Here is a 130,513-nt window from a genome sequence, read left to right on the forward strand (position 1 = left end):
GCTTGTCCAATTTGACATGCAGTTCATACTTGGCTGGAAAGGTGTAGGTGTTTCCTATCCACCATTTTGGGGTTTTGTGCTCCCAGCTTTCTGGCACAATGCAGCTCAATTCCTGAACCCATATCTCTAACTCCTAAGGGCTGATTGAAGAGTTCTGAACTGATTGTCAGCTTTTGCTCATTTTCTAAGTGGTATGGCTGCTAAACACGGGTACATGTTAACACGGCACGCAAGGGACCATCTACCAACAGGTGTAAAAATGTTTTTTTTATGAGAAACTTAAAAAGGCAGAGTACCCAACGCTGAAAACAACCCTCCCTGTGGTAATGGTCTCTTTTCAACAAATTACACACACATACACTCCCAGTAACTGGTGGTTGAAAATATTAATTATTTAATCTCTGGCAAGTGTGTTTTGTTTAATATATAAAAACCTAATTTTACTTTTTTGTCTAAAAGTTTGCAGCCGGTTACTTAACTATGGAAAGCTAGAGATTGACTGAGAATGAGCTGGTGGGGCGTATGAGCTGTAATAATGTTTAAAAGATAGACAGAGGCTGAAGAAAGAGATTGAAAATAATAATGATGCCATTTTAGAATAGGAGTAAGATGTTCACTGATAGCTGGCATATTGTTTAGCTTCTCTCCTCAGCAAGGTTGGCAGAGTCACTTCAAAACAGTCCCAGTGACATGGCAGGATCCTTTATGATGTGGAGATGCTGGCGTTGGGCTGGGGTAAACACAGTAAGAAGTTTAACAACACCAGGTTAAAGTCCAACAGGTTTATTTGGTAGCCTGGCTACCAAATAAACCTGTTGGACTTTAACCTAGTGTTGTTAAACTTCTTACTGTGAGGATCCTTTATGCCACTTTACCCAACTATTTTCCCCAAAGTTTCTCAACAGTAACAAAGCAGCCTTTAAGGTGTCAGTAGGTTCTTCTCTTTACATCCTGTGCAAGCTAAACCTCAACTCTGCAAATGCATATGTTAAACTGCACAATTAATAAGACAGAAACCGCAACAATGATGCTGTGGTCAAACACATGCTCTGAGCAATAGAATGAAGATAGAACCTTGACAGATGACTGACGTAGACGCACTCAGTCAGATGCAGAATGCATCTAATCCAGTTTCTTATTTAAAAAATCAACAAGAACAAGAAATATATTTACATGTGCCACTTCTCAAGTAAATGCTTATTCCAGAATTGGGGAAATTGTATCTGTGATCTGCCAAAATGTATTGGATTTTACCTGCAGATCATCTTACAGTAACACTGTGTCCTGAATAATACAGTAAGAAGTCTCACAAAACCAGGTTAAAGTTTAACAGGTTTATTTGGTAGCAAAGGCCACTAGCTTTCGGAGCGCTGCTGCACTTACCTGGTGAAGGAGCAGCGCTCTGAAAGCTAGTGGCTTTTGCTACCAAATAAACCTGCTGGATTTTAACCTGGTGTTGTGAGACTTCTTACTGTGCCCAGTCCAGTCCAACGCCGGCATCTCCATATCCTGAATAATAACCATCTTTTTAAGATAAATGTAAACTGAGTGGTGGGTTTGTTATTTAATATTTTCTAAAGTGATACATTGGTAATTTAATCAGATTTGACAAAGTGTCTTTTAAGTAACTGAATTCATTTAAAGCAAGAAGTCAGCTTCTGTACAAAACATTTATAGTTAAGCTTTGGAAACCTGGAATCTTTATTTTCCAAGAATCAAGAGTACATTAGAATCTTTTTAAATGTAACACTAACTGAGACATATGAAGCATAAGGCACTGAGATCCTTTCTGCTTCTAAACAGGGCTCCAGATAACAGGGGGCAAGAGACCCATTTGGCTAGAAACTCAGCTGTAAACAGTGTACACCTGGAGTCATGGAGAGATGTAGTAAAGTTACCTGCTGTAACTGAAACAGTTATATACAGACAGTATAAACATTGTATTTCTTTAAACATCATTTATTTCCTTATTGCTTCAGCCATCTCCTGAGAGGCAAGGGCAATGTGAACACTTGGCCTTCTCCAAAACTTCTCAAATGAAGTTAAATACTGGACCTGATGACAGTTGATGAAGATGAACCGAAAAGCGTCAGCGGGAAATGAGAGAATTGATTGGGATATAAAGAAGCCAAAGTAATCTGAGGATAAGATTTATGGGTAGGACTTGTGTGCTTAAGAAATTGGGTCATACGCTTGCAATAAAGAAATTATCAAGTCATAAAATCCCTACAGTACAGAAGGAAGCCATTCAGCCCATCGAGTCTGTACCGACCACAATTCCACCCAGGCCCTAATCCCGCAACCCTCATTTACCCTGCTAATCCGCCTGACACTAAGGTCAATTACCATGGCCAATCAACCTAACCCGCACATCTTTGGAGTGTGGGAGGAAACCAGAGCACCTGGAGGAAGCCTATGCAGGAGAAAGTGCAAACTCCACACAGGCAGTGACCCGAGGCTGGAATTGAACCTGGCTCCTTGGCACTGTGAGGCAGCAGTGCTAACCACTGTGCCACCTTGCCGCCCCCTAAACAATAAAAAATTATTTGGTGTTTTTCAAAGTGTGTGAAAAGGAAACATTTTCCATTCCAAACACCTGGGTGGCCTCAGACTCAAATGGATACAGAAGAAAGAGTTCCTCTCCATTGCTGAGACCAGGTGTTACAGCCTCAGTTTTACAGCAACCTGAACTGTCTTTGTATAATATCTTTCTATTTACTACAGCATTCTGTGACATATTCGAGTAGGGTTCCCAACCATGTGTGTTGTCGGTTGGTGTTCCTTAAGAGTTGGTTTGAGATTGTCTCACCTCAAGGTATCTGGCCATTTCTCCTGTACAATGGTAGAACTGTTCCTCTTTAACGCAAACTGCTCTTAGTATATTTCTCCTATTGTTATATAAACTGAAATACGTTTCCACTGAACTTCAATCTGCTATTGAAACAAATGCACCTGCAGTGAGGAACCCCAGAGATTAGTCTCAACAGCCTTCTCAGCTTTTCTGCTATTTGCTCTTTGTGAAAGGAAGTGGTTGGTTACCATTTGCTTGCATTGCAGATAGGGTGATGTGTCAGAGAGGACAAAGCATCTCTGAAGTAAACGGCATATCTGATCAAAAGGTGTTCAGCAATCAAGTAGCAATAATGTGCGAAGAATAGACAAATGAATTCTGGGTTTACTTCATTGCGATTGTGCTTGTATGATTTCATATTGCCTTGAAATCCACATTAAACCATCTTGGACTAGAGGAATACCAACATTTTCATCCACTGTGCCAGTGATATCATGTAGAGGGGATAGAGTTCACAAGCAGATAAAAGGGTAAGTGGAAAGTTTTTGAGGATCTTCTGCAGCAACTTACACAAAACTCAGTCTCTACAGCTCTGAAAAATCTCACAAAGTCATCTGTCTTTGTATAATATCTTTCTATTTACTCCAGCATTCTGTGACATATTCGAGTAGGGTTCCCAACCATGTGTGTTGTCGGTTGGTGAGAGTGAACTTTTCTCTTTGTGAATTATTCTTATAGAAGTGGGATTTATAGTGAAGTAAATTTGTAACCCCTTCTCCCTGGGATTGAGAGCAACTGAGCCATTTGTAAACTTTCACAGAAAGAAATTGATCTTTGGATGGAGTTAACTAACTAGCACCAGGAAACTGAAGTACTCATTAGTGTCCAGTGTATCAGAAGGTGATACACAACATGATTCTAACTCCTGCAATCCACCAGATGAATGCATTTAATGCCCTAAACTGCAGCATTTAAGTACAGTAAGAAGTCTCACAACACCAGGTTAAAGTCCAACAGGTTTATTTGGTAGCAAATACCATAAGCTTTCGGAGCGCTGCTCCTTAGTCAGATGGAGTGTCTTAAAGACCTGGCTGGCTGTAGAGATTTGCATTCTAATCAGTATTCTGTAACTTGATTTCTGTGTCTGTGCACTGTTTGAGAGCACATTTCCACTCCATCTGACGAAGGAGCAGCGCTCCGAAAGCTTATGGTATTTGCTACCAAATAAACCTGTTGGACTGTAACCTGGTGTTGTGAGACTTCTTACTGTGCTCACCCCAGTCCAACGCCGGCATCTCCACAGCATTTAAGTACGCCATATTATAAAATGTACTGCAACAAACCACAAACCCTAACTGAGAGTATTAAAAGACAAAATGTCCCTTATCAAAGCAACCCCGTTCAATAAGTAGAAAACTCTATTCGAGTGTCCTATTTTTTCAGTTGAGACATATCTGACCATTAAAACAAAGCTGTGGGAAAAATCTGGCCAGAAAAACTGACTAACGTCTGATCTCAGAAAGAATTCTACCCGTTCAAGGAGTTGAGACGCTTATTTTTAACAAATGCTAACATTCTGTTCAGGACACATTCTTATTGTCTTATTGACTCATTTTTAACCTTCAAATAAATTCTCTTTCTGCTAAATTTTAAGCATTGCAAATACCATTTTAAACTCTTTGAGTAGTCACATGTACAGTACCTTTTTTCTGAATATATACAATACTTATACTCGGAAAGCACAATGAATGTACAGCCAGGAGTGGGATGATCAACAAACCATTTTGTAGCCATAGATATGTCCACATTGATATTCAATATTCTGCCATTCATGTGTATTCCACTTGAAGATAGGTCCTTGGCTCATTGTTTGCCAATGTTTCATCCTGAGCTGTTTCCTTGACTGTTTTTGTCAGCGGTGGTTTTGCTATTGCCTTCCACTCTCATGAGTCGGGCAGGAGGCAGGTTCCAAGGCTACTTCGGCCAGATAAGGAACTTAACCTGTTTCGTTAGTGCTTTTCTGAACTACGAACTAGCCGTCTATCTCACAGTGCTAATTGCCCCACTTTCAAACATTGCATTCTCTTTAATATAAGTTAGGGAAAGATATGAAATGAAAATACATTGATATTTCAAAACTGGAGAAAACTTTGTTCTTAAAAATATTAATAATATCAATAATGTGCTGTAAATATTTAATGAATACATTCACAATGTCAATCATCATCTTGGACAGGAATAGCTGTAAAATGGCATGAAGTTAAAGAGAGGAGAAAATGAACAAATGTAACAGTTTTGGGTTGCTCGTGTGTATTCTGGATCACTTTCTGCTGAAGTTCGCCTCCTGTGCCTCAGTGTAAAATTCCTATTATCCCAGGACAGTTATGTAAAGCAAAGACATGCATATATTTGCATCAACTTACCTATAAACAAAATAAAATATGTAGCCCCAATCCAAAAACATAGAACATAGAACATACAGCACAGAACAGGCCCTTCGGCCCACGATGTTGTGCCGAGCTTTATCTGAAACCAAGATCAAGCTATCCCACTCCCTATCATCCTGGTGTGCTCCATGTGCCTATCCAATAACCGCTTAAATGTTCCTAAAGTGTCTGACTCCACTATCACTGCAGGCAGTCCATTCCATACCCCAACCACTCTCTGCGTAAAGAAACATTAATGATTGCAACTGATTCTCCTTAAAGCTGGGGACATAACAACTCTATTAAATTGGTCCTTAATGTCAATTAAAATCTCTCTATTTGCAAAGGCTTAAACCTTGGAGATTTCATGGAACAAGCCACATTCTGGATTCACCACCCCCCAGGATCTGGTTGTTAATTTAAATTCATTCTGATTTGCTGTCCATTATATTTGTCATCATTCAGTGAAGATTGCATAGTGGATCTCTCTTGTATTGAACATTTGAAAATTCACGTGCCTCTTCCATTACAGTGAAATCCACTTCGAACAAACACACTTACTGTGATGAAATGGTTTAAGAAGTGGAATTAGAATCAAAAGTGGGAAGTATTTTGGGAATTCTAAATTCCACTCTAAGAGGAATTTTAATAGTAAAGTGTTTCACTGTGTATCATCTTAACAACCTGTATTTAGAACCTTCATTTAGGAAAACATCTCAATAGAAATTGACACCAAACTAAAGAAGGAAAGATTAGGATAGGTGACTGAAAAGCTTAGTCAAAACGATAAGTTTTAAGAAGTATCTTGAGGGAGGAGAGAGAGGTAGAGGCAAAGACATGATACAATGAAATTTTCAGCGCTTGGAACATAAACAGCGATTGGTGGAGTAGAGGGAGTGAAGGAAGCATAGCAGTCCACAACTGCAGGAACACTGAGGGCTATGGAGCTGGAGGAGGTTAAAGAGAATCATGGAATTGCTCAGTGCCCATTGTGCCTGCACCAACTCTCCGAATGGGCAATTCACTTATTGCCCTTTCACTGCCTTCTCCCCATAACCCAGCACAATCTTCCTTCTCAGATAACGGTCTAATTCCTTTTTGAAAGCCTCGATTGAACCTACCTCCACCACACTCTCAGGCAGCACATTCCAGACATTGACCAATTGCCAAGCAAAAAAGATTTTCCTCATGTCACTTTTGCTTCTTTTACTAATTACCTTAAATCTGTGCCCTCACACTCTCAACCCTTTCATAAATGGGGACAGTTTCTCTCTCTATCCAGATTCTGATTTTGAATACCTCCATCAAATCTCTTCAGCCTTCTTTTCTCCCAGGAAAACAGTCCTGACTTCTCCAATCTATCTTAATGATGGTGGCACGGTGGCACAGCGGTTAGCACTGTTGCCTCACAGCGCCAGGGACCTGGGTTCAATTCCGACCTTGGGTGTCTATCTGTGCGGAGTTTGCACCTTCTTCCCGTGTCTGCATGGGTTTCCTCCGAGTGCTCTGGTTTTCTCCAACACGTCAAAGATGTGCGGGTTCGGTGAATTGGCCATGACTAAATTGCCCCTTAGTGTCAGTGGGATTAGCAAGGTAAATACATGGAGTTACGGAGATAGGGATTGGGTGGGATTGTTATCAGTGCAGGCTTGATGGGCCGAATGGTCTCCTTTTGCACTGCAGGGAATCTATTCTATTCTAATTTCTTCATCCCTGGAACCATTCTCATGAACCTTTTCTGTAATCTCTCCAATACCTTCACATCCTTCCTAAAGTGTGACACCAGGAACCGGATGCAACATTCCTGCTGAGGTCGAAGATGTGTTTTATACAAGTTTAACATAACCTTCCTTGCTCTTTTACTCTGTGCCCCATTAATGATGCCTAGGATACTGGTTGCTGTATGAATCACTCTCAACCTGCCTGCTATTTTCAATGACTTATGCCCGCAAATACCCAGCTCCCTTTCCTCCTGCATTCACTTCAGAATTATATCCTTTATTTTATTTTGTCTCTCCATGCTTTTGCGACCAAAATGAATCACTTCACATTTCTCTGCATTGAACCTCATCTGCCACATGTCTGCACATTCCACCAACTTGTCTCTGTCCTTTTGAAGTTGTACCCTATCCTCCTCACAGTTCACAATGCTTCCAAGTTTTGTATCATCCATAAGTTTTGAAATTGTTACCTGTACAATAAGGTCACTGTCATTAATATATATCAGAAAAGGCAGTGGTTCCGACACTGATGCCAGGGGAACTCCGTTACAAACCTTCCTCCAGCTCGAAAAACATCTATTAACCGTTACCCTGTTTCCTGTCACTCAGCCAGTTTTGTATCCATGTTGCTACAGTCTCTTTTATTCCATGAGCTATAACTTCATTCACAAGTTTATTTTGTGGCACTGTATAAAATGCCTTTTGGAAGTCTGTGTATACTACATCAACAGCATTGCCCTCATTGACCCTTTCTGTTACCTCATCAAAAAATCTCCAGCAAGTTAAAGCATCATGTTTTCCCTGAGAAAATCTATGCTGGCTTTCCTTAATTAACCCACATTTGTCCATATGACTATTAATTTTGTCCCAAATTATTGTTTCTAGAAGTTTCCCCACCACCAATGTTAAACCGACTGGTCTGTAGTTGCTGGGCTTATCTTCACATCCTTTTTTGAAGAAGGGCATAATGTTTGTAATTCTTCAGTCCTCTGGCACCCACCTGAGACTAAGAAAGTTTGAAAAATTACAGCCACAGTTTCCACTCTTACTTCCCTCAGTATCCCTGGTTACATCTCATATGTTCCCAGTGCCTTATCAACTTTAAGTACAGACAGCCTATTCAATAAGTCCTCTTTATCAATTTCAAACCCTTTTACTATCTGAATTACCTCCTTTTCACCAGGCTTGGATAGTATCTTCTCCAGTGATAAAAACAGATGCAAAGTACTACCTCAGCCATGCCCCTGTCTCGATGAGTAAATTCACGTTTTGGTCCTTCATCAGCCCAATTCCGCTTTTTGCCAACCTTTTACCGTTTATATGCCTATCAAAGACTTTGTGATTTCCTTTTATGTTAGCTGCCAGTCTCTCTTTATACTCCCTCTTTGCTCCTCTCATTTGCTTTTCCACCTCTGCTCTGATCCCTCTGTATTTCCTCTAGTTCCCAATTGCGGTTTCTACCTGACATCTGTCATAAGCACTCTTTTTCTTCTTTATCTTAATTTCTCTCTCTTTTATCCAGGCAGCTCTGGATTTGTTTGCCCTAGCTTTCAAGGGAATACACCTTGACTGTGTCTGAATGACCTCTTCTTTGAAGGGAGCCCATTGTTCAGCTACTGTTTTCTCCTGCTAACATTTGACTCCGAGTTATTCAGCTCAGATTCATTTATTGAAGTTGGCTTTCTCCAGGTTAAATACTTTTATGCTGTTTGTTCATTGTCCTTTTCGGTAGTCAGCCTAAATCTTATGATACAATGATCACTCTGCCCTAAATGTTTTCTCGCCCGTGGCTGAAATTTTCTGGTATTGCTGCAGTGAATGGAGTTTTGGTTGAACACCAAATTTTCCCACCCTTGATCCAATTGACCCAGGAACCCAGTTCAGCAGTGCCTCCATTCACGTTGGACTGGACACATACTGCTGTGGAAAGATTCTCCTGAATACACTCTAGGAGCTTTTGCCTTCTCTGCCCTTTGAACTACTTCTATCCCAGTCTATATTTGGGTATCTAAAGTCCCCCCCATTGTAACAACTCTATATTTTTTCCACCTCTATAATTGCCTTGAGATAGGGAAGATTGAGATCAGGGAAAGATTGAGAATTGTAAAGTTGAAGAATTGGTGTGCCAGAAGCCAATGTGAATCAGTGAGTGTGAGCACAGGGGTAATGGATGAGCAGGATTCAGTGTGGGTAAAAATACAGCCAGCAGAGTTTTGCATGAGCTCGAGGTTGTTGGAACATGGAAGTTGGGAGATTAGCCATTAAACAGTGGAATTGTTGAGTCTGGAGTAGCAAAACATTGGAGATGGAATTCAATGGGAGGCAGGGATGGAGACGGCAAGGTTATTCTATTGAATGTTATAAAAGTAAAAGCAGAAAACGGAATCATAAAATAATCATGTATGCGCAACTCTTTATCAAACTGTCTCAGGAATTGTGATATGGTTTTAATTTTGCTATAGATCTTATTTTTTTAACCCAAATTATATATCAGTGAAATTTCATGGCAGCTATAATTTGTGATTTGATATTTTCAGCACTGAATTACAGAAAAATCTTACTAATGGAATCTTACTGTTTACCGGACAAAATATGAAAGAACACTTAACAATAAATATGTATTTCAGATACTAATATTCATTTAAATAGCTCATCACTTGCAGTTTATCTTTTAAATTTAAATTGTTTGTCACTCGTTATCCATCAACACTTTAATAATTGCAATAAAATGTTAATTTCAGCTCGCAAAGTATATACACTTAATCATTACAGGAATTGAAAAGTGAAGTATTTTAACCACATGTGAATATTAAAATGTTCTAGTTAAGACTTGAGCATGAGTGTGAAAACATCCTGACTAAATTTCCAACCACACTGACAGGAATAAGGTGGAAACCGGTTTAATCCTCAGAGCACCAATAAAGTCAGTGTTGGCGGAGAGTATATTGATGTGTATCCGTTCTGATTGTTACAGCACAATGCAGGATTGAGAGGGCACGCAGGGTGGTGTATGTCATGTCAACTATTTTTATTTTAGAAGAATTATTTTTATTTTAAATATTTTATTTGTTTCTCTATATTCAGAATTTGTTTATTAGTAGCACGTGTCAACCAGACAACTGATTAGCAGCGATACAGAAATGCTGCATCCAGGATGTCAACATTGGAGTGCCAATTATAAAAAGCAGACATCTTTTCTACTGCAGCTGCAGGATTTTCCAATGAACAAGAAAGGGTGCATGTTCCCCCATTAACATCAATGGGGAGCATTTCTATCAGTGTAGTCCAGGTGATAGTCAGAAAAACGTTCTGAAATCACAGCATTCTTGAGATGAGCTAAAATCTCTTTATACTTTGTGTAGCTGCTACTACAGAATCCCGCACTCTCCATATTTCAGGATTTCTCCGCATTTATCAGGATCTTGCTAATGACTTCCACATTACAAAAATTAATCTGTTTGGAAAAAACTATTTTGTCCAACAGCTTGGCATGTTTTGAAAGGATAGTCCAGCTCTATACACCAGATAGAGTCTATCAGATCTGGACATGCACATACCCAGTCTGAAAAAATGGAACAAAAGTTACTGAACGACCCTGGTTGTCAAGTTAACAAACTCTTCCATCAGCTTAAATATGGCTGCAGTCTGGCAGAACAGTGTTTTAAATGTGATATTTAAATAAAAAGGATTTCCCCAGTGGATGTCTAAACTTTAATTTTTCATAATGCCCTCTCCCCTCCTTCAAATAAGTGAGTAACAATTTCCCACGATGACCTCAAATGTATTTGAAGTAGCCAAGGCTCCTGAGCATGTGACATTTTGATCAGGATGCTTTTTAATTTGTTAAAATTCTTTGGAGTCTGCGTTTAAAGTAAACACATTGCTCTTCCTGTTTTGAAGTATCGTTTGCTTTTTTTTCCGTACTATTTATTATTTTGGGGCTTTATAACCTCCCTTTAAATATTTCTTGATAAATGAGCTAGATTTAACACACAAGCAGTTTGATAGTTTTTGGGTAGAATTTCAGTCATCAACAGTTGTCCCAACTTGTTTCCTCCGACTTGGCAGCAAGGAATTGTTTTGATGAGAAGCACAAGGATAGCATGGTTTGCGAGCTGTCTCCAATTGAAACTGAGGCACACCCAGCTAAAATCTACATTAAATCCGTAGACTGTTCCACAGGACCTGGATTAAATAATAAATCTGAATTCCATTCTTCCATACTATAGTTAGAGAAATCGCATTGTGAGGAATTGGGAGTTGTCTCAACTCTGCTGAAGTTTGCAATTTAAGATGAGTCCAGAACGTTTATCTATTTCCTTCTTTCAGGGGCTGTGGGTCTCGCTGGCAAGGCCGGCATTTGTTACATATCCCTTTTTGGCTCTTAAACTGAGGGCAGTTAAGAGTCAACCTGATTGCTGTGGGTCTGGAGTCACATGTTGGTCAGGCCAGGTAACGATGGCAGATTTCCTTCCTACAAAGACATTAGTGAACCAGATTGGTGAATCTTAGGGGAGGCAGTGGCATCGTTGCAATTTTATTGGACAAATAATGAAGAGGTCCAGGCTAATGGTCTGGGGTCACAGGTTCAAATCCTGAAAAGGCAGCTGGTGGAATTTAAATACAATTAGTAAATCTGGAATTGAAAACTTGTCTCAGTGATGGTGACCCTGAAATGATTACCATAAAAACTGATCCAATTTAATAAGGCTTTAAAGAGAATCTTGTCTGAGAGGAACAATCTAATCGCAGCTTTAATAAATGGCCAAGATCCCCAACAATATACAAGCTCCACCTTGTTATAAAGCGTACCTCAGATGCTACAAAATATTTCAATTGCAGTCATTTGCTTATTGGATTCAACAAATTCCTAATGATTTACCAAATTCAAACAAAGAACAAAGAGCAGTACAGCACAGGAACAAGCCCTCCGTCCCACCAAGCCTGCGCCGATCACATTCCCTGTCTAGACCAACCGCCTGTATCCCTCTATGCCCCGTCTGTTCATGTGTCTATCCAGATAAGTCTTAAATGTGGCTAACGTAACTGCCTCAACCACCTCACTTGGCAGCGCATTCCAGGCCCCCACCACCCTCTGTGTAAAAAAACTTCCCCCCCACACATCTCCACTGAACCTTTCCCCCCTTACCTTGAACTTGTGCCCCCTTGTAATTGTCATTTCTGCCCCGGGAAAAAGCTTCCAACTGTTCACTCTATCTATACCCTCCATTCCCTTTGAATTGATGAACACTGCTTCACAGACCAGCTGTGTAATATTTAATTGCAAATAACATGCAATAATTAGCAAATAGTAAATGGAATCTAGTTACAATTTAAATTAGATTATCCTTCAAATGAACACTATACCATATCAATCTGAGCAGCAACTCAGAAAAGGTTCCTGTTAAATTTGACCTGAAATTATAGGCATTCTTTCAGCCGTAACTTCTGGCATTCTCACTGGGCTTTTATTTTAAATGTGATGGATCTTTGTCATAATGTACTGGTAGTTTGAACATGAAAAGCAAGCAGGCTTAACTTTAATAGACTTTGGCAAACAGAGAGATCCTTGTCCAAAAGCGAAAATGCTGGAAAATCTCAGCAGGTTTGGCAGCATCTGGAAGGAGAGAAAAGGGCTGACGTTTTGAGTCCAGATGACCCTTTGTCAAAGAGAGATCCTTGTCCCTTCTTCTCTTCTGCATTCCCTGCACAACCATCTCAATCCATCCAAGCAAAAATGGAGCAAAATGCATGATGCAATGGGCCTGTAATAGGCTTACACATTGCAGGACAGTCATGCCACAAAGTACTGGGCTTCGCTGGAACTGGTGAGGCACCATATTTGGCTGTGGAGCCTGGTATGGGTCCTGTACTCTGAAACTTCAGCTTCAGTTTCATCCCTCCATCCCTGTGATCACTATACACAATCAATACAAGTGAATTTGATTATCTATAACCTTAAATACAGGGACAGAGCATAATGGGTTAATTATCTTTGAATTAATTGAATTCATGATATTTCTTAAATGAACAAATGTATTGCATAAGCATAGCAAATTTGTCCTTCTTTTCTAGTCTGTTGCTCAAATTTTCCAAATCTCAGGCAGGATTTGTTTTTCTGAGGTCTTATTTGATTCAAACATAGGTTTTCAAACTATTTACTTTGAAACCTGATGTGTGAACACCAAGATCATTCAGGTCGAGGTTTCCAGACTCAGTTAACAATACTTCCTAAATGCTCCTATTTAACTAAAGCAAGCAAAATTCCAAAAGTGATAGTAATTTGCACTGCCTTGTGAGATAAAGGAGCTGGTTCTCATGTCTGAGAGCAGTCAGGTAAGCTTTCACAATGGAAGAAATCACTTCCTTAAAAGAATATTATGATGAATTAAGTTAAAGAAATAAATCATTTTGATTTTTATGTTAAAAAAAGAGATTCATTGTGCCTTTCATGACCATGGGATTTCTCAGGATGCTTTCCAGTCAATGAACATTTTTGAAGTGTAGTCACTGTTGCAATGTTAGGAATGTGCACAGCAAGATCCCACGAAAAACAACATGACGATGATCAGAGAGCATCTGTTTGCATCATGTTGACTGAATGATATAAAAATGGACCTCAGAACACAAAAGATAACTCCCCTGCTCTTCTTCAGAATAGTGACATGGAATTATTTTTACACACACCTGACAGAACCTGAGGCCTCGGTTTAACATTTTATCCAAGTGGAAAGCACTGTGCCGTCAGTATGACATAGTGTTAGCTTTGATTTTTACATTTGAGTAGAACTTGAACCCAGGATCATCTAACTCAGAAGCAACAGCTCTACTCAGCTGTAATCACTTTTAAACTCCATTTTAGTATCCAGATCAAAACATAAGCTGTTGTAAACTGGTCCTCAAACTGTATTTTAATTTACTCTGTTAAAGCAGTTACAGTTTGCACCTGAATACTAAGTTAGACTGAGCTTCCGAATAAGACCAATGCAAATGTAGATTCATTCTTGATCTGTCTGCTAAAACCAAACTGAACATTTTTGGGGTCTTTGTCATTCGAATGCAGGATTAGTTCATTCATGGTAATCTTGCTTGTAGATGCCATAAAGTATTTCATTTACATATTACCACCAAATTATTTTTAAGTAAGTTTCAATAATAAAGGAAATAACACTTATTGTCCAATATTGAGAGCTTGTCTTCACAGAATCCCTACAGTGCAGAAGGAGGCCATTCGGCCCATCGAGCCTGCATCGACCGCAATCCCACCCAGGCCCAATCCCCATAGCCTGATGCATTTACCCTAGCTAATCCCCCTGACACGAAGGGGCAATTTAGCATGGCCAATATGGCGTTCTATAAATATGTGAAAAGTAAAAGGATGAGACGTGAAGGAATATGGCCTATAAAAGGTGAAGGCGGGAAAGTCTGTACGGAACCAGTAGAAATGGCAGAGGTGCTTAATGAGTATTTTGCCTCGGTTTTCACAGAGGAGAAGGACCTGGGTGGATGTACTGTGGCCTTGCGGTGGACTGAAAAGATTGAGTATGTGGACTTTAAGAAAGAGGTTGTGCTGGAATCTTTGAATGGCATCAAGATAGATAAGTCGCCGGGTCCGGATGGGATGTACCCCAGGTTACTGTGGGAGGCGAGGGAAGAGATTGCAGAGCCTCTGGCGATGATCTTTGCGTCGTCGATGGAGATGGGAGAGGTGCCAGAGGATTGGAGGATTGCGGATGTGGTTCCTATTTTCAAGAAGGGGAATAGGGATAGCCCAGGAAATTACCAACCGGTGAGTCTAACCTCAGTGGTTGGTAAGCTGATGGAGAAGATCCTGAGGGACAGGATATATGAGCATTTAGAGAGGTTTAGTATGCTCAAGAATACTCAGCATGGCTTTGTCAAAGGCAGATCGTGCCTTACGAGCCTGGTGGAGTTCTTCAAAAATGTGACTAAACACATTGACGAAGGGAAAGCGGTAGATGTGGTTTATATGGATTTTAGCAAGGCGTTCGATAAGGCCCCCATGCAAGGCTTCCTGAAAAAGTGAGAGGGCATGGGATCCAAGGGGCTGCTGCCCTGTGGATCCAGAACTGGCTTCCCCAAAGGAGGCAGAGAGTGGGTATAGATGGGTCTTTTTCTAAATGGAGGTCAGTCACCAGTAGTGTGCCCCGGGGATCTGTTCTGGGACCCTTGCTGTTTGTCATTTTCATAAATGACCTGGATGAGGAAGTGGAGGGATGGGTTGGTAAGTTTGCCGATGACACGAAGGTTGGTGGGGTTGTGGATAGTCTGGAGGGATGTCAGAAGTTACAGAGGGACATAGATAGGATGCAAGACTGGACGGAGAAGTGGCAGATGGACTTCAACCCAGATAAATGCGTAGTGGTCCATTTTGGCAGGTCAAATGGGATGAAGGAGTACAATATTAAGGGAAAGACTCTTAGTACTGTAGAGGATCAGAAGGACCTTGGGGTCCGGGTCCATAGGACTCTAAAATCGGCCCCGCAGGTGGAGGAGGTGGTTAAGAAGGCATATGGTGTGCTGGCCTTTATCAATCGAGGGATTGAGTTTTGGAGTCTGGGGATAATGATGCAGCTATATAAGACCCTCGTCAGACCCCACTTAGAGTACTGTGCTCAGTTCTGGTCGCCTCATTACAGGAAGAATGTGGAAACGATTGAAAGGGTGCAGAGGAGATTTACAAGGATGTTGCCTGGATTGAGTGGCATGCCTTATGAGGTTAGGCTGAGGGAGCTCGGTCTTTTCTCCTTGGAGAGACATAGGATGAGAGGAGACCTAATAGAGGGATATAAGATGTTGAGAGGCATAGATCGGGTGGACTCTCAGAGGCTTTTTCCCAGGGTGGAAATGTCTGCTACGAGAGGACACAGGTTTAAGGTGCTGGGGGGTCGGTACAGGGGAGATGTTAGGGGTAAGTTTTTCACACAGAGGGTGGTGGGCGAGTGGAATCGGCTGCCATCAGTGGTGGCGGAGGCAAACTCAATAGGGACTTTTAAGAGACTCCTGGATGAGTACATGGGACTTAATAGGATGGAGGGTTATAGGTAGGCCTAGAAGGTAGGGATATGTTCAGCACAACTTGTGGGGCCAAAGGGCCTGTTTGTGCTGTAGCTTTTCTATGTTTCTATGTTTCTAATCCACCTAACCCACACATTTTTGGACTGTGGGAGGAAACTGGAGCACCCGGAGGAAACCCACGCAGTCACAGGGAGAACGTGCAAACTCCACACAGACAGTGACCCAAGCCGGGAATCGAACCCAGGTCCCTGGTGCCGTGTGGCAGCAGTGCTAACCACTGTACATGTCTTATTGATCAGCTGTGATGTCTGTGGCTGAGATCGTGTATGTGCATGTTTAAACAATCCTTTGATCTGAAATAATGATGAACAACAAATATATTCATGTCAGATCTCATCTTCTAGAAATGACAATTATTTTTCCTCGTGATTTTAATTCAGATCCTGTTCTGAAATATTATTCAAAAGGCCAAATAATAATAATTTACATTGTCAGAACAGTTTTAAGAAAAATGTATCCATCAGTGACTAGATTCAGTAATTATAAAGAAAAAGAAATGATGCCAGGAAACTCTTGGCAAACAAAATTTAGGATCTGGCCCCTAACATGTTAAAGCTCAAGGGAAAACATCTGACTTGGTGAAATTCTGTGTGATCATTCATAGTCTAAAATAGAACTCAATGAATTGAAATGGCAAAATGCTAGATGGTGTTCTGCGTCTGCATTTTTCCAATGTGGAGAATTCCCAATCTCATTCAGTTTACTGATGCCATAGGAAAAATGTTTTCTCACAGAATGGGACAATATCAGACAGAGGTTTACAATCAGACACCATTTAGCATCTGTTGCAAGTACCCATTGGAAGGAATCAGGACCACGATTTTCCACTTTTGCAGAACGCTGGTACATGTTCATGGGACTGGACTTGAAACCTTTACAAGGATTCACTCTTAACCCAAGGGAATGTTCTAGCCACAGGGTAATTTCGATTTTTCAGTCTCTATGATTGTGTTGATTACATGTTCAAGTACATCATTTTAAAAATACATTTTAAGCAAATGCAATTTGTCTCTGCACTCAATGCCGAGGCTTTTTGGCCCTGTGAAATTTAAATGGTTTCTCTGCCCGTAGTAACATTGAACACGAGGGTTAAACAGATGACCTTTACACTGAGCGCTACTGCGGCACAAATGATTGAATGTCCATCAGCTTCTGCATCCCCATTATCTACATAACTGACTGTATTCCAGCTTCTTTATGGGTAAACGTGTTGTATGCTATCGACTTCTGGTAGGAAGTGGTGATGGAGGACCTGGAGTCAGCCAAATAACTTCTGAAGACTTTCCCACCAGTGAGAAAGTGCTGTGATGCTTCAGTGTAGAAAAAAAAGGAAAGGTTGAAAACTTAACCAATTATCAATACACCTCCAACTTTCTAGAAATAGTTGAAGTTTTCTGATTAAAACAATATTTTAATCAGAAAACTTCAAGGACGCTTTGGATTGCACTAAAATGATCTATGTCTCTTGTTCAAAAACAATAAGAACAATAATATAGTGACAACACATCGTGGACCCTGAACCCGGTTTAAACATGAGCTCAGTAACTCAACCCATATCCCAACATTCTGGGCTTGCTGTCCTACATTAACTCCCAGTCCAGCAATGGAACCCACACGGACACCAGGAGAACGTACAAACTTGACACAGATAGTCATCCAAGGCCAGAATTGAACCTGGGTCCCTGAAGCTGTGAGGCAGCTGTGCTAACCACTGTGCCACCGTGCCACCCAATTTTACAATGTTCATCCCTGTTTTCATAGCCCTGCATGATCTTACTACTCCCTATCCCTGTGATCTCCTCCAGCCCACAGCCCTCCACAAAATTCAAGGCTCCTCCAAAACTTGCCCCTCACAAACTGTTGATTTTCATTGCTACACCACTGGTGGCCATGACACCGGCTGTCTAAACCCTAGGATCTAGAATTCCATCCTTAAACCTCACTGACATTCAACCCTCTCTCTCTCTCTCTCTTTCTCTCTCTCAGTTGTCATTAATTCACTTCTTAAAACCTGCCAATTTGACCAAGCTTTTGCACACCTTCCTTAATATCTTCTCATGTGGCTATGTTTCAGACTTTGCTCGATATCGCTCCAGTGAAGGATTTTGAGATGTTTTCCTGTTAAAGGTGCTCTGTAAATACACGCTTTGTTATTGGAAATCATGCTGATTCTTACCATATTAATTTTAACTATATTCTCAAAATATTTGAGCCTTCAGGTTTAATTTATGGGTATATAGATAGTGACATCACTCTCTCTGCCATGTTTCTGTGGCTCTTTACCTGTTCATTTTATAGAATAACCATAGAATGGATCATCCCAGTCAATCATATCTGATCCATTCTTCAAATGGAACTGTCTACTCTGATCTCAATGCCGTGCTGTCCCCCATACCCTTTTATGGATCTTCCTTTCCAAATCCTAATCCAGGTTTTTTGTCTCTGCCTGGGTAATTAATTATTGATTAAGTATTCCATGTGGTGTGTTCTTTTTCTAATATCTCACTCCACTTTCCCAGTGATAATCATGTGTTGATGCTATCTTATTTTCGTTCACTAACCAGCAGAAACAATCTTTCATTACTTCCTACAAACCTTTCACCATTTTCAAAACCTCTTGTCTTGAGACCGGGTGAGTATCCGTATCTGAGATCTGACTATTGGCCTGTCTCTTTCCCTTCCCTTGAACAGGTGTTTAATCTCCAGTTTCTTGGGATAATTCCCATTTCCAAACCCTTTGCCAGATCTTTCCCAAGTTTCTTCAGCTTTCTGGGATGAATGTAGACTTGTCACATTCTTTTTAAAGAATGACTTTTTAAATAGTTTTACATTAGCTAATTTGTTAAATTAACAAGAAGAGGAATTCACTTTTCCAGAACGCAATGGAGGACAGATCATCATCAAATTTACTCAAGCTGAGTTGGATAGATTTTTAATAGACAAGGGGAGTCAAGGAGAAGGGAGGCGGGAGCAGACAGGAAAATAAGTTAAGGCCAGAATCAGATCAGCCACAATCTTATCAAATGGCATAGCAGACACGAGGGCTGAATGGCCTACTCCAGCTCCTAAGTCCTATGTTTCTATCTTCTGATGTTCCCACATACTAGCCAGCTTCCTGTTAATTTCATGACCAAATGTATCAGCTGACAGTGTTATATGGGCCACTCACGGGTTGGGCTCAGGTATAAAAAATGACCACATGGACACCATACCAGATGTTGCTTTTGCTTCCTGAAGGATTACACTGCACTAAACTGATCAATAATCTTGAGGAGATTTAGAGAACATTTTGGAGGGTGCAGCAACCAGGACACAAGGACCGTGGTACATCCTGCAATTTCATAAGAGCCACCTGGGCCTACTCACGGGAGAGTGTCAGCCTTCTTCAATGGTCAGTTGGTACAACTCTCATTATTAACGGCATGAGGTGTATTCCACATTCATTCTGAAGCATTGCCCCAACCCCCACCTGTAACAAACCCTGTAATAAACATGTGGCTGGTGTACATCTGGAGAACAGGCCAATCGGAATGTGTGATGATCAGTCCCTGCTGGGAACTGGAGAAATCCCAAGCGGCCTTGACCCAGTGTTCCCTCAATCAGCACAAGCTGCCCACAAGGCAGTAAGGCGGCCACTGAACATGACAGGCATTGAGCCCAACTAACGGGCACATTTCTCCCATCTGGAAAACTGTGCCCCAACATGTTGCTTCCATCTCTTGTCCACTGTTGCTTCTGGCAAAAGTGCAATTCTGCCAAGAAACTTGGATGTATCGATTAACCCATTTTCCAGGTAATATTGTTTCACCTGGAGGGCGGTGGGGGTAGAAACCTTCATCACATATAAGACATGCTTGGCTATGCATTGGATATGCTGCAACCCACAGGCCTGTGGAAGGTAGGGTTAGATTGGGGTGGGATTCTCTGGCCTCCCAGCCATGTGTTTCTCGGCGATGGAAGGTGGCGTGCTGTTTACTGGCGGCAGGATTCTCTGATCCCGCCATTATCAATGGGATTAAAGTTAACCCAGGTCACCAGGAAAACTGCAGTGGGAGCAGAAAATTCCACCCCCAGCGAGGGTTCCTTTCCCCCCCCCCTCGACCCCTCATTTTTGGCTGGCATGAACACAATGACCATTGTTGTTGCTGTCAATCATTTTATGCTTCTTCTCTGTTACTGGAAGGAACATGCAATCAAACTGCAAAATAATACCATCAAATTTAAGGCATGAGGACGCACATTACTGAGAATTCAACTGATCAAAAAGAATTGCAGACTAGTGATGATATATAAATTCCTGTGTGTGATTTTGCTAACAGATTAGAACCCCTTTATTAGTTGGTAACCAAGTTGATCTTGGCGGAGTTGAGTGGCTTACAACTGATTCTGAAAATGATCTGTATGGTTGAAACCCATTGCAGTCTCTTCTGAGAGCAGCCTGACAGGCATTTGGGGCTTGTTATGTAGGAGAAGATTTCATTTCAAATTAAACTGCTGGTGAAGGCATCAGGATGTTTCCACTTGTGGAGGAGACTGGGAACCATGAATCTATCATAGAACCATAGAATCATAGAACCGCTACAGTGCAGAAAGAGGCCATTCGGCCCATCAAGTCTGCACCGACAACAATCCTACTCAGGCCCTATCCCCGTAACCCCACATATTTACCCCCTGAATCCCTCTAACCAACGCATCCCGGGACACAGAAGGGGTAATTTAGCACGGTCAATCAACCTAACCTGCACATCTTTGGACTATGGGAGGAAACTGGAGAACCCGGAGGAAACTCACACAGACACGGGGAGAACATGCAAACTCCACACAGGCAGTGATCCAAGCTGGGAATGGAACGTTGGGTCCCTGGTGCTGTGAGGCAGCAGTGCTAACCACTGTGCCACCGTGCCGCGCATCAATCTAATCACATGCGTCTAGTCACTGATAAATCCAATGGGCAATTCAGGAATAACTTCTTTATCCAGAGAGTGGTTGGAATGTGAACTATCCACCACTTGGAATAGATGAGGCAGATTAGCACCGATTCATTTAAGGGGAAACTAAATAAGCATTTGAGGGAGAAATAAATGTGTTATACTCTTGTTTCAAGAGGAGGAATGGGAGGAGTTCCTGTAGAGAATAAACACTGACTATTGGACCAAATGGCCTGGATCTGTGCTGTATAAAATTAATCATTATTAATGTGAATTGTAAATTAATTGGATTTTAATTGTCTTTAGATGGAGAGAATCTGTGCTATTGCATATCGGAGCACGCTGAAAGAACAGCTGTTGTTTGGAGGTTCATTTGACACCGTTTGTCTGTTTTGTGAGGCAGCAACTCAAGTTTTTAAAAAGAAACTCAAAGATTTCAACAGAGTGTTTCTTGAAAACATTTTAAAAAATGTGACAAACTGACAATGCAACAACCTCAAATGTGGGATTGGATATTTTGGATTCAATGTCCCCAAAATAAAATCAGGAGTAATTTTAGATCCAAATGTTGGCAAGGAAACAGTGAAACATTAGAGAGGATGCTTCTTAATATTAGAATATTTATAGAACATAGAACATAGAAAGCCACAGCACAAACAGGCCCTTCGGCCCACAAGTTGCGCCGATCATATCCCTACCTCTAGGCCTATCTATAGCCCTCAATCCCATTAAATCCCATGTACTCATCCAGAAGTCTCTTAAAAGACCCCAACGAGTTTGCCTCCACCACCACCGACGTCAGCCGATTCCACGCACCCACCACCCTCTGAGTGAAAAACTTACCCCTGACATCTCCTCTGTACCTACCCCCCAGCACCTTAAACCTGTGTCCTCTCGTAGCAACCATTTCAGCCCTTGGAAATAGCCTCTGAGAGTCTACCCTATCCAGACCTCTCAACATCTTGTAAACCTCTATCAGGTCACCTCTCATCCTTCGTCTCTCTGTAAACTATTACAAAGTTTAATGAGATTATATTAATTTTTGGTATTTCCTGATCTGTAACCTGAATGTTATCCCTTTTACATTCCAAAACAAAAAGGGTAAATGATGTAAACAGCAGCTCTGGTGTTGTGAGGTGAATCTCCCATGACTTGATTTACATACAGGTATTCTGCTATCCCTGTTGGTAATATCTCATCTGCTGGCCAGTATTAATATCTCCCACACACCTGAAATATTCCATTGCACTCTTTCTCTGGTTAATGTGCACAATGGCTGAAACATCACAGAAATGGTAGTCATGTGACCGCATGATGGCACAGTGGTTAGCACTTCCGCCTCACAGTGCCGGGGACCTGAGTTCGATTCCCAGCTTTGGGTCAATGTTTGTGTGTGGTGTCTACATGTTCTCCCTGTGTCTGTGTGGGTTTCCTCCGGATGCTCTGTTTCCTCCCACAGTCTGAAAGACATGTTGGATCGGTGGATTGGCCATGCCAAATTCTCCCTCTGTGTATCTGAACAGGTGCTGGAGTGTGGCAACTAGGGGATTTTCATAGTAACTTCATTGCAGTGTTAATGTAAGCCTACTTGTGACACTAATAAATAAAAATAAAATGATTCACACCAGTGAAACCTATTTTGGTTTCTAGGCATCTGGGGGTATCTATTAAATGGTAGCAATGAGGTATTTTTAAAATCTACCCTGCAAGGCACATCATCCAATAAAACTATATGATTTCTTTTGGGTACCTTTTGGTACTTTATTCCTAATTAAAAAGCCAATTAAGTCCAATCAGAGTCCCCACATGAGGGACAAACCAGATCTAATCTGACAGAATGAGGCATTCCACCCCCTCCCAGGCTCAATCTGAATTTCACCTTAGCCAATGGGCCAAGAGGGCTTTAAAAAGTTGTATCAGATGAAGCCTCAGTTTAACCCCATTGCCTACCCTGGGTGCTTACACTTGATCTTAGCCAAAAGCCGAGAAGCGATTGTGATGATCTCGTTCACTGGAATGAGACAATGGCATCTGCTGTGGATATGATGACAGTGAACTTTTAGACACAAACAAATTGCCCTTGAAATAATGGGTATTTAATTAGATTCCAATGTTTAAAATGTAAAACTCCAGAGTAAGTCTACATTTGAAATTTTCAGAGTTTTTTTTTTAGTCCACGACTACTTGTTAAAATCTTGTTCCTCAGCTTCCAAACAAAAAATAGTTAGTTTGAGTTCTGCTTGGAGGAAGGAGTTTTAAAAATCTAATTAGGAATTTGCTTATTTCTTGATTTTTAAGTCAATTTTATGATTAGATGTTAAACTCTTTGACAGTCCTGCTTAATGCAGACTTTCCAGCATTTGCATTGAGTTAGTCATAGTCAGCAAAGAACATAACATAAGAACATAAGAAATAGAAGCAGGAGTAGGCCATCTGGCCCCTCAAGCCTGCTCCGCCATTCAATAAGATCATGGCTGATCTGATAGTGGGTTCAGTTCCACTTACCCACCCGCTCCCCATAACCCTTAATTCCCTTATTGGCTAAAACCTATCTATCTGTGACGTAAACACATTTAACGAGGTAGCCTCTACTGCTTCATTGGGCAGAGAATTCCAAAGATTCACTATCCTCTGTGAGAAGAAGTTCCTCCTCAACTCTGTTCTAAATTGACTCCCCCGTATTTTGAGGCGATGCCCCCTAGTTCTTGTTTCCATTGTAAGTGGAAACAATCTCGATGTTTCTACCCCTTCATTATCTTATATGTCTCTATAAGATCTCCCCTCAACGTTCTAAACTCCAAGGAGTACAGGCCCGATCTGCTCAATCTCTCCTCATAAGCCAATCCCCTCATCTCCGGAATCAACCAAGTGAACTTCCTCTGCACCCCTTCAAAAGCCAAGACATCCTTTCTTAAATAAGGGGACCAAAACTGTACACATTACTCTAGGTGCGGCCTCACCAGCACCTTGTACAGTTGCAGCATGACTTCCCTGCTTCTATACTCCATCCCTCTCGCGATAAAGGCCAACATTCCATTTGCCTTCTTGATCACCTGTTGCACCTGCAAACTGTTTTTGTGATTCATGCACAAGGACCCCCAGGTCCCTCTGCACAGTAGCATGTTGTAATTTTTCACCGTTTAAATAGTAGTTCCTTTCCCTATTATTCCTTCCAAAGTGGATAACCTCACACTTACCAACGTTATACTCCATCTGCCAGATCCTCGCCCATTCACTTAACCTATCCAAATCTCTCTGCAGACTCTCTGTGTCCTCCACGCAATTTGCTTTCCCACCCATCTTAGTGTCATCTGCAAACTTTGTTACCCTATACTCGGTCCCCTCCTCCAGATCATCAAAGGCTGGCCAACAGGAGGAATGTACTAAACTTTCCCGTGGTTTGGATAGCTACTGAACTGTTTCTCTCGTGTCGACTTGTTCATTTCTGTTAGTGTTCATTGCAACCTTCATGAATGAGAGATCATATGATGTTGGCACAAGGACAACTGAAGGAAATTTGGAACCATTCTGCCATTTCTTCACAGTCAGAGTCAAAATCCTGAGCCGCCATCCCTAACAGCACTGTAAGTGTACCCACATCCTATGGACTGTCGCAGTTCAAGAAAGCAGCTCACCATCTCCTTCTCAAGAGCAAAAAGGGAGCAAGATATGAACAGTACAAGATGGAGATCATAAAAGTTCCTGTGTTATGGAATTTAAGATGTAAATATGATGAGATTGGTCAGAGAGTAACCATTGATTTTAATGAGTGGGTGTAGCGAATCCTCCAGCTGCCAACCTCTTGGGAAACCCCTTTAACACCAGTTACATGAATTCATCAAAGGAGGCACTTCGTAAAAACTGATCCAACTTGAAGCAGTCAATTAAATTATCCAGTCCAGTTCCATTTTCTGCACATTAGTTTCCACAGCAGAGTAAGATTATTGACAATAATGATAATGTTATAGAACATAGAACATAGAACAGTACAGCACAGAACAGGCCCTTCGGCCCACGATGTTGTGCCGCGCTTTATCTGAAACCAAGATCAAGCTATCCCACTCCCTATCATCCTGGTGTGCTCCATGTGCCTATCCAATAACCGCTTAAATGTTCCTAAAGTGTCTGACTCCACTATCACTGCAGGCAGTCCATTCCACACCCCAACCACTCTCTGCGTAAAGAACCTACCTCTGATATCCTTCCTATATCTCCCACCACAAACCCTATAGTTATGCCCCCTTGTAATAGCTCCATCCACCCGAGGAAATAGTCTTTGAACGTTCACTCTATCTATCCCCTTCATCATTTTATAAACCTCTATTAAGTCTCCCCTCAGCCTCCTCCGCTCCAGAGAGAACAGCCCTAGCTCCCTCAACCTTTCCTCATAAGACCTACCCTCCAAACCAGGCAGCATCCTGGTAAATCTCCTCTGCACTCTTTCCAGTGCTTCCACATCCTTCTTATAGTGAGGTGATTTTATTGTTTTAACATCAGTGCCAGTTCAAGAGAAGTTTTGATGTGATAATTAATTGTACATGGGTTTGTAGCAGCTGGAAAACAGTGTGCAGGTCAGGCAGCAACAGTACAGAGAACAAACAGGTGAACATTTCGAGTGATGAAGAGTCTGATAAAAAACTTTAGCTTGCTTGCCCTGTCCACTGATGTCAATGCCCTCTATCTTCAAGCACGTGTTGGTCACACATCACTAGGCCTTAACCTGAAAACAGGCCCAGCCCAAAATCTATCCTTTAATTTCACACAAAGCTGTGTCGTTATTGTGATGATACAGTCAAAGCTTTTTTTATTATGAATATAACTATCTAATAACTTAAACAATGTAAATATAAAAACAAAAAGGGAATTTTAGTCCAAAAAATTGAATTCGCAAATAATTTGAGTTCAGTAATTTTCAGCTGGAAGTCACTGCTAAGTTGGGATATGGTATCATGGAGGCAATGTTGTTGGAACTGGGGTGATGATCTGGGGGCCACATGTTCAAAACTCCATGACGGCAGCTGAGGAATTTAAATTTAATTGAATAAAGTTTGAAATAAAAAGCTACATCAATAATGATGAGCATGAAACTGCCATATTGTCGGAAAAACCCATATGGTTCACTAGTGTCCTTTAGGGAAGGAAATCTGCCGTCCTTACCTGGTCTGGCCTAGATGTAACTCCAGAGCCAAAGCAATGTGGTTGATTCTGAACTGCTCTATCTCTGAAATGGCCGAGCAAAGCCACTCAGTGGCCCACCACCACATCCTCAAGGGTACTTAAGGACGCCCAAAACCTGTGAACGAATGAACAAAAAACAGCATCAGCCAAATTATCGTTGTAGAAATATCGGCGGGCAAAGATAACTTTTCTACAAATTATTTATCTGTAATATGGACCCACCCACAACCAAGAACAAAACTGGTTACTGCCGGAAAAAATAAATAATTATCCAACAACTATAAATGCCAAAAAGCTTAAATTAAATAAAAGTAAATGGCATCACTCTATTGTTACTTTGAAGTCTGAGTATGCCTTTCTATAGAAATATGAAGAGGGGCCTGTGAATTGTGAATATTGACTTTTTAACTTTACATTCTGAATTATTTTAAAGCATTTCTAAATTCGCCCATGCTCATTGGTCTAAGCAAGATATCTGCCCCAGTAATTTACACAGGAGTTTTCCCAACCTCCCACTGTAAATAAAGTGGAATCCCTGGGGAAATGATGGAAATGGCTGTTTGCGTGGGTTCTGTGGGAGATTGGGAAACACTGGTGGAAATTTGTCAGACCAGGCAGTGTTGATGGAGGCTGTCCACATCAGTCATGAACCTGTGAGAAGAGGGCGGCAAGGTGGCACAGTGGTCAGCACTGCTGCCTCACAGTGCCAGGGACCCGGGTTCAATTCTGGCCTCGGGTCACTGTCTGTGTAGAGTTTGCATGTTTTTCCTCTGTCTGTGTGGGTTCCCCCGGGTGCTCCGGTTTCCTCCCATGCTCCAAAGATGTGCGGGTTAGGTGGATTGGCCATGCTAAATTGACCCAGTGTCAGGGGGTTAGCAGGGTAAATGAGGGTCATGGGAATAGGGCCTGGGTGGGATTGTGGTTGGTACAGACTCGATGGGCCAATTGGGATTCTATGATTCTCGATTTTGTAAATATAGAGCAAAGCTGGCAAACTTTCAGATTTATGAAATCATTTTTTTGGCAGGTGTATATATCACAAAACAAACCAATAAATTGCTGCTAAAGATATTTTGCAAATTGCCACAGTCTGAACATTTCCTAGCATTTGCTAAACGATCAATTCAGTCCCCTGTGATCCAGACCCACCCAAGATGTTGTAATGAGGTTAAAAGACCCACAGAGATAGTGTCGCAACTTGAAATAAAACCACTGTGGCAAAGAATTTGAACTTCAGCGTGTCAATTTTACTGCTCGTTATCTGTTGTTGCCATTGATCTAACTTGTACAACGCATGCTGTGGATTATAGCAAAGCAGAATTAACTCAGGTTTAAGTGTTAAATGAAAGACCACTTCCAGGGACTGGTCTCACACCGCTTCAGTTTGGTCCAGTTGTGGACAGCATGGTTTTGTACGTGGGAGGTCATGTCTCACTAATTTAAATGAGTTTTTTGAGAAGGTGACAAAAATGATAGACATGGGAAAGGCTGTGGGTGTTGTCTACACGGACATTAGTAAGGCATTCGGCAAGGTCCCTCATGGCAGGCTGGTGCAAAAAGATTAAATCTCACGGGATCAGGGGTGAACTAGCTAGATGGATTCAGAACTGGCTTGGCCATAGAAGACAGAGGGTGTTTTCCGAATGGAGGTCTGTAACTAGTGGTGTTCTGCAGGGATCAGTGCCGGGACCTCTGCTGTTTGTAATATATATTAATGAGTTGGAAGAAAACGTAGCTGGTCTGATTAGCAAGTTTGCGGATGATACTAAGATTGGCGGAGTTGAGGATAGTGTTGAAGATTGTCAGAAAATACAGCAGGATGTAGATAGGCTGGAAAAATGGGTGGAGAAATCGCAGATGGAATTTAATCCGGCCAAATGCGAGGTGATGCATTTTGGTAGATCCAATTCAGGTGGAGGCTATAAAATAAATGGCAGAACAATCAGGAGCATAGACACACAGAGAGATCTGGGAATACAGACGCACAGATCCTTAAAAATGGCAGCACAGGTGGAAAAGATAGTGAAGAAAGCATGTGGCATGCTTGCCTTCATCGGACGGGGCATCGAGTATAAAGGTTGGCAAATTATGTTACAGTTGTATAAAACGTTGGTTAGGCCACATTTGGAATACTGTGTCCAATTCTGGTCACCACACCACCAGAAGGACGTGGAGGCTTTGGAGAGGGTACAGAAAAGGTTTACCAGGGTGCTGCCTGGTATGGAGGGTATTAGCTACGAGGAGAGATTGAATAAACTGAGATTGTTCTCCCTGGAAAGACGGAGGCTGAGGGGTGACCTGAAAGAAGTTTATAAAATTATGAGGGGTATGGATAGGGTGAACAGTTGGAAGCTTTTTCCCAGGGCAGAAATGACAATTACAAGGGGGCATAAGTTCAAGATAAGGGGGGAACGGTTCAGTGGAGATTGCGGGGGAAGTCTTTTTACACAGAGGGTGGTGGGGGCCTGGAATGCATTGCCAAGTGAGGTGGTTGAGGCAGACATTTAAGACTTATCTAGACGGACACATGAACGGGGAATAAAAGGACATAAGCGATTGGTCTAAATAGGACAATGTGATCGGCGCAGGCTTGGAGGGCCGAAGGGCCTGTTCCTGTGCTGTACTGTTCTTTGTTCTTTGTAATTACAACTGTAACAAAGCAAATTAAATTGACAATGTGCTCAGACTGGCACTTTCAGCATTTCAAATACATGAAGGTATTTATCAACCTTTGGGCGTCTTCTCAAAGACATTTCAATACTGACGCAAAGCTTTACTTTATCTCCAAGTATAAAGAGTGTATACTGCCAACATTAATGATAAACCAACACTCGCAATACAAAACCAACTTTAATGATGTCATCTTTGTGCTGAAGCAGAGCAACGGACAGTTTTGTGCAACACTTTCTGAATCTTTAAATAGAATATTGGGTGGACAACTGGAGTGAATGGAAAATATTTCATCATGAGCCGACCACACGATAAACCAATGTGCGAATGAAGCGGTCAGGTTACTATAAGGGACTTCCTTTAATGTAAGGTCACTGGTCATGAATTGCATGGCTCAACACGCTTCAAATCCAGATTCAATGTGAAAGATTTGCTCCATTCAGTTTATACATTCCATGATGCACAAATTAGCAGCATGGACTCTCGGAGGAGGGTCGGATGTGTTCATACAATTGTCTCTGTGACCATGTCTAACGGAAGGAGTTATTTCACATTTTTCCTCTGCTTTCACTCCATTGAGAATACTTTGTTCAGTTCTGGTCACCGTGCCTCCAGGAGGAGGTTTAGTACAGATTGACTAGAATGATAAAGGGTTAAATTATGAAGACAGGTTGCATGGCTGTATTCCCTTGAGCACAGAATGAGTGATTGAATTGAGGATTTTACAATGGTGAAAGGAGTTGGTGGATAACTGGAACCATTTCCTGATAGGGGAGTCCAGAACCAGGAGGAAAAATCTTCACATTAGCTCCAGGTCATTGAGGGGCATTTTTAGGAAGCACTTCTTTACACAAAGAAATTCACACCTCTCTCCCACAAAATGTTTTTGAGGTTGGGAGTTAATTGAAAATTTCAGAATGGAAATTGTTGGATGTTTGCTGGAGCCGGGTATTAAAGGTTACTGAGCCAAGGCAAGTCAATGAAGTTAGATGAAGGTGATCTGAAGAAATTGTGGAGCAGGTTAAAGAAAGACTCCTCCAGTTTCTATCTCTCTACCTTTCAATGTCATAAGGTGTGGCGAATCAAAGGTTACTTTACTGAATTTCTGTAGTTCATGTTTTCTGAAAGCAATGCGGGAATGATTTTTGAGACAAATTCATTTATTGATGTAAACAAATGAAAGCGTCTTCATTGGGAATTTGAACAGAAACTGATACATGCCTCTCACCCTCATCACGCCTCACAATTAACTCCAAGGAGGAAGGATGTATTCTTATAAAGTTTTATACAGTTAAATACTTTGTGGATAAAGTTTAAATGTGCAGCTGGGTGGGACTATTTTCAAATGCTTCCATTCTTATCTATCTCATTGTCGCCATAGAATCACTGGCAATGTCTTCTCCCCCTGCTCCTGCATCGCTGCCTCAGACAGCTTCCTCTGATCTATCCTTGGCCCCTTCAGTTTCTCATCTACGTGTTGCTCTTTGGTGGCCTGATCTGAAAGCGTATAGCCGCATGTATGCTCCAGTCACACAGCACTGCCTCACCAGCACCTCTCAGCCTCTGCACTCTCTCCCATTTATCAGACTCCTTGTCCCATATCCATTATTGGATGGGCAGCAATTTCCTCCAATTAAATATTGGGAAGATTGAAGCCATTGAGCAGATTTTCCCAGTTTGCCTCGCAACGGCAGGTGAGGTGCAGGGGAGGGTGGAGGGGGGTGCAGGAAGGGGTGTGGGGGAGGGGGGAACTGTGGGGGGGGGGGGGCGGAGAGGGGTGGGGAGGGGAGAGAGGGAGGGGAGAGTGGTCGTGGGAGCTGGAAAATCGGTTTGCTGCTGGCAGAATGAAAAAGGGGTCTCATGCTCCTGCCTGCCATTGCGGTCACCATTCCCACCAAAGGGGAAGCGTGAAACTGATTTGCATACCGTGAGTCGGATGCAGGTGAAGGCATAACCTAAATCGCCCCTCCTGCCCCACCGTCCAATGCCACCAATGGGAAATCACACCGGTGAGGAATATATCGGAACCCATGTGACGCGTACAGATTGCTACTTAGCTGAGGAAAGCCAGGGGCAGCCTGCAGAGATTAGGATAGAGGCCTCGAGCAATCATCGACCCTGGAACCTGCAGCAGTGAGTAGGAGGAACATCTACCAGGCGGGTCTTCCAGTTTCGAAAACTTGCAGGAAATCCATCTCCCACCCTCAGAGTGCTCCTGGAGGCCCATCTCTTGCTTCGGTTCTGGGTCAGTTATGTCCAGGCACCTGTTAAAAATGGCGCTCAGATTTGATGGTGGGGAGTGAACCCTCGCGCCTGTCCTGCCGTGTGATACATCAGGAAACCCCCAACTGCATAATTCATGAGGCTAGGGTAACACAATACATTGCAAATTCCCATCAGTCTCTGTGGTGGGAAAGACTCCCCATTCCCCTCCATGGGAATGGAAAATCCTGGTCCCTGCCACTCACTCCATCCCTTTCACCTCCCCTGTCTGAGGCTGAACCAGACTCGTCACGACCTTGGTGTCACTTTTGACCCAGAAATGAACTTCTGACCCCAACTCCTGCTATCACTAAGACCACTCAATTCCACCTCTGTGATATCAGCTGACTCCACCCCCATCTCTCCTCCTTTGCTGCTGAAACCCTCACTCATACCTTTGTCACCTCTTGGCATGACTATTCCAACACTCTCCTGGCGAGCCTCCCATACTGTACTCTCTGCAAACCTGAGTTCATCTAAAACTCTTGCCCATGTCCTAACTCACTCTGTCACCTCTGTCAACTACCTACATTGCCACCTCCTCAATTTTAAAATTCCAGTCCTCGTTTGCCAATCTCTCCAGGGCCTCACAATCTCTGTAATCTCCCCTTGCCTGACAATCCTCGGGTATCTTTGCTCCTCCAATGTTGGCCTCTTGAGCATCTTGGTTGAAATTGCTTCGCCATGGTGACCGTGCTTTCTGCAGTCTGAACCCTATAAACTCTGGAATTCTCCACCTCCACCTTTTTCTCTCTCTTATCTCCTTTAAGAATCTAGTTAAAATCTACTTTGTTGGAAAGTTTTCTGTCATCAATCCAATGTTCCTAATATGGATCGGAGTCAAATTTTATTTGTTAACCCTCTTGTGAAGGGCCTTGGGATGTTTTACTACAATAAAGCTGCTATATAAATGCAAGATGTTGTTGAAAAATAGACAAGCATTGACATCGTTGGTGATGTCTCTGGTAAAACAGGACAAGATATTTTCATTACAAAGTAGAATAAAATTGTATCTGCATTTCTCGAACATTCTAATATCAGAAATAATGATTGGTTCATTTGGGAGTAGCCCACCTTGCCACAAAAAGTTATTCAACAATCAGGAAAAACCACTTACCCAGAGCAACCTTTAAAATACGCATCACATGATTATAATGACACATTTCTGCTCATTGCTACGTCCAATATTTTTAGTTAACAAAATAAACTCTGAGCTTCCTGGAAAAAACCTGCTACAAAATGCAACATCATTTTGATGTAGATTTGAACCTTCAGTGTGTCATTTCTTTTTATCAGATTTTAAAAGTGCTTAAAGCACATTTCATATCTTAAAGCGCTGATAGAAAACTAAAGTGTAAAAACAGGAAAGGCCTGGATTCCAACCACAGAACAGAATTCATCATCAGTGACTGGTTTCGGTACACTGACAAAAATAACAAACCTGGAGGATTCTATCATGCTGCATTTCTGTATGAATAGCACTAAATACTGGTACAATCGATAGTGATCAGAAGAACACAAGAAATAAGCCCTTTGAGCCTGTTCCAACATCCAGCAAGATCACGGCTCATCTTTTGACCTTCCCACATTGTCCTCACATCTCTTAATAGTTGTAAACTTATTGAATCTGTTCTCCAATCACTCTGTAACAAACTCAATATACAACTTCCTTCCTGATTGCTTAGAAACCCTACAGTTCAGAAAGAGGCCATTTGACTTCATTCATGTCTGCACTGACTCTGCCACCATGCTTGCTGTATCCGTATGTAGCTCACGTACACGCTACATGGGTTCCGACATGTATACAGACACCCAGTTCCCTTTGAATGCAGACATTTCCCAGTCACTATTCAAAAATATTTTGCTTTTTTTATTTTTCCGAGTAAAGTGATGACTTCATGCAACACCACAAGGCATTCCATCCGCCATGTCTCGCCCACACACCCAGCCTGTTTGTGCCCTTTGCAGCCTTCTGCATCCCCCTCACTGGTTACTTTTCACCTAATTTTGTATTGTCAGCAAACCTGGATAAGTAAACTCAGTTCCCTCGTCAGAGTCATTCATTTACACTAGGATTAGCTGAGGTCCAATGACTGACTGTGTGGTACCCCACTCGGTACAGCCTGCCAATTCAAAATCATAGAATAGAGTTATAGAATCCTTCAGTACAGGAGGAGGCCATTCAGCCTATCGAGTCTGCACTGACTCTCTGACAGAGCATCTTACCCAGGCCCAACCCCCACCTTATTCCCATAACCTCACATATTCACCATGGCTAATCTCCCTAACCTACACGTCTTTGGACATTAAGGGGGCGATCTTGATTCTGTGCTCGCCGTCTGTGCGAATGCCAGAAGGGCCCCAAGATCCGGAAGTCGCAGTTCTTGCTGACGAGAATGCAATTTCGGATCTTCCCCACTCCTCGCCAGTGATGTCATCAGGATCACACCCATAGTGGGCGGCAGGATTCATTTAGATGCGGTGGTGGCCAGTAGTCGATGGAGGAGTTGGGGATGCCAGCGATGGCCACTGGGGGTGGTGGTGGGGGGAGAGGGGAAGGGAGGGGAAGGGAGGTACCTCTCAGGCTGTGGGGGAGACGGGGTGAAGGGGCTGATGATCGGAGGTAGGGTAAAGGGGCCATTGAAGCCCTGGATGGTCAGAGACGTAGCTGGGCATTGCCCATCTGGCAGTGCCAGGTTGCACTGCCGGGGTACCAGGGACAGTGCCAAAGGGGTGGAGTCAGAGGAGGGGTGGGACATGAAGAGAGTCATGAAGATAATGGTCATGAAATTGGGGTCATGTGAGGGGAAACATGTAGGGGGGAACATGAAGGGGGGATATGAAAGGGGGGTCATTAAGTGGGGTCATGAAGGAGGCAATCATGAAGGGGGCATCAAGGGGGGTAGTGAGGGGGGGGTAGTGAGGGGGGGTCATAAAGGCGAGCCCATTGGGAGGGCCCCAACGCCCTAGATCTTTGTTGGGAAGAGGGGATGGGGAAACATTCCTTCAATGAGAGGAGTGTGGGGAGGGGTCCCAGATGTCCAATGGGTGGGGGTCAGAGGGGGGTCTTCAATTTCACTTTGACATCAGGATGCCCTTTAAAAATGACGTCCGGTCTCTGTGAAGCCAGGCTTGCCGGCATAGTGAGGCCCTGCCCTGCCCCTCTCCAAATCGATGCAAAACTCACCCCCCCTCCCAAAAACTAACTACGTGTTGGAAAATTGCCACCTGATTGACGCCGGTACACCGGTTTTCTCACCCAAAGAACACTGAGGGGGGAGTTCTCCGGCCTCCCAGCTGTGTCTTTCCCGACGGTGGAAGATGATGTGCTGTTTGATGTCAATGGGATTCTCTATTCACCCCTCGCCAGCGGGAAACCTGCAAGAGGGGGTGCACTGCCAGCGGGACTGGAGAATCCCACTTACGTGAACAGCAGGAGAATCCCCCCCGTGGTCATTTTTTGGGAAAGTACCACCCAATATGTAGATTGTGGGGTGTTTATTTACAAACTGACATTATTCTTTCACCTGGACCAGTCCCAGCTGCCTCTACAAAGGTGATCCTTGGTAATTCATAGAATCATAGAATCTCTACAGTCAGATGAGGCCATTCGGCCCATCTAGTCGCCACTGACTCTCTGACAGAGGATCTCATCCAAGCCCTATTCCCCCAAGCCCTATCCCCACAACCCCACACATTTGTCCCTCCAATCCCCCAAACCTACACACCTTGGGAATCTAAGGGGCAATTTAGCATGGCCAATCTACCTAACCTGCACATCTTTGGAATGTGGGAGGAAACCGGAGCACCCAGAGGAAACCCATGCAGACATGGAGAGAATATGTAACCTCCACACAGTCATCCGAGGCCGGAATTGAACCCGGGTCCCTGGCGCTGTGAGGCAGCAGTGCTAACCACTGTGCCACACTGTGTCTCTTCTCTATAGAAGGAATGATCAAAGAATTGGTCAGTGATCCCACTATCAGCTGTTGTTTAATGATCCAAGCTTTAAAATGATTGAGGAAAGGACAAGTAATAAAAGCAAAAGACTAAAGATGTTAAAAATCTGAAATAGAAACAAGAAAATGCTGGAAATATGCAGCAGGTCAGGCAGCATCTGTGAAGAGAGACAGAGTTAACAGGCCAAAATTCTCCAATGTCACATGTCCTGTCACCACTGCCAGTGAAAATGGAGAATTTGGCGCTCAGCCAAATCCCAGCCGTGGACAAGGTTGGAGAATCTCAGCCACAGGCGATGTTGGAGAATTCCAGCCGAAGTTTCAGGTTGATAACCATTTGTTGGAACGTTCTGGCGAAAGGTAAAGAGCCTCTGCTTCTCTCTCCAGCTGGTGGTGAACTATATTTTTGCCATACAGTGTCCGCAGTCACATATCCAGACTGGGTATTTTTGGATGATACAAAAGGGTTTCTGACATCTGTAACAGTGTTAGTCACGGCTGAGTGGGTAACAATCTCACTTTGAGTCAGAAGGTAGTCTGTTCAAGCTGCAATCCAGGGATCTCAGCACAGAATCTAGAACTGCACTTGAGTGAAGCACTGTGGGAATGTCGCACTGTTGGACGCGCCATCTTTCAGGTTAGCCATTTGACCAAGGTTCCCTCTCAGGTGGCTGGATACCTGGTGGCAGCCTTCTGTCTGGTAAGATGATGCTTTGAACTGTGATGGTCACCTCCATGTTAAGCATCGCGTGGGGTGACTCAGGAGCCTGACTCTGGCCCAGCAGGTTTTTGCCTACAGATGTAGACAGTGAGTTGGGAAGGTGCATGATTCACTGGGCTTGGTTTTCTCTGGCTCCTCTGCTCAGCCAACTGAGCTTTTTGTTTCATAAGAACATAAGAACTAGGAGCAGGAGTAGGCCATCTGGCCCCTCGAGCCTGCTCCGCCATTCAATAAGATCATGGCTGGTCTTTTCATGGACTCAGCTCCACTTACCCCCCCGCTCACCATAACCCTTAATTCCTTTAGTGTTGAAAAATGTATCTATCTTTGCCTTAAAAACATTCACCTCTTCCAACATCCTTCCCCAAAGCGTCAGCCTCCAGGGGTCACGGTATTCAGCGACTCTCTTCCAGTGGTCAAGGTCAATGTCTGCCATTATCCAAACCCACTGGCGGGTGTCCTCGCAGCAGAGCCGTGGATACCCAGGAAGCTGTGATCCAGCGGCCAATTCATCACACGGAAGGTTTTTGGGTTTGTGGCTGTTATCCAACCAAAGAACCTGGCTGAGTCAATACAGTAAGAGTTTTAACAACACCAGGTTAAAGTCCAACAGGTTTATTTGGTAGCAAACACCATTAGCTTTCGGAGCGCTGCTCCTTCGTCAGATGGAGTGGAAATGTGCTCTCAAACAGGGCACAGAGACACAAAAATCAAGTTACAGAATACTGATTAGAATGCGAATCCCTACAGCCAGCCAGCGGGTTCTCATGTCGTCCTGTCATAGTTGATCTTACCCATCATGTTGTCATGGAAACAGGAAATCTTAATATATAGAATCCCTACACTGCAGGAGGAGACCATTCAGCCCATCGAGTTTGCACTGACCCTCCGAAAGAGGACTCTGCTAAGGTTGTAGGGATTCGCATTCTAATCAGTATTCTGTAACTTGATTTTTGTGTCTCTGTGCCCTGTTTGAGAGCACATTTCCACTCCATCTGACGAAGGAGCAGCGCTCCGAAAGCTAATGGTGTTTGCTACCAAATAAACCTGTTGGACTTTAACCTGGTATTGTCAAAACTCTTACTGTGTTCACCCCAGTCCAATGCCGGCATCTCTGCATCACGAGTCAATACAGACATCATTGGCTTAGCAATGAGTTTACGCTGATGGAATTAGCCTGTTCCAGGACCTTGGAGTGGGTGACCTTGTCCTGCCGAGAGGTGCCAAGGATAAACCTGAGACAGGGAAGGTGTTGAGCCTTTTCTACTGCCCAGCGCTTGTTGTCCAGGTCTCCCCACTGTCGAGGAATACCCTGAGGACACAGGCTTGGTAGACTCACAGTTTGCTGTTCTCAGTCAGGTTGCTGTTGTTCCAAACTCTCTCACTGAGCTCGGACATAAAGAACTGGAGCTTTTACAATGTGTTGTTGATTTCAGCATTAGTGACAGATTGCTGGTGATTGTGGAGCTGAGATATGTGAAGCTGGTGACAACCTCCAGCATCACATTGTTAATGGCAATAGATGGCAATCTGGCAACATTCTGGACCATGGCATTTGTCTTCCTGATGCTGATGGTCAAACCAAACTCTTTACAGGTGTGAGAGAGTCTGTCCATTTACTGCTGAAGATGTTCCTCAGTGTGGAACATTAGTGCAGCGTCACCAGCGTAGAGCAACTCTCTGGTGAGGTCTTTGCACCTTTATCTTGGCTCACAGTGGAGCGAGGGCTGAACAGCTTTCTGTCAATTCCAGTATCTAAGTAGACAACCTCTGTAGGTGACCTGAAGACAAATGACAGCAACAAGGAGAAGAATATGTCAAAGAGTGTCAGTGTCAGAACCCAATCCTGTTTGACCCCAGTGTGGATATTGAAGGGTTCTCATGTCGTCCTGTCATAGTTGATCTTACCCATCATGTTGTCATGGAAACAGGAAATCTTAATATATAGAATCCCTACACTGCAGGAGGAGACCATTCAGCCCATCGAGTCTGCACTGACCCTCCGAAAGAGCACTCTGCTAAGGCTTGCTCCCCTCTCCCTATAACCCTGTGCATTTACCATGGCCAATCCACCCAATCTGCACATCCTGGGCTGCAGATTGAGCAGATTAAACAGACCCCCTCTCCTCACATAGTCGACCGCTGGTGAATTGATGAAGGCAATGTGTATTGTGATCTTCTTTCTTCAGAGCATTCCTCATGTTGCTGCTGGGCTAAGGAGACCATGTCAGTTGTAGATCTTCCAGTTCTGAAACTGCACTGAGATTTGGGGTGGATGCAATCAGTCGGAATCTGCGGTCTGACAAGAGCAACATGGGAAAATGCTCTTTCTATGATACTCAGTTGGGAGAATCCCCAATAGTTGCTATGATTGCTGCGGTCGCCCTTGTTCTTGTATAGGGTCACAATCTTTGCATCACACAATATGCTGGGGCACTGCACCACCACCACCCCCCCCCCCCCTCCCCTCCCCTCAAGCCTTCCCCTCTCCATCAGGGACAGAGAAGTTAGTCCAGATGCTGTAGGAATGCTGGTTTCCAGCACTTGATGCAGTCAAGTGCTATAACATTAGCAACTGATGTGGAGTTGCCGGCGTTGGACTGGGATAGGCACAGTAAGTAGTCTCACAACACCAGATTAAAGTCCAACAGGTTTATTTGGTAGCACGAGCTTTTAGAGCGCTGCCCCTTCATCAGGTGAGTGCAAGATTTCACAAACAGGGCATATATAGACACAGATATAGAGTTTGTGTCAATATATGCCCTGTTTGTGAAACAAATCCTGCACTCACCTGATGAAGTGCTACCAAATAAACCTGTTGGACTTTAACCTTGTGTTGTGAGACGACTTACATTAGGAACTGAAGCTTTTGCCATGGCAAGTTTTGCTAAATTTGTTCACTGTAGGTTCAATATCTAACTCTACCGCACGTTACACAAAGACTGAACTGGATCTGAGTATTGGAGTGTTTTGAGACATTATTATTCAGGGCAAGCTTCTTTCTATTTGTATCTTTCTTGCTGTGATTGGGTTATTGTTATTTGACAGTGAGAAATTTACGCAGAGAATATGATAGCGTTTCTAACCATATTGAGTGGCTTTTAGTCAGTGCCTCAGAATATCAGGAAGAAGGGGAACACCTCACATTATGTACAGAGTTTCATTTCCCCCGAGATCGACAGGAGAAACTGGGGACTTTTTAAAACTACAGAGAGCTCCACAACTGTGAAATGTGTTGAAAAAAATTAAAACTTAAATACTGAGAAGATTTCCCCACTGGTGTAAATATTTAGATTTCATTACAATAACTGCACAGAGGAAAGCTTCCCCTATGTGGCTCTGTGTCATGACCAGCACGTGTGCAGAGCTGGAAGGTGGTGTGTTCTGGGCATGGGAGGGTGGACATGCTCTCTCTTTAACAGCCTGTTCTAAAGTCAAACAGGAACGATGGGAATATAATGTGACTTGTGAACCATTAGTAGATACTTACACCTCAAACGCAAGTTGAGGAAAGACATTTTTATGCAGCTGTTTGTTGCAATCTGGAGTGCAACATCTGGAGTGTGGAAACTAGATTCTATCGTAACTTTCAAAAGGGAATTGGATAAAAACTCAAAGGGGAAATACTACAGGGTTTTGGGAAAAGAGTAGTCGAATGGAACTAATTGGAACTTCAAAGAGCCAGTACAGACATGATGGGCTGAATGGCTGGTTGTGCTGTAAAGTTCTATAAGTTTAGTGGTCTGTTTTTTACAACATGCACCGGAAGCCTGGATTTTTCATGAGATTACGGCTGAATACAACTCGAATTATAAAATAATGCAGCTCATGAAAACTTGTCGACTGTCACTGAAAACAATTTACGATCAAAAGTGAATCTGCAAGATGAAGATGAGATTTATTCCAGTTATAGAATTTCAAACAAATAATAGCTGTCTTTACACCAAAATGTAATCTCTGAATCTGGTCAAAGTATAAGGGTTAGGACACCTTACACTCTGTGGAAAAGATGCCATTTTTAAAACAATGTTTTGTTATTTTTACCTAAAACATAAATTTGGGAAGTTTAGAATTGAGAATCAGTTGAAGATGTTCATTGCACCCAAATTTAAAAAGAGACGTTTGTGATTGTCAGTTCATCGCTTTGAATTGCTCTGACAACAAAGTGTAAAGGCAAGTGACATTTTATAAGGAATACTTCAAACATGTGCCTTGCGTCTGATAGAAGATTTTTAAACTATAAAATTAGTCCAGAGAACTTTCAAATCGCACTGTATGGAAAATGTGATATGGAGTGGGCTTGAGGACTGCATCGTAATAAATACTGGTTTTAAAACAGAATCAATGATTGAAATAAGATAGGGAAACTGAAAACCAGCATAAATATTAGCAATTTTGAAAGTAACCTTTGCAGAGTTCCTGAATTCAAATTTGGTCTACTTAGGTCGATAAGTCTTCACTTCGAAATGACCAACCCTCAAATTCCTCAGGTTTATGTTTTAATGGATTTATCCGTTCAGTTGTAAATGTAATGTTTATAGTGCCTGAAGATACTGGGATTTCATCACATCTCAGCAGTTAAGATTTCTTCATCACTGCTGCTAATATAAAAACTACAGGATTGTAAGTAAGTTCTTTTTGCCTCTTCACCAATGGTCATCAGTATTTTATGGTAATTATCTGAGGATTACATTCACTCTTTTTTACTTAGAGATGTCTAACCAAAGGATTTTAAATATTAAGCAGATTACCCTGGAAATGTAGGCTGTTCAGACTATTTTTATTTTCACTTCAATATTTTAAAAAATACTTAGAACCATAGAATCCCTACAGTGCAGAAAGAGGCCATTTGGCCCATCAAGCCTGCACTGGCTCTCCAAAAGAATATCCCATACAGGCCATCCCCTCTGCCCTATCTCCATAACCTTGCACGTTTCCCTTGGCTAATCCACCCAATCTACACATCAAGGAGCAATTTAGCATGGCCAATCCACTAAACCCATGCATCTTTAGACTAGGGGAGGAAACCACGTAGACACGGAGAGAACATGCAAACTCCACACAGACAGTCAGCCTAGGCTAGAATCAAACCTGGGTCCCTGGTGCTGTGAGGCAGCAGTGCTAACCACTGTGTTTTTGTCAAGGAAATATAACAGAATGTACCAAGTTCTGCTTGTAAAGTTTTAAGTTTATTTACTAGTGTCACAAGTAGTCTTACATTAACACTGCAATGAAATTACTGTGAAAATCCCCTCAAAATGTTTATGAATGTTCTTTTACTGCACTAATTACTGGTCATTTCATTATTTTACTAAAATGCATTTGTCTCCATATATGCGACTCATGCAATATGTTCAAATAAAGTAAAGTCACCACACAGATGGAATCTAGGTTATTGTTGCCTGTAATACAGACTGTTCAAAATTAACTGTTGACTAAAGGGTAAATATTACACCTGGATTTGAAATTTTGAATCAGTGTGAACTGCAAGTGAATTGTTAGAATGCAAGGAATTAGTTTTAATTATGTGCGCACCCAATGCTGCAATTTCAAGTCAGTGTTGTAACTTGTTAAATTATCTCATTGCATGGACTTGTTTTTATACTCAGGCAGTTGGGCATTTTAGAGTTTGCACATTTCCATTATCAAACGTTTAGCTGAAAAATCTTTACTGAAGAATGCAAGATGAAGATTGTTTAACACTGAAGAGGAGGAGCATTTGTCGAATGACAGGCTCGAATGTGGATGATTACTTGGTTACGGATAGAACAGAATTCCTAGGCTAGAAAAAGAAAGATGCCAAAGGGATGTTCACCAATGAGCGACGCTCAAAATGAAGTGTAATTGTTTTTAAATGTACCAAGGACTGGGTGAAAGTATTGTTGTTGTACACCTGCCTGAGGGGGGTCTCATCCAAATGCATAACCCCAAAGCAGACGTTAGACTTTGTGGTTTTAGATGACTGCTGTGTGTTTTTTGTTTCAGTGACAATGGGTTGTAACTGCAGCACAGACTATGATGACGATAACTGGATTGAGGATATGTGTGAACAATGCAAATTGGAATATGAACGGGAACAGAAACAATACCAGCAACAAGTAAGTAATCTTCCTCTTCACTCTGGGAGAACTGGCTCCAGAGAATTGAATGATGTTTTTGGAATGAAGTTTCTTTTCAAACTGTAATTATCCAAAGTAATTTGCATCAGGAATGAATGATAGGAAGATGTCAACTTCTATTTAGTCCCGCTTTACAGGATTGAGAAAAATGTGTCCAAATGAGAAGTTTCAAGCAATATGATTATCCAGCTCAGCATTATAGTCTAACTGTAAGGGATTCTATTCCTATTTTGTTTTGATGTTGGACCTTGAACTATAATCTCATAGAGCCTCCCCTCATTATACAAATCTGTGATTGGTATCTTCGGGAGACTTGCCAGTTAGTTACATCAAGAATTACGCAGAATCTAAAACTGAAATCTGAGCTCATCTGAGGTCAGTCAATGTGAACCAGGTGGTCCTTTATTTCAAAACAATCCTTCAGATCTCATCTTCAAAGAACATTGTCCATTCACGGCTTTGGAATTGAGCCATGTTTACCCAGTTTTCTTGACACAAAACAGTGTCTCCTCTTGAGTCACAAGATCAGGCTGTTAAATTTGAACAATTGGAGCTCAGAGTAGGAATTGCAGCAACAAATCTTGCTTTTATATATGGTGTTCCTCAAAGGAAGGGAGAGATTACAAAGCACCATAGAATAAGGGAGGAAAAGACACAGAGGAGTCTGATCACGGGGAAAGGAGAGAAAAAGGGTCCAAATATGAATGCAAAAGTCACAGTCGAAGAGTGTTCCGAGACTTTTTGAAAGTTGAGAAGAAGGTGGCAAGTGGAGGAAAACTGGGTCCATAAAATAATGATCAATTTTCAGTAGTTATTGGGACTGGTGAGAAATTAGGTACATAACAGCCTAGATTCCAATTGTCACAAACAAAACTAATAATCGAACCAAATAGTCCTCATTATACAGCCTGACAACCCATTGCCCTCCCGACATGAGGACTCACTTCTTACGCCCATCATACATAGCCTGGCAGTATGAAGGGGAAGACATGTCATAGCTTGTAACAAACTGAGTAACAACAATCAGGGATCAAACCAGCTACCAATCATAGCCGATATTTGAAATTGTTCACTATTAAAATTCAGTTCCTTATGAGTGTAATCAATATGGATAATTGATTCAATTACTTATTAACTCTGCAAATTTGCAGAGACAGGGATTAAAAGTCCAACATAGATTTTTAATAATTTATCAGGAAGACAAGACATTAATTAAAGTGGGTGAGGTTTTATGCATGAAGCAACTGCTACTTGCCTTGAGGCAGCTGATGAATGACTGGCTGGATAGGAAGTGCATAGCTGCTGGTTTTGTGTAGTCTGTTGTTAACCTTTAACTTTTTAGCCATATCTAAAAATAGTGTTCATTACAACTGGCTTGGCCTCTTTTGCAAAGTGTTACTTTTTTAACATAATTAACAAAATGTTCCTAATTTATTAGTTGCAGCAATTAAACATTCTTATTCAACCTTTCTGCAGTGGTTTGATACAAAGAATGGCTTCCTCAGACATTTCTGAGGGTCAGTTAATAGATAACCACATTTCTGTGGCTCTGGAGTTATATATAGGCCAGATCAGGTGAGAAAGACAAACTTCCTTCCTTAAAGGACATGAGTGAACCAGATGGGTTTTTACAACAATCAATGATGGTTTCATCATTATCATTACTAAGACTAACTTTTTTATTCCAGATGGATTGATTAACTGAATTTAAAATCCCCTCAGCTGCAATTGTAAGATTTAATCTCATCTCTGGATTATTCATCCAGGCCTCTGTATTACGAGACCAAAAACGTAACCAGCAGCCACCATACCCATTCAACACCAGCCAGCTGATAGAAACCCACTTGATCAGCAAACCATCCACCACCTTAAACATTCACTCCCCCAACAACCAGTGCCCAGTGTACCACCTACAAGTTGCACTGAATCAATTCGCCAAGGCTCCTTAGGCAGCACCTTGTAAACCAAGACTAAAAATAACAACAGCAGCAGACACATGGGAACACCACCACCAGTAGGTTCCCCTCCAAGCCAAGCACCATTACCGTTCCTTCACTGTCGCTGGGTCAAAATGCTAGAACGTGCTCCCTATCAGCACTGTGGGTGTACCTACATCACACAACTGCAGCAGTTCAAGAACATAGCTCACCACCACCTTCACAAGGACAATTCAGAATGGGTAATAAATGCTGGCCCAGCCAGCGACACCCACATCCCATGAGTGAATTTAAAAAGATAGCGAAACATGTTTGACAAGAGGGTCAAAGGTTATGGGGAAGCAGTTGAGGCTACAATTGGATCAGCCATAATCTTATTAAATGGCAAAGCAGGCTCGAGGGGTCGAATGGCCTCCTCCTGATCCTAATCTTCCTTTCTTGTAATGATGAAGATTTAAATTCATAGGATCAGCGTCTGGTTTGATTTTTAGTTTCTAGTTTTGGGAACATTCAAAATGAAACTGCCTTTTCTGAGTAATGTTGTCCTTGCCTTGTATCAGTTTTCATTCAAACACTGCCCCTGAAACTGGCTTCAGAGGGGATGCAAAGTGACCTTTGTGACAAATATAATATTCCAGCTTGCCCAACCACTAATCTGCGAGCCAATATCCAACCCTCATGCCTCTCTATCACCCCCCCCATGCAGAGACTTCCCCGGGAATTATAGACCGGTGAGTCTCACTTCTGTTGTCGGCAAGATGTTGGAAAAAATTATAAGGGATAGGATTTATAGTTATTTGGAGAGTAATGAATTGATAGGTGATAGTCAGCATGGTTTTGTGGCAGGTAGGTCGTGCCTTACTAACCTTATTGAGTTTTTTGAGAAAGTGACCAGGGAGGTGGATGGGGGCAAGGCAGTGGACGTGGTATATATGGATTTTAGTAAGGCGTTTGATAAGGTTCACCATGGTAGGCTTCTGCAGAAAATGCAGATGTATGGGATTGGGGGTGATCTAGGAAATTGGATCAGGAATTGGCTAGCGGATAGGAAACAGAGGGTGGTGGTTGATAGTAAATATTCATCATGGAGTGCGGTTACAAGTGGTGTACCTCAGGGATCTGTTTTGGGGCCACTGCTGTTTGTGATATTTATTAATGATCTGGATGAGGGTATGGTTGGGTGGATTAGCAAATTTGCTGATGACACCAAGGTCGGTGGTGTGGTAGACAGTGAGGAAGGGTGTCGTAGTTTGCAGGAAGACTTAGACAGGTTGCAAAGTTGGGCCGAGAGGTGGCGGATGGAGTTTAATGCGGAGAAGTGTGAGGTAATTCACTTTGGTAGGAATAACAGATGTGTTGAGTATAGGGCTAACGGGAGGACTTTGAATAGTGTGGAGGAGCAGAGGGATCTAGGTGTATGTGTGCATAGATCCCTGAAAGTTGGGAATCAAGTAGATAAGGTTGTTAAGAAGGCATATGGTGTCTTGGCGTTTATTGGTAGGGGGATTGAATTTAGGAGTCGTAGCGTTATGTTGCAACTGTACACAACTCTGGTGCGGCCGCACTTGGAGTACTGTGTGCAGTTCTGGTCCCCACATTACAGGAAGGATGTGGAGGCTTTGGAGAGGGTGCAGAGGAGGTTTACCAGGATGTTGCCTGGTATGGAGGGGAGATCCTATGAGGAGAGGCTGAGGGATTTGGGATTGTTTTCGCTGGAAAGGCGGCGGCTAAGAGGGGATCTTATTGAAACATATAAGATGATTAGAGGTTTAGATAGGGTGGATAGTGATAGCCTTTTTCCTCTGATGGAGAAATCCAGCACGAGGGGGCATGGCTTTAAATTGAGGGGGGGTAGTTATAGAACCGATGTCAGGGGTAGGTTCTTTACCCAGAGGGTGGTGAGGGATTGGAATGCACTGCCAGCATCAGTAGTAAATGCGCCTAGTTTGGGGGCGTTTAAGAGATCCGTAGATAGGTTCATGGACGAAAAGAAATTGGTTTAGGTTGGAGGGTCACAGTTTTTTTTTTAACTGGTCGGTGCAACATCGTGGGCCGAAGGGCCTGTTCTGCGCTGTAATGTTCTATGTTCTATGTTCTATGTTCTCTATCACCCCCCCTTGCCTCTCTATCAGCCCCCCCATGCCTCTCTATCAGCCCCCCCATGCCTCTCTATCAGCCCCCCCATGTCTCTCTATCAGCCCCCCCATGCCTCTCTATCAGCCCCCCCATGCCTCTCTATCAGCCCCCCCATGCCTCCCTATCAGCCCCTCATGCCTCTCTATCAGCCCCCCCATGCCTCTCTATCAGCCCCCCCATGCCTCTCTATCAGCCCCCCCATGTCTCTCTATCAGCCCCCCCATGCCTCTCTATCAGCCCCCCCATGCCTCTCTATCAGCCCCCCCATGCCTCCCTATCAGCCCCTCATGCCTCTCTATCAGCCCCCCCATGCCTCTCTATCAGCCCCCCCATGCCTCTCTTTTACCTCCCCCATGCCTCTCTATCAGCCCCCCCATGTCTCTCTATCACCCCTCCCCCATGCCTCTCTATCTGGCCCACCCCTCCCCCATGTCTCTCTGTCAGATCCCCCCATGTCTCTCTATCTGCCCCTCCCTCCACCCTCATGTCTCTCTCCGAAACCCCCATGTCCTTTTGAGGGGAACCAGAGATTAGATCTTTTCAAAGAAGTGAAATCAGTCTTGAGGCTGACAGGGTTTGATCGGGATAGTGGGCGGAATTTTCCTGTAATTTGTCAGAGTGTTGGTTTCAATGAGAAAACCAGTGTGCATTTCTCCAGCTGCAGAGGCCCATGTGCATCAGAGCAACCTCTCTCACACAAACACATCGATAAAGTCTCAATATTCAATCTGGGGGAGTATATTGCAGGGGAGTCCTGTAATAATAGGTAAATTTATTAAAATGCATTGAAATGAGGTTCCTGCTTTGTTATGCCACAGGGAAGGGGTGTGGGGATTTGGGAAATGAAACCTTGCTGGTGAGAATCTCATTTCCCGACTCTTGTGAGATTTGGCTCAAAATTGCCCCCAGTGTGATTTTTTTTATTCATTCATGGGACATGGGCGTCGCTGGCTGGCCAGCATTTATTGTCCACCCCTAGTTGCCTGAGGGCAGTTGTGAGTCAACCCCATTGCTGTGGCTCTGGAGGCACGTGTAGGCCAGACCAGGTAAGGATGGCAGATTTCCTTTCCTAAAGGACATTCGTGAACCTTAAGTGATTCACAGTGGCTACTGACATCTGGGTGGGTTGCTGAGAAATCTGTGGGATCTGTCTTGGCTGCATCAGCCATTCAATGTGCAGTGTAATGTGTTCAAACATAGTTTTGAGTTTTGTTTCCAGTTTTTAGTTTCTAGCTTTCACATGGGCGGCACGGCAGCACAGTGGTTATCACTACTGCCTCACAGCTCCGGGGACCTGTGTTCAATTCCTGGCTTGTGTCACTGTGTGTGTGGAGTCTGCACATTCTCCCCGTGTCTGCGTGGGTTTCCTCCGGGTGCTCCGGTTTCCTCCCACAGTCCAAAAGATCTGGTTGGTTAGGTGCATTGGCCATGCTAAATTCTCCCTCAGTGTACCTGAACAGGCGCCGGAGTGTGGATTTTCACAGTAACTTCATTGCAATGTTAATATAAGCCTATTTGTAACTAATAAATATACTTTACTTTAAAACCTTTTTGCCTGTTAATTCATATTTACCACATGTTAATTCAAAATGTTAGGGTATCAGATAGATATTGGCTGAAATTTTCTCAAAAAATTCAAAGTCTTTAATGGGCAAGAAAACGAAAGGCCTTTTCGTCAGTTTCTTCAGTGAGGTGAATAATGGTAATTCACGGCACTCTGTGCAATGCAGAGCTGTAATCTGATTCTCGCCAGTAGGAGGGGGTGGAGCCCCGGCCAATTGACGCCCCCAATCGCTGCCCCCAAATCCCGATCGCCGCCCCACAATCAACCTCCATCCACCTCCACAGGGCGGCACGGTAGCACAGTGGTTAGCACTGCTGCTTCACAGCTCCAGGGACCTGGGTTCGATTCCCGGCTTGGGTCACTGTCTGTGTGGAGTTTGCACATTCTCCTCGTGTCTGCGTGGGTTTCCTCCGGGTGCTCCGGTTTCCTCCCACAGTCCAAAGATGTGCGGGTTAGGTTCATTGGCCATGCTAAAATTGCCCCTTAGTGTCCTGAGATGTGTAGGTTGGAGGAATTGGCAGGTAAATATGTAGGGATATGGGGGTAGGGCCTGGGTGGGATTGTGGTCGGTGCAGACTCGATGGGCCGAATGGCCTCCTTCTGCACCGTAGGGTTTCTATGATTTCGATGATTTCACCCTTGCAGCAGACTTCCCCCTTCCCTCCCCTCCCATGGATATCCCCCCCCCCCCCCCCCCCCCCCCCCGCGCCCGCCCGGCCTCCTCCCCCCACCCTTCAAGCTCCCCCAGATATTCCCACTCGAGGTCAATGGACCTTTGAATGGTCACCGAATTCTCAGTCCCGCCCATTGCGATTCCCATGGCGGGTGGGACGGGAACATTTATTCCTCTGTTTCTCTGGGGAGAAACACATCAGGTTGCTGACTACACCCAACACTGCCATTATTTCAGAAAACTCCACCTTTAAATCCATTGAACTGAAGCCAATATCCAATCCATTGAAACAAATGGAATAAGAGGTCAGTAGCTCATGTGAATACTTGATTCATTTTCCATTGTTTAAAGCGCAGGTTTCTTGACAAATGTTGAGGTTTCTTACAAATTTGAACCCGATTCCGCTGACAGTTCAGTTACCTTGTGAGGAATCTCGTTCTACAAATTGTTAACAATCTTGCTGGACCTCTTCCTGCACTGGGGTAGCTGATCTCAGGAGTGCCTAGAAGAAGTTCAAGTGATGTCTTACTCACTTTATTGCTCTGTGAATCAATTCATTTCCATTGCATTTCCTCTTGTGTCTCTCTGTGTGGTAAAGTCACTTGGATTATTTACAGGTTAGTTTTGATATCTCATAAATATGAAAGGAATTGGATCAGGACACAAATATTCGAACATCTCTGCCATTAGAACAAAGAACAGTATAGCACAGGAACAGGCCCTTCAGCCCTCCAAGCCTGTACCAATCATGTACCAACTAAACCAAAAAAAACCTTCTGCCCTTACTCGGTCCGTATCCCTCTATTCCCTCTCTATTCATGTACCCATCCAGATGTCTCTTAAATGTTGCTAATGTGCCTGCTTCCACCACCTCCTCTGGCAGTGGGTTCCAGGCACCCACCACTCTCTGCATGAAAAACTTCCCCCACACATCTCCCTTAAACATTTCCCCTCTCACCTTGAACCTGTGCCCCCTTGTAATTGATACTTCCACCCTTGGAAAAAGCCTCTGACTATCCACCCTGTCTATGCCTCTCTTAATTTTGTAGACCTCTATCGGGTCTCCCCTCAGCCGCCATCTTTCCAGTGATAACAATCTGAGTTTATTCAACCTCTCCTCATAGCCAACACCCTCGAGACCAGGCAACATCCTGGTGAACCTTCTTTCCACTCTCTCCAAAGCTTCCACGTCCTTCTGGTAGTGTGACGAGCAGAACTGCACGCAACACTCCAAATGCGGCCTAACCAAGGTTTTATATAGCTGCAATATGATTTCCCAATTCTTGTACTCAATGCCCTGGTTGATGAAGGCAAGCATGCCATATGTCTTCTTAATCACCATGGCCACCTGTGTTGCCAGTTTTAGGGAACTGTGGACCTTTTTCTTATTCATTCGTGGGACATGGGCGTCGCTTGCTGGCCAGCATTTATTGCCATCCCTAGTTGCCCCTGAGAAGGTGGTGGTGAGCTGCCTTCTTGAATTGCTGCAGCCCATGTGTTGTGAGTTGACCCACAATGCCATTAGGGAGAGAATTCCAGGATTTTGACTCAGCGACTGCGAAGGAACGGCGATATAATTCCAAGTCAGGACGGTGAGTGGCTTGGAGGGGAACTTGCAGGTGGTGGTGTTCCCATTTATCTGCTGCCCCTGTCCTTCTAGATGGAAGTGGTTGTGGGTTTGTAAGGTGCTATCTAAGGATCTTTGGTGAATTCTTGCAATGCATCTTGTAGATAGCACACACTGCTGCTACTGAGCGTCGGAGGTGGAGGGAGTGGATGTTTGTAGATGGGGTGCCAATCAAGCAGGCTGCTTTGTCCTGGATGATGTCAAGTTTCTTGAGTGTTGTTGGAGCTGCACCCATCCAGGCAAGTGGGGAGTATTCCATCACACTCCTGGCTTGTGCCTTGCTGGTGGACAGGCTTTGGGGAGTCAGGAGGTGAATTACTCGCCACAGTATTCCCAGTCTCTGACCTGCTCTTGTAACCACTGTGTTTATGTGGTGAGTCCAGTTGAGTTTCTGGTCAATGGTAACCCCAAGGATATTGACAGTGGGGGATTCAGTGATGGTTACACCATTGAATGTCAAGGGGCGGTGGTTAGAGTGTCTCTTATTGGTGATGGTCACTGCCTGGCATTTGTGTGACGCGAATATTACTTGCCACTTGTCAGCCCAAACCTGGATATTGTCCAGATCTTGTTGCATTTGAACATCGACTGCTTCAGTATCTGAGGAGTCGCAAATGATGCTGAACATTGTGCAATCATCAGCGAACATCCCACTTCTGACCTGCATGCCCAGATCCCTCTGTATGTTAATGTTCCTAAAGGTTCTGCCATTTACAGTATAATTCACACCTAAATTTGATCTTCCAAAATGCATCACCTCGCATTTGTCCGGATTAAACTCCATCTGCCATTTCTGTGCCCAAGTCTCCAATCTATATCCTGTTGTATCCTCTGACAATCCCTGGTACTGTCAGCAACTCCCCCAATCTTCGTGTCATCCGCAAACTTACTAATCAGACCATTCACATTTTCCTTCAGATCATTTTATATACTACAAACAACAGAGGTCCCAGCACTGATTCCTGCAGAACACCACTAGCTACAGATCTCCATTCTGAAAAACACCTTTCCAAAGCTACTCTCTGCCTTCTATAATCAAGCCAGTTCTGTATCCATCTAGCCAGCCCACCCCGAATCCCATGTGATTTTAGCTTTTGTACCAGTCTTCCATGTGGGACCTTGTCAAACGCCTTACTGCCCCCTGCTCCCTCCGTACTTCCCAACTTCCCAATGCTGGATCTCTGGCTCAGGCATTGAGTGCTTTTGAATGAGGGATTCTTCCCAGGAGCCCTGCACGGGTTTGCTTTGCTGTGCTCCGTCATGGCAAACCCCCCCTGCCACTGGGTTATACGAGCAGCATGAATCCACATAAACTACATCCACAGCCCTTCCCTCATCAGTTATCTTTGTCACCTCTTCAAAAAATGCAATTAACTTGGTGAGACACGGCCTTCCCCATACAAGACCATACTGCCTGTCACTAACTAGTCCATTTTACTTCAAACGCATATATCCTGTCCCTCAATATATTCTCCAAAAGCTTGCGCATCAAGCATGTCAGGCTCACCGGCCTATAATTTGCTGGATTATCCCTGCTTCCTTTCTTAAACAAGGGAACAACATTGGACATTCTCCAGTCCTCTGGAACCTCGCCTGTGGTCAAAGAGAATGTGAAGGTAGAAACATAGAAAAACTACAGCACAAAACAAGCCCTTCAGCCCCACAAGTTGTGCCGAACATATCCCTACCTTTTAGGCCTACCTATAACCCTCCATCCCATAAAGATAAAGATATCTGTTAAGGTCCCAGCTATTTCTCCCCTTGCCTCCCGCAGTAACCTGGGATAAGTCCCACTCGGCCCCGGGGACCTGGCTACCTTAATGCAATTTAGGATACTCGACACTACCTCCTTCGATATATTGACATTCTCTTGAGCGTTCACACACCTATCCCTGACCCCAACATCCATCATGTCCTTCTCCTTGGTGAATACCAATACTCATTGCTTTCAATTACAGAATTTGTTTTTCAAATAAATTATTATGATTACTGACAATTCGCCCAATTCTGCAGCAACTGACAATAAAAGAAGTCATGTAAATAATACTGAAAGCAAGTATAAAGATGGTTCTTGTATAAAGCATTCATGTAACAGAAATTTACAATGGAAGTTTTTATTATTAATAAATTGAATAAATTCCATACGGACAGAAAATTGATATGTAAGACACATTCATCAGAACAAACCCTTCCAATGTTTCAATGAGTTTACTGAGTTATGTCTGATTTTGAGAGCTAAGTGAAGTCCCCATTCTTTACTGGATTGGTTGTTCTCAGTGTTGCTGACTGGTTGTTATAAGTGGCCTCCGCATTTTGGATCAAAGGGAGGAGAATTGGTTCAGCTCCTATTCCTGATTGCTGTGCAGTCAGTCCTGCTGCAGTGGGCATTAGATCAGGACAGGGTCTGGTACATTAGTCAAATAGATGTTGATGTTTTATTTCAAGGCTCGTTTATAAAGAATTCCTGCAGGGTTGGCTGCTCGAGGACAGCCATTCCTCAGCAAGGAGTCTATGTTTTTATGAGAGGAGGAGAGAAAATTGGCAAGAATAAAACAAGGAGAAATAGTTATTTAAGTGTAGTTGGCAGTTTTACCATGCTCCTTCAATATCACTCTCACCCCCTTACTGCAGCCGGGACTGAAATCGGAATATTTGGATTTCTGCTCACAATGAATCCATCAACATATCAGCTGATCATTTGGCATTAATGTCCAAGTCCTTGCCAGGCAATAGCCTTGCTTTGTCTGCACTGAAACCATATCTAACCGGAGTGTAAAGGGGTGATGGAACCTAACCAAGTCATTTGCAGGGAGAATCTAACTTTCTGCAGTTCATTTCTATTGAGTGAGTATTGTGTTTACACCATGTAGAAGATGTGACAACCTAGTGATGATATATTCCGGCAGAGCACAGTTAAAGTCAATTTAGCTCCATTGAGATTTATATTAATACTTTTTGTTGTATGTGGATGACTATGGTATCTTGTGTGATAAAGTGTTATAAAAGTGTAAATTCTATCTCTCAGCCTGCCTGCCCCTGCTCCCTCCAGACTTCCCAACTTCCCAATGCTGGATCCCTGGCTCAGGCATTGAGTGCTTTTGAATGAGGGATTCTTCCCAGGAGCCCACAGCCCTGCACGGGTTTGCTTTGCTGTGCTCCGTCAGGGCAAACCCCCCCCCACCACTGGGTTATACGAGCAGCATGAGACCCTTAAATGGGCATTAATGGATTGCCCATTTCAGGGCCTCAGTTGGCTTCATGGCAGGAAGTTGTCACTGGGCTAAATCGGGGTGGAGATGGGGAGGTAGCTGGACCCTACCCATCACACTCCTGTTGATTAAATACCCTTCCCGCCATCCAATTCGCCGTGGCAAAGGGCATTAAATTCTGCTTATTGGGTTTTGAAGGGAAAAGTCTCTCTTTTGAAGAATGCACAAGATTCACCGGCTAGTGAAGGTGTTTTCTTTATTCCTTTAGAGAAAGGCAGGATGTTTATTTACTGATATCCCAGGACACCTTGGCTCTCATAATGTCAAACTGCACACAATAACATTGAAAGCAGTGAACAAGCCGACTGTAAAATGAATCACTTCATTCTATGATATCAAATTATAATTTCTGATTGTTTGATTGGCTCCCCATCCACCATCTTAAACACTCACTAGTGTCTGTTATGAAAGCCAATCTACCTTAACTTTGAGAGCGGAAGTCAGGAACCTCAAACCCTGACAGAGCCCAGAGATTTTCCAGTTCTGCAATATCGATGTTCTGTCGCCTGTGCAAGAAGAGAAGCAGCACCAAAACCCAGGTCAGGTGACTGGGATTGGAGTGCCATGGAAGACTAATGTCCAGATCAGTGAGAGGTCCCAAAGAGAGAGGGGATGTGGTGAGATCCTAAAGTGAGTGAAGGTATAGGGCGAGGTCTCAGAGGGAGAGGAGACAGGAAGTGAAAAGAAGGCAGAATGAGGGAAGGGAGAAGTGAGTGAAGGAATAGGGAAAGGTCCCAGAGTGAGAGGGGACAGGGAGAAGTCCCCAAAGGGGGAGGTAATTGGGAGAGGCCCTAAAGGGCGAGGGAATAGGGAGAGGTCCCAAAGAAAAAAGGGGATGGAGAGAGATCCTAAAGTGAGCGAGGGGATAGGGAGATGTCCCAGAGGAAGAGGGAATGGGGAGAGGTCCCAGAGGGACAGGGGACAAGGAGAGAGGGAATAGGGAGAAGTTGGAAAATGAAATCCAAGATATGGGACAGATCCAGGTGTCCATTATGTTAAAGTTATAAAAAGAGCAGAGAAAAAAGCTCCAAACAGGAAAAGGGGTGCAGGTAACAAACCTTAAGTGAAGAGGGCTAAAGAGGACCCATGATAATTGAGGAGGGCTCAGAACAATCCCTGAAGATCCAAGAAGGCATCAGAAGGTTGGTGACTATCTGCTACTGGCTATTGATAAAGGTAGCCCTTTAAAGTTGAGTCTTCTACTCAGTATGGCCGAGGAACTGAAGTTACGCTTGAATTGGTGCAGTCTTGGGAAGCCAGAGGAATGGAATCTTGAGAGATGAGATTGAAACCCTTTGAGGTGGATCATTGTTGATGCCATCTGAGTTGGAGCAGCATTTGGAGAGAACTTCCAGTTTAGATCTTTGAAAGTGCAGAATGAAATCTCTCATCAGAGAGACAAAGTTTCTGTGAGATTGACTCATGGTGTTTACTGATGTCTGGATGGGTTGTTGAGAAATCCATGGACTCTGTTTTAGTTGCATCTGTCATTTATTGTGCAGTGTGGTGTGTTTGACCACAGTTTATCTTTAATTGACATGTACCTCATATTAACCCCCAATGTTAGAGTATAAGATAGATATTGTAAATTGTTTCATCAAGTTAACCTTGTATGGTAAAGTTTATTTTTGGCTGTTCAAAACCTGTGGGATCTTGTGGATTTATTCACTGAGAAGCCTCTTCGATCTCAAACTTTGTCAACTTTAACAAACTGTCATTGGTGCCGAACCAGATCCAACCAAAAACATGGGGGTCTGGCCTTGGATTATAACACGTCTACAAGATGCACTGCAGAAATTGACTAAGACTCCTTCATTAGCACCTTGCAGAGACAAGCAAAAGATACAGGGGAATACCACTACAGGCAAATTCCTTCTAAATCGCACAACAAAATGACTTGGAATAGAGAGGCACTGTGGTACAGTGGTTAGCACTGCTGCCTCACAGCGCCAGGGAACCGGGTTCAATTCCAGTCTCGGGTGACTGTCTTGTGGAGTCTGCATGTTCTCACCATGTCTATGTGGTTTTTGTCCAGGTGCTCTGGTTTCCTCCCACACTCCTAAGATGTGCGGGTGGGATTAGCCATGGTAACTTGCCCCTTAGTGTCCAAAGATGTGCAGGGTTAGGGGGATTAGTGGGGTAAATATGTGGGGTTACGAGGATAGGGCCTGAGTAAGATGCTCAGTCAGAGAGTCGGTGCAGGCTCGATGGGCCGAATGGCCTCCCTCTGCACTGTAGGGATTCTATGATCTCCTTTCTCTTCATTGTCGCTGCATCAAAATCCTGGAACACCCTCCCAAATTGCAAGGACTGCAGCAGCTTAAGAAGGCAGCTCACCATCACTTCTCACGGGCAATTACGGATGGGCAATAAATGCTGGTCTACCAGTGGCAATAAATAAAATGAATAAACTAAAGCTCATCACCATACAAGCCTGTTAAGTGTAAGCTAGTCATGTATTGATATTTACTTTATGTTCTGACGGGACAGGAGCAATGTAAGGATAGCTTTAATCTTCTGTCTTATTATTTTGATGTTAAAGTGCCATTCAGCTGGGTATCACTCTTCTCTGCTTGTATTGCAGAACTATCCTGAAATACGGGATCCCCTGGTGTCCTATGAAATTCAGTCTCCACCATCTTCCCCCTTTGTAGGTAAGTTGAGATAGATCCTTACTTGAATCAGAGCTCACTGGTGAGATCTCTGAACTGAATGAATGGCTCGCTTTCTGTATGACTGCATTGTTACAATGCTCTATCCCTGTCCTCCTACGGTATTTTATTGAAGGATATTCTCCTTAGAGAAAGTTGGATAATGAAAATTCAGAATGTGGGACTTTTACCCCTGATTTTAATCAGTCATTTAATTTAATTTATTTTGACCATTTAATTTATTGTTTGCATGATGGACATGACTCAAAAACGGCAAACATTTTTGAACACAAGTTTTAACTCAGTTTATAAAATCCAGGATCCCTATCCTTCATTAACTGCTTCATTAATCTGTCCGACCACCTTTGAGAATTTGTGCACCCGGGTCTCTCTCTTCTTGTACCCCCTTTAACATTTAACAGGTGTCCTTTCTTCTCAATCTTCCTGCCAAAACTCATCACCTCACATTTTTCTGTGCCAGCCTGTCAGTGTCCTTTCGAAGTTTATTAGTCTTCCACACTGCTTCCGGCATCCCCAAGTTCCGCATCAGCTGCCAATTTTAAAGTTGTGCTCTGTATCCCAAGTTCAATAAGAGTTTTAACAACACCAGGTTAAAGCCCAACAGGTTTATTTGGTAGCAAATGCCATTAGCATTAGCATCTCCAAGTTCAAACCGTTAATGTCCAAGAACAATCCCACCATTTATGCGGAATGTGTAGGATATACCTATAATTTGTACAAGACTCATGTGCCATTGCTATGGGGTGTATACACAGCTGCTCTACCTAATGTGAAACCCTGGACAAATTAATAGTCCCTCTACCATCACAAATACAGCTGGGCCGAGTCACACATTAAATTGCCTTTCCTTCTTTTGTTGGAGAGCATCATGCTCGATATATTTGCTCCATCCAGGGGATAATAGTGAATCATATACAAGACGTTTCATATTCTCCATCCCTCCCAATTCCAATTTAATCACCATTCAATTCCCACTTTGCTTTGTCACTCTAGTTGCTTAGTTTAAGAATATTTAGTGCATAAAATGATCCTGAGTTCTCAGAACAAGGCTGTACGGAATGGGAGTGAGATGCCAGGTTTCCCCTTGTGTGCATCACAAAAAGTAACTTTATCCAAAATTCAAGCTAATTTTAATTATTGGTGTAAAAGAAACTAAATTGATTGTTTTCCAGCTGACGATATATTTGTTGCTCTGTACAACTACGAGAAAAAACATCAGGATGATCTAGATTTCAAAGAAGGTGACCAGCTGAAAGTTCTCACACGGTAAGTTACCTGGGAATTGGAGCCAGATGTGGTGATGTCCGAGAAAAATTAGCAGAAAATCGAAGCTGATAAATTGAGGAAAGTGAACCCACCAAAACTCCATTAACTGCTGCAACGGAGAGATAGTGAGCAGAGGCTTACTGGCCCCTGGTGGTGGGAATGGAGGTGGGGCGAGGGGGTGTAGTACCGCAATGGGGAAGGACGCACATCAGAATGGAACCCCAGCAAAGTTCCATCACTGGGGAATTTTCTCAGTGGCGGGCAGGCTGCGAGGTAGATTGGCTGCCCGTTCCAGAGAGGTGGGCAACTGATTTGCACAGCTAAAGACCCAATCAAGGTCTTTTAACAGAGCAGCCAACATTTTATTGATGACAACATGGCCTCCGCCACATTGGGAGGCCTCCAGGTTCACGGAGGTGGCCACCCTGCAGTATTCTGGGGTGGCATCACAGCCGGTCTCTATGGCCCAGAGAGGGGGCCAGACAGGGAAGGCACTAAAAACCTCCCCTAGAGGGGCTCCCAGTTAGATCCTGGGCCCCCTAAAGTTTTCATTTTTAATTTACATACTTGGAGATACCTCCCTCCCTCAGCAAGGCTAACCTTTCCTGTCAATGTTTCAGAGCTGCTGTCCCTGTCTGCCAGCACCTTTGAGAGTCTGCCTACCATCCATTACTAGAGAAGGCCCCCTGTGGTAAAATCACTGAGCTTGTCCCATCATCAGCAAGTGTGGGCTCAGCACCCACTTTGCACCCTAGCATCAGCTTCCTGAAACCGCAGTAAAATTCAGGACATTGTTTCTATTCATCAATGTTTGACAAACACGAGAAAGAAGTGCCTAATGTTAACAAACTGTTTGCTCTCTGAAAACAATATAGAACAAATAGACACACCCTACTTCCGTTTTGTCACCACAGCTTATCACTGTCCAATGAGGCAGCAGCACCCACTAACCAGTGTAAATAGGTTAACTCAGTCACATCAGGAATAGACTTTACTGAATAGACTGCAAAGTGTACATTCATACTCACTTTAAATTTAAGATGCACAAAAATATTTTTTCCTGGTTTTGTCAGAATATTTTTAGATGTCACATTGTGATGCAATCTTGGAGATTATTTCACATGGCGCCCAGCCAGATTTAAATTTAAGTTTAAAGTTTATTTATTAGTGTCACAAGAAGGCTTACATTAACACTGCAATGAAGTTACTGTGAAAATCCCCTAGTTGCCACACTCCAGCGCCTGTTCGGGTACACTGAGGGAGAATTTATCATGGCCAATGCACCCTAACCTGCACGTCTTTTGGATTGTGGGAGGAAACCGGAGTACCTGGAGGAAACCCACGCAAACACGGGGAGAACGTGCAGGCTCCGCATAGACAGTGACCCAAGCTGGGAATCAAAGCTGGGTCCCCAGCGCTGTGAGGCAGCTGTGCTAACCACTGTGACACCATGCCACCAAGATTGGGTATTAAGATATATTCACAACCAAAAACACAAGCGTCTCAATCATTTGCTTCATCAATGTAAAAAAAATGAATTTTCCGATCAATTGCACCGTCAAAACATTTCTAACCAAAATTAAACATTTTCAGACCATTGAAGACAAACAGGAAGAAGATTTCTGTTTTCTGTTGTTGCAATGGTTACCATGGTGTGGCTGGAATTTACTGAGACCCGTTATCTGTTTGACAATATTTCATAACCTGATGCCTTTGGATTTTTTTATGGGAAAAACACTTAGCTGAATCATACATTAAAAATCAAATGTCAGAGGAAGTATTTTTTCCTTAAACTTGCTGTAAACCAAATTGTTGTTCAATTATTTAAAATAAAACTTTATCTAAATTGAGAGCTTTGCTAAGTTCTTAGAATCATAAAATCCTACAGTACAGAAGCAGGCCATTCAGCCCATCGAGCCTGCACTGACCACAATCCCACCCAGACCCTATCCCCGTAACCCCATGCATTTACCCTAGCTAGTCCTGCCAAAGCTAAGGGACAATTTAGCATGGCCAATCCACCTAACCCGCACATCTTTGGGCTGTGGGAAGAAACCGAAGCACCCGGAAGAAACCCACGCAGACACAGGGAGAACATGCAGAGTTCACACAGACAGTGACCCAAGCTGGGAATTTAACCCAGGTCCCTGGTGCTGTGAGGCAGTAGTGCTAACCACTGTGCCACCGTGTGGGAAAGCATTAATCCTGACAATCCCTGACTGTTCTGGAGTTTAGACCAGGATTGCTTTATGAGGGTGAGGTTCCACATGCCCCCTACAAAGCCATTGACATTAGGGGGAAAAAGGATAGGGGTGATTCCAAAGAACGGAATTCTCACAGCTAACTCTTCCTCTGGGAACAGTGTTTGGTCTGTCCAGGTACATCTGGTGAGCCGACTTACCAATTGTTCCAGTTATGGGATTCTATGGGGATTGGAGGTAATTGGAGATCTGAAAACATTGCTGCAGCAAATCTCCTCAGGGATTGTGAAGAGATTTAGGAGCAGGTTGATGATTTTTGTTCTGCCTTTTTTGTTTTAATTTATCATTGTGATCCAAGGCAAAATAACAGCTGTGATTTGTTTTGGATAGGGAGGGGGACTGGTGGAAAGCCCAGTCTTTGGTGACAGGAGAAGAAGGATACATCCCATTCAACTTTGTGGCACGTGCCCACACGCTGGAGATTGAACCGTAAGGATGTTTTCTCTGTTGTTCTATCTCATTTATTTCAATTCTACTTCCAGGTCGTGTTTGTGAAGGTATGAACTAAAGCTGTGGGAATCTTTCCACACATTTCCAGGGATGACCTGTCAGATGAAATGAATGGATTTCTCCCATTTCCCTCAGCAGCTGCAGTATGACATTCCCTTTCTCAAACATCTGCTTTCATAAAATTTATGAACAAGCTTCCAGATGTTTTGCAGTTTTGCCAGAATTTGATCTGAACTCAGACCTGAGTTGGGATTGGACAGTCCAGATTCATTTACTCAGACCACAAAACAGTCATTTGAGCATAAGAAACTTCATTCAGTTATACTGAGGGAAAGACATGACAGACAAGAGGGGAGGCGATGGCCTAGTGCTATTATTGCTCGACTACTAATCCAGAAACTCAGCTAATGTTCTGGGGACCCGGGTTTGAATCCTGCCATGGCTGATGGTGGAATTTGAATTCAATTTTTAAAAATCTGGAATTAAGAATCTACTGATGACCATGAAACCATTGTCAATTGTTAGAAAAACCCATCTGGTTCATTAATGTCATTTTGGGAAGGAAATCTGCTGTCCTTACCCGGTCCGGCCTACACGTGACTCCAGACCCACAGCAATGTGTTGACTCTCACCTAACCTCGGGCGACTAGGATGGGCGGCACGGTAGCACAGTGGTTAGCACTGCTGCTTCACAGCTCCGGGGTCCCGGGTTCGATTCCTGGCTCGGGTCACTGTCTGTGTGGAGTTTGCACATTCTCCTCGTGTCTGCGTGGGTTTCCTCCGGGTGCTCCGGTTTCCCCCCACAGTCCAAAGATGTGCGGGTTAGGTTGATTGGCCAGGTTAAAAATTGCCCCTTAGAGTCCTGGGATGTGTTGGTTAGAGGGATTAGCGGGTAAATATGTGGGGGTAGGGCCTGGGTGGGATTGTGTTCGGTGCAGACTCGATGGGCCGAATGGCCTCCTTCTGCACTGTAGGGTTTCTATGATTTCTATGAATAAGTGCTGGCCAGCCAGCGATGCCCATGTCCCACGAATGAATGAATAAAACATGTTTAGAATGGAAAGGGTTGTTTTATTAAGACATTGAAACTAATTTCAAAATGAAAAATCTTAACCTCGATTTTAGACATGTTTTTAATGTAATTTAACCAGTGAACTGTTACTGAAACAATGAAACATATAAAGCTGTAATAGCACACCTGCATATTTAGACTTCTTGAAATATTTGATCACATGGAGATTGTGGACGAGGGAGGTCACCTTCTCCATCCTGAAAGACCCAAAGCCCCCCCATTGCATCATTCAACAATTCCCAATGGCTCCAAGGTTTATGATTCCACTTCTATATCTGGGAATCAATTCTCACTCTTTCTTCAATTGAAAAAGTATATTCTAATATCAGTTCTAAATTTGACGTTTACCAGTTTGAACTAAAATCCCTTTACAAACATACAAATAGGAACTTAAGTAGACCATTTGGCCCCTCGAGCCTGCTCCATCATCCAATAAGATCATGGCTGATCTGTTTGTGTTTGAATTCTACATTCTCATCTACCCCTAATAACCTTTGGTTTCCTTGCCTAACAAGAATCTATCTACCTTAAAATCTATCTACCTTAGCCTTAAACATATTCAGTGACCCCCGCCTCCACCGACTTCTAAGGCAGAAAGTTCTGGTAGAAGAAACATTCTCCTCTTCCCTCTTGACAAATATATTTTATTGAAACGAGATTGCAATATTTCCCTGTGTGTGGCTGGGTTGCCTTTCTCTGTGCCGAACACACTGCCCACACCACCCCTGTCCCCTTCAAGGAGAATCCACCTTTTCCATCCCCTCCCAGCCCGGAACGAGTGTGGCAGTGATCCTTCAGTCGCTTGTGGAAGTTAATTGTTATAAATATGGGCTAAATTGCCCATAAATCTCTGTCGAGCAATGAAAAATGCTTATCAGCATACAGGCCTTCAATGGGGTCAGTGCTTGTGTATTTAGCATGAATCTTTACCTGCACAACTCCTGTAAACATTCTGTTTTTGGCCTTCACCAGAGGATGAGAAAAATCAGAGTTTTCCGTAACAGAATACCCAGGGCAGGATATGGGGACGCGCTATGTAAATGAAGGATTAGCAGGAGACAGTTTTTCATCGAATAAGAAAGGGCGAAAAGCTAGGGTATGATTGGTGAATATGTATGCAAATGAAGGATTAGAAAAATTGCTTGTTTCTGATTTGCTGTAATTAATTATAATCAGCAAGTTGTTTGTTTGTAACTTCAGAAACACTGCAGAGGGCTGCAATCTGTTTCTCCTCGTGCACAAGTAATTAAAGCTTGTAAGATTGAGTACTCATAGTGTGTAGTGCTGTTTGTACCCAAGTCGACTACAGTACCTAATAGTGCCGAATGTTGCTGGTACCCAGGATCTCCCACACACTGCCGGGTGAATGAATGGATCTCCTGAGTGCTTTGTGTCATATTTGTGAGCTCCATTAATTAGTACTCAGCTGACAGCTCATCCACATTCAGTCAAATAATAGTTTAAAGAATCGATGTAAACTGGTCCAGTGACACAACTATCCGGCTCGAAACTGCCCCGAATGGCTCTACCTTTATAAAAGCAAAATATTGAGGATGCTGGAAACCTGAAATAAAAACATAAAGAGCCAGAAATTGCCAGTAATCTGGCGGTATCTGCGCAGAGAGAAACAGAGTTAACGGGCGGCATTATACAGCCTCACTCGAGCAAAACCGGAAATTCCCGCCCGAGGTCAACAGACATTTCCATTGTCCGCCCCTCGCCCGCTCCAATTCCATGGTGGGCAGGGCAGTAGAATTCCGGCGAACATTTTAAGATCCAATGTGGAGTTTTGATTTCCGTGTTCCAAACAAGAATCGTATTGGAGTCGAAACATTAACTCTGTTTCTCTCTCCACAGATGCTGCCAGACCTGCTGGGTTTTTCCTGGTTTTGTTTTGACTCTACTTTCTTCTGCTGAGTTTCTCTGAGTGTAATCACAAGTGGTAATTGACAAGGTCCCTCAGAAAAGGTTAAGTTATAAGATAAAAGCCCATGGTGTTGGAGGCAGTACACTGGCATGGATAGAGAATTGGCTAATGGGCTGGAAACAGCGAGTGGTTGGTGACCTGTAATGGGCTCCATTGGGATCAGTACTGGCACCACAACTCCATTGGGATCAGTACTGGCACCACAACTCCATTGGGATCAGTACTGGCACCACAACTCCATTGGGATCAGTACTGGCACCACAACTCCATTGGGATCAGTACTGGCACCACAACTCCATTGGGATCAGTACTGGCACCACAACTCCATTGGGATCAGTACTGGCACCACAACTCCATTGGGATCAGTACTGGCACCACAACTGTTGACAATATATATTAATGACTTGGAGGCAGGAAGTGAATGTACTGTAGCCAAATTTGCAGATGACACAAAAATATGTGGAAAGGTAAGTTGTGAGAGGGATACAACTTACAAAGAGATATTGATAGGGTAAGTAAATGAGCAAAAGGTTGGCAGATGGAGGATAATATGGGAAAATGTGAAGTTGTTCATTTTGGAAGGGAGAACAAAAGAACAGAGTATTATTTAAATGGAGAAAAACTGCAGAAAGCTGCAACACAAAGGGGACTAGGTGGGACTTGTGCACAAAGCACAGAAAGCTAGCATACAGGGACAGCAGGTAATCAGGAAGGGTAATGGAATGTTGGCCCTTATTTCAAGGGGTTTGGAATATAAGAATTGGGAAGTCTTGCTGCAACTGTACAAGGTGCCGGAGAGACCACATCTGGAGCACTGGGAGCAGTTTTGGTCCCTTATTTAAGGAAAGATATTATTTCATTGGAGGCAGTTCAGAGAAGGTTCACTAGGATGATCCCCGGTGTGGAGGGGTTGTTTTATGAGGAAAGGTTGAACAGGTTGGGACTCTACTGATTGGAATTTAGAAGAATGAGAGGTGATCTCATTGAAACATATACAATTCTTAAGGGGCTTGACAGGGTAAATGTTGAGAAGATGTTTCCCCTCATGGGAGAGTCTAGGACCAGAGGGCATTGCCTCAGAATAAAGGGGCACCAATAAAGACTGCATTGAAGAGGAATTTCTTTTCTCAGAGGGTTGTGTGTCTTTGGAACAGGGAGCTATGGGGGGAGAGTCCTTGTGTATGTTTAGGGCCGAGAGAGATAGATTTTTGATCCGTAAGGGAATCAAGGGTTACAGGGAAATGGCAGGAAAGTGGACGTGAGGAATGTTGGATCAATCATGATCCTATTGAATGGCAGAGCAGGATCAAGGGGCTGAATGGCCTACTCCTGTTCCTATTTCCTATGGTCTTATGAGTTCAATGAGACTATAACAGAATTGCACCCAATGCTATTGAATGATTAAAGCATGTGTGATGCCGACATGAGTCCTTTGATATTTTAAACTTTTTAACGTAAATTTTATCCCCTTCTTTATAATCTGTACCTTTATTCCCTGCTTTTATCAGACTAATGAGTTCAGAAATAGATTTGCGGGCACTATGTTTACCTATTATTGGTATTCCTCTCCCTAATCCTAATGATGCATTTCATCTTTGACTAATAGTTAATGGTTTCATCTTTCCAGATGGTTCTTTAAAGAGTTAGGCCGGAAAGAGGCCGAACGACAACTTTTAACATCTGGCAACACACAAGGTTCCTACTTAATCCGAGAAAGTGAGACCACCAAGGGTAGGTTCTATAAGATGAATTGCTGAGATCATTCACTCTCTGGTGATGTACTTTTCTTAGAGATGTAATAATTATTAGATTGCATCTTTACATACAGACTGAAGGACATTACAAGCTTGGTTTTGGATTAGCCTTTTGGTTATTGAGCAATCATAAAGTATCCATGTGATCAACTACGGATAACTAAAACACCAGGTTTAATCTGCTGTATTAACCCTGTGACTATCACACCAACACAGAAATAAGGCTTAAACTTCAGAGTATCATAGAACAGTTACAGCACAAATCAAGGCCTTTTAGTCCATTGTGTCTGTGCTGGCTCTCTGCTCGAGTAGTTCCCATCTTGCCTCCACCTTTTCCCTATAGCCTTGCAAATTCTTCCTCTTCAGATAATTGTCTAATTCCCTTTTGAAAATCTCGATTGAATCTGCTTCCACCAAACTCCCAGGCAGTGCATTTCAGATTCGCACCTTCACTGTGTAAAAATGATTTTCCATACTTCCTTTGCTAATCACCTTATCCCCATCTTTCTCTCTATCCACTCTGTCTACATCCCTCACAATTTTGTGTATCTATCAAATCCCCCCTCGACTTTCTTTTCTCTAAGGAAAACAGCTCCAGCTTCTGCAATCTATCCACAGAAATCCCCCCCATGCCTCACAACCACTCCCTCCAATACCTTCACATCCTTCCTTACAATGTGGCACTCAGATCTGGATACAATGCTTCAGCTGAGGCTAAACTAGTGTTTTATTCCAGTTTATCGTAACGTTCTTGCTTTTGAATTCTATAGGCTAAATCTTACCAAAAAATGGTAGAGTGTTTTTTTCCAGTGAGAAAACTGTCCTGTTTCTCTCCAGAGAAACTATTTGGTTTACTCTTCAGGTCTTACAACACTCTGCCAAAAAAAATCAAGAGGGCATGTTTCCCACCATCATATGGGGAAGGGCCTTACCACACCGACAAAACCCGGCAGCACAGCAGCACACAGATCAGGAAACCAACCTGAAAAAGGGCGTGCCAATCATAACCTGTATAATCATAACCCCAACCCATCACAAAGGTCTCAGGTATGCCCCTCCTACTCTCCGATCATCGGCCCCTTCTTCCCCCACCACCTGACGCCCCCACCACCACCCCCTCCACCCCCCGCAACCATTGGCCCCGTCTCTCTCCCCCAGCCCCTGATTATCAGTCCCTTATCTCCCCTAGCATTGGCCACTTCTGCACCCACCCCTCCCTCCACTGTCTGAATCTGTTGTAAACCACACTGACGTGATGTATGGCAGGGGTCAAGACATGGCTAGGGGACGGGTTAATAACATTTAAATATACAAATGTAAAGCAGGTTCACACTCGTTCTGGGCGCCGGCGAGGGGCAGGGAAGATCCAAAATTGTGAGAAATGCGACTTCTGGATCTTGAGGCCCGGCCGACATTTGCAAGGACAGCAAACGCAGGGTCAAGATCACCCCGAAAGCCTCTATTTATAAAGCCCAGGATTCCATATCCTTCATTAACCACTTTCTCATCCTGTCCTGCTCCCTTCAACAACTGGTGCAATTTTCAGCTTCTCAAAAAATAACAAGTCACTCTTAAAATTGGTCATTGTTGCTGTTCCATTCTCGTCCAATTCTGGAAGAGGTTCCAGAACAAACTTAAAATAATCATTCCAAGAATGAAACTTGTAGCTGATCTTTGTTACTGTACAAACAGAGACACAGCGGTGAAATGAGAAAGTGTCGTCCAACACATCTCCATATTTCTTTGGGGTTCAATGTCTACAATTAGAATAAAGACGGAAAATTAAAAGGTCATCGATCTCAAACATTAATTCTGTTTTTCTCTCCGCAAGTGCTGAGTTTTTCCAGCATTTGCTGTTTTATTTCAGATTTCCAGCATCCGCAGCATTTTGCTTTGTTTCAATTTCTTGAAACCTGAACCTATTTTCAGGTTTCATTGTTACTGAGATTTTTATTTGGCTGCAGTTTTTCAATTATTTGCTTTTGTATATTATTAGATATATTCAATACAGCAATAGAAATAAAGCAGTTGTCCTGACATTTTTCTCATAACCCAACAGTTAATACAATACATTTGAGTTGTTTATTCCTTACCAAATGCGATTAAATAAACATATTTGACCGGATTTTCCTGTCTTTAGTGCCTGAGGTGTCCCAGATTGTAATTGACAGGAAATAGGGTAAGAAACATATGATTGCTCCATAACATTGTCCTGAAATTCTGCGGCTTGCTCAAGGTGACAAGTTTTTACCTGCATTGGCGTAGTTTACATCTTCTTGTTTAAGTGAAGCAGGACAAGATGTTTCCAGTGCTTAATTGATAAGGCACGCATTTCAAAGGACACCTGGAGAAGCTGGCAGTGGTCTCGAACCTGTGACTCTCCCAGATTAGAGGGTCCAAAATGGCCAGAAGGTCCTGAAGCTGGTGGCCTGACCCAAAGTTTCACTCCTTTCCTTCCCTCAGCTGCTTCTTGATGTGGAGATGCCGGTGTTGGACTGGGGTGGACACAGTAAGAAGTCTTGCAACGCCAGGTTAAAGTCCAACAGGTTTAGTTGGAATCATGAGCTTTCGGAGCGCTGCTCCTGACCTCGGCTGAGGAAAGAGCAGCTTCTTTACAGTTTTCTCAACCATGAGCCCGTGTTGTAAATGCTAATTGTCTGATTCGGATGGGATGACAAGTCAAGTGCAAAGTGGGGACCATGAAAATCAGCCCTGCTGTTATATACGTAGCATTATAATTAAACAAATAATGCAGCAACTAACTTGTTGCAGCTTGGTGGCTATGCCTTCAGCTATCTGGGCCACAATTTCTGGAATTCCCCGGATAAATCACTCTGTCTCCCTCTCTCTATCTGTCTTTCCTCCTTTCAGACACTCCTTTCAATATATTTCTTTGGTCTTTTGAATCTACCCTGATATCATTTTTCATGGCTCATGTCCAATTTTGCTTCATCACATTCCTGTGAATTGCCATGAGGCTTTTTCCATATAATGGGTAGTTGTCATTGATGTTGGAAAGTCTGTATCGGAATCAGCCTTTATATCAAGAGAGAATCTTTTTGCTGAATTGAAGTAAACCCTCTCAGGTTAATATGGGACATGCAGTTCGACGCAGGAGAAAGGTCTCTCTTCTCTACCCAAGATCATGTCTTTTCCCAAGTCTCCAATGTGAATTAGTTCCGTTTACCAGCCAGTCTCATTTTCTCGAGAAAAATAGCCAATGGAGTAAAATGAACACACAAATCAGGAGCAGGAATAGGCCCCTTGAGCCGGCTCCACCATTTGATAAGATCGTGGTCGATCTGCCCTCAACTCCATTTCCCTGCCTGTCCTCATTTGATTCCCCTGTCAATCAAGAATCCATACAAATGCGTCCCGGAGAAGAGAATTCCACAGAAACAACTCCTTGTCCCTGTCTTAAATAGGAGTCCCCTTATTCTTCAGCCGTGCCCCCGAGTTCTAGTTACTCTCACAAAGAATCATTTCAGCATTTACCTCATCAAATCCCCTCAGGAACTCATATCTTTCAATAAGATCACCTTAATTTTGTGTTGTGGACTTGTGTCCACTAAAAACTGAAGATACCCAAACTCATATAGGACCCTAACAGAGAAGCTTCGGAGGTGAATGAAATGCTCAAATCTATTCTATTGTTTTATCATTGATAATTAGCAGCAGAAAGCAAAGTTCATGTATTGTGTTTTAACACATATATTTCTTATGAATGCAGGTTCTTATTCCCTGTCTGTGAGGGACTTTGATTCACAACAAGGAGACGTGGTGAAGCATTATAAGATTCGCTCCTTAGATAAGGGAGGTTACTACATATCTCCCCGGATAACCTTCACTACTCTCCACGAGCTGGTGAACCATTATTCATGTAAGTCCACTACTAGGCTGGACAGCCATACTCTTAACAAATCACACATGGAAGCCAATTGTACAAATTATGAGCTTGGTCAGAAGGGGACATTTGAAGTTTTTCAGGTTTCGATGTGTTTTCACAGCACAGAGCTCTAGCTGTTGTGAAAGTATCTCCATGTCAATTAACTGAGTAACTGTACCCTATCTACTGGGATTGGTCAGTCTGCATTCACTGGCTGAATCAAGGTGGTACAATTCCAATACTTTCAGTCGACATAAAACCTGGAAGTATTGTGAACTGTGACAAGTTGCTGCGATGGGCAAACAGGCGCAGAGGAAATTTACTGCGGAAAAATATGAAGTGATTCAGTTTGGTATGAAGAACATGGAGAGACAAAAAAAAATCAAAAGGTACATTTCTAAGGGGAGTGCAGGAGCAGAGGGACCTGGCTGTACATGTGCATAAATCATTGAAGGAAGCAGCACAGGTTGGTTGAGGTTAATAAAGCACACAGTATCCTGGGTTTTAGTGATAGGGGCATAGAGTACAAAAGAGAGGAGGATATGTTAACCTTGTATAAAACACTAGTTCAGCCTCAACTGGAGTATTGCGTCTTGTTCTGGGTGCCACGCTTTCAGAAAGATGTGAAGGCACTGGGGGTGCAGAAAAGATTTCCGAGAATGGTTCTAGGGATGAGGAACATCAATTATGCAGATAATTTGGAGAATCTGGGATTGTTTACCTTGGAGAGGAGGAGGTTGAGAAGCTATTTGATAGAGGTGTTTAATAACAGGAGAAGATTGGACAGAATAAATAGGGAAAAAACCATTCCCATCGGTGGAAGGATTGAAAATGAGAGGGCACAGATTTAATTGGCAAACAAAGCAATGGCAACATGAGGAAAAGCTTTTTCACACAGCGAGTGGTTTGGATTTGGAATGTACTGCCCTTTCAAGAGGGAATTGGATTGTTATCCGAAAAGAAGAATGTATAGGGCTACAGGGAGAAGACAGGAGTGGTACTAGGCAAATTGCTCCTTCAGTGAGCTAGCACAGTCACAATGGGCTGAATGGTTTTTCGCTGTGCTGGGATTTCATGATTGTCATCTGTTGATATTTTTATTTTTGCCGACTTTGAATCAGTCCAGGGATCCCAGCTACTCTAAAAGCTGTGGCCCAATTAAATGATGGAGATCATAATTGTCAGGGATAATGAAGGCCTTCATGGAACCAACCCCCGGCAGTGCTGAAACGGTGATGGTCCATGGAATGGTCAGAAAAAGCCAAAGTGGAATCAGAAATTCTCTGGTTCCGCCCCCACCTCAGGATATGACCTTGTCTCTTCCTTCCCTGACCAACAACTGTACATCCCTCAAACCCAACCAGCCCCCCAACCCCAGTGCAAACCTTATCCCAGGGACTGTTCCCTTGGAACAACAGTGACATCCAGCTCCCAGCTCAATTCCCACTCCTTTCCGCTGGCTAGGATTTTGCGGAGGAGACAGCTTTTTAAAAAATGAAGTTTGGTCATTAAAATTGTGCTGGTCTGGCTTTCTGCACAACCTCTGGGTCTGCTGCTCATTCAGTTCACATGAGCAATGATCCGACACGTGAGTGAAATTAACCCTGGGGACTGAGACCCATTTGCAATGATGTTTTGTTAACTGTTGAAATTGTCAAAGCACAGCTTGTTGGATTTCTGAACTGATTTTCTCTGTTGCAGATAACACGGATGGTTTATGCCAGTGTTTGAAAAAGCCTTGCCAGACTCAGAAACCACAGAAACCCTGGTGGCATGATGAATGGGAGGTCTCGCGAGAGTCGCTGAAATTGGTGGAGAGGTTGGGTTCAGGGCAGTTTGGAGAGGTTTGGATGGGTACGTGGAGATGCAAATGACAGCTTCTTTCTTTTGATGTGGCTTGAAAGGCTTCACTGTAATGATCACCATGTGTTTCTCTGTGTGAAAATGGAAATAACAGCTACATACATCATTAACATGGACTGAATTCAAATAATTTATAGATAAAATATAAACACAGAGTTCAAATCCTGGGACAGCTGAACTCCCAATTTGATATTCACACCATTGCAATCCTACCGTTTCAGCACTGTTGCGAAATCCATTGGGAAATTTGACAGTCTGTGTGAGCCACTCGCTAAAGGGAACCGGCGATATCACATCTTCAGCTGTGCAGTTACCCACAGCAGTCACACTGTTCCTGCCTGATTGCACTTCCCCCAGTTATTTTTCCTTTTAGGGCTTCATTCTTCCGTGCATCCATCATTTGGCAAAATAATATCCTTTGTAATATATGGATATTATAAAATACCCTTAACGGTGAAGTGCTTCAAGACTGGATGAGAATAATGTTACTAAGTGTAAAAGTATTCAGGAGATAATGAGGGTGATATACATAAAGAATTCTATCACAGTGCAAGCTCTAGTGAAATGTGTTAAAACAGAATCCATATTAATGGAATTTAGAATAGGAAGAGAGCTTGTTCAATTCTTTGTATTATGATTACCAAACATCAGAAATCAAATAGCAAAGGGAACCTGCAAAGAGCACAATTGGGCAACTATATTGTGGGATTTAACCAATCCAGTACAGGCTGGGATAACATTAACACATATCGAACTGATTTTGGAATAGGGGCTTCTGGCTGCATTAACATCAAAGTGCATTAGTTAAGTTTTGATTTGAAAAACCCTTAAATACAGAACAAAAGCTAAGATGTCAATGAAATATAGACTCCACATAAAACAATAGATAAATGCAGGCTGGTTTCTGTTCTACTGACAGAATTCATGGGTAAATCAGATTATTGTGATGAAATATGATGAATTTGAATAAATAAAACCACTCGACTGAGCTGCAGAAGCACTCATGGGCATGGTAACGGATGTTTGATCTTATCATATACATCCTGCTTAACACCTTCACTGTTTGCATGAAACTGGAAAAATATGCACTTGGTTTATGGATGAAATAATAGAATTGGCACATGTAGCTGCTCCTTTAAGTATCCAAATCCCAGCACGGAGATAACAGGGACATTAGCAAAGCGCTCATAGAAATTATATATTCCAATTGAGCCGAGCTGCCAACAATGTGAGATTTTCAGGTGTGAGCTGTGTACCTTGCTTGTGTTAAAAAACATACATGTGGCTTAAAAAAGCTAGACGCTGTGGCATTCATGCATTCCGCTCTTCTCTCTCAGTCTTTTCTGCTTCTTTAGGTTTGAAATTATACTGAGAATATTGGCAACCAAGTATGCATGTGCAATTCCTTTAACAGAGGCAATAACTACTTTAAATGTTAATGCCTTGTTTAGGGTACAAAGGTGTTGCATACACTGCACTAAATATTTACACAACTTAATCTCCAGGTCTTTCTTTCTCGATGTCCCACCTATGTATCGGTTTTACTCATATTTCCTGTTACTTTGCTTGATGTATAGGGAGAGGATTCTGGATATGGGATATCTCAACATTCTTAACAGATCTATTAAATGGCAGCTTTTATATCAGTATACGGCACATTGCATACTTGTCAGAGATCCTGCTCTTTAGGTAACAGAGTTGGATGTTATGTGAAAGACTTAGGTTCAATGGATTGCCTGCGTAACACCAACATTAAAAAAAAAACTGATGTGAGCACTCCTGATCAGTAGAATTTTCCAGGCAGTTGGAAGTTCCCTGATTAGACAATGATGTGAGTGGAGCAGTAGGACTGCTCCAGACTTCACACCTGTGCTGGCAGTACCCTGGTACCAATAGAATAATAAGAAGTCTCACAACACCAGGTTAAATCCAACAGGTTTATTTGGTAGCAAAAGCCACTAGCTTTCGGAGCGCTGCCCCTTCGTCAGGTAAGTTACCTGACGAAGGAGCAGCGCTCCGAAAGCTAGTGGCTTAAATAAAGTGGCTTAAATAAATGCGAAGTGATGCATTTTGGTAGAAATAATGTAGGGCGGAGCTATACGATAAATGGCAGAACCATAAAGGGTGTAGATACGCAGAGGGACCTGGGTGTGCAAGTCCACAGATCCTTGAAGGTGACGTCACAGGTGGAGAAGGTGGTGAAGAAGGCATATGGCATGCTTGCCTTTATAGGATGGGGCATAGAGTATAAAAGTTGGGGTCTGATGTTGCAGATGTATAGAACGTTGGTTCGGCCGCATTTGGAATACTGCGTCCAGTTCTGGTCGCCGCACTACCAGAAGGACATGGAGGCTTTAGAGAGAGTGCAGAGGAGGTTTACCAGGATGTTGCCTGGTATGGAGGGGCTTAGTTATGAGGAGAGATTGGGTAAATTGGGGTTGTTCTCACTGGAAAGACGGAGGATGAGGGGAGACCTAATAGAGGTGTATAAAATGATGAAAGGCATAGATAGGGTGAATGGTGGGAAGCTTTTTCCCAGGTCGGTGGTGACGTTCACGAGGGGTCATAGGTTCAAGGTGAGGCGGGGGGGGGGACGTTTAACACGGATATCAGAAGGACATATTTTACACAGAGGGTGGTGGGGGCCTGGAATGCGCTGCCAGGCAAGGTGGTGGAGGCGGGCACACTGGGAATGTTTAAGACTTATCTAGATAGCCACATGAACAGAGTGGGAATGGAGGGATACAAAAGAATGGTCTAGTTTGGACCAGGGAGCGGCACGGGCTTGGAGGGCCGAAGGGCCTGTTCCTGTGCTGTATTGTTCTTTGTTCTTTATCTGTAAAAATCGTAGCTGACATGCCAAATTTCCTTAGTCTTCTGAGAAAGGAGAGGCATTGGTGGGCTTTCTTAACTATAGTGTCGGCATGGGGGGACCAGGACAGATTGTTGGTGATCTGGACACCTAAAATCTTGAAGCTTTTGACCCTTCCTGACCTGTAATAGAATTGCTGTAATCTGATTCTAATTTAGTGGCTGGTTCCACTGACGAGATGACTTTGGTCAAATTCACTTCCTTCAATGCCTATGAATAGTTTTGGTAGTAAAGGTCGTGAATTCGGAGAAAGCTGCAGTTTACCGCAGCATGGTTGAAAATGGGTGCAATGCTTGCCTGAAGTGCACTCTGCTGAATGCATGGAATGTTCCGTGGTTAATTTAGCGCCATGTGTAAGCATCGCCCCAGGTGCAGAGAGCACACTAATGGTGGGATTGACAAATTGTGCATAAATTAAGTTTGAAGAAGTCCATAGTTGGAGGGGGTGGGTGTTGGGGTAGGAAACCAGGCCCAATAACTGCTAAAATTTAAAATGAAAGGAAGCCCAATGTGCAGTTGTGTGTCTGCAGGCGCAACATTAGAACCCCTGCTTTTAAAGTAAAACTGCTGACTCCATATGACATCCCCATTGGACAGCAGAGCCTCTGACTGGAGTAAAGTGATGGCAAATTTAAAGCCTCAATTGACTGCTACTGTCAGCGGCTCTGGCATCCCAGTGTCTGCGGCAGGTATTCTCATTGCAGGCGGATTGAACCTGCATTTAGTCTTTGCTGAACTGGAAGTCGTGAAAACTGTTCCCCACGTTCGTTACCAGGATCCCCAATGACAAGACTTGTTTAAGGTTTAAAAAGTTGTATGCTGCCATCCAGGGTCGACTGAAATGACTGTTAACTCTGGCAATAGGAAAACAGGCCGAAGTATCACAGAACCATCCAGTGCAGAAGAGGCCCTTTGGCCCATCGAGTCTGCACTGACAGGTGAGAAACACCTGAACTCCCACTTAATCCCATCTAAATCCCCAAACTCTTTAGTTGCTTTTGCTGCCAACTTGATGTAAATTTGCTCTTTCCAATAAATGAGATTTTATAACCGCCCGGTCTTGAATAAGTTGTATTTTGATCAGAGTTTGTATATGTTGCATATTCACTGATTTACAATTGTTTTTCCCTTTATTGGCAGGTTACTATAACGACTATTCCAAAGTTGCCATCAAGTGTCTGAAGACAGGGAGTATGTCTCCTGAGGCTTTCCTAGCAGAAGCCAACTTGATGAAGACCCTTCAACATCACAAGCTGGTGAAACTCAATGCTGTGGTCACTGAGGAACCAATTTATATCATCACTGAATACATGGCAAATGGTAAACTCTTCACTTACAAACAAAGAATCAATTCCATTAACTCTCTTAGTGAAATTGTAGCAGCATACACTACATTAAACATAGCTTGGCATCATAGCTTCAAGACCCGACACATTACATCTTACGTTTAATGGTAAATTTGAAACAATTGTTTTTGTTCTTTATTTTTTTCCACATTGCCATGCCCATTATCTTCCGAGCTGTTTCTGTTCCATTTTCAAAGATTCCCAAATAATATTTCGTTCCCTCTTGTAAGAAGATCACACAGGTTTTCTGACCTTTACTGGTTATGAACTAGTTTTTTGGAGATGTACAAGAGCAGTCGTGTATTTTCAGGTCCTCTACATTTCCATCCCTTCCTCAGATCCAGTTAAGATTTATTATATTTGTTATGTTTATCGAATAAGTAATTTTAGGAGTTCATCATTATAGACATTCAATTTACATCATTTAATATTTTGTTTTCAGTCAGAGAAATTGGTGTCTGTTCTGCAGTTGAAAAACTGATTAGTACGGCCAATCACCTTACCCATGTTGCACCTCCTGTATCTGCCGTGGAAAGGGGCAACGCGGTATTGGGGGTGTCTGAAGAGGGGAATATTTTAGGTCTAAAATTTAGAGAGTCAACATTTTATCAACCTCTTACCATTTTGGTTCGGGCACTGTAGAGACATCCCTAAAAACCCCTCTAAAATGTTTTTGACTTAATTTGTTATTGTCACATGTATTGAGATACAGTGGAAAATATCTTGCATGCTATATGGACAAAACATACCATTCATAGAGTACATAGGGGAGAAGGAAAGGAGAGGGTACAGAAAATAGTGTTGCAGTTACAGACAGGATGTAGAGAAAGATCAGCTTAAATAATGGTAAGTTCATTTAAAAGTCTGATGGTAGCATGTTTGAACTCAGTGACTATCTCCTTTGTTTTGTTGACATTGAGGGAGATTGACATTGTTGTCACACCAGTTCACCAGATTGTCTATCTCTTTCCTGTATTCCGTCTGTTTGTGATCTGACCCACTACCATGGTGTCATCAGCAAACTTGAAAATGGAGTTGAAGTGGAATTTGGCCACACAGTCACAGGTGTATAAGGAGTGTAAAATGTGAGTGTAGAATGTGCATTACATCATCTGAGTTTGCTAATTAGGGACCCAATGATGTCTTTATGACCAAAAGTTGAAGTTGACTCACTCTGAATTGAGTTGACATTGGCCTAGCTGTATCCAGGATTACCGCCTTCCCAAGTTACCAGAGATCCTCAGAGACCGACTGGAGGCTGCCAACAACAAGATACGTTTTTAATCTAATACACAGCCAGGAGGAGCCACTGCCAACCAGGACTTTCCCAACTCTGCATAGTTAAGTAATGTACACCCCCACCCCTCCCCCCACCCCCCACCCCCAGAAAGGGTGCCCTAAATCCAGGTCAATATCTGAAAAATGAAAATCAACTCCAAATTGATGCTTCACTCAGGCTTGGGCAGTGTGTTGTTTACCAGTGCAAGCGTTATTGAGTTGCTGCATTTCTAGGAATCTATTTCACTGAGTAAAGCTTTCACTCTAAACTTTAACTAATCAGCAAATCAAACTTCAAAACTCCAGGACTTCAGCTCATTAGTTAAAAACTATGCAGCCAAAATGTTGCAGGAAAGATTGGTAATTATCAAGGACAAGTTATGTTTATACTACAGTCCCCCTAACAGCGCAGTGCTCAAAACTCAGGCTTTCTTCAGGAAAGACTTCTGACATTTCTTTTCCATGAAAAATAAAAATCCCCAGAGAAACATTTTGTGCTGGAATTTTCCTGGCTTAAATTTGAGCTTTTAAAAAATCTTCTGGAGAGAAACCATTGCCAAGAGATTTTCAGAAAGAAAAAAAACCTGGATTTTCTTTTCAGATTCAGTCACACAAACTGGGAGATTTTTCAAATTATAAAACACCCTCATTAAGACATGATTAATTACCACACAATATAGACTGTGTGTACTTGAATACATAAATACACAAAATACAATACATAAAGCATGTAGCAGTTTGTTCGCCATGTTTTTCTGAAGAAAGGTTACTTTTGTAAAGTTGGATGACACTAAGGCTCAGCTAATAGAACATAGAACATAGAACATTACAGCGCAGTACAGGCCCTTCGGCCCTCGATGTTGCACCGACCAGTGAAACCAATCTAAAGCCCATCTAACCTACACTATTCCAATATCATCCATATGTTTATCCAATAACCATTTGAATGCTCTTAATGTTGACAAGTCCACTACCGCTGCAGGCAGGGCATTCCACGCCCTTACTACTCTCTGAGTAAAGAACCTACCACTAACATCTGTCCTATATCTCTCACCCCTCAATTTAAAGCTATGTCCCCTCGTGTTAGCCATCACCATCCGAGGAAAAAGGCTCTCACTATCCACCCTATCTAATCCTCTGATCATCTTGTAAGCCTCTATTAAGTCACCTCTTAACCTTCTTCTCTCTAACGAAAACAACCTCAAGCCCCTCAGCCTTTCCTCATACGATTTTCCCACCATACCAGGCAACATCCTGGTAAATCTCCTCTGCACCCTTTCCAACACTTCCACATCCTTCCTATAATGCGGCGACCAGAACTGTACGCAATACTCCAAGTGCAGCCACACCAGAGTTTTGTACAGTTGCAACATGACCTCCTGGCTCCGAAACTCAATCCCTCTACCAATAAAAGCTAACACACCGTACGCCTTCTTAACAATCCTTCAACCTGGGTGCCAACTTTCAGGGATCTATGCACATGGACACCCAGATCCCTCTGTTCATCCACACTACCAAGTATCTTACCATTAGCCCAGTACCCTGTATTCCTGTTACTCCTTCCAAAGTGAATCACTTCGCACTTTTCCGCATTAAACTCCATTTGCCACCTCTCAGCCAGCTCTGCAGCTTATCTATGTCCCTCTGTAACTTGCCACTTCCCCCCGCACTGTCTACAACTCCACCGACTTTAGTGTCATCCGCAAATTTACTAACCCATCCTTCTATGTCCTCATCCAAGTCATTAATAAAAATGACAAGCTAAGGTTCTGAAAGTTAGTTGGAATTGCTGTACTCCAATACCTAGATTAGCAATTAATAAATACTTCTAATGTGAAGATTTAGAAGTTGGTCGGACAGTTTCTCCAACCTCGCCAGCAGCTAATATTCTCCAGTCCCGCTGCTATGAATGAAATTTGGCTGAATGCCAAATTCTCCATCCTCACCGGCAGTGGCAGAGGAGCAAGAATGGCTGGAGAATTCCGGCCAACCATTTTTGATGGGATGAAGTTTGTGGCTAACAATTCAGAGATTGGAAAATATCTAATTTTCCAGTGCATGCAATTTAGTGAGCAGAACTGCTCATGGCTAGTTATTCCCAGGTCAGGTGCACCATGTGCTGAATGAAACAACCCAATAATTACCTGCATTAATTAAAACCCATAACTGCAAAAGGGTGACAATTTGATTTCCTGTACCAAGGTTAGTGGCGCAGGATTGAGATTCTCAGACTCTTTTCACTAGCAGAGAGGGAAGATTTTAATCTTGATGCTTAGGGTGGATCCAGTCTTTAAAAAGACAGAGAATTGGTCTTTTGTCTTGTGCAGCCTCGAATGCCATTATACTTACAGCCTTGGAGGACAAGGCTTTTGTAGCAACAAGCAACAAAGCAAGTTGCCCAAAATGCGATTTCCATGGATGTGCATTAATGTACACTCTCTTACCTATTAGGATGATGCTGTTTTTTTAAGCACTCCAGTAACATGTTTCAGTTCCAGTAAACAAGTTTGATTTTATTCATTTTATGATGTATCCAAGATGTACAACCCCCTTGCAAGTATAGCCATTGATTCTGATTCATTTCTGAATAAATGAGAAACATGACTAACAGCACAAAAAACAATAAAGGATCCACCTCATATCAGGAAGTTCCACCCAGTCTGTTGTGTATATTCAGCAGTTGTTTTTCATATTCATGCTGCAACCTTTATTTAATGAATATACAGGACATCCCAGGGAAGATCAGAAGATGTGTCTTTTGTGTTAAAGGTTTGTGCAATGATCAAGAATGCTGAGCGCATTACAACCTATTTGAAAATATGAGAAGGGCAAAAATTAATGGCTCAATGAATTCACAGATAAAAGTTCCTCAAATACTCGAGCTCCACAGAGTCAGAATGAATAATGTCAGGCAGTTTATTTGAAGATTATGAAACACCACATAGCATTTATTCTTAAAATAGGAAACAATGGCCTTATGATCTAACCTCACTAATTGTAAATCGTGTGACCCCGATATTGACTGGGATCCAAAATGTATTTTCAGAATACAAGATTTTATTCTTTTCTGAAAATCTTTCATTGTTTTTCGACTGGTTGAAGAAAAATATTTTAGAAACATCGAAAATAGATGCAGGAGGAGGCCATTCAGCCCTTCGAGCCTGCACCACCATTCAATATGATCATGGTTGATCATGCACTTTCAGTATCCCACTCCCGCTTTCTCTCCATACTCCTTGATCCTTTCAGCCACATGGGCCATGTCCAGCTCCCTCTTGAACATATCTAACGAACTAGCCCCAACACCTTTCTGTGGTAGAGAATTCCACAGGTTCACAACTCTCTGAGTGAAGAGGTTCTGCCTCATCTCAGTCCTGAATGGCTTATCCCTTATTCTGAGACTGTGACCCCGAGTTCTGCACTCCCCCAACATTGGGAACATTCTTCCCGCATCTAGCCTGTCCAGTCCCATCAAGATTTTAGATGTTTCTATGAGATCCCCTCTCATTCTTCTAAATTCCAGTGAGTACAATTCCAATCAATCCAGTCTCTCTTCATATGTCAGTCCTACCATTCTGGGAATCAGTCTGGTGAACTTTTCATGTTGTTGCAACCTCATTATAAAGTTTCAAAGATTTAACTAAAATGTAAGTCACGGATATTCAAGTGCAGTCAACAATCAATTTGTATCATGAATGTTAAGTTCAGGTATTTTGCTGATAGTCATCACAGCATCTCCAGCAATGGTGTCTCTCCCCAATAGCACATTGCTGCCTCTGGATCTATCATTGGATTCCTCCGAGAACCGTAGAACCATAGAAAATTACAGCTCTTGACCTGCTCTTGGACCATATCCCTCCACACCCTCTCATCCATGAACCCGTCCAAGTTTTTCTTAAATGTTAAAAGTGACCCCGCATTTACCACTTTATCCGGCAGCTCATTCCACACTCCCACCACTCTCTGCATGAAGAAGCCCCCACTAATATTCCCTTTAAACTTTTCTCCTTTCACCCTTAACCCATGCCCTCTGGTTTTTTTCTCCCCTAGCCTCAGCGGAAAAAGCCTGCTTGCATTCACTCTATACCCATCAAAATCTTATACACCTCTATCAAATCTCCCCTCAATCTTCTATGCTCCAGGGAATAAAGTCCCAACCTATTCAATCTCTCTCTGTAACTCAGCTTCTCAAGTCCCGGCAACATCCTTGTGAACCTTCTCTGCACTCTTTCAACCTTATTTACATCCTTCCTGTAACTAGGTGACCAAAACTGTACACAATACTCCAAATTCAGCCTCACCAATGCCTTATATAACCTTACCATAACACTCCAACTTTTATACTCGATACTCCGATTTATAAAGGCCAATGTACCAAAGGCACTCTTTACGACCCTATCCACCTGTGACGTCACTTTTAGGGAATACTGTACCTGTATTCCCAGATCCCTCTGTTCAACTGCACTCTTCAGAGTCCTACCATTTACCCTGTACGTTCTACTTTGGTTTGTCCTTCCAAAGTGTAATATCTCACACTTGTCTGCGTTAAATTCCATTTGCCATTTTTTAGCCCATTTTTCTATTTGGTCCAAATCCCTCTGCAAGCTTTGAAAACCATCATCTATAAGCTGTCCCTTAATGAAATCTTCCAAAGACAAATGTCAGCTTCCATAAGTATGTTGCAACAGCCAGCTCTACATCTACAGCTGGCCTCACAGTCTCTCAGTCTCCCCACCCCTGCGGCATTATCTGTGTATAATCAGCTTGCTGTCTGACATCCAGTCCTGCAGGAGTTACAGTTTGCTGCAGTTAACAAGTCAGAACGGAGGCACGGTGGCACAGTGGTTAGCACTGCTGCCTCACAGCACCAGTGACCCAGATTTGATTCCAGCCTTGGATCACTGTCTGTGTGGTGTTTGCATGTTCTTCCCATGTCTGCGTGGGTTTCCTCTGGGTGATCCAGTTTAGAACAAAGAACAAAGAAAATTACAGCACAGGAACAGGCCCTTCGGCCCTCCAAGCCTGCATCCCTCCATTCCCATCCTATTCATGTACTTGTCAAGACGCCCCTTAAAAGTGAAAAACTGTTTCTTCCCAAAGTCCGAAGATGTGTGGGTTAGGTAGATTGGCCATGATAAATTGCCCCTTAGTGTCAGGGGGATTAGCGGGGTAAATATGTGGAGTTACGGGGATAGGACCTGGGTGGGATTTTGTCGGCGCAGACTCAATGGGCCAAATGGCCTCTTTCTGCACTGTAAATTCTATGATTCTATGAAAAGACCAAAGCTAATATCTTTGCTGCCCCCGCTCCCCCCTCCGGCCCCCAACCACAAACCCCATACCCTCAACACAGATTAAACCTCACTCCAGCCACTATTTCAGACTTTTTGTAACTTTGATGGTCTATTTGAGCCTCAGCTGAGATTCCACCCCATACCCACCCCATGACAAAGTCCACCTCCATAACATTGCTACTTTTCATCCAACATCAGCCAATTGACTGCTGAAAACCTCATCCATGTCTTCATCACTTCCAGATTCAACAATTCCAGTCTTTGACTGCCTGGCATTCCATCTTCCATCTTCCATAATCCACAATCTTCTACTCTTTTGCTCATGTATGAACCATACTAAGCATGCTCTCTCTGTGGTCACTAACCTACATTGGCTCCCGGTCCCCAAATGTCCCATCCTGAGCTCAGCCCTCGCTACTTCTGTAACCTTCTCAAGCCCTAAATTCTCCAAGAGCTGTGTTCCTCCTGCTCTGGCCTATCATTCTTTTCTCTCCAGCATTGTTGCCTGCCCTTTCACTGATCTAAGCTGTACAGTAATCCCTGCCTACACCCTTCTGCTTTTTCACCTCTACCAATGAAGTCAATGGAATTAAAACTGAACGTACAGCCCATCCAAGAGCACCTCTTTTTCAGCACTGGATTTCTATACCATGAACAGGTTACTTATATTAGTTACCCTTTTGGCCCAAGGACGAAGAGTGGATCAAATAACTAAAAACAGCTGAGATGTTCTAACATTTTCTGATAATATATAAAAGTTGGGACCAACCATTATTTCTCCTTTCTTTATCATAATAAATGATCATAACAAAGATAAGGTTCATATTGAATGATGTTTATATGGTGCCCTAAATGGACACCAATGAACTACTTTTGAAGTGTCGTCATCGCTATAATGCATAACGTAAGTAAGCAATACATGACTAACGTGAGTAACTATCCTGCTCTCCCAGCGACTGAGCTGCATACCTTCCAGACATACCGACTGTCTGTAGAATAAAGCTGAATTTTAAACATTCCCCTCAAACATAAAGATAAACAATATATATATTCATATCAACTGCACTACTAACATCACAATGTGTAAAACCTGCTATCATGTATTCCATTTGATGATTGATGTTATTTCAGTATGTTGCTTTCAAAAAATGATTGAATCATTAATATTTCATATGACATCAAATATCATTCCTGCCAACCTCCTCAGCACTCCCTAACCAGCTTATTTTACAATTATTTCTTAAATTAGGACAAGTGGACAAAGATGTAAACAGTCTGCAGTTGGGACAATCCATTGCTTTGCCAGTTTTCAGATAAAGAAAAGGAGCTGAGTGGTTTAAATGTTAGAGATGGAGTCCTTGCGGATTAGTTGGTACAATTCCTTTGAACGTTGTCTTTTCATCTATAGGATTGTATCCCAATTCCAGATAAACATGAGATCAAAGTATTCTCCTCAATTGCGGAAATCTGAACTGGAATTAAGTTGGACAGTCTCAGGCCAGTCTCTGCTGTTCCCCAATTCCCCAGCGTGGCATCGCAATATTTTTTGACACTAATTTGTGTTAATTGCTCTCTTCACTCCAAGTTGCCATATTGCTGATTGAAATGTTTTTGAAGCAAATTAGCTCTAATCTGTCTCTGACCAATGATGGTGTTTAATGTTGATCTAATAGTTGGAAAGTGTTCAACCTAAGTTCAGGAAGAGGTCATGGTGCTTTACTCTCCCTCTGATGAGAATGGGTCTAAAATTAAATGTGCTTCAGCTGTGCAAATTCAGCTCCCTGTAGACACAAGTTCCACACAAATCTGACCTTGAATTTGTTAAACAACTCTAATTTGGCACCATCGCTCTCAAAGGACAAATTGAGGGCTTTGTTAAGGAAAATTGCACGGTTATTGAAGCAAGGGTGTTCTCAGGTTTAGGTTGGAAAACAGGACTGGGAGTGCACTGTCTGTACGAACTCTATTATCTTAACTGAATGCTTGATGATGTTACTAGGTGGAGTTCAATTTGAAAGATGTTCCATTTCCCACTATTATCCTTTATATTGGCAAGAACAGATATTCTAAAGCTACTTTTTATATTTAGTTGAATGAAAAGCTATTAAATTTGACTAAGGGCTAAACCGCTTTTTATACTTTCAGATCCCAGTGCGGTCAACATTCAATGCTGTTTTTATATATAGTAAAATTTGTATTTTAACCATTGAGATATCTTGTAAAGGATGATGTTCAGTTAATAATATAAAAGGCAACACCCTGTTACATATTTCTCACCAAGATCTCAGTTAAAGAAAGGTTCCCCTGTGTTGAAGAACTGCTTTCTGAATTCAGTCTGTTAATTTTGACAATGTTCTATTTTGCCATTTCTTAGATTTAATATTTGCAGAAATTGTAGCTGCAGCTATTGGTCAAATTTGCCTCTTTCGGGAGAAATCTAGATTGTTATTTGCGTTTGAGTTAGTCACACAGATAGGATGGCAACAGACAACTATTTAGCCACCTAACTATAAAATGCGCTGTAATGGAAAGCTATTCATCCATATTGAATATTCCAAATAAAATTTTATTATAGAATCCTTGTTTATTGAACAAACAGTTAAAGATCCTGATGAGCAAAGTGATTGCTTTAGGGTTACATTACAAGTGTAGCTGTCAGCCACCTCTCAGAGGTGAGCGCTCTCACCTCTGAGACAGAAAGTTGTGGCTTTAAGTCTCCTCCGGGATTTGAGCACAAGTCTAGGCTGGTGCCCCAGTACAGTATTGAGGAAGTGTTGCTCTGTTGGAATTGCCATCTGGGCTCTCAGGCGAATGTAAAAAATCCATTGGCAATATTTCGAAGAGCAGAGGTGTTCTCCCTCGTGGCCTGGCCAATATTTATCCCTCAGTCAATCACAAGAAAACAGATTATCTGGTCATTATCACATTACTATTCATGGGAGTTTGCTGTGTGAAAATTAGCTGCAGTATTTCCTACATCACAATCGTGATTATGGCTGGAATTTTCCAGTCATTCACGCCCCTCTGCCACTGCAAGCAGGACGGAGAATTTGGCGCTCAGCCAACTTTCCATTCACTGCAGCAGGACCAGAAAGTCCTGCCAGTGTGAATGACCGAAAAATTCCCCCTTATATACCAGAAGTACTTTATAGCCAGGAAAGTGTTTTGTGTGCCATGAAGGATACCTTATAAATGCAAGTTTGTTGTCTTCTTTCTACGTGAATTGAACATATCCCATGATATATTTGGACTTTATAAACAGTTTGCTGATTGGTTTGACTCAATTTTTGAAGATAAACTCACTGTTGAAAGATGGGATGCTGCCCGTGCTTCTCCACCATTTGGAACCCCATTCCAGAAAATCACCATTTTAAACCTTTGCTTTTTCACAATTTGATTTGCAGATGATTAATTATGAATAAACCATGCATTCTACCATTACTTGTTAACAGGATCTCACAAACCTTCAAACCTATAGGCATTTTATATTTCCAAAGATTACGTAAAACATTTTAAAAATTATCCCGTTATTTGTTTTTGGATACAGATAAAAGCAATTTTTAAAGTCAAGTATGACTGTGGAGGGCTGTGGAGGCCGAGACGTTGAGCGTCTTCAAGACAGAAATTGATAAATTCTTGATTTCTCGAGGAATTAAGGGCTATGGGGAGAGAGCGGGTAAATGGAGTTGAAATCAACCATGATTGAATGGTGGAGTGGACTCGATGGGCCGAATGGCCTTACTTCCGCTCCTATGTCTTATGGTCTTATGGTCTTATGATAAATAACCTGTTTTGGCTTGGGTATTCTGTGAGTTTTCCTAAATTAATCACATTTCATTTTATCATCTTGGACTGTGACAATACTGATACATTCTGATGTTTCCTGATTACAATATTCCATTTCCCATCTCAAATCGTTTCCGATAATTGGTAGTTAGAGGTTTGGCCAGAGCTTTGAAATATTTGGATGAAGGCCAGCCCTGTATGAAGTACAAAAATAAACAAAAGAACAAAGGAAAAAGCAGCATTCGGCCCATCGAGCCGACTCCATCATTCAATATGATCACGGCTGACCTTGGGCTTCAATTCCATTTTCTTGCCGGCTCCCCATATCCATTAACTTCTGAGACCAAAGTTCCGTATACCAACCTTAAACATATTCATCGATGGAACATCCACAAGAATTTGGGGTAGAGAATTCCAAAGATTCACAATCCTTTGAGTGAAGAAATTTCTCCTCATCTAAGTCCTAAATGATTGCCCCCTTACATCCCCCAGCCAGGTGAAACAGCCTCTCAGTGTCCACCCTGTCAAGCATCTTCATAATTTTGAATGTTTCAATGAGATCAGACTTCATTCTTCTAAGCTTTAGAAAATATGGACTCAAACCTAATTCATTCAGTCTCATTATACATTATACTTCACATTGCACTCCATCTGTTGCCCAATAACTTAACCTATATCTCTTTGCAACCTCTTTGTGTCCGCCTCACAGTTTGCACTCCCACCTAGCTTTGTGGTTTCCTTAGTGGAAGGGGATAAGATTCCAGGAAAGGAAAAGCTGAAATATCTAAAGCTGTGAAAGACTGAGCCACATCACCTCTGTCTGTGGTAGAACGAAATCCTTCGGACAGAAAAAATCTAGTTTCCTTCTGGTTCTCCCAGCTGAGGAAGACCACATGGAAAATGGGCTGGAGTTGGGGGGGTGGGAGTTGAGAGGTGGGGGTTAGGGGGTGGGAGGCAGGTGGGGGGGAGATGTGGGGGGGTGAGGAGCAGGGGGATTGAAAATCTAAAACAGACTTAAGGGATTGTCAGCTTCTCTTTGCTTACATTAGTACTGAGAAGCTACTCACTGCTCAAACCATGCTCTCGCCAAATGACTGCAATAAGAAGAGCCAGGCCATGTGCCTTAATGACTACCACCTGGTGGCCCTGACATCCATCATCATGAAGTGCTTCAAAAGGTCAGTCACGGCATGAATCAATTCCAGCCTCCCAGATTGCCTGGATCCACTACTGTTCGCCTATCACTGCAACAGGTCCACAGCAGACGCCATCTCCCTGGCCCTGCACTCAACCCTGGAACACCTAGATAACAAAGACACCTATGTCAGACTCCTATTTATTGACTACAGCTCAGCCTTCAGCACCATTATTCCTTCAAAACTCATCTCCAAACTCCATGGCCTGGGGCTCGGCTCCTTCTTCTGGAACTTGATCCTAAACTTCCTAACTCACAGACCACAATCAGTAAGGATAGGACCTCCTCCATGATCATCCTCAATACCGGTGCCCCACAAGGCTGTGTCCTTAGCCCCTTACTATATTCCTTATACACTTACGACTGTGTGGCCAAATTCCCCTCCAGCTTGATTTTCAAGTTTGCTGATGACATCACTGTAGTGGGTCGGATCTCAAACAATGATGAGACAGAGTACAGGAAAGTGATAGAGAATCTGGTGAACTGATGCGACAACAATAATCTCTCCCTCAATGTCAGCAAAATGAAGGAGATTTTCATCGACTTCAGGAAACGTAGTGAGCACATGCCCGTGTCTACATCAAAGATGATGAAGAGGGAATATTCGAGAGCTTCATATTTTCTAGATGTTCAGATCACCATCAATCTATCCTGGTCCCTCCACGCTGACTCTGTAGTTAAGAAAACCCACCAATGCCCCAACTTTCTCAGAAGGCTAAGGAAATTTGGCATGTCCATGACAGATCTCAGCAATTTTTACAGGTGCACTGCAGAAAGCATCTTTTCCACAGTTTGCTATGGCTCCTGCTCTGACCAACACCGCAAAAAACTACATTCCAGTCCATCATGCAAACCAGCCTCCCATCCATTCACTCCATCTGTACTTCCTGTTGCCTCAGGAAAGCCGCCAGCATAATCAAGGACCCCACGCACCCCGGACATTCTCTCTTCCACCTTCTTCTGTCAGGAAAAAGATACAAAAGTTTGAGGTCACGTACCAATCAACTCAAGAACAGTTTCTTTCTTGCTGCCATCAGACTTTTGAATGGACCTATCTTATATCAAGTTGATCTTTCTCTTCATCCTATCTGTAACTGCAACACTATATTCTGCACCCTCCCCTTTCCTTCTCCCCTGTGTATTCTATGTGCTTTTTCTGTATAGCTCACAAGAAACAATACTTTTCACTGTATCCCAATACACGTGACAATAATAAATCAATAAATAAATCAATTAACAAACTCAGTGACTCACCTTACTCCTTTCCAAGACTACCAGGTCAAGAAATGACCCTGATATTGCCACTGATAATGTCCATCAATGTGCTACACTCTGCAATATCCTTACTGTGCATATCTATCTGAACTACATTAATTACCCAAACACGTTCAGTGAAGCTCCTTCCTTCTGTCTTGATGATGTGGTGATGCCAGCATCGGACTGGGGTGGGCACAGTAAGACGTCTCACAACACCAGGTTAAAGTCCAACAGGTTTATTCGGAATCACGAGCTTTCGAAGCGCTGCTCCTTCGCCACTCACCTGATGAAGGGGCAGCGCTCTGAAAGCTCGTGATTCCAAATAAACCTGTTGGACTTTAACCTGGTGCCGTGAGACGTCTTACTTCTGTCTTGAGGGGTTGTTTACTCTTTCTTCACATTCAGCATTATTATTTTTATTATATTATTGTAGTTTTTTTTTGTTTTGAATAAATTACATATCCAACTCCAATGAGGTCCATTCTGTCCCGAGAGTATTGGTTACAAACCAGAATAAGGTGACAAAAATAGAGCTCCCAAATGCTTGGTGATTGGGGTCCACTCAGGAGCTGAATAAAGTGTGAAGAACTTTGGGCGGGATTTTATGGCCGCGCTCGTCTCGAAAACGTAAAATCCCACCCGAGGTAAACGGACCTTTCCATGGTCTGCCCCTTGCCCGCTCCAATTCCCGTGGCAGGCAGGATGGGGAAATTCACCCCTTTGTACGATATGTAAAAGAAGATGGGGTTCTATTGGTGAGAATTGAAGCTAACAGAAAGAAATCCAACTATCTCTAATGCTGACCTCAAGATGAGTCAAAGAAAGATGCACTGTTTTTTGAAACCCTGTCTTACGGTGTTATTGGGCAAAATCAGATAGTCAACACTTGCTGCGCAATGGGAGTATCAGCAAGCTGCATCAACAATATCGTAATCTCTTAATTCAATAGAGCTCGGCAAATATCTTGTGATATTCGTAGCAATACTCTAGTGAATGAGAAGGGAACCCTCCCATTTCCATTTGGATAATAATTAAAGACTATGCTCTACCTTCATTCTGGCAGCAAAAGCAAAAAGCAGGAATTTAAAGGAAAATGCTGGAAAAGCTCAGCAGGTCTGGCAGCACCTGTGGAGAGAAACAGAGCTAATGTTTCAAGTTTGTATAAACCTTCTTCAGCATGAAGAGTCATTGAAACTCGAGACGTCTGTTTCTCTCCACAGACATTGCCAGATCTGCTGAGTTTTTCCAGCATTTTCTGCTTTTATTTCAGATTTCCAGCAACTGCAGCATTTTGCTTTTGTTACCGTGGCAGGGATTTAACCTGTTTTGTGGTACGGAAATGGAAGCTACTACATAAGAATGAAATCTCACCCGGCCTCTACGAATTATCCCAGGAAAAGGGGTTGGCTAAGAAAGTTTAATACAGGGCTGAGTAAAAGCTCTGCCAATTAAAGACCATTGCTTTGCTCTATAAATTTGTTCCAATGATATTTGTTTTCCATGCTCATTGAAGGCTGGAAATGACAGTTGGCGATTACCAAATGATTGTTTAACACGTCTACCAATTTCTCTCTCTGCTGTTTCAACACAAGTGTTGAACAAATGAGGCTTGACTGTGTTAATTACTTCATCAAGAAACTCGGATTTTCTTTTGGGGATGAGAGTGGGGGAAGGGAATAGCAATTTCGGATCAAGTACTTTACATTCACCTTTGATCATGTTTATTTTCTCAAGCACTAAACAATTGACCACAAGCATCTGTACGTTTAAATGTTTAACTAGTGCCTAGCATTCATTTTGGATTCCCTTTGCTTGTGTCAATGAATGTTAGGCATCATGTCTTACTGACAGGATATCAGTTTCAAAGATTCTACCTGGCCAAACAATGTGAAAATCATAGTTTCAAACAACATCAACCTACCGCTCAATATATTCAAAGTGTTTTGCTGGAAGTTGTGGTACAGTATTTATGTTGCTATTATTTTCTCTTTTTCAGGTAGTTTAGTGGATTTCCTGAAGACAACTGTGGGGTCAAAACTCAACATTTTTAAGCTGATTGATATGGCTGCACAGGTGGGTTGCTATCTCTGGCTGTGGGTTCAACTGGAATAAAACAATGGGAAAATGTAGAAAGTGCCCAGCAGCTCAATCAATGTGTGAAAGAGGAAATAACTGGCAGATCAGAACCAGTCCTGCTGGGGATTCTGAGCTATCCTTCACCTATCCTTCACCTCCATGCTCTGACTAGCTCAGCTGCTGTACTTCCAACACTATTCAGTAATGATTCCCTTTTTCTTTGATCTCTGTGTATCTTTGGTTACGACTGTTTGGAACAAACTAGAGGTGATGTTCGCACTTGATCTATATTTCAACATTTTTTTCCTGCAGAGTGGCATTTAAGTGCCATTAGTTACAAAATATGATGTGTGTCTAAGGTTTGATTCTACAACACTAAATTACAGGGAGGAATCCACTCTTTTTTAACAAAGATTGGGAATGAACACAATGTTACTAATAAAAAGCAAAACAATTGCATGTTGAGCACCATGAAGAACCTTAACCACATCCCGTTACACATTGAAATGTTAACTAAACCTACCAACCCTTACCGCACCCGCAACAATGCACATTTATTTTAGAAACGCGTTGCAAAGCAGCACTCAGTATGTTGAAGGCATGCAGTCTTCATGTGGTATGTGAGAGCTTGAAGAGCATCAAGAGCACAAGCAAAAGAATACAAAATGAGTGCAAACAGCCGAGGCCATAAGACTGAGCTCCAAGCCGAGCTCGAGCTGATTGATGTCAATGTTCTTTATCTTACATTCAACAGAGGTAGGCTCCAGCTGAGGTTATGGCGCCCTCACACCTCGGCTTTGTACTCTGGCACAGGAAAAGGACAGAGTAGGTAAAAAGGCAATTTATTGTTGAGGTTTGAATAGCTCATGATTAATGGGTGTAACAGTGAATAAACATGAAATCATTGAAATGTAGCATTATAATTTAATAGGGACACTGATCCTAGGACTGTTTAAAGAAAGGGATAGAATGTGAAGTTAGCAAAAAATTTCTTGTAGTGTTTAAATGTTTGAGACAGGAGCCAAGGCTGTTGGCAATTAGCTCATACCTAGCTGGCTTCGTACCCCCAAATCCAGTGTAGGAAGTTCACATTGGTGTAAGCTAATAACAGGCTGTGACAGTGGATGATTCTGTTCTGCCATGAGTTACTTACTAAATCATATTGTACTGTTGTACCATTCAGAATATATTTAAATAATGAGAAGAAGCAAAGGGAAAATTACAAAATAATTACTTTTGAACTAAATCGAGAACCTGAGATAAGTGAAAAATATCTTAATGAAATAATGATAAGCTAATTGTTAGTGAATAAACTTCTTGCTTATCTTTGTAAAAAGGAGTTTTATCAATGTTCCTGGACAGGAAGGGGTGTAAAACAGGATTTGGATCAGGATGAGGTTATCTGGGACCAAGGGAAGAAGCGAAAGGGGGTTGGAGAATAAAATTAGTCAAAGGCTCGTGTGTAATTTACAGAGAAAGTAGAAAAGAACTCAAACAGGGACTTAGAAGGGCAAAAAGGGGTCACAAAATGTCCTTGGCAGACAGGATTAAGGAGAATCCTAAGGCATTTTATACATACGTTAGGAACAAGAGGGTTGTTAGGGAAAGAATCAGACCTCTCAGGGACAAAGGAGGCAAATTATGCTTAGAACCAAAGGAAGTAGGTGAGATCCTAAACGAATACTTTGCAACAGTATTCACAAAGGAGAGGGACATGTTGACTGGTAGTGTCTCAGAGAGATGTGTTGACCCGTTAGAAAAAATCTCAATTACAAGGGAGGAAGTGTTAGGTTTTTTAGGAAACATTAAGACAGACAAATCCCCAGGGCCGGATGGCATCTATCCCAGACTCCTCAGGAAGGCGAGAGATGCAATTGCTGGGCCTCTAACAGAAATCTTTGTCTCTTCACTGGACACAGGTGAGGTCCCAGAGGATTGGAGGATAGCAAATGCGGTCCCGTTATTTAAGAAGGGTAGCAAGGATAACCCGGGTATTTATAGGCCGGTGAGCTTGACATCCGTGGTAGGGAAGTTGTTGGAGAAGATTCTTAGAGGTAGGATATATGTGCATTTAGAACTGAATAATCTCATTAGCGATAGGCAGCATGGTTTTGTACGAGGGAGATCATGCCTCACAAATTTGGTTGAGTTTTTTGAGGAGGTGACAAAAACGATTGACGAAGGAAGGGCAGTGGATGTCATCCATATGGATTTTAATACAGCGTTTGACAAGGTCCCTCATGGCAGGCTGGTGCAAAAGGTTAAATCTCATGGGATAAAAGGTGAGTTAGCTAGATGGGTGGAGAACTGGCTTAGCCATAGAAGACAGAGGGTAGCAGTGGAGGGGTCTTTTTCCGGTTGGAGCTCTGTGACTAGTGGTGTTCCGCAGGGCTCTGTACTGGGACCTCTGCTGTTTGTGATATATATAAATGATTTGGAGGAAGATGTAGCTGGTGTGATCAGTAAGTTTGCGGACGACACGAAGATTGCTGGAGTTGCAGATAGTGATGAACATTGTCAGAGAATACAGCAGGATATAGATAGGCTGGAACATTAGGCGGAGAAATGGCAGATGGAATTTAACCCAGATAAATGCGAAGTGATGCATTTTGGTACATCTAATGTAAGGGGGAGCTATACAATAAATGGCAGAACCATCAGGAGTATAGACACACAGAGGGACTTGGGTGTACAAGTCCACAGATCCTTGAAGGTGGCAGCACAGGTGGAGAGGGTGGTGAAGAAGGCATATGGCATAGAACCATAGAAAACCATAGAAAATTACAGCTCAGAAACAGGCCTTTTGGCCCTTCTTGTCTGTGCCGAACCATTTTATGCCTAGTCCCACTGACCTGCACTTGGACCATATCCCTCCACACCCCTCTCATCCATGAACCCGTCCAAGTTTTTCTTAAATGTTAAAAGTGACCCCGCATTTACCACTTTATCCGGCAGCTCATTCCACACTCCCACCACTCTCTGCGTGAAGAAGCCCCCACTAATATTCCCTTTAAACTTTTCTCCTTTCACCCTTAACCCATGCCCTCTGGTTTTTTTCTCCCCTAGCCTCAGCGGAAAAAGCCTGCTTGCATTCACTCTATCTATACCCATCAAAATCTTATACACCTCTATCAAATCTCCCCTCAATCTTCTACGCTCCAGGGAATAAAGTCCCAACCTATTCAATCTCTCTCTGTAACTCAGCTTCTCAAGTCCCGGCAACATCCTTGTGAACCTTCTCTGCACTCTTTCAATCTTATTTACATCCTTCCTGTAACTAGGTGACCAAAACTGTACACAATACTCCAAATGCGGCCTCACCAATGCCTTATATAACCTTACCATAACACTCCAACTTTTATACTCCAACTGGAATGCACTGCCAAGCAAGGTGATTGAGGCGGACATGCTGGGATCGTTTAAGACTTATCTGGATAACCACATGAACAGACTGGGAATAGAGGGATACAAAAGAATGGTCTGCTGGGCACATGAGCGGCGCGGGCTTGGAGGGCTGAAGGGCCTGTTCCTGTGCTGTATTGTTCTTTGTTCTTTGTTCTTTATTGGACGGGGTATAGAATATAAAAGTTGGCATATGATGTTGCAGCTGTATAGAACGATGGTTAGGCCACATTTGGAATACTGCATCCAGTTCTGGTCGCCACACTACCAGAAGGACGTGGAGGCTTTGGAGAGAGTGCAGAGAAGGTTTACCAGGGTGTTGCCTGGTATGGAGGGTCTTAGCTATGAGGAGAGATTGGGTAAACTGGGGTTGTTCTCCCTGGAAAGACGGAGGTTGAGGGGCAACCTAATAGAGGTGTATAAAATTATGAAGGGCATAGATAGAGTGAACAGTGGGAAGCTTTTTCCCAAGTCGGAGGTGACGAACGCAAGGGGTCACGGGTTCAAGGTGAGGGGGGCAAGGTTCAACACAGATGTCGGAGGACATATTTTACACAGAGGGTGGTGGGGGCCTGGAATGCACTGCCAAGCAAGGTGATTGAGGCGGACATGCTGGGATCGTTTAAGACTTATCTGGATAACCACTTGAACAGACTGGGAATAGAGGGGTACAAAAGAATGGTCTCGTGGGCACATGAGCGGCGCAGGCTTGGAGGGCCGAAGGGCCTGTTCCTGTGCTGTATTGTTCTTTGTTCTTTGTTCTTTGTTCTAATATTAATCCATTAGATATGATGACCCAAAGCAACTTTATTCAGCCCATAATAGAAACATAGAAGATAGGAGCAGGAGGAGGTTATTTGGCCCTTCGAGCCTGCTCCGCTATTCGTTACGATCATGGCTGATCATCCAACTTAATAGCCTAATCCTGCTTTCTCCCCATAACCTTTGATCCCATTCACCCCAAGTGCTATATCCAACTGCCTCTTGAATGCATTCAATGTTTTGGCATCAACTACTTCCTGTGGTAATGAATTCCACAGGCTCACCACTCGTTGGGTGAAGAAATGTCTACTCACCTCCGTCCTAAATGGTCTACCCATAATCCTCAGACTGTGACCTCTGGTTCTGGACTCCCCCACAATCAGGAACATCCTCCCTGCATCTACCCTGTCTAGTCCTGTTAGAATTTTATAAGTCTCGATGAGAACCCCCCTAATTTGTCTGAACTCCAGCAAAAACTCCAGCTTCTAACCTACTCAACCTCTTTGTATTTAGCAGATAAAGCTTGCAGCAAACTAAAAGGTTAAATCTTTCCAAGATCATAATACACATGTAGCAAATATCTTACATATACAAGTAGATTTATCATAACTTTTTGAAAGTAATGATATGTGTTTTTAGAATTTTCAGTGCTTAAATAGAATTGTTTACTGAATGAAATTCCGATCCAGCTGGTGACACAGAGAATGTCCTTTGAGCATAAAGTTGCTCTGTGGCTTTGTCAGAGTTTCTGCAAACACAAACTTTAGCTTTGTTAAAAACTCAAGAAGACTTTGACACCTGTCAGCATGAGAAACAATCCAATGTAAAAGTCAAACTGCATTTTAACTCCTTCAAATATTTTATATCACAACTAAGAGCCCTTACCTACAAGCTGACTTTTTAAGAGGTTGGTGCTCAGTTAAGGCTGTGGCAATGTTGTTTCTGTGATACTTGGCAGGAGCCCAAAAATCCGTTTCTCATCAGTATGAATTTCCCACGGGATCTTCCTGGTGCCTGCCATAATGGATCGGGAAACCCACTGGAGGCCAGCATGCAACTGATTTGCATCCCACCAATGGGATGCCGATGAAGGCCCAACCGGAATCTTCTCCCCATTCCTATGTGGGAAAACACACCAGTCCATAAGACATTTAGAACAACGTGGTGTGCAGAAGTCAGGACTTACCTGAAGAATGCCTGGAGCTGCCTCTGAAATTCTAGATGGAGACTTCCAGTGACTATGGATCCCAGAACACCACGGAAGTGGGTTGGGGAGAGCATCTGTCAGGTGAATCTTCCAGCTTCGGTGTCATCAAGGACACTCCAGCCTCAGAGTGTTCCTGGAGAACCAACCTCATTTTCAGGAGGTCCATCTTCTTTCCTCAATGGTGGGGCAGTGTTGTTAGACGCCTTTTCAATATGGCACCCAGATATCATTGTTGGGACTTGTGCTATCATGCCCACCTCACCACAGAATATGGCACTAAGCTCTCGGGTGTATAATGAATGCAGTTGGGGCTGGGAGATATTGCATAGTTTCTCATCGGCCTCCACAGCGGAAAGCATGTCGTGTTCTCTTGCCTGCCATGGGACTTTGCCTCAGGTGGGAGAATTCCATTCATAGTGTTTAGAGATTGTAATAGGGTCTGAATGCATGCATTTATTTTTTCGTGAGATGTGTGCATCGCTGGCAAGGCCTGTGTTTGTTGCCTATCCCTAATTGCCCTTGAATTGAGTGTCTCACTTGCCATCTCAGAAGACGGTTAAGAGTCAATAACATTGCTGTGGGTCTGGAGTCACATGTAGGCCAGACCAGGTAAGGATGGCAGATTTCCCTCCCTAAAGGGACATAAGTGAACCAGATGGGTTTCTATGATCATTGAAGCCATTACTAGCTTTCACAAATTGAATTTCCATTCCACTAGTTGCTGAAGTGGGATTTGAACCCATATCCTCAGAGCAGTGGCTGGGCCTCAGGAGTACGAGCCCAGTGACATTCGCATTATGCCACTACCCTACTTTCATCTGATAGTGGGAGGAATATCGCATTAGTTTGTGATAGGTTTGTTGAGGAATGTTGGTGTTGGCTGATGTTCATTTAGATGGGTGGAGGAATCGGAAACTGATGACAATGGGGTTAAAGGTTGAGCAAAGGTGGCTGAAATTGCACTCATGAAATCACTTCACAGAATCAGTAAAGAGGTTACTGAAAAGGAAAGCTCAGAGCAAGCATCTGGGTTAAGCAATTTGCAAAGTGATCTTAATATATTTAATTGCACGATCAACAAAGGAATGTGTCTAGCCTGAAAAGTACTTTACTTTTCATCAAAGTTCACACTTTTCCTTTTGGTAAATTCCAACATCACTTAAAATTTGATTCAAAACCTGCAGCCAATGTGAACATTTGAAAGCTGCTCATTTTTCAGACACATTTTACTGGAGGGTAACATTTCTACTGAGGGATGAATCAGCTTTGTCATTTTAATATTTCACAAAGCAATCAGATGCCCATCTGAATTATAACATTCTTCCACAGATTGCCGAGGGAATGGCTTTTATTGAGAGGAAAAACTATATCCACCGAGATCTTCGAGCCGCAAATATCCTCGTTTCTGAAAATCTCTGCTGCAAGATTGCTGATTTTGGCCTTGCCCGTCTTATTGAAGACAATGAATACACGGCAAGAGAGGGTAAGACACTACCTCATGGACATTCTTCACTTAACTTCTGATTCTGCAGTTACCACATCCATTTAAATTGAGAACACAGTGCTGAAAATGAAATGTCTTCATTTTATAACTTACACAAAATCAGGCATTTGAAGGACAAGATTAAAATCATAGAATACCTACAGTGCAGAAGCAGGCCATTCGGCCCATCGAGCCTGCACTGACAACAATCCCACCCCGGCCCTATCCCAGTAACCCTACGTATTTACCCTGCTAATCCCCCTGACACTAAGGGGAAATTTACCATGGCCAATCCACCTAACCTGCACATCTTTGGAGTGTGGGAGGAAACCGGAGCACCCGGAGGAAACCCACGCAGACACGGGGAGAACGTGCAGACCCCCACACAGACAGTGACCCAAGCCGGGAATCGAACCCGGGTCCCTGGCATGTGAGGCAGCAGTGCTAATCACTGTGCTGTTAAAAAAAGGTCAAATTAACTGATAACCATCAGAGCCTTGGTTAAAGCTTTAGAATGGTCACATGCTGCTTGAAAAATATTGAGCTCAGGAAAACTGGATTGAGGAATTGTGTTGCTAACCACACTGAGCAATGATCCAAGGGGCTGGGTTAACTTTGGGAGAGAGGAGAGGTGGGCCCGGTCAAGCCTCTTGTTGTTTTCCAAAAGAGAAAATAATCAGAAACCGGAGACTGTTACAGCACGGGAGGCCATTCTGCCCAGTGCTGCAAGGAACCAGTGCTGGAACCTCATCCACTCAGAATCTACATGAATGACTTAGACAAAGAGACAGAGGCTGGAATCCTATGGCCGTTCATGCTGGCGGGATTTTCCATCCCGCTGCAGTGAACAGAGATTTGGCTGTACACCAAATTCTCCGTCTTTGCTGCAGTGGGAGCAGGGCAAGAACAGCTGGAAACGTCACGCCCAGAGTGTAATGTACCTAAATTTGCTGTTGATACAAAACTAGGTGGAAAAGTAAGGAGTAGGGGGGACACAAAGAGGTTGCAAAAACACATAGTCAATTTAAGTGAGTGGACAATAGGATGGCAAATGGGTCTGGACGTTATTCACTTTGGTCACAGAATGAAAAAGCAGAACATTTTTTTAAACATGTGAAACTTGTAAATATTGATGTTCGGAATGATTCCTACAAGGAACGCAGAAAGTTAGCATGCAGGTAAAGCAAGCAATTAGCAAAGCAATGGCATGCTGGCCTTTGTTGCCAGGGGATTGGTAGCCTTGCTACAGCTGCACAGGTTTTTGGTGAGACTGTATTTAAGGAAAGATCTATTTGTATTGGAGAGTGTTCACTAGATTGGTCCCTGAGATGAGGGGGCTGTCTTAGAATGAGAGGCTGAGTAAATTGGATCTATACTCTCTGGAGTTTAGAATAATGAGAGGTGACCTCATTGAAACCTACAAGATTCTGCTGCCGGGCAAGATGGTGGAGGCGGACACACTGGGAACGTTTAAGACTTATCTAGATAGCCATATGAACGGAGTGGGAATGGAGGGATACAAAAGAATGGTCTAGTTTGGACCAGGAAGCGGTGCGGGCTTGGAGGGCCGAAGGGCCTGTTCCTGTGCTGTATTGTTCTTTGTTCTTTGTTGTTCTTTTGTAGTGTCTGACCGGGTGGGCACTGAGAGATAGTTTCTGCTGCTCGGGAATCTGGAACACGGGGCTCAGTCTCAGATAAGGGGCTGATCTTTTAGAACTGAAATGAGGAGAAATTTTGTGAGAATTCCACCCTATTTATTAGTGTCACAAGTAGGCTTACATTAACACCGTAGTGAAGTTACAGTGAAAATCCCCTAGTTGCCACACGCTGGTGGAGCAGGCTCGATGGGCCAAATGGTCTACATCTGCTCTTATCTTTGGTGCTCTCGAGTAAAGCGATATCAAGATATTTTGAAAGAAGCAAGACTTATATTGTTCCTTGTAGTGCGATGCCACGGATTCTGCTAATGTACAAAGTCTGGGTGAGATGAGAAACTGCAGGCTATTGAAGTACAGTGCTGAGCGATGACTTGGCAATGCACATTGCATGTTGCTGCATTAGGGTATGGAGCTGAAAGTCTACATGGTATCTTCATTTTCAGACCTTTACCAGAATAATGAAGTAGCATCAGACAGCAATGTTTGGTGGTTTCCGGAACAGTGTCAGTATGCTTTCCCACACTGACTGACTTCCTGTTCATTGTCTCGCATCTGTCACAGAGAGCAAGGCTGGAACAATGCACTCTGACAATTATCCAAACATCAATCACTGAATGCTGGGGATAAAAGATGATGTCCTCAGTGTTTGGGGATAAAAGTCTGCAAAGTACTATTTTTAGAGCATTTGTCTAAAATCCTTACATGTTTCTTTCAGTTGTCAATGTAATTTATTTTGTCGTGTAGCAGCACAAGAGATAAAAGCCGAGTTTAATTCCTAATAGCTCTCAACTGGAAAATAGAATTAAAATAATTCCTGACCCCAAGCAGCACGGTGGCACAGTGGTTAGCACTACTGTCTCTCAGTGCCAGGGAGCCAGGTTCCATTCCAACCTTGGTGACTGTTTTTTAAGTTTATTTATTAATCACAAGTAGGTTTACATTAACACTGCGATGAGGTTACTCTGAAAATCCCATGGTCGCCACACTTCGGCGCCTGTTCGCGTACACTGAAGAAAATTTAGCATGGTCAATACACCTAACTAGCACATCTTTCAGACTGTGGGAGGAAACCTGAACACCCGGAAACAGACAGTGACCCACGCTGGGAATCGAACCTGAGTCCTTGGTGCGGTGAGGCAGCAGTGCTAACCACTGTGCCACCGTGTCGCCTGACTGCCTGGGTGGAGTTTGCATATTCTCTCTGTCGCTGCATGGGTTTCCTCTGGAAGCATCCACAGCCCTCTGGGGTAGAGAATTCCACAGATTCACATCCTCTGGGTGAAAAAGTTCCTCCTCAACTCAGTCCTAAATCTGCTCCCCCTTATTTTGAGGCAATACCCTCTAGTTCTAGTTTCATCCGCCAGTGGAAACAACCTCCCTGCTTCTTTCTTATCTATTCCCTTCATAATCTTATATGTTACTATAGATCTCCCCTCATTCTTCTGAATTCCAAAGAGTATAGTCCCAATCTAGTCAGTCTCTCCTCATAAGCTAACCCTCTCAACTCTGGAATCAACCGAGTGAATCTCCTCTGCACCCCCTCCAGTGCCAGTATATCCTTTCTCAAGTAAGGAGACCAAAACTGTACACAGTACTCCAGGTGTGGCCTCACCAGCACCTGACACAACCAGGGAAAATAAACTTTGTGTTGTCAAGTCCCTTCATAGACTTGACTGTTTCAATGAGATCACCTCTCATTCTTCTAAACTCCAGAGAATATAAACTTCATTTATCCAGCCTCTCAACACAGGACAATCCCCCAATTGGCTGGGCTGTCTCCTAGGCAAGGATACTCTTCCTTTTCTTCAGTTCTCTGTCCAAAAGTAGATTTGACCCACACGGTCACACCAGGGGTAGGGCAAAGAGGCAGGTCCCAAATCCACACCAGCTAGAATGGAGCTCAGACACCATACTGTTGGCACCAATCTGAACCACACCACCATCAAACTGAGACAACTGGCTCCAATGGACTCTGAGTTGCTGTGGCTAGATACGCTTTTCCATGTATATTATGGAGTTATTGGGCAGTGATGGTGGAGTCTCCAATTTTCTTTCCATCACATGGCTGACCAGGAATCTCTTCCACTCTTACTGCCTGACATTGGCTTGTGTTGAAGGATTTGTAGGTTGATAATCAACTTGTTTGACCACATTATGAACACACCTGTTTAGCCATCATGGAGTGGGACTTAGAAACATAGAAACATAGAAAAACTACAGCACAAAACAGGCCCTTCGGCCCCACAAGTTGTGCCGAACATATCCCTACCTTTTAGGCCTACCTATAACCCTCCATCCTATTAAGTCCCATGTACTCATTCAGGAGTCTCTTAAAAGACCCTATTGAGTTTGCCTCCACCACCACTGACGGCAGCCGATTCCACTCACCCACCACCCTCTGTGTGAAAGACTTCCCCCTAACATCTCCCCTGTACCTATCCCCCAGCACCTTAAACCTGTGTCCTCTCGTAGCAGCCATTTCCACCCTGGGAAAAAGCCTCTGAGAGTCCACCTGATCTATGCCTCTCAACATCTTACATACCTCTATTAGGTCTCCTGTCATCCTACGTCTCTCCAAGGAGAAAAGACCGAGCTCCCTCAGCCTATCCTCATAAGGCATGCCACTCAATCCAGGCAACATCCTTGTAAATCGCCTCTGCACCCTTTCAATCTTTCCCACATCCTTCCTGTAATGAGGCAACCAGAACTGAGCACAGTACTCCAAGTGGGGTCTGACGAGGGTCTTATATAGCTGCATCATTATCCCCGGACTCCGAAACTCAATCCCTCGATTGATAAAGGCCAGCACACCATACACCTTCTTAACCACCTCCTCCACCTGTGGGGCCAATTTTAGAGTCCTATGGACCCGGACCCCAAGGTCCTTCTGATCCTCCACAGTACTAAGAGTCTTTCCCTTTATATTGTACTCCTTCATCCCATTTGACCTGCCAAAATGGACCACTACACATTTATCTGGGTTGAAGTCCATCTGCCACTTCTCAGCCCAGTCTTGCATCCTATCTATGTCCCTCTGTAACTTCTGACATCCCTCCAGACTATCCACAACCCCACCAACCTTCGTGTCATCGGCAAACTTACCAACCTATCCCTCCACTTCCTCATCCAGGTCATTTATGAAAATGACAAACAGCAAGGGTCCCAGAACAGATCCCTGGGCACACCACTGGTGACCGACCTCCATTTAGAAGAAGACCCATCTATACACACTCTCTGCCTCCTTTGGGCAAGCCAGTTCTGGATCCACAGGGCAGCAGCCCCTTGGATCCCATGCCCTCTCACTTTTTCTAGATGCCTTGCATGGGGGCCTTATCGAACACCTTGCTAAAATCCATATAAACCACATCCACTGCTTTCCCTTCGTCAATGTGTTTAGTCACATTTACGAAGAACGCCACCAGGCTCGTAAGGCACGATCTGCCTTTGACAAAGCCATGCTGAGTATTCTTGAGCATACTAAACCTCTCTAAATGCTCATAAATCTTGTCCCTCAGGATCTTCTCCATCAGCTTACCAACCACTGAGGTTAGACTCACCGGTCGGTAATTTCCTGGGCTATCCCTATTCCCCTTCTTGAAAATAGGAACCACATCCGCAATCCTCCAATCCTCCGGCACCTCCCCCCGTCTCCATCGACGACGCAAAGATCATCGCCAGAGGCTCTGCAATCCCTTCCCTCGCCTCCCACAGTAACCTGGGGTACATCCCATCCGGACCCGGCGACTTATCTATCTTGATGCCATTCAAATATTCCAGCACAACCTCTTTGTTAAATTCCACATACTCAATCTTTTCAGTCCACCGCAAGCCCGCAGTACATCCACCCAGGTCCTTCTCCTCTGTGAAAACCGAGGCAAAATACTCATTAAGCACCTCTGCCATTTCTACTGGTTCCGTACAGATTTTCCCGCCTTCACCTTTTATGGGCCCTATTCCTTCACGTCTCATCCTTTTACTCTTCACATATTTATAGAACGCCTTAGGGTTTTCCTTAATCCTACCTGCCAAGGCCTTCTCGTGACCCCTTCTGGCTCTCCTAATTTCCTTCTTTAGTCCCTTCCTACAAGCCGTATACTCATCTAGATCCCTATCTTTGCCCAGCTCTCTGAACCTTTTGTACGCTTTCCTTTTCTTCTCGACTAGGTCCCGCACAGCTTTCGTGTACCACGGTTCCTTTAACCGACCAACTCCTCCCTGTCTGCTCGGAACGTTGTCCTGTAGAACTCTAGACAGACATTCCTTGAAAAACTGCCACCTCTCTTCAGTACATTTCCCCAAGAATACCTCCTTCCAATTCACTCCTCTAATTTGCTGCCTTATGTCTTCATGTTTCCCCTTACTCCATATATACGCTTTCCTAGCTTGCCTGATCCTCTCTTTTTCCAATGCAAGCATGAAGGAGTGGGACTTGAACAAAGAACTTCTGGCTCAGAGACAGGGACACTACTCACTCCCTCACAAGACCTCCTCCTCCCTCAAATATGGAGACAAAGATTATACACCGTATTCCAGATGTGGTTTCACCAAAGCACAAAACAATTGTAGCAAGACTTCTTTATTCTGATGTTCCAATCTACTTGCAATAAAGACCAATATGACATTGGTTTCCCTCATTATTTGTTGGGTACCTAGAAATCATAGAAACCCTACAGTGCAGAAACAGGCCATTCGGCCCATCGAGTCTGCACCGACCACAATCCCACCCAGGCTCTACCCCCATATCCCTACACATTTACCCGCTAATCCCTCTAACCTACACATCTCAGGACACTAAGGGGCAATTTTAGCATGGCCAATCAACCTAACCGTCACATCTTTGGACTGTGGGAGGAAACCGGAGCACCCGGAGGAAACCCACGCAGACATGAGGAGAATGTGCAAACTCCACACAGACAGTGACCCAAGCCAGGAATCGAACCCAGGTCCCTGGAGCTGTGAAGCAGCAGTGCTAACCACTGTGCTACCATGCCGCCATGTTAACTTTTAGTGTTCCTTATACAAGTACACCCAAATCCCTTTGAAAATCAACGTTTACCAGTCTTAATACCTTTTAAGACTGGTAAATGCCTTTTAAAAGATATTCTGCTTCATTATTTTTATGTCCAAACTGAATTCCCATCTCAAATCACAAGATGGCAGTGAATTGGAAGACGGGGAGATGGAGTCCTGGTACATGCTGGAATGGCCCGTTTTGTCTTGGCTGCATCAACTGCAACTTGGGCTGCCAAATGTATTGATCATCTCCCGAATATCCCTTTTCCTGGATCGGTTCTTTGGGCAGTGCCAGACCTGAGAGTGAGCAGCCGCGGAGACAAGAGTTGCTGCATTGGAGCTGTTGCCGCTCAGCAGGGGGGTTTGGGCCTGTACCCCTCTCTATAGGAGTGAGTTGAGCAAGCAAAAATGCGTATTCCCCTCTGCTTGGAACCTTTTGGTAGCATAGAGTTAGCTGGATATTAGTGCTGGCCAAGTGTCTGCTGATGGAATGTGACTCCCTGGGATCAGGCAGCTTCCTAAAACTACTTGCCTCGTCTCCATTCCCCTCAATATGCTACTGACACCTGGTACACTAGACGGTTTGGAGGACACAGTCAATCACTAACTTACATACAGTTATCAGATGTGCCTGATCTTTATCTATTTATTCTCTTTGGCTATGTTATTGACGCTGCATTGCAGCAACACATAGAACATAGAACATAGAAAGCCACAGCACAAACAGGCCCTTCGGCCCACAAGTTGCGCCGATCACATTCGGCGCAACTTGTTGTTATATTACTGTGCAATTCTAGCTTTATTTTTGCTGGTTATGCATAAGGATAACAGCAGAGAATTTCTGTAAGGATAATAAAGTGTGTTGAATTGAATAACTTTACACTTCCCTACATTATTCTCCATCTGCCATCTTGTTGCCCACTCACTTAACCTGTCTCTATCTCTTTGCAGCCTCTCTGTGTCCTCCCCACAGCTTACCTTCCCACCTGGTTTGATATCATCAGTAAACTTAGACCCACTTCTCTCAACCTAAGTCATTAATATAGATTCTAAGTAGCTGAGGCGCCAGTGCTGATCTTTATGTCACCACATTCTGTCACAGCCTGCCAATCTAAAAATGACCTGTTTATGATTACTCTGCTTCCTGTCCATTAACCAATTCTCTACCCATGTTCATTAACCTTTTTGTGGCATCTTATCAAATGTCTCTTGCAAATACATGTGTACAATATCACCTGGCGGAGGTGAGAATGCAGCAGGGCTCTGCTTGGCCATCATTGCACCTAAGTAAATGTTCTTCTGCCTCCAAGCTTGCCACCAACCAGACCAGAAGATTCCGGAAAGTGTCTGCTCACTGTATATAAATTGAGAAGTTAGGTGGAAGGTCAGTGTCCTTACTGGAGAATGTCAGCAAGGCAGTGACAAAACTGACTTCATGCTTCTTCCATTCCACATTGCTGGGTAGAAGCCAGTGTTGTATCTGTACTCGAACAGCATGGCTAGGGGTGCAGCAGGTTCTGGAGCACAAGTCTTCCGTACTATTGCCAGAATATTGCCAGGGCCCAAAGCCTTTGCAGTATCCAGTCCCTTCAGCCATTTCCTGATAGCACGTGGAGAGAGTCAAGTTGTCTGAAGACTGAGATCTGTGATCCTGGGGACATCAGGAGGAGACCAAGATGGATTATCCACTCGACACTTCTGGCTGAAGATTGTTGCAAATGCTTCAGCCTGATCTTTTGCACTGATGTGCTGGGCTCCTCCGCCACTGAGAGTGGGGATAGAAGCAAATTACTGCAGATGCTGGAATCTGAAACAAAAACAGAAAATGCTGGAAAATCTTCAGTTCTCTGTCCAAAAGCAGATTTGACTCAGATTTGAGAGAGGACAGAGCTATAGTTAAAGCCCATCAATGTCTCTACTTTCTCAGGAGGCTAAAGAAATTTGCTACGACTCTCACCAACCTTTACAGATGCACCATAGAAAGCATTCTTTCCAGATGTATCACAGCTTGATATGGTTCTTGCACTGTCTAAGACCGCAAGAAACTATAAAGGGTCGAACAAAGCCCAGTCCATCACACAAACCAATCTCCCATCCATTGACTGCCTCGGAAAAACAGCCAGTATAATCAAGGACCCCACACACCCCGGACATTCTCTCTTCCACCTTTTTCCATCAGGAAAAAGATACAAAAGTCTGAGGTCACATACCACCCAATTCAAGAACAGCTTCTTCCCTGCTGCCATCAGACTTTTGAATGGACCTACCTCATATTAAGTTGATCTTTCTCTACACCCTAGCTATGACTGTAACACTACATTCTGCACTCTCTCCTTGCCTTCTCTACGAATGGTATGCTTTGTCTGTATAGCGAGCAAGAAACAATACTTTTCACTATATATATGTGACAATAAATCAAATCAAAGCTCATGTTTTGAGTCTGGATAACCCTGCGTGGGTGATCTTACCAAAACAATTCTAAGTTCCAAATGAGCATGAAAATGGTGGACTTTCAGATCCATTTTCTGGACGAGTTAAAAAATATAATCTTATGCCACTCTGAGAAAAAAATGAAGCAAGATCGGTTTCCCACCAGCAGGAGGAGGGTGCAGGGCGTAAACCCGCCAGAAAGCTGGCTAATTACACCAGAGGGTGCCATTGTGCACGTGCAGATCTCTCTCTGTTCTATGCAACAGCACAAGAGAGATCTGTTAGGCACTGAACCTCGCTATTGCTGGCCTCCCCCCCCCCCCCCCGCCACAGCACAATTGCTGTCCTCCTCCCCCACTATCACTGACCTCTCCCCCCGATTTTTCCCCACCTCCGGGTTGGCTGATCGCCCCTCCACCCCTGCCCTGATCAATCGACCACCACCCCTCCCCCCCCCTCCCCCCCGCCCCCCACACCCCCGCACCCCCACCCCCGGTCAATCGTTGGTTGAAGAGTGTGCAACATTCTCCCCCCACCACGATCTCAGTTGCAGAGTGTGTAGTGACCTCCCCCGCTCAATCTAGGCCCCCAACCCCTCCCTTTAGGCCCTGCCCTTCAGCCCCCACCACCCCCCCCCCCCCTTTGCACTGCCCAGTGCCCGGTGCTTATCTGTAACTGCATAAAACCCCCGATTGCTGACCCATGTGTTGTGGTGGAGGATGGGGGGACATTGTGGGAGTATATTGGGAGAAACTGTTTCTATTGGCAGGAGAGTTGGTAACCCGACAACACAGATTTAAGATAATTGTCAAAAAAGCCAAGGAGAAGATTTGGAGAAGGTTTTATTTATCCAGTGCATTGCTCTGATCTGCCTGAAAGAGGGGGTTAAGCAGCCTTAACCGTAACTTTCAATATATGTGAATATCCAAGCGAGAAGGAGAACTTTGCAGGGTCTAGGGTAAAGAGCAGCTGGAACGGGACTAACTGGATCGCTTTCAGAAGGGCAGCAGAGACAATAGATCTCTTTCCGTGTTCTATAATCCTATGATAAAATAATACAATAAACATGACAAGTGATTTTATAATACAAAGCATCTCCGGCCTATGATCAGTCGCTGAAATTTCCCCCCACCTTCTTCCAGCAATGGGACTGTCCCAAGAGAACCTGCTGGGTATCACTCAGGTAGGAGGCAAACCCAAGAGTAAGCTAAGTTGTTGTTATCATAAAGTACATCACGATTAACATAAAGCCTCATGACAATGAGTCAATCCAAAACTGTCACCGCCAGCAGTCAGTGCAATCTGTTTTCACATCCTCCTTCCGTCATTTCAGTAGTTCAGCCATGTTGGTAACAGACAGCATGGTGGGCCTTTGAAAGAAGGTGGAGAGAAAGGTCTGAAGATCAATAGCACCCAGTTACTCTGATCGAGGTAACTGCTGGTGGCTTTCTCAGTTGCTACACTGATGTGAGGGGGTTCCCTCACAGTTTACCTTATCTATGGCCGTACGCTTGAGAAATGTTTAATCAGAAATAAAGGGTTAAAGTTTATCAACTAAACATTGTTTCGAAATCAGTAATCCATCAGCAAAGGTTGAGAACTGAGAGAATATGAGCAGCAATTTAGTTCAGGGTGCCATCTTGTGGTAGTCTTTGAAAAATTGTAAAAGCTTTAAAATATCGACCGAGGAGATAAAACCAGAGCTTGGTTTGGAACAGAGGAACAAGAGGAGGCCATTCAGCCCCCTGAGCCTGATTTGCCATTCCTCAGAATTCATTGCAAAAGGTTCTTCCCGAATAAGTTCTTCTGATGCCTTAGCGGTTAAAAAAACCGTTTTGTCCCATAACACAATTCCGGTAGAGAGCACATTCACAGTTTGGTAATCTTTTAACAGCAGTAGAGATATAAGATAAAGAATGGAGATGGAATTTATTTAATATTATCGCATGTTCTGATCCAGGTACATCAGAGGCTACAGAAGTCAAATCTCACCTCAAAATTAGCATCATTACAATTATTTACCTCACAAGTCATACTTTATGGTAAAGAACCTAAATAATCCTGGTTACAATAAGCCTCACTCACTAACCAAAATCCTTACTTTCAATTAAAGCAGCAAAGCTTAGCAGGGTCTTCCCAGCAATGGGAGCTTTGTTGTATTGAACACATTCCACAGCATTCAAAGGCACAGTCAATAATATCCACGGAATCAATCAGTCTAACCACGGGGAGCTTCAGGGAACCCCAGCGTTCTCACCCTCAAATATATTCCAAACTTGTTTACATAAAGACACTCTCGTGATACGAGACTCAAGACTGACCCGGATGCTGATCAATCAAATTGCTTCGTTGGTGACGATCTGATCACAATATACATTATAAATTAATTAGTGCCATAAAATTTAGCATCTCTGTGATCCTTTTGTCAAAGTGAATGTCTCTACCTGAGGCTTGATGGTGCCAGTCTGTGCCCACTTGGGCACTGAAATCACAAAGAATAACGAGGTTGTCCTGATGGGACAGTTATCTTGCTGAGGTCATCATAGAATGCTCTTTGACCTTCTCTGGATGTGTCATTGTTGGAGCATCGGTGCATGCTGGTTACTGGCAAAGAACCATGAATTGATTGCTGATCCCCGTCGGAGGTCAAGCTTGGGTGCCAGTTCCGATCGAATGGCAAAGTCCATGCCTGATTGTCAAGGCATGGATTTGCTTTTCCAATAGAATGTGTAGCTTGCACCAATCTCCTCGATTTGAAACTCTTCAGCAAATCTTGTTTCGCCTTGGGGCAGATATGTCAATCCTGGCCAGCATGTGATACATGGCGAGGAGTATTAGTAACCATGATCTTGGCAGAATAAACTCCAGTGGCTGGCTCCTCCCAAAGTGCAGCAAGTTTGACTTAACTATCACAAACACCTTCTAAATACGTGGGGTTACGGGGATAGGACCTGGGTGGGATTATTGTCGGTGCAGGCTCGATGGACCTCCTTCTGCACTGTAGGGATTCTATGATGCTTATGATTCTGAACTCCACAGAATGTAAACTCAATTTACTCAGCCTCTCATCACAGGACAATCCCAACACCCCAGGTGCTGATTTAGTGGACGTTCACTGTATCGTCTCCAATGTGAGTAAAACTGTAAAACTGCAAACAGTATTCCAGATGTGATCTCACCAAGACCCTGTCCAACTGCAGCAAGACATCTTTATTCTTATACTCCAATCCCCTTGCAATAAAAACCAACATGCCGCTTTTCATTCATTCATTTGATGCGGACGTGATTGGCTAGGCCAGCATTTATTGCCTATCCCTAATTGCCCTTGAGAATGTGGTGGTGAGCTGAGCTGCCGTCTCGAACCGCTGCAGTCCATGTGGTGTAGGTACACCCACAGTGCTGTTAGGGAAGGAGTTTGAGGATTTTGACAGTAGCAATGAGTCATGGGTTTGGAAGGTGCTGTTGAAATAGCCTTGGTGAGTTGCTAGTTTGTGTTCCAGTTCTTGTCTCTTGGCCATGCCTTTAGGAACAGTTATATCACGCTTCCTTTGTTTCAGCAAGCAGTCCGACTGGAAACATGAATGCATCCAGGTGCAAACACTGGCGCATGCTGGACTCGGTTATTGTACGACACAGAGTTCTCTAGAACATGTGCTCTACTAGCTCCCTGAAGGTGCAGAATGCTAGTCTGACTATTGGTCAGGAGTATTGGGTCTTTGGAGGTAAAATCTGAGGCACTTCAGCACAGAGTCAAGCCACAAAGGAAGCGTGATATAACTGTTCCTAAAGGCATGGCCAAGAGACAAGAACTGGAACACAAACTAGCAACTCACCAAGGCTATTTCGACAGCACCTTCCAAACCCATGACTCATTGCTACTGTCAAAATCCTCAAACTCCTTCGCTAACAGCACTGTGGGTGTACCTACACCACATGGACTGCAGCGGTTCGAGACAGCAGCTCAGCTCACCACCACATTCTCAAGGGCAATTAGGAATAGGCAATAAATGCTGGCCCAGCCAATCACGTCCGCATCAAATGAATGAATGAAAAGCGGCATGTTGGTTTTTATTGCAAGGGGATTGGAGTATAAGAATAAAGATGTCTTGCTGCAGTTGGACAGGGACTTGGTGAGATCACATCTGGAATACTGTTTGCAGTTTTACAGTTTTACTCACGTTGGGGACGATACAGTGAACGTCCACTAAATCAGCACCTGGGGTGTTGGGATTGTCCTGTGATGAGAGGCTGAGTAAATTGAGTTTACATTCTGTGGAGTTCAGAATCATAAGCATCATAGAATCCCTACAGTGCAGAAGGAGGTCCATCAAGCCTGCACCGACAATAATCCCACCCAGGTCCTATCCCCGTAACCCCACGTATTCACCCTGCTAATCTGCCTGACACTAAAGGGGCAATTTATCATGGCCAATCAACCTAACGCGCACATCTTTGGAGAATGAGAGGAAACCGGAGCACCCGGAGGAAACCCACGCAGTCATGGGGAGAGCATGCAAACTCCACACACAGACAGTTACCTGAGGCCGGAATTGAACCCGGGTCCCTGGCGCTGTGCTAACTACTGCCTCATCATACCACCCTTTTTAGAAGATGTTTAGAAGAATGAGAGGCAATCTATAGAAACACACACAATTCTGAAGGTTTGATAGAGTGGGTACTGAGAGATTCACCAGAATTTTACCGCTCCGCCCGCCACGGAATCGGAGCGGGCGAGGGGCGGGCAACGGGAATGTCTGTTGACATTGGGTGGGAATTTCCGATCTCGCTCGAGCGAGGCTGTAAAGTCCCACCCACTGTTTCTGCTGGTCGGGGAATCTAAAACATGGGGGCAAAGACTCACGATAAGGAGCTGTACTTTTAGGACTGAAATTACGAGACATCATTTCATTCAAAGGGTTGTGAATCTTTGGAATTCTCCAACCCCGAGGGCTGTGGATGTTCCATCCTTGAATATATTTCAGGTACAGCCATGGATTTTTGTGTATTTAAATCCAAGAAAGATTATGCTGTCAGTATATTCTCTTGCAAGCACTGTCCAAATAACGTATTTAAAAATGTGATGTGAAAATATAATAACATTCAGGGAAAGGATATTTATAGATTACAGCAATAGATTAATCATGATTAAATCATATTAGAATGGTCCAACAACAGTTAATCATTGATTAATTTGATTCCACTTGCACTGTTACAAATTAGTTACTCTATCGCATATCTACATCATCGACCTTCCTGCTCTCACTCACTGTCTCCTTTTTGTATTTTTCTTTGTTCATTGAATGTGGGCTTTTATTGCCCATCCCCTGTTGCCCCTGTTTAACATCTTACATTTAACATTTTGTCTAGGAGCTAAATTCCCCATCAAGTGGACAGCACCAGAAGCCATCAACTACGGCACATTCACCATCAAGTCAGACGTGTGGAGTTTTGGAGTCCTCCTTACAGAGATTGTGACATATGGACGGATACCGTACCCAGGTATATTACCGGAATATTGGCTGTAATTGTTGGTATATTGCTGGATGCCATTTTCAAACATAATACAACGGTTATCAATGGTGCCGTGTCAATGCATCTCTCCCATGATAAATTTCATGGTCTTTTGGTGTATTTATTTATGACTAGGGTGATTTGCTCTAATTAGTACTTTCACAAATTACATCATGTGATTCCATTTCACTAATTTCTTTCATAGTGTGTTTTTAGGGAAATCAGTTGATTGGTGGCCAGTTTTGGTTCAAGGTTAGTGACGCTGCTACAAGCGTCCGAACCTGAAGGATTGGTTTCAGCTCAGAATTGCATTTAAAGAAGTGATGCATTTAATGTTGCAATGCATTTAAAACAGAAAACACAAAAAGGAACAGAGGGTGATGGGCAGGTAAATTAGAGAAGACCCCAGATAGAGGGCAACTCTCAAAAAAGGTCCATAGGCAACGCAAGACCTCAGAGGAGGCAATAAGACATCAGGGAAGGGGCAACGGAAGAGCCTAGAAGGAGGGAACTGAAAGACCCTAGAAAGTGAGCATTGAAAGACCCCAGATGGGCAACGAAAGACCCCAAAACGAGGGCAACAGTGAAAGACCCTGGAAGAATGCCACTGAAATACCCTCAACAACGCAAAAGCCCAGAAAAAGGGCAATGAAAGATAATAAATGACCAAATGAAGAGCAAAGTGGAGTTTTTTGAGGAAGTGACAAAAACGGTTGATGAAGGAAGGGCCGTGGATGTCGTCTATATGGATTTCAGTAAGGCATTTGACTAAGTCTCACATGGCAGGTTGGTTAAGAAGGTTAAGGCTCATGGGATACAAGGAGAAGTGGCTAGATGGGTGGAGAACTGGCTTGGCCATAGGAGACAGAGGGTAGTGGTCGAAGGGTCTTTTTCTGGCTGGAGGTCTGTGACCAGTGGTGTTCCGCAGGGCTCTGTACTGGGACCTCTGCTATTTGTGATATATATAAATGATTTGGAAGAAGGTGTAACTGGTGTAATCAGCAAGTTTGCGGATGACACGAAGATGGCTGGAATTGCGAATAGCGAAGAGCATTGTCGGGCAATACAGCAGGATATAGATAGGCTGGAAAATTGGGCAGAGAGGTGGCAGATGGAGTTTAATCCGGATAAATGCGAAGTGATGCATTTTGGAAGAAATAATGTAGGGAGGAGTTATACAATAAATGGCAGAGTCATCAGGAGTATAAAAACACAGAGGGACCTAGGTGTGCAAGTCCACAAATCCTTGAAGGTGGCAACACAGGTGGAGAAGGTGTTGAAGAAGGCATATGGTATGCTTGCCTTTATAGGACGGGGTATAGAGTATAAAAGCTGGAGTCTGATGATGCAGCTGTATAGAACGCTGGTTAGGCCACATTTGGAGTACTGCGTCCAGTTCTGGTCGCCGCACTACCAGAAGGATGTGGAGGCGTTAGAGAGAGTGCAGAGAAGGTTTACCAGGATGTTGCCTAGTATGGAGGGTCTTAGCTATGAGGAGAGATTGGGTAAACTGGGGTTGTTCTCCCTGGAAAGACGGAGAATGAGGGGAGATCTAATAGAGGTGTACAAGATTATGAAGGGTATAGATAGGGTGAACAGTGGGAAGCTTCTTCCCAGGTCGGAGGTGACGATCATGAGGGTCACGGGCTCAAGGTGAGAGGGGCGAAGTATAACTCAGATATCAGAGGGACGTTTTTTACACAGAGGGTGGTGGGGGCCTGGAATGCGCTGCCAAGTAGGGTGGTGGAGGCAGGCACGCTGACATTGTTTAAGACTTACCTGGATAGTCACATGAGCAGCCTGGGAATGGAGGGATACAAACGATTGGTCTAGTTGGACCAAGGAGCGGCACAGGCTTGGAGGGCCGAAGGGCCCGTTTCCTGTGCTGTACTGTTCTTTGTTCTTTGTTCTTTGTACCTGATCGGCCCATTATGGGCATAACTGTTGTCTCTGTGGATGCAAGTATTGATGAACCACTTGTGCCGCAAGAGGTACCCGTTATTGCAGTTCCTGTTAATGTCAATCCTGCAGAAGCACCTCAGACGACAGAATTACACCGTGCTGCAAGAAACAGAAAAACCCCTCATAGACTCAATTTATAATCGTCCAACTCGTGTATCATGTTTAGTTAGATTTGGGAGTGAGTAAATGAGTTATTGAAGATTATATAAAGAAATTAAATGGGGAGGGATGTGGTGATTGTCCCTTTAAGATAGCACAGCAGAAGAGGGTCATCTGGTTTGAGGAACCAATTAGGGTGAGAGTGGGTAATCACCCCCAGGCGTGGAACTCTCTCTTAGGCAGAAGACAGTCTGAAGACATGTAGAGAATCAGCAGCAGTGTGATGCTGCCGACCTCTGTACAGTTTCCCTTCTGTTCTTTTGTTCCTGATGAAGTCAGTGAGTGTGCATCATTAAAAGAGTGGGGCATTCCAACATCAAACTTGTCCCCATTCTGAAAGCCAAGAAGAACATTTTGGAACAGTTTAACAAACAGGCATTCCCTCCAGCAAGGAAGAGGATGAGAACATCTACCCTATCCCAGCGGCAGAGAACCTCTACTCAGGTGGTTGAAGGCAGCCAGAACAGAGAACATTCCCACCTCTAGCCCAATCCTGCAGCAACGGGGAGTCACCATAGCAAAGAAACTGGATAGAACGTGTCAGTGAAAGAAAAGGAAGATTGTCATCATCCTATGGAAAATAGTTACACTTGTCTGACTATTTCCCTGGACAATGGTGTGAAGGCCATGAAGATGCCCTGGGGTTATCACAGCACCAAAACCCTTAAAACACGCAGACGGCTCATTTCCCTAGAAGCAAAGTCAATGTGGAACTGACTCACTCCATGCCAGCCTGGCTCACAGTCATAACATGCTCCATACCACGCTGAGGGTGGGCTAACTGGGCTTCCTCCCACTGAGGAGGAAGTGCCACCTCGGGAGGTGCCAGCCAGTCAGATTGTCCATTAGCTGCAGCAGTCCCGGCAACACCAAGAGCACAGAGGGTGCTGTCATTACCACAACCAGTCTCAGGAAGAAGGCCCATGGATCCCAGAGTGAGCTACGTCCAGGTTTTGAGTGGGGAAGGTTTTGGGCAGTTTATGCAGAGAGCTGGGGGTTTGGATTTGGTCAGTTTCATGGATCAGGTGAGTAGGATGAAAACGGGAGAACTATCTTCAAGGTTTGTCCCCTTCCCCCGATGCACAAAGTGCACCTCCAAAGATACTGCACCCCCTCTCCCCACCCTTTTATCAAGCTTTTTAAAAAGGCAGCCTGCCTGTTTCCTCTAGAATGCCAACACCAACCGTATTATGGTGTGGGCAGTGTATTGTCCAGGTCAATTGGCTTGTTTACAAGCCCAATTGGCCCTTGATTATTTATGTAATAAATTTATTTATTTATTTAATCAAATTTGGCACCCACCCATATTATGGGAGCAAGCTCAGGGATGCACCCGCTCTATATTACGTGCCCCCCTCCCCCCAACAGGGAACGTGCCTGGAGTAGAATCCAGGCCTATCAGAACCAATTGGAAGCATACTGGGTTACATTGAGGCAATAGCATGTGGCAGATGGAGCCTTCTCAGCTATCACCAAGCTTCACTTAGCCTGAATGTGAAGGTTGTTCTCCTGGGGTTTGACTCATTCAGAGTTTACTGAATTGAATGAAACAGCAACATTATAGCAAAAAAATGTGCAACGCATTTAAATGACTCATTTAAGATGCACATTATCAAATTGGAAACTTCAATATACTCTTGACAAACTTTCAAAACTCAATGAAATGTTTATTTTGTGTGTAAAGATCAGTGGGGTGCATTCTTATCAATGTTGACCTGATAATAAAATTCTAACAATTTGAATTTTGTTTATTTTTCCCTTTGGTTATTTGACTTCTGTGGGGGGTTTTTTCTGACATAGCCACAATGTTATGTCTACTACCATGATCACTAGGGATGTGGAGCCTTTCTCAAGGGAGTTAATCAGATATCACAATCATAGAACCCCTACAGTGCAGAAGGAGGCCATTCAGCCCATCAAGCCTCGACAACAATCCCACCCAGGCCCTGTCGCTGTAACTCCACGTATTTACCCTGCTAAACTCCCTGACACTAAGGGGCAACTTGCCATGGCCAATCTACTTAACCCACACATCTTTGGACTGTGGGAGGAAATCGGAGCACCCGGAGGAAACCCATGCAGACAAGAGGAGAATGTGCAAACTTCACACAGACAATGACTCAAGGCCAGAATTGAATCCCTGGCGCTGTGAGACAGCAGTGCTAACCACTGTGCCACCGTGCCGCCCAGAATATCAATTCTTATATTTGTAATTTAACACTTTTTCCAGATTTCTCTGTCATTACTTGTTTAATTTCTCGCCTGATTGATAAATCTTCACCTCTCTCTGTTATTATCTATAGGAATGACCAATCCTGAAGTCATTCAGAATTTGGAGCGTGGCTACCGAATGCCGGCCCCTGAAAATTGTACCCGAGAACTTTATGAAGTAATGATGCGCTGCTGGAGAGAGAAACCTGAAGACCGGCCAACATTTGAATATCTGCAAAGTGTATTGGAGGACTTCTTCACAGCCACTGAATCTCAATACCAGCAACAACCTTAACAGCATCGCGTGCCCTGGCGGTGTAAACATTGTTTGGCAATAGAAACTCTGAAATAACTTCTTGAGAGCTACTGGGATTGGGTGGGGTAAGAGGGATCAACTTGGTTACCCAACTGAAATACTGATTGGCCCAATGGAATTTGGAGTGGCCATGTTATTTGGAAATGATGAGTGAGTGTAGTTTGGATATTATTCCCAAATGCGCCACAGGCATTTAGGGCAAAAAAAGTGTGAACTGATTTTTTTCATTGAGATAGGAGTTATAGATTTCCTCAGATTTGCTCCCAATCAGGTGGATAACTTCACCAGAGCTGTGGTGGAAATCCTATTTATGTACATAAATTGGATTTCTGTCACACAGAGTGCAGCGCTGAGGAAGGTCCTGTCTCTGCGCTCATTAAATGGATTTATTAGAAATGAATTGCACCAACTTGGATTCTTTTAAAGATTTGTTTAGAGTTTGATTGTATATTTTTCATCTAAGAATTCCAGAGCAAAATTCAAACTTTTATCAAACACAAATAGGATGCTGGTTAATTGTTTGAAACATGTCCTATGTTTGCAATACAATCTGGGGAATATTAAGACCCTATTACAAAATATCCATCAGGTAAAGGATGTATCACCAAGCTGGCTGACTTGTATATACCATTATGAAGTACTTGCCTTATTGCAATTAGTTTAAGAGCACAATAATTCCTCCATCAGCAGAATTACATTTGCTTTCCAATCGCTGTGAGTCATTGTCCCACCTTCAATCAACACATCTGATACAAATGTGGTAAATAATGAAACAAAAATGTAAGTATACAATATTCTGATAGGTTCCGACAGCTCTGAGTCACCATTAGTAATTTTTATAACTTAATGTAGCATTTAATTATAATTTAGAAATGCACAACTTTTAGTTAAAATATTTATGCTATATCAACAAATTTATTTTAAAGGTTTTCCTTTTGAAAGAGCTTCCATTTGAATTTATTCAATCTTTTAGAATTAGTGAAATTTAGCTATGTCCTTTTAGCCGAATGATTACACCTCTGGCTTTCAAATTAGAAATTAGCGCTGGAATTCTACCACCCTACCCGCCATGGGAATTGGAGCAGGCGAGGGGTGGACAATGGGAAGCTCCATTGACCTCAGGAGGGATTTTCTGGTCTCAGGTCGAGCGAGGCTGTAATATCAGAGACCCAGAACAGCCTGCCACCCCTTGGCATCTGTCTAAAACAGTTCTCAAACCGGCCATTAGATAGCGCTTCATGCAAAATCTTCCACAATAAGGATGGAGCCAATTGATTGGATGGAATGGATGGAAGTTTTATTGAAAGTAATGGCACCCCCTCATAGAATGGCGTATAGCAGATATCAATGTATCTTTTTTACCGTTCACAGGGTGTGGACATAGCTAGCAAGGCCAGCATTTGTTGCTCATCTCTAATTATCCTTGAGAAGGTGGTGGTGAGCTGTTGTAGGTGCACCCACAGTTCTGTTAGAGAGGGAGTGCCAGGTTTTTGACTCAGTGACAGTGAAGGAACAGTGATATAGTTCAATTAATTCAGGATGATATGTGGCTTGGAGGGGAACTTGCAAGTGGTGGTGTTCCCTTGCATCTACTGCCCTTGTCCTTCTAGATGGTAGATGTCACAAGTTGAATGGTGCTGCCAAAGGAGCCTTGGTGAGTTGCTGCAATAGATCTTGGTAGATGGTACACACTGCTGGCAATTTGCATTGGTAGTGGAGGGAGTGGATGTTGAAGGGGATGGATGGAGTGCCAATCAAGTGGGCTGCTTTGTCCTGGATTGTATTGAGCTTCTTGAGTATTGTTGGAGCTGCACTCATCCAGGCAAGTGGAGAGAATTCCATCATGTTCCTGACCTGTGCCTTGTAGATGGTGGACAAGCTTTGGGGAGTCAGGAGGTGAATTACTCTGTGCAGAATTCCCAGCCTCTGACCTGCTCTTGTAGCCACAGTGTTATTATGACTGGTCCAGCTGAGTTTCTATCAGTGATCATCCACAGGATGACTGCTGCTCTGATCCTTCTAGGTTGTAGAGGTTGCAGGTTTGGAAGGGGTTGTCAAAGTAGCCTTGGCGAGTTGCTACAGTGCATCTTGTAAATGGTACACACTTCTACTACTGTGTGTCAGTGGTGGAGGGAGTGAACATTTAAGGTGGTGGATGGAGTGCCGATCGATTGGGTTGTTTTGACCTGGATGATGTTGAGCGTCTTGAGTGTTGTTAGAGCCGTACTTATCCAGACAACTGAATTATTTTAGCTTTAGCTCCTTGAAGTCAAGCTTTGTCTCTACATTTCCTAAAAACTGACTCCATCTCCAGTGGTTAAGAATAATAGCTGCCTGCAATGTATAGTGTATTGCGACTGAGAGGAATTTTATGGGTAATCATTTTTTTAAAAGGCAGGGACATTTTTCTATGTTGCATTCCACACAAGACACAAAGGTATTTTAGCTGTAAGATGAAGTGACAGTGATAGAGTTATACTGGTATGTTTGTTTTCATTGCAAGTAAAGTAAAAGTGAATGAATATGTGGAAGTAATTCCATCGGGAGCAGGAAAAGCCATTTGCTTGCTAACAGAGACATGTGTTATGTGAAGTGAAACTGATGCAGCTTTCCTAGCCTGCAAAGTGTATCTTATATCATCTAATAACAAAATGTCACTATAACTGACAACAATATATGACAGGCAACCTCAGTGGCCTATTATTTCAGTGAAATGATGTTTCCTGTTAAGCAAAGGCCTCATTGGACTGGAGAGGAAAGATACTTTAAACTTCTGATGGATTACTTATTATTTTTTTAACTCTTGTATAGCGCAGATATTTTTAAATGTATCAAAAATAAAATATTGGCTTTTTGAATACAAATGAAAATTCACTGACTGTTTTTAGGCACAAGTTTCCCTTTTGATTTTATACAATATATACATTATGTACAGATAGAGGCTGGTTAATTTAGGGCTTTTCTAGATTTGATAACTTCCTTTAAATATGTTGTGGTTTTGAGCTTCTTTAAAATTAATTAAGAAAATAAAGTTTGGATTCAGTTTTGTGTTTGCCTGTTAATTCATATTGTAATGCCATTGAGAACATGCTCCAACAGGTCAACATCAATGATGCGGCCTGTGGGCAGCTCATTTCCCTTACCAACAGTTGGGGTGGTGTTTAATGTAAGCAACAGAGGTCTCACACATCGATTGGAGAACTGACAGAACTCCCACAATGCTCTTTTCAGGAGGGTCTGCTGCATTATGTGCCAGTCAGGCACTCTGCGATGAGGATTCCCTGGATCAAGGACCAATGGTGGAATTCCTGCTTGCCAAGGTCTATTGCCAAACACTGAGTAAAAAAGATTCTCCCCATCTTTTCTTTAGATCATTTACCAGTGATTTCAAATCCCCAATCTTTGGTAATTGCCTCACATACCAAAGGAAATATATTTTCTCTCTCTATAAGACCATAAGACATAGGAGCAGAAGTAGGCCATTCGGCCCATCAAGTCTGTTCTGACATTCATAAGAACATAAGAACATAAGAAATAGGAGCAGGAGTAGGCCATTTAGCCCCTCGAGCCTGCCCCGCCATTCAATAAGATCATGGCTGATCTGACGTGGATCAGTACCACTTACCCGCCTGATCCCCATAGCCCTTAATTCCCTTACCGATCAGGAATCCATCCATCCGCGCTTTAAACATATTCAGCGAGGTAGCCTCCACCACCTCAGTGGGCAGAGAATTCCAGAGATTCACCACCCTCTGGGAGAAGAAGTTCCTCCTCAACTCTGTCTTAAACCGACCCCCCTTTATTTTGAGGCTGTGTCCTCTAGTTTTAACTTCCTTACTAAGTGGAAAGAATCTCTCCGCCTCCACCCTATCCAGCCCCCGCATTATCTTATAAGTCTCCATAAGATCCCCCCTCATCCTTCTAAACTCCAACGAGTACAAACCCAATCTCCTCAGCCTCTCCTCATAATCCAAACCCCTCATCTCCGGTATCAACCTGGTGAACCTTCTCTGCACTCCCTCCAATGCCAATATATCCTTCCTCATATAAGGGGACCAATACTGCACACAGTATTCCAGCTGCGGCCTCACCAATGCCCTGTACAGGTGCATCAAGACATCCCTGCTTTTATATTCTATCCCCCTCGCGATATAGGCCAACATCCCATTTGCCTTCTTGATCACCTGTTGTACCTGCAGACTGGGCTTTTGCGTCTCATGCACAAGGACCCCCAGGTCCCTTTGCACGGTAGCATGTTTTAATTTGTTTCCATTGAGATAGTAATCCCATTTGTTATTATTTCCTCCAAAGTGTATTCAATGAGATCATGACTGATCTGTAATGATAATCCTCAACTCTACTTTCCTGCATTATCCCCATAATCCTTGATTCCCTTACTGATTAAAAATCTGTCTATCTCTGCCTTGAACGTACTTAATGATCCAGCCTCTGCATCCTTCTGTTGCAAAATAATTCCCCAGATTCACAACTCTCTGAGAGAAGAAATTCCTCATTTCTGTCTTAAATCGGTAACCCTTATTCATAGATTATACCCTCTGATCCTAGACACTCCCACAAAGAGAATTATGCATTTTTAAATGCTCTGCTATTATATCTTTTATAATGGATTCCAACATTTTCCCAATGACAGATGTTAAGCTAACTGATCTATAGTTACCTATTTATTGTTTCCTTCCCTTTTTGAATAAGGATGTTATGTTGGCAGTTTTCCTATCTCCTAGGACTTTTCCAGAATTTAAGGATTCTTGGAAAATTACTACCAGTTCATCCACTATCTCTGTAACTGCTTCTTTTCATATCCTGGGATTTAACTTATCAGGTCCTGGGCACATATTGGCCTTTAGCCCAATTAGTTTCCCAGTACTTTTTCTCTAGTGATGGTTGTCATAGAGTCATAGAGTCATAGAGTCATAGAGGTTATGTTGTATTTATTTTCTCCCTCCCACTGCCCCTTTATTATTTAGTATTTTTGAAACGTTATTAATGTCTTCCACAATGAAGACTGACGCAAGGTATTTATTTAACTCTTTGCCATTTCCTGGTTCCCCATTATTATTTCTCCAGTCTCATTCTCGATGTTTACTTTGGACTCTCTCCTCCTTTTTATATATCTGAAGAAACTCAACTGTCCATTTTTATATTCCTTGTCAGTTTACTCTCATAGTTCATCGTCTTGCTCTTTATTATTTTTGGTCATCTTTTGTTAGTTTTTAGAACTTTCTCAATCCTCTGACTTACCACTAATCTTGAACACATGGTATATTTTTTCTTCCACTTTAATACCATCCTTAAGATATCCAAAGATGTGCAGGTTAGGTGGATTGGCCATGTTAAATTGTCCCTTAGTGTCCCAAGATGTGTAGGTTGGTTGGATTAGCCATGGTAAAAATGTGGGGTTATGGGGATACGGCCTGGATAAGATGCTCTGTTGGAGAGTCGGTGCAGACTTGAGGGCCAAATGGCCTCCTCCTGCACTGTAGGGGTTCTATGTTCTAACTTTCTTGGTTAACCATGGTTTACTTATCCCCTTCCCAGAATCGTTCTTCCTCACTGGGATATATCTTTGTTGTGAGTCTTGACTATTTTCATAAACATCTGCCTTTGTTGATCATCTGTCTTTTCTGCTAAACTCCTTTCCCAGTTCACTCCAGTCAACTCTGTCCTCATTCCTTTGTAATTACCCTTATTTCATTGTAGCACTGTTGTTACTGATCCAAGTTTCTCACCCTCAATCTGAATGCTAAATTCTACCATGTTCTGGTCACTGTTTCCTCGGGGATCTTTCACTCTGTGTTTGTTTATTAAAACCTGCCTCATTAACATTACCAGATCCAAAATAGCCGGGATCCTTGATTGTTCTAGGAAACTGTCCCAAATACACTCCATGAATTCATCCTCATGACTATCTCTGCCAATTTGGCTTTCTCAATCCACATGAAGATTAAAATCACCCATGATTAATGTGCAGCCTTTTGTATTTGCTCTCATAATCTCCTGAGGTATCCTCCATCCCACAGTATAGCTCTCTAATCTATCCAAACTTCACAACATTTTGAAAACTTCATCAAGTTATCTCTTACCCTTCTCTGCTTCAAGGAAAACTCTTCTAAATTATCCAACCTCCTCTCATAACTGAAGACCTTTATTTAGTAATTTAACCTTGCTCTCTTCCTTCCCTCTGGATCCTTAATGCTGCAAGTCCATTTCTCCTCTAACTAATCTTACACTTCATTTATTTGTAACATGTTTTAATATTCATTTCAATGTTTCCTGTATTTTTTTCACATAACCACTCTTTGCTTCCCATTTTAACTGTTTTAATTTATTCTCATATTTTCCATTATCTTCCTGGTTAACTGAATCTTGCTTCTGACATTTGTCATGAACCACCTTTTCTTGTTAGAGATAATTTGATTGTGGTCAATTAAATAATTAAGGATAGAAATAGTTGAGATGTTACAAGATTCTTCTTCTCCAAAGTAATAGAGGAGCTCTGGAATCAATTACTGGGACATGCTGTGTTGTGTGATCACTGATGGCCGGATTCGTTCAAAGGAAAGCTGGATTAATTTCTGACTGGATCAGAGATCCCTTTGTATGAGATATGACCTGATAACATTAATCAGCTCCAGAGTGGTCTCCTAGATTAGTTTGGATTACCTGAAGGTATGGGACATGATCTTTCTGGGTTTCTCTCATCTTTCTTGGAAGATTACCTGAATTTCAGGTTGGGTCAAGGAGAGTGTGTACATTATGATGGCAGAATGCATCATAATTGTATGCAACAGGCTATATGGTCTTTTCCTGTAAGTTGTTTTTCATATCTTAGTACATTCTTCTCAAAATTGATGCAATTATATGAAATAATAGTTGTTTACTGGTATAGAATTTGAGTATTGCTGAAGAAAGAGAGATGCTGCCAAAGCTTTTCATCTTGCACTCATCAGGACAGAATCGCAAGAATACCAACAGTAAAGGGAACAGCAATTTAAATTGCATGAGAAGAGGCTGCTGATTGGTTGGCAAGTGGACTCTGACTGATTGAGACATTGCTAAGGAGAATGCATCAAGGAATAGTTAACTGCCAAACTTTTGTTAAAATTCAAACCAGGCAGATCGACTCTGGTCGAGACATTGCCCTGGGGAATGAACCAAGTAATGGCTGTCCCCCAAGCTAAAAATGTGCAATGCATGGACATGTTCCTTCTGTCTACAAAGCATTTGAAAGTATGTAGCTTCCAGCATGCATAAGTGAACAACATTGTGAGCCCAACTGAAAATTTTAAATTGGTTTTCAGTGTAATTCTTAGTACCTTCAGGATTGTTTAGCAATTGTTGTCCAATTGTAGAATCACAATTAATTTTGGACACTGTTTTGAGTTTGCAAGCATTGAGCTGGTTCGGTATAGTCAGTATTTTACCTGTTGCAAGCTGTCAAAGGGGTGTGCTCACAAAATCAGATCATAGAATCCCTGCAGTGCAGAAGAGGCCATTTGGCCCATCGAGTCTGCACCGACTATCTGACATAGTGGCCAGAATTTTACCGGCTCGCCTGCCACGGGAATCGGAGTGGGCAAGGGTGGAGCATGGGTAGGTCTGTTGACCTTGGGTGGGATTTTATGGTTTTGGGACAAGTGAGGCTGTAAATTCCTGCCCGGTATCTTATGCAGGCCTCCTCTGCCACCCTATCAATGTAACTGCACACATTTGCCAAGGCTAATCCATCTAACCTCCACATCTTGGGCAAGAACAGGCAATTTAGCATGGCCAATTCACCTAACCTGCACATCTTTGTGCTGCTTGATACAATGCACCATTCATGAGCATGTATAGCCTACATACCTGTGTGGTAAACCACTGTTAGCTTATTGCCTGTGTGTGTGTGTGTGTGTGTGACATGCCTGGACATGCCCCTGCCGGCCCTGCCTGGGACTCCTCCCCCCCCCCCCCCGGTCCAGGTATAAAGGTGACTGCTCCCAACCCCTCTGCCTCAGTCTCTGGACCAGTTCATCAGCATGGGTGCGCTCCAAGTCTTTTGCGAATAAAAGCCTATTTGTTCTTGCATACAAACTAGTCTTTGCTTGATTGATAGTGCATCAATTTTATTCGCAAAAAGTTTTGGGATGGAGCAGATACTAAAACCCGATAGATTAGAATTGGATCCTCAAGCCGTAGGAGCCTCTAACAGCTTCGATTACTGGCTGCGATGTTTCAAAACTTTCCTCACCGCCTCCGCCTCTGCCGTCCGGACCGAAACCGACAAGCTCCACGTGCTCCACGCCCAGGTAAGCGATCAAGTATTCTCGATGATGAGAGATGCTGAAACTTACGAGGATGCGATCGAACTTTTAAAAAGCCAGTACAACTAACAGACTAATGTAATCTACGCCAGACATCTTCTGGCTATTTGCAGACAACAGCCAGGAGAATCGGGTGATCAATTCCTGCGTGCGTTGCGAGCACTTGGCAGGGCCTGCAACTGCAAGACCGTAACAGCCGCCCAAAACACTGAGGATTTAATCAGAGATGCCTATGTCACGGGTATCAGGTCAAACTATATCCGACAACGACTGCCGGAACAGGGTGGGCTGGATCTACAAAAGACTGTAGCGCTTGCCAACTCATTAGAGATGGCCTTCCATAATCTCGAGGCCTACACCCCTGACCACGGGGGTGCATTGTGGACGCCGCAGTCACCGCCACCTCTGTACTTGGGAGGGCCGCAGGCCTACGCCATGCCACGTCCCACCAATGACCCGACCGCTGCGGCAGTCTCTGGAGGCCCGAAGTGCTACTTCTGCGGCCTGGGGAAGCACCCCTGACAACGCTGCCCGGCGAAGGATGCGATCTGCTCCGGGTGTGGAAAGAAGGGCCATTACGCGAAGGTATGCAGGGCGAAGTCGACCTCCAAGCCCAGTAGCGCTGCATGCGACCCGCGGGGGCCGCCATCTTGGGCACCGGTAGCCGTGTGGGAGCCGTGCGGGCCGCCATCTTGGACGCCTTCAGCCGCGTGTGAGCCGTGTGGGCCGCCATCTTGGATGCTGTCAGCCGCGTCGCAAAATCCAACGGTGGCTTCGGTTACGCTGGACCAATCCAGGCCTCACCAACTCGCTGTGGTGGACCTCAGTTGTGCCTTTGTCCTATATGGACCACCGCTGTGTGTGCTTGACATACCTGGACACATCCCCTTCCAGTTTGGTTCCTCCCCTCGGCACCTAGTATAAAGGTGGCTGTCTCTTCCCCCTTGTTCAGTCCAGGTCGGTTACTTGTTGGGATCTGCTCCTGATTCTGTTGTGAATAAAAGCCTACACTTGTATTGGCACACCGGCAGTCTTTCGCCTTATTGATAGCGCATCAATTTTATTCACAACAGTTGACCAGCATGGAGCAGTTTCTAAAACCCGACAAGTTAGCATTCGACCCTCAAGAGGTTGGAGCCTCTGATAAATTCGATCATTGGCTGGACTGCTTCGAAGCATTCGTCGACACCGCTATGGCCATCGACACCGACGACGCTAAACTCCACGTGCTCCGCGCCCGGGTAAGCGAAGCTGTCTATGGAATCTTCCGGGACGCTGCTACATACGCGGACGCTATCGAACTCCTAAAAAGGCAGTTCCGAAAGAGCCCTAACGTGGTTTACGCCAAACATCTCCTAACTACCCGCAAGCAGCAGCCAGGAGAATCGTGCGCCCAATTTCTGCGCGCCCTGCGGGTCCTAGCTCGAGCTTGTGACTGTAAGGCTGTTACAGCAGCTCAGAACACGGAGGACCTGATCCGCGACGCCTACGTTGCGGGCATTGAGTCTACATACATCCGGCAGCACCTGCTGGAACAAGATGACCTAGATCTCCGAAGAACAGCGGCCTCTCACAATCTCGGGTCTTACCTTGCATCCCGTTCTACCGACGGGTCCACCGCGACGGCTGTTCCGGCGGGGCCCAAATGTTACTTTTGCGGCCTACCCAAGCACCCTCGGCGTCGCTGCCTGGCGAAGGACGCGATTTGCTCCGGATGCAGTAAGCTAGGCCACTTCGCTAAAGTCTGCCGGGCAAAGCCGCTTCCGAAGCCTTGTGGCACCACGTGTGTTCCGCGGGCGCAGCCATCTTTAATGCAGGCGGCGGCTGCGCGCGAATCGCCATCTTTAATGCGGTCACCGGAAGTGCGGGAATCGCCATCTTTGATGCGGTCACCGGAAGCACGGGGACCGCCATCTTTGATGCGGTCACCGGAAGCGCGAGAATCGCCATCTTTGAGACTGGCATCAAGACGCGCTGCGCAGGAAGCTTTATCCGTGACGTCATCAGACGGCGACGAAGACGGATTCTTCTTTGATTCGACGGTGGCATCGATTTGCCTGGACCAGTCGCAGCCTCATCAACTCTCCAAGTCAATAATGGAGATCAAGGTAAATGATCATGCAGAAAACTGCCTGTTCGACTGTGGGAGCACAGAAAGTTTTATACACCCTCGCACAGTGCGTCAATATGCCCTTCCCGTGCGACCCTGGAGCCAGACCATCTCCATGGCCTCGAATTCCCACTCAGTGGAGGTCCTCGGGTGCTGCTTGGTGACGCTGACGGTACAGGGCACAGTCTACGAGCGTTTTCGGCTCCTCGTGCTGCCGCAACTCTGCGCAGCTGTACTGCTGGGGTTAGATTTCCTCACCCATCATAGGAGCGTCACCCTGCAGTATGATGGCCCTTATCCCCCGCTCTCCGTCTGCAAGGCGCCGTCACGGCAGCGCCCCTCGCGCACCACCTGCAGTCTCTCGACCCTCAAGATCACCGCCACCCCCCCCCCTTATTTGATAACCTCACCCCAGATTGTAGGCCTATAGCCACCAAGAGTAGGCGCTATAGTGCAGATGACCGGGCCTTCATTCGGTCCGAGGTACAACGGTTGCTCTGGGAAGGGATTATCCAGGCCAGCACCAGCCCCTGGAGGGCGCAAGTGGTCGTAGTTAAATCGGGGGAGAAACACCGCATGGTGATTGACTACAGCCAGACCATAAACAGGTATACCCAACTAGATGCGTATCCTCTTCCCCGTATCGCGGACGTAGTCAACCGCATCGCGCACTATAGGGTTTTCTCGACGATCGATTTGAATTCGGCTTACCACCAGCTCCCTATCCGCTCGGAGGATCGCCCATATACTGCCTTTGAGGCGGATGGCCGCCTCTACCAGTTCCTCCGAGTCCCCTTTGGTGTCACCAATGGGGTCTCAGTCTTCCAGCGGGCCATGGATCAAATGGTAGACCAGCACGGGCTACAGCCCACTTTCTCGTATCTGGATAATGTCACCATCTGCGGCCATGACCTGCAGGATCATGATGCCAACCTACAAAAATTCCTTCGTACAGCCACTCTCCTGAACCTCACATATAATGAGACGAAGTGTGTTTTCCAGACACGCCGCCTCGCCATCCTTGGGTACGTGATAGAAAATGGTGTCCTTGGCCCTGACCCAGCCCGTATGCGTCCCCTTATGCAGCTTCCCCTTCCTACTACCCTCAAAGCACTGAGGAGATGCCTGGGCTTCTTCTCCTACTATGCCCAGTGGGTTCCCCGTTACGCGGATAAAGCCCGTCCGCTCCTAAAATCGACCTCTTTTCCCCTAGCGGAGGAGGCCCGTCGGGCCTTCGACGACATCAAAGCGGACATCGCGAAGGCCGCGATGCATGCTGTGGACAAATCCATCCCATTCCAAGTGGAAAGTGATGCGTCTCACTTTGCCCTAGCCGCCACCCTTAACCAGAGGGGCCGTCCGGTGCCTTCTTTTCCCGGACCTTACAAGGCCCAGAGATTCGACACTCCTCGGTCGAGAAGGAGGCCCAGGCCATCGTGGAAGCCGTCCGGCACTGGCGCCATTATCTTGCGGGCCAACGATTCACCTTAATTACGGACCAGCGGTCAGTTGCCTTCCTGTTTAACACCAGGCAAAAGAGCAAGATTAAGAATGACAAGATCTTGCGGTGGAGGATTGAGCTCTCCACCTACAGATATGACATCCTGTACCGGCCTGGAAAGCTCAATGAGCCCCCAGATGCCTTGTCCCGTGGATCATGTGCCAGCGTCCAACTAGACCAGCTACAGTCCCTCCATAACGACCTCTGTCATCCGGGTGTCACCAGAATTTTCCATTTTGTCAAGTCCCGTAACCTGCCCTTCTCCCTCGAGGAAGTCCGGACGATTACCAGGCAATGCAGGGTCTGCGCTGAGTGCAAACCGCAGTTCTACCGGCCAGGTAGGGCGCACCTTGTAAAGGCCACTCGTGCGTTTGAGCGCCTTAGCATTGATTTTAAAGGCTCCCTCCCCTCCTCGAACCGCAATGTTTATTTCCTGAATGTCATTGATGAATACTCACGTTTCCCTTTTGCCTTCCCCTGCTCGGACATGACCACGACTACAGTGATTCGGACCCTGAACAAGCTCTTCACCCTGTTCGGCTTCCCAGCCTATGTTCATAGCGATCATGGGTCCTCTTTCATGAGTGACGAGCTGAGGCAGTACCTGCTCGCCAAAGGCGTTGCCTCCAGCCGCACCACTAGCTATAACCCCAGGGGCAATGGTCAAGTAGAGCGGGAGAACACAACTGTCTGGAAGGCCGTTCTATTCACGTTACGGTCGAGGGGCCTTCCAGTCAGCCGTTGGCAAGACGTCCTTCCGGACGCATTACATTCCATTAGGTCACTCTTGTGCACAGCGACCAATACGACCCCTCACGAGTGGATGTTTTCGTTTCCCAGGAAGTCCTCTTCGGGTACTTCGCTCCCGGATTGGCTGATGTCCCCGGGGCTCGTCCTGCTTCGGAAGCATGTCCGGACCCATAAGGCAGATCCCTTGGTCGAGGAGGTCCAATTGCTCCACGCTAATCCTCAATACGCTTACGTAGCGTACCCTGATGGGCGGGAGGACACGGTTTCTGTCCGTGACTTGGCACCCGCGGGTGCCCCTGAGGTCACCACGTCCTTCCGCCCCACGGTCCCTGGTGTTGTCCACTCGGAGACTGCTGCGCCTCTTCCTCCCTCAGTCCCTGTCTCCAATGTAGTGCGCCCAGAGCCTGTTGCGACCCCCCCACCCCCTAGCTCCGGTTCCCACTGTTCCCCATACGCCACCAGGGCCACTGCTCACTCCTCTCGCCCCTGTGTGCAGCTCGCTTGAGTCACCGGAGCCGTCGCCACGCAGTACCCGATGACTGGACGGGACGACGGATCGGTCCACTTCACACCACCCAGCGCCTTCTCTCGACGCTCACTGTACGGAGCCTGGGCCGACATCGCTCCCTGCTCGGACAAGTCTGCGACCTGCACTACGACGATCGCGACGGCGGATCAGCCACCGGTTCGTCTGGACTTGTAATATTGTTTCCGCTTCACCCCCGTGTCGTTTTTTTAAAGGAAGGGGTGAGTGTGGTGGACCTCAGTTGTGCCTTTGTCCTATATGGACCACCGTTGTGTGTGTTTGTCATACCTGGACACATCCCCTTCCAGTTTGGTTCCTCCCCTCGGCACCTAGTATAAAGGTGGCTGTCTCCTCCCCCTTGTTCAGTCCAGGTCGGTTATTTGTTGGGATCTGCTCCTGATTCTGTTGTGAATAAAAGCCGACACTTGTATTGGCACACCGGTAGTCTTTCGCCTTATTGATAGCGCATCACTCGCCAGGTCCATGATGGACATCGAGGTAAACGGTCGCACTACAAACTGTTTATTTGACTGTGGGAGTACGGAGAGCTTTATTCACCCTAACACAGTGAGTCGCTACGCCCTTTCAGTACTGCCAGTGAAGCAAACGATCTCCATGGCTTCAAAGTCCCACTCGGTGGATGTCCTCTGGTACTGTGTGGCGACCCTGACTGTACGGGGCACAGTGTACAAAAACTTCAGGTTCCTCGTGCTGCCACAACTCTGCGCTGCCGTATTCCTGGGGCTAGATTTCCTGTGTCACCTTAAGAGTGTCACCATGGAGTATAATGGGCCTTTTCCCCCACTCTCTGTTTGCAATCACCAGTTCTTAGATCGCCCACCGCGCACCACCTGCAGCCTCTCGACCCTTAAAGTCGCCCCTCCCTCACTGTTTGAAAATCTCACCCCCGACTGCAAGCCCATCGCCACCAAGAGCAGACGGTACAGTGCTGGAGACAGAGCTTTTATCAGGGCCGAAGTACAACGGCTCCTAGGGGAGGGGATCATCGAGGCCAGTACCAGCCCCTGGAGAGCCCAAGTAGTAGTTGTTAAGACTGGGGAGAAACATCACATGGTCATTGACTACAGTCAGACCATTAACCGATACACGCAGCTGGACGCGTACCCCCTTCCCCGCATATCTGACATGGTTAATCAGATTGTGCAATATCGGGTGTTCTCCACCATCGACTTAAAATCTGCATACCGCCAGCTCCCTATCCGCCCGGAAGACCGCTAATATACTGCCTTCGAGGCGGATGGCCGTCTCTATCACTTCCTTAGGGTCCCCTTCGGCGGCACTAACTCGGTTTTCCAGCGTGAGATGGACCGAATTCGTTGGAATTTAGAAGGCCGAGGGGGGATCTTATAGAGACCTATAAGATAATGAAGGGGCTGGATAGGGTAGAGATGGAGAGATTCTTTCCACTTAGAAAGGAAACTAGAACTAGAGGGCACAGCCTCAAAATAAAGGGGGGTCAGTTTAGGACAGAGTTGAGGAGGAACTTCTTCTCTCAGAGGGTGGTGAATCTCTGGAATTCTCTGCCCACTGAAGTGGTGGAGGCTACCTCGTTGAATATGTTTAAATCACGGATAGATGGATTCCTGATCGGTAAGGGAATTAGGGGTTATAGGGATCAGGCGGGTAAGTGGAACTGATCCACTTCAGATCAGCCATGATCTTATTGAATGGCGGGGCAGGCTCGAGGGGCTAGATGGCCTACTCCTGCTCCTATTTCTTATGTTCTTATGTTCTTATGTTATGAATGGTAGACCAGAACGGGCTGCGGGCCATCTTCCCGTACCTGGATAACATCACCAACTGCGGCCATGATCAGCAGGACCACGACGCCAACC

The 130,513-nt window shown here is 43.8% G+C and overlaps 1 protein-coding gene across 2 annotated transcripts; it reads left to right on the forward strand.

Annotated features, from left to right (window-relative positions):
* Window positions 1–3,053: 3,053 nt before the first annotated feature.
* lck (LCK proto-oncogene, Src family tyrosine kinase) lies at window positions 3,054–118,495 on the forward strand. 2 transcript variants are annotated; one of them, XM_078238351.1, is made up of 13 exons: window positions 3,054–3,321; window positions 41,741–41,853; window positions 55,665–55,734; window positions 56,925–57,018; window positions 59,610–59,708; window positions 64,356–64,459; window positions 68,213–68,362; window positions 70,070–70,222; window positions 74,244–74,423; window positions 89,256–89,332; window positions 96,036–96,189; window positions 110,658–110,789; window positions 115,226–118,495. In XM_078238351.1, the coding sequence occupies exons 2-13, from the start codon at window positions 41,746–41,748 to the stop codon at window positions 115,426–115,428; spliced, it is 1,524 nt and encodes a 507-aa protein (XP_078094477.1). In that variant the 5' UTR covers window positions 3,054–3,321; window positions 41,741–41,745; the 3' UTR covers window positions 115,429–118,495. The 2 variants fall into 2 exon arrangements, with proteins under 2 accessions (XP_078094477.1, XP_078094476.1); XM_078238350.1 differs by lacking the exon at window positions 3,054–3,321 and adding an exon at window positions 41,411–41,595 and having other exon boundaries at window positions 115,226–118,493.
* Window positions 118,496–130,513: the final 12,018 nt, after the last annotated feature.

This window comes from Mustelus asterias, chromosome 21, assembly GCF_964213995.1.
Source record: "Mustelus asterias chromosome 21, sMusAst1.hap1.1, whole genome shotgun sequence".
Classification (NCBI taxonomy): Eukaryota; Metazoa; Chordata; class Chondrichthyes; order Carcharhiniformes; family Triakidae; genus Mustelus; species Mustelus asterias.

Coding starts and splice junctions, on each gene's coding strand:
- lck (XM_078238350.1), top strand. Junction 64,460..68,212: donor AGAAAGTGAGACCACCAAGG/GTAGGTTCTATA, acceptor TTATGAATGCAG/GTTCTTATTCCCTGTCTGTG. Junction 110,790..115,225: donor TGGACGGATACCGTACCCAG/GTATATTACCGG, acceptor TATTATCTATAG/GAATGACCAATCCTGAAGTC.